The following is a 144,179-nucleotide window of genomic DNA, read 5'->3' on the forward strand; positions in this document are numbered from 1 at the left end:
AACCTACACCTCTCCTTCTGTAACTTCAGACCGTTGCTCCTTGTTCTGCCATCTGTCGCTACTGAGAACAGCCTCTCTCCATCCTCTTTAGAGCTCCCCTTCAGGAAGGTGAAGGTTGCTATCAAATCGCCCCTCACTCTTCTCTTCTGCAAACTAATAAGGCCAAGTCCCTCAGCTCTCCTCGCAGGTTATGTGCTCCAGCCCCTTAATCATTTTGGTTGCCTTCTGCTGGACCTTCTCCAATGCATCCAAATCCTTTCTATACTGCGGGGGGCAGTCCTTGTGGAGGCAGTTCACTGTTGTTAATGTACATGGCAGAGGGGCATGGCTGGCACATGATGGCATACATCACATTAGTAGATGTGCAGGTGAACCATCCCTTGGTGGTATTGCTAATCTGGTCAGGTCCTATGATGGTGTAACTAGTGTAGATATGTGGACAGAGTTGGCAATGGGGTTTATTGCAGGAATTGATTCCTGAGTTAGCTTTTTCTGTTATGTGGTGGTAGTTGTTGGTGAGTATTTGCATGAGGTGGGGTGGTGTCTGTAAGTGAGGATTGGACTGCCTCCCAAGGCCTGTCGGAGCAAGGGATCATCATGTAGGATAGGTTGTAGATCTCTGATGATATGCTGGAGCAGTTTTAGCTGGGGGCTATAGGATATGGCCAGTGGTGTTCTGTTGCTTTTTTTTTGATCTATCCAGTAGTGGGAGACTTCTGAGTACGTGTCTGAGTCAGTCAATCTGTTTCTTCATTTCTCCAGTTGGTACAATTGCCCACCCCCTATCATCTCTGTTGGCAGGACTGGCCAGCATTACAGCAGCAGTCATGGGAATGCCGAATGCAGAGCTCATTTAACCCCTCTCCCTCTACCAAAGATTCCCCTGTCTCTGCATGCCAGGGTCACGTTAATTAACTCTTTATGCCACAGCGTTATACAAAGGGTTCATGTTCAGCCCATTATCCCCCACAACTTCCAGGTTTTTTCCTGAGTCACTGCTTCTAAGAATATCATCCTCTGTTCTGCAAGCATGGCCTTCATTGTTCCTAGATGTATGGACTTACATTGAGCTGTAGTAAACCAACGAGCAGTCCTAAGGCATTTGCCTCATCAAGCACAGCTGTAAATGTCTTTGTGCACCCATCTAGTGGCACAGCTGATTGCCAAAACACTGAGCCGTTACGTCCTTGTGAAGAGCAAATATTAGCTTAAAATATCTCGATGTTCTTAACTTCTGCAGTTGCAATCACTGTCATCCTAGCCCAGATCGCTTCAGCTGGATATCTCACATTGGCTCTAATTTTCAGATTGCGAAGGATAAAGATTTAAGAGGTTGGATGGAATGGTATTACTGAAATGCATGAGGGATTTCTTTTCATTATTCACCTGTGAAATACAGACAATTAATTAGAGGAGGAAGAAATGAAATACTATGCATTCATGTCTAGAGGAATATGGCAATTCTGGGAATAAATCTAATTCACGTTTTTTTTAATGGCCTCTTCCTTTCCAACCACTAGTGTAAGTGGAAAAACAGTGTATCCAATAAAAAAACAGAAGCACAAGGATTTGAAAAAATGCAGCAATTATTATTTTTCCTCTGTTCATTAGTAGAGAAATGTAAGGGTGACTTTTAATTCACCGGCTGAAATGTACCATATAATTCAGTATTTTTTCTCACGATGAAGCAGTTGAAATAAGGCTGTTTTTACATGTGATTTTTGTATGGGAGGAGTTTAGTTCTGTGATGGCTATGAGAAAGGAAGGATAGTGAGAACATTAGCCTAAGATTTGGGAGAGAAGGATTCAAATTTTGATCTGCCAGATCTCTGTGGCTTTGGGTAAGTTGCTCAGTCACCCATCTTCAAAAGGGTGTGGGAACAGAGTTGCAGTGGAACACAGTGTCAGGGATGATGCAGTAACACTGAGGTTCCCTTCTAGCCAGTGAAATAACTTAGGATATGTCTGCACTAAGCAGTCTGTAGCGACAAGAGACAGCCCAATTGCTAAAACTAAGCCTGTGTGAATGCTATTTGTCAGCACTATTGTCAAAATACAGTAGGGTCTCAACACTCGTGAACTTAAAGGTTTGAGATTTCAATTCGTTGTGAGCCTTCACTTCCCTGGGGCTCCGAGGCAGGGAGCGCCAGTGGCTGCTGCCTTGCTGGGGCCTTCGGGCAGGGAGCACCATCAGCTGGGTTCCAGGCAGGGAATGGCTTCCATGTTTGCAAAATTCAACATTCATGAGGGTTCTCAACACAGAATCCTGGCGATTGTTGAGACCTGACTGTACTTTGATCCCAAGGAGTGGGTTTCACTTAGTTGGCAGGAGACTATTCCTCCCAATATAGCCATGTTCACACACTACTGCAAAACTTTGTCATTCACAGGGACAGGGAGGGAGCCTTAAGCACCCATGAACAACAAAAGTTTTGTTGAGCAAGTGCAGCCACAGCCAAAGCTGAAATCACCTAAGAACTGGGTTATGGTGGAACCTTAGAACACACCATCACAGGCAGCAACCGTGGGGAGCCTCACAAGCAGAAGTGGTGGTAGACACCGCAATGAGAAAAGGACACAGCAGCAGAAGTATTGCTCAGCCTTCCTCCACCCATCCAGGGATGGGAGGCAAAAGCAAGTGAACATATCCTCAAATTTTGAGACTTCGCTGGCTTTGGACAACCAACTGTAAATGGCTGCAGTGGAGGGACAGATTAGTGGTACGTGAAAGGGGCAGTCAACTGTCAAAGATTTACACCACCAGATAGAAAACTGAGGCCAAGGACTACAGCCCAAGGGTCTGTGGGGACAGGTACGTCACTGGAGATATTTAAGAGCAGGTTAGATAGAAACCTATCAGGGCTGCTGTAGAGATTCTAGATACTGCTTGGACCTGCTATGTGGGCAGGGGATTGGATCTGACGATCTCTCAAGGTCCCTTCCAGTTCTAGTGTTCTATGGTTCTATGATACATAGGTCTTGCCTACTTGGAAATCTTTGGTATGGTGTTTTTCCCAGGTGAATGCTGAGTTCCTGCTTCATTATAATAGAAGTTTTTTTCATTATATCTGCTCAGTGCTTGCAAGTGGGTCAGCATTGCTCCTCCAGGGCTCCCCGGGTGGTGCTGGTTTTCCTAAATCTCTGGATCCAGGCTCAAACCTATTCTTTTTACTTTTTTTAATGCTGAGACAAACCCCTTGGTATTGAACCTCGCTCTTGTTTCTGTTGGTGCTGCCTGGAAGAAGAGTTCATTTTCCTGCTGCTAGGAAAACATCAGTGCAAGAGAACAAGAGGATATACCAAAAACTAGGGCACACACTTAGAGACACAGCCGATATTTGGTAATTTCCTATTAATATTATGGTCTCATGCAATAAGGTACTTCAGGCAGACCTTTCTGATGTAGATGACTCTGATTTTCTGCTATGAATTCTGAAGTAATGGGAAGTCTTTCTATATTAGAACTTGATTGACAACTCTGCAGGAATAACAAGAAGCATGAGTGGCCTAGATTCTTGTTATTCCTGAAAGCTGAAAATCAAGGTGAGCCCAAGGTAAATAATCCAAGTCCACTTTTCCATTATGAAACTCTAACTGGTCAGGATTGATCTTCTGGGGTTCAATTTTGCATGCCTAGTAGAAATGCGTGAAATTGAACTATCTGGTGTTGGCTCTCAACCTCTGTAGTCCTTGATCTTGTGAGGACTAAGGGAGGTCGACAGAAGAGTTTCTCCTGTCAACCACCCTCAATGAGGACTGCCAGTAAGTCACTTGCAGAAAAGTCAATTCTAGCTACGCAATTGCAGTAGCTGGAATTGCATATCTGCAATCGACTTAACTCCCTACTGTAGAAGAAGCCTAATTTTTCTATCAAATCAAGTCAAGTTTGTCCAGGTTATAGAATATATCTGAAATGAGCTTTTCCTTGAAGATTGATTAAGAGGGTTTAAAAGCACAGGTTTCCCCACTGTTTTGTTTCTGGAAGTATTCAGTACCAAGAAGTAAACCATGTCTTTTGTCCATAGCTAGATAAGGCCAACTAAGATTACAGAGAAAGTTCTTTCCTTTTAGGAAATATGTAAGAAATACAGTCAAAGTTTCATATACATTCTGTACATTTTTAAAAGTTTTTTTCTTTCATATTCAGAAAAAATGTAGGGAGAGAACTCTGCAAATATCACTGGATAGACTAAGTGAAAGCAAAAGCAATGCAAGCTACCTACAGTTCTCTGCTAAGGCACCTGAATGCTCACCTGCAGTCCCCCCCCTTTTTTTTTGCACTCCTAGGGAGCTAGAACTCAGTCTAACAATTACAGCTGACAAAGCCTGAATGCATAGCAGTTGTGTAATGTGCACACCATGGAGAAGGATGTGACCACCAAACTAATCTTAACTTGTGACCTAATCAAGGATCTCAACCTGAGTCTCCTGAGATGAAAGACTGTTGTACTTATTTTTCATCTAAAAAGCCATTTGGACTGCATATAGACTGTTCCCCTTGAGAGAAAGTGTCAGACTGATGTACTGCAGCACAAAATGGGAGTGTAAATGTATGTGATGTTCATGGACTAGTGAATAGGGCTAGTTTGCTAAGAAATGAATTACTAGCAAAACAAATGGGCCAGTTCCAGCCTGAGACTCTCTGCTTACTTATTTAAAGATGATAGCAGAGCTCACTGAGGAGTTCATTCTGGCACAGTTCTAATGTGTTGTTGTTTCAAAGAAAGTTTAAATACTGCAAATTTGTTGTCCTTTTTCATTTTTAATTTATAGGGACAGAAAAAAGTAACTGAAGAGGACTTATGGAAGTGGAAAAGGCTTATTGCTGCCTTGTCAGAATGATAAAAATTCATTTGTTCAAGTGCTCCTTGGTTAATATGAGCATGCTTGAAATTAACCAGCCTTCATATTTAATAACCAGGAAGACTTATTGAGCCTGCTGTATTTCAGAAGAATGCAAATAAGCAGTTGGTTTTATTGCATGAGCATTACTGAGCCCAGGCAGACTGCACTGAGAGGATTTTGCTGCTGAAGCTTGCTCAGAAATATAATCTGTAATTTTTAAAAGAAGCACCCCCCCCCCGAGTTAAATGCCCAAATCTTGGTTCATATCAGTGAGGTCCTACAGTCCTTAGACTCCTTTGAAATTCCAGGCCAAGGAAACTAGACCAGCAATCTATGATTATGATTCTTTTTCTCTGCAAAGACTCTAGGTTCAAGGGTAAATGTCTGTTTTGAACAGGAAGTGGGCTTCCCAGTTTATTCAATTCCTGGGGAGAGTGGCCATTGCAATGCGGTTGAAAGACATCTTCTGGTTCATTTGGTATCAGAGCTGACAGGATCTGAAAGGGAAGATGTACGGCTAGGGCTGGTTCTATCCTACTTGCAAATCAGACAGTCGCTGAGGGCAGGAAAATATTTAGTAAATGTTAGTGTATGGATGATGTACATATTTGTTTGCTTAAGGCAGAAAATAGCCAAGAGTCCAGCCAGACTTGCTCAAATGGATTACCTCATAAGAGGCCGTTGAGAGGAAAAATTGATGAAAAATAAATGGAGAGAGTCCATGAAGACTGGTGCTCATCTTATAAAAAACTAGTTTGGTAAATTCATGATCTTAAAAACCTGCTCTTTGTATTACAATAGCAGCTACAGAAGTCCCAACTAAGGCTTGGTCTATACGAGAGAGTTAATTTGATTGCAAATATGCAATTCTAGCTATAGCATTTGCATAGCTCAAATTTATTTATCTGCAATTAACTGACCTGACCATCCTCACAGAGGGAGGTCGACAGGAGAAATTCTCCCATTGCGCTCCCTTACACCTCACGACTAGCTACATGAAATTGACCCTAACTGGGTCAATCTTCCGGGAAGTGTAGGCATTCCCTGACATTGGGGCCAGTGTTCCCTTTATGCTCTTTGTTTGTGCAGCCACACAAGAGTGTTTCAGATGCCGCCCAGCTGATTAGCAGAGCTCCCACAGCCAGCAGCATGTGTTTCTATTGGTGTTTCAAATGCACACCTGCCTCAGTGCTCATAAAAATTTTATTCTGCCCATGAAGGTAAGAAAAATACTAGAGGAAAAAGTGCTTGAGGCCCAGTTTTGTTAGGCACTGTTCAAACACAGCTCTTCTCAGCTACAATGGGAGCTATAGTCACTGGTGGAGTTATTTTCAGTGATAAGCAAACCTCAGATTTTGGAGAAGAGTCCAAGAGGCTAAGGGGAGGGGCAGTGCTGTATGTGTGTCAGTCAGAGACCACTGCAATCACCAACTGTTACACTGGGTTTGTTGGAGAATGTAGAGATAATTGGAAGGTTTCAAACAAGGAAGAACAGTGAAGCTCATACCAAAGAATGTTCATAACCTCCTGACAAATGTCAGATGCAGCAGTCAAATGAGTATTTTGGAATGGTTGTTTACTGCAGATCAAGTTAATAATAAAATCAAGGAATCATTTTTGATCCCAAAATTGCTTCAGAAATCTCGCTTTGGTTAGGAACCCATATTTGGTGTGGAGTGGCCACACAGTCAGTAGGAAATATATGATCCATACAGCTGGGAAAGAAAACAAACTCTTCTGCAATGTGATTTCCATTTGTGCATAAGCTTTTGCTTTCATTTTACAGGAGTGGCATTAGTGACAGATTACATATTACATTTGCACTACTATCGAAAGAATTTGTTTTGATTAAAGTGCATAAAATGAAAAAAAGAGGATTAAGGAAATTAGGCACTTGATGTAAAGGACACGTTGCCAAATGTTGTAATGTGAATAGTGTTGAACTGGGAAAAAACTGGAAGAATGAACCACAAATCAAGGTAGCAGAATCATTAGAAAAGTTACACCCCCGAATAGGAACACTAATGTGATTCCGGTCTTATACTGAAAATACAAAGCTCTTTGGCAAAGCCATGATGCCTATTGTACACTGTAATTTCAAGCTGGATACCCTGTGTCATATTACATTTGACTAAGCAAAGTTCCTTGAGGTAATTTGGTCTCAGGGATTTATACAAACCAGTTACATGAACCTTCCAATATTTACAAGCTGCTTCCTCGGCAGAGCACTGCAGCATATTTCTCTGTGGATTCTTACATAATGACACTTGGAAAAATGGGTCATTTTTACTTATACTCAAAATGCGAGCTCAAGACCTGAAGTTTTAATGCCAGTTTAAATTAGATTTAGCCCATCACCCATCTGCATGTAAATGAAGCTATCACGAGCTTTACCTCTCTTGAAGAAACCAACTTTTTTTAAGGGAAAGAAATATGTATTATAGCTATTGAGTGGTGCTCTGCAACCAGTGTGCTGTAAAGCATCATTTAGTGTGCCTCAGAATCTAGTCTAGTGGGTAGGGGGCTGGGAGCCAGACTCTTGGGTTCCATCCCCCACCTGGAAGGGGGAGTCTATCCTAGTGGTTTTAGCAGGGGGCTGGGAGTCCCAAGGTCTATCCCCCTGGGATGGTGGGAGTCTATTGGTTAGAGTGGAGGGAGGCTGGGAACCAGGCTTCTTGGGTTCTATAACCCACTGAGAGGGTTGTGGGTGTCTAGCATAGTCCAGCTGTGAGCCATGCCCCTTGGGTTCAAACCTAGCACAGGAGGGGAGTGGGGTCCACTAGTTAGAGTGAAAGGAGGCTGGAAGCCAGACCTCTTGGGCTCTATTAACCCCAGGAGGTGGGGTGGGGTGAGTCTAGCCTAGTGGTTAGAGCAGGAGGCTGGGAGCCAGGATGCCTGGTCTCTCTTGCCTGCTCCCTCCCCTACTTCCAGGACTGTGACTATACTGTGGAAATTGATAGAGATATTGTATGTGTAAATTTGCATTATACATTTGTGTGTTTATATGTATTTTTGTATATGGGCATAGGGCTTACGTGATGGTGTCTTACACAAATTGCAGCTAGTTGTGGTTAGTTGCATTATTTGTGATTAAGTTTTGAATTGAATAGTAGAGGTGATTCCAGATAAAAGCAGCTAAAAACATCATGCCGCCAACTACTTAAAAGATGCAGTCATATAGTCATAGATCAATAGAGCTGGAAAAGACCTAAAAAAGCCATCAAGTCCAGCCCCCTGCTCTAGGCAGGACCAAACCCATCAGATCAGCCCCACCAGGGCTTTGTCGAGGCGAGACTTAAACACCTCCAGGGATGGAGACTCCACTACTTCCCTGGGTAGACCATTCCAATGCTTCACCACCCTCCTAGTGAAAAAGTTTTTCCTAATGTTCAACCTGGAGCTTCCCAACCGCAACTTGAGATCATTGTTCCGTGTTCTGCCATACATGACCACTGTGCACAGCCTCTCTCCAGCCTCTCTGCAACCTCCCTTCAGTAAGTTGAAGGCTGTTATCAAGTCCCCCTCAGTCTTCTCTTCTGCAGACTAAATGGTCCCAATTCCCTCAACCTTTCTTCATAGATCATATGCTCCAGCCCTCTAATTATTTTGGTCACCCTCCACTGGACCCTCTCCAATGTGTCCACATCCTTCCTATAACTGGGGGCCCAGAAATGGACACAGGACTCCAGGTGCGGCTTCACCAGAGCCGAATAAAGAGAAACAATGACTTCTCTGGATCTACTGGCAACGCCCCTCTTGATGCAACCTAATATGCCATTTGGCTTCTTGGCTACAATGGCACACTGTTGACTCATGTCCAGCTTCTCGTCCACTACAACTCCCAGGTCCTTTTCTGCAGCACTACCACCGAGCCAGTCGGACCCCAGCCTGTAACTCTGCACTTGTCCTTCTTGAACCCCATCAGATTTCTTGCAGCCCAGTCCTCCAATTTGTCTAAGTCACTCTGGACCCTATCCCTACCCTGCAGCATATCTACCTCTCCCCCTAGCTTAGTGTCATCCGCAAACTTGCTGAGGGTGCAATCCAACCCCTCATCCAGGTCATTGATAAATGTGTTGAACAGAACAGGACCCAGAACTGAACCTTGGGGCGCTCCACTAGAAACCGACTGCCATCCCGACATCAAGCCATTGATCGCTACCCTCTGGGCCCGACCTTCTAGCCAACTATCTATCCATCTTACTGTTCATTTATCCAATCCACATTCCTTTAACTTGCTGACAAGAATATTGTGGGAGACCGTATCAAAAGCTTTGTTAAAGTCAAGATAAATCACATCCATTGTTTTTCCCCATCCACAGAGCCAGAAACTAATCAGATTGGTTAGGCATGACTCGTCCTTCATGAATCCATGCTGACTGTTCCTGATCACTTTCCCGTCCTCCAAGTGCCTCAGAATGACTTCCTGGAGGAGCCCCTCCGTGATTTTTCCAGGGACTGATGTAAGACTGACCAGCCTATAGTTCCCTGGATCATCCTTCTTCCCTTTTTTAAAGATGGGCATTACTTTTGCCTCTTTCCAATCATCCGGGATCTCTGTCGATCTCCACGACTTTTCAAAGATAATGGCCAAGGGCTCGTCAACAACATACACCAACTCCCTCAGAAGAATTACATCCAGGCCCATGGATTTATGTACATTTAGCTTTTTTAGATAACTCCTAACCTGTTCTTTCCCCACCAAAGGCTGTCCACCTTCATCCCACAGTGCATCACTTATCATATTAGTCCAAGAGCTGTCCTTGTCCATGAAGACAGAGGAAAAGAAAGCATTAAATACTTCAGTTTTCCCTACATCATCTGTCATTGGGTTACCTCCCTCTTCCAGTAGGGGACCCACGCCCACTCTGATCACCTTCTTCTTGCTAACATGCCTGTAGAGACTTTTCTTGTTATCCTTCACATTCCTCGTGAGTCACAATTCCAGTTGCGCTTTTGCCTTCCTGATAACTGCCCTACATTCTCAGGCTATACATTTATATCCCCCTTTGACATCTGTCCAAGTTTCCACTTTTTGTAAGCTCCCTTTTTGTGCCTAAGTTTTCCAAGGATTTCCCCAATAAGCCAGTCTGGTCTCCTACCATATTTACTTCTCTTGCTGCGCATCGGGATGGTTTCTTTCTGTGGCTTCAATAGGGCTTCCTTAAAATACTGCCAGTTTTCCTGGACTCCTTTTCCCTTCATGGTAGCATCCCAAGGGATTCTACCCATCAGGTTCCTGAAGGAGTCAAAGTCTGCTTTTCTGAAGTCCAAGGTGTGTAATTTACTGCTCTCTTTCCTTCCTTTTGTCAGGATCCTGAAGTCTACCACCTCATGATCACTGCTTCCCAGGTTGTCACCCACCTCTACCTTCCCTGTTAGGTCCTCCCTGTTTGTAAGCAGCAGGTAGAGCTGTGTACGACCTCTGGTCAGGTCCTTCAGCACTTGTACCAAGAAGTGATCCCCAACATTCTCCAGAAACTTCCTGGACTTCTTGTGTACTGCCCTATTGGTCTCCCAACAGATGTCAGGGTAATTAAAGTCCCCCATGATAATGAGAGCCTGCGATCTTGAAGCTTCTGTCAGTTGTCCAAAAAAAGTCCCATCTTCCTCATCTTCCTGATTTGGTGGCCTGTAGCAGACACCAACCACCATATCTCCAGTGCTGTCTACACCACTAAGCTTGACCCATAGATTCTCAACAGGCTTTTCTCCATCTATATACTGGAGTTCCAAGCAATCATAGTGCTCTCTTACATACAGTGCAACTCCTCCTCCTTTTCTCCCTTGCCTGTTCTTCCTGAACAGTTTATACCCTTTCATGACAGCGCTCCAGTCATGCGAGTCATCCCACCAAGTCTCTGTTATCCCAATCAAGTCATAGGTCTTGGACTGGGCCAGGGCTTCTAATTCCTCCTGCTTGTTACCCAGGCTTCTGGCATTGGTGTAAAAACACCTTAGATAACCAATGAATCTCCACGCCCTCTCTACTCGAACCAGGGGTCCACTTTTGTTGTACATTCCTCTTTGCATTTCTTCCTGACCTCCAAGTTCCTTTCTCCCCTCAGGGTTTTGGTCACCGTCCCCCAGCGAACCTAGTTTAAAGCTCTCCTCACTAAGTTTGCAAGCCTACTTGCAAAAATGCTCCTTCCTCTCTTGGTTAGGTGGACTCCATCTCTTCCCAATAATCCTTGCGCCTAGAACAGCATCCCATGATTGAAGAATCCAAAGCCCTCTCTCCAACACCACTTGTGTAACCATGCGTTTACTTCCTCAGTTCGATGGTCCCTACGTAGCCCTTTCCCTTTGACAGGAAGGATCGACGAGAACATCACTTGCGCTCCAAATTCTTTGACCCTTCTTCCTAGTGCCACATAATCCGCAGTAACCTGCTCAAGGTCGTTCCCATGTGCAGAAGTAGGAAGGGGTAGTATTCTGAAGGTTTGAGCAATTTTGCAAGGCTGTCAGTCGCATCCTGAATTCGAGCTCCTGGTAAACAACACACCTCACAAGATTCCAGGTCCAGTCAGCAGATGAATGGTTCAGTCCCTCTTAGGAGGGAGTCCCCAAACACCACCACCCATCTTTTTCTTATGGAGGTGGTGGTCATTGAACCCCCACCCCTAGGACTACACATCCCATGTCTTGCAGTAGAAGCAGTTCCCTTCTTGATTTTTCCCTGTGAGGCTCCTTCCAAAGCATTCACCACCACAGAACTGGTGGAGAGAGCCTGAAAGTGATTACTTATCTCTATACCAATGGGGGACTCATGTACTAGCCTTCTTTTTCTTCGAGAAGTTACATGCTGCCAATTCTTTGCTACATCCCTTACCACCCTCCCCAGTTCTTCTGTTGTCCATGCTTGCAAAATTAAACACTCCTTTCTGTCAAGGAAATCTTCATCCTCCCTGATTGAGCATAGGGTCAACACTTGAGCCTCCAGTCCTCCAATTTTTTCTTCTAAAATGTAGACCAGCTTTCACTTAGTGCAGACAAAAATCCCTTCTTTCCTCAGGGAGGAAGACAAACACGGCGCATCCCGAGCAGGTGACAGCAGCAAACCTGTCACTATCCATGCCTGCCATCCTAGAAGAGGGATTTAAAAGAAAGGCAAGGGTCCCTGGCCCCTTCCAAACTCCCTCTCTAAACTCCCTGTTTGCAGTCCCCTGTTCACAAGCTCACCTGTTCGCTTGGACACTGCTTTATAAGGCCCTGAACTGCCTCAAAGTCCCTCCCCTTACTGAGGCTCAGCCAATCAGCAGAGGCTTCTAGATATCAGCTTATTTAGAAGCCAACAGTTTCTAGCTGCCAGTCCCAGTCTACCCTCTGTGGGGGGTGGGGGCAAAGGGGGAAAATATGGAATAAAGATGCAAAGCATTCACACTTCTCTCATTTCCTTGTGCCACATTGCATCTTTACTTCATATTACTTGACCATCTAGCTTTTTGGCAGCGTGTGTTTGCTAAAGCCAAGGGCTGAGTTGTCACCAGGCATTTTGGGGTATGAGATTTAGTATTTGTGAGTAAAGCTTGGTCTACACTAGGCTGGTAAGTTGATTACAGATACACAACTCAAGTTACAGCAATTGCATAGCTAGAATCGACTTATCTGCAATTGACTTACCTGGCCTTCCACACAGAGGGAGGTCGACAGGAGAAACTTTCCCATTGATCTCCCTTACTCCTCAGGCTAGTGAGGAGTACAGGGATCAACTGCCAACCCCAAATACTTCGTTTTTGTGTGTCTCTACCAGGTGTGTGAAATTGAACTCCAGGAGATCAACCCTGAATGGGTCGATCTTCACTGTAGTGTAGACAATCCCCAAGAATAAGCATTGTACAATTTAACATGCTTACCCAATACACACACACATCCACTACCATGTTCACAATCCTTGTTAATATGGAATGGTTAGACTCTTTTCATGGGCTAATTATTCTATCTCTTCGTTGCATGCTATGTGTTCCAGGAGGAAGTTAAAAACCCCAAACCCTGTTTTAGCAATGTGTTAGTGTTTCAGTGACATTTATTGAAACTGTCTGTTTTCTCTGTTAATTGTCTTAAGTTACCATGATTCCCAACTGTTAGGGCTTCAGTGGGAGAGAAATGAAAAAATAATGAAAGTAAGACACCTGCAAGAATGACCTAACATAGCTTTTCTACATGTGAAAGTATGATGGCTTTCAAGTCCAATATGTTTGTGTCTTTTTTGGCTAAGTGCTGTATATTTTGCTGGGATTCTGGGGTTTTTCCTTCCCAATGGTTCCACTCTCTAAGTTTGCTGGGCCCTGAGATATCAGCTGTAAAATCCATAGTATTGTTATGTATGAAAAATTGTCTGTCTTGGACTGAATCTGCTACATTATAAGCCTTAGGCATGTGTGGATTTGGAGTGGAATATTCCACAGTACAGGGGAGAAGAAGGAAATCCTTCTGTGGCCAGCTGGGTTTTTTAAAATAAAACCATTCCTTCATTTGTAGATCTCAAAGTGCTTTACAAAGGAGGCCGTTTGTCTTATTCTCATTTTACAGGTTGGGAAATTGTGGCGTGAAGGTCAAGTGACTTGCCCAATGTCAACCAGCAGGCCAGTGGCAGAGCTGGGAATAGAAAGCAGGTCTCCTGAGTCCCCTATCCAGTGCTCTGTCCACTGAGCTTCAGTGTCAGTTTGAGGAGGCCCAAGATTTGAAGTCTTAAAAAGTTCTTGTATTCAGTAGTTCATGTTCAAATTTTGATCTGTAGTCAAATATTTCTCGATGTTCTAGTAATAACACTTCATGCCCTCTTTTTTAATCTAGTAATGGCAAGGCATTTTACGCATTTTACAGAGTGGCAAACTGTGGAACAGTGAGTTATGTGATGAATAGTCCAGTCCCAGGGTAAACCTATGGCAGGATTAGGAACAGCACCTGAGTTCCTCCAACCTACACTTGTCTAATCTCAGAGCATTCATCAATAGTGCTGCAAAGGCTCATACTGAAGACAGATTTTGGTATTATCTGTCTGCTTCCAAGGCATTTCAACCTTAATATCACCACAACCATTTTTTTCCCTTAGTTCTTCCTGTACCTTATTTGATCTATGTAAAATTATTGCCCTTTAAATAGCTTGGATTCATAATAAAAGTTAAAAACAATAAGTCCTGTGGCATCTTATAGACTAACAGATATTTTGGAGTGTAAGCTTTCATGGGCAAAGACCTGCATTGTCAGATGCATTTGGGGGTGGGAGGTTCAGAGGAGGATTTAAAGAGGGGGGTTTCAGTAAAGGGGAGGGCCAGATCTGACAAGGTCTATTCAGTCAGGGTGGAAATGGCCCCTTGTCAGTAGTTAATGTGGAGTGCTCTTCCAAATTGCCTCTGAACCCTTTAATATTATTACTCAAACATGGCACCTCCCTCCTACCCCTTTAAGACAAACTCATGTTTCCTGTGCCCAACTTGCAAACTGTCCTCCATCAACAGTGCATACACATGAAGGAGTTGACAATACTTACACCACAGGGATACACACCAGTATGGGCTTGGACCATGGAATTTGAACCCCCCTGCATACGAAGGAGTGTCTCTGACCCAAAGTGTGACTAAATTCCAAGTTACACTGAATAAGAAATCTTTGGCGTGGCCGGAGTTAAAAATATAAATGTTATGCAATTAGAAGAAAAGGAAGCTAGTGTAAATGAATGTGACACAGTAGGAAGAGAATGTTTGCATAATTCTTTGTTACCTGGCTGTGACTAGTAACGATATTTGATGGAATATTGGATTTCTGGCATGTCTATACCTTTGCCCAAATCAACATGGATACTTTTTAATCTTGATTCAATAACTGAAGTTTCTCTCCCTTTTTTTTTGTAAAGATAGTAGACAGGCGGGTGCCTCGATATATTTCTCACGTTATCTGATTTCCTTTGTTACAATTACAGGATTGCTATTTTCTTTAAAGGATCAATACAAATGTATTTCAAAAGGCAAGAGGGGAAGAATGTTGTTAGAAAGTAGTGGAGGGAATTAGAGCCATAGTGGTTTTTCTTTAGATATTTTAGGCATACAGTATAATATTTGCCTTTAAATTTGGTTCGATAGGTATTAGTAAGAGCTTCAGGTATTGAAGTCCTTAAATAACTAAGGTATTTGTAGTTGTTCATTCTCTGATTTCCTTCAGTGACAAAATAACTGAGGGCTCTACTGCAGCATTAACAGTGGAAATATTACAAGTGGCAGTCTACTTTCTCATTTTATATTGGAGTTAAAAATCTGACTGCTAAGGTATTTGGTAGTCACAAATTTCATAAAAGTTTGTTTTAACAACCTTAATTTGTGACTTGATGTGACCTGTAACTGAGATGGAAATCTTCAAAGTCAGTAGGTGTCTGTTTCAAGCAGAATCTTTTGAGCCAGTTCAAACTGGCTGAGAGGAGGATGAGAGCTCAGTGAAAATGAGAGCCATTTGTCTGTTACAGCCAGCTCTGACAATCAAATGAACTTGGCATATGAGAACTCTGGACCAGCTGCAAACTGTTGAACTAAAAGATGAATTTAACCAGCTTTCTCCCATGGGCATGTGTACAGCCCTATTTGGCATGGCCCAAGCCTCTGATGAAAAGCTCTCTGTAGTTCTGAAAATATCACCCCTTCTACGGATGACACTATTTGGTATCTAACCTAGTCTGGGTTGACATCAGCAGGACTGTGGAGATAAGAGTTCTGAGAGACCAATGTAGCTCAGGTTATGGTGACACTCCACTGAGGACTAAGCTGAGACCACCAATCTTTATTATGTTAAAACATAACTGATTCCTTCCACGTGTTGAACCTTTCTAGTCTGGCACCCTTTGGACCTGATCTGTGATGAACAAAAGAATTTGCTGGACCACAGGAGGTCCATGTTGTCTAGCAGCAATATCAACACTTCCACTGTTTAGTTGGCTCTTAGAAGACATTTTGGGGTAAATTACTGCTCAACAACAGCACAGAACACTGAGAGCCAGAACTGGTGGCTGTAGACTAACTGTATGGGACCACAGGAAACTTGGCTACACCCATGAGAAGTGGTCATCCAGGAGGGTGGTGAATCATTGAATGCATTGCCTAGAGAGGTGGTGGATTCTCCATCCCTAGAGGTTTTTAAGTCGTGGCTTGACAAGGTCCTGGCTGGGATGATTTAGTTGGGGTTGATCCTGCTTGAAGCAGGGGCTGGAATAGATGACCTGCTGAGGTTCCTTCCAGCCCTGTGATTCTATGAAGTTGGACTAATAAAAGATATTACCCACCCACATTTGTCTCCTTCTAGACTGTGGTCCAAAAAGCCATTGATTAATGCTAAGAAACTCAGTTGCTCAATTGTATGAGCCTTGTGACTGAATGTTGATTACAGCCTTTCTGAGATGCCCCCCGGAGGAGCCTTGTTTTCTATTGCAGTGCAAATTTCATATGGAACTGTGCTCAGAACAGCACGAGGGACTTCCCCTTGGGCTTCCTTCTGCTGTTTTCCACAATTCAACGACTATGAGAAATCTCCCCCTTGGCAAGTTCGGCTCAGAGGTTAAGTCTACACTGCAACTAGATGCCTGTAGCTGGCCAGTGCCACACAACTTGGATTTGCAGGGCTCAGGCTGTGGGGCTATTCCATGGCTGATCAGACCACGGGACTTGGCTTGGAATCCAGGCTTTACGATCCTGCACCCAAAGGTCAGTGTCCAAACTGTGCCCAGAAATCTGCACAGCAGTGAAACAGCCCCCTCCAGCTTGAGGTAGCCAGCACAAGTTAGCTGTGGGTTTCCCTTTGCTGTGTAGAGGGATTGAGATTCTTCTTGCCTAGGCTTTCAGGAGATAAGAAAAGGGACTAAGCTTGAAGCTGGAAAATGCCCTGACAAACCAGTGTGTTGTCAGAAATGCTGGTTGCATACAAACAGAAATGTTCCATGGGAACATGTTGAGGTCATTAAAGCTTTCAGCAGAAACCAGGCACAGGGAGAGGCTGTCCAGCACCCCTGTCCAACATGCTTAATCTGGTAACCTGGCAGGTCCCTGGGCTCCCCAGGAGGACAGTCTGTCTGTCTACCCATCAGATTAATTAGCAGACTCCCTGGAATTCCTAGTTCCCTGGTTATCCTCCTGGTGAACTGCTATGGAGCTTAGGGGAGTCCCCAGGCATTCTGGTTTTCTGGCGCTGTGCCAGTGTGCATAAGGGGGAAACTGGGTGGCAGGACCTGTGGAAATTATACAATGGATGGGAAAGGAATAAGGAGCTTCCCTATACAAGAAGAACTACATGATAAGGGGCATACAGTTGGAAGGCTGTTTCTCTGCAGGAGTAAGTCACACCATTTTATAAAGAAACTGATTTTTAGCTGTACACAAATCATATTCATCAGGTCTGCAGCAAAGCACTGGGCTTGCCAGCAGAGAGACTGACATTTCAGAAATCCTGTGTAGCACATGGTGGTCCCCAAAGTGTCCACTTGGAACGTATATGAATACAAAACGGCTGTTCCTGGAATGAAGGGTAGTGGAACAAGTTCAGATAAAATAAAACCATCACACGCATCCTGAAATGGACACTATTCAGCAGGGAAGGGCTCAGGCTTCAGATCTGGATTTCAAACAGCAAAACTTCCTGGGGGAAAAGGTCAGCTACACATTTTGGTATGGGCCATATTATCACTTGCGTGGGCACTCACAGGCAGCAGAAGGTGCAAAGGAGCTACCCCATAGGCCTAGTGCTGAACAGGGGAGGACACATTTGCTGTCCCTGAGTGAGATCCTGGCATCAGAGTGGAACCAGGTTTTTACCCCTACCTTGTCAAGAGAGCAGCGATTGCTCCTAGAAGACCCCTGGTGCAAAAGGGGAGGGATGAAGTGGGCATGGAAGGGAGAACTTCCTGCATGTTCTGAAGGGCTGTGCTCCATTGTAAACACTCAGGGTGTTTGTCAAAGGCACTAAGGGCAGCGAGTCACCCAGCTTGTATTCAAATTCAGCAGCAATTAGATGCCTCCATCTCCCATTTATGCCTTTCAAAAGCTCCCCACTACATAACATAAGCTATGTCTACACTATAAGATAAATCTGAATTTATTAAAATCAGTTTTGTAACGCTGGGTTTTATAAATTTGAATTTGTGTCCTCACCTCGCCATGGGCTCCCCACAAAGTCGACTTATTTCTGTCACACTCAATCAGCAAATATCTACTGTTGCAGCCGTGCATTGTGGGAATGTATCCCACAGTTCCCTCATGCCCATAGCATTCTGGGTGTTTTCACTGTTTCAGCATAGGAAAAAATGCTCCGCAAGAGAGTGCAGGTATTTGACATCTTCCCATATTGCATTGCCCTCATTCCTCTCCCATGATAAGCAAACATCCATTTTTCCATGCAGAAGGAAGGAAAAGTAGGACATCATCAAAGATGACCAAATTAACAGAATGTCTTACTTCTATAACTGAATTGCTTTTTAAAATTTAGCTGTAGCAGAATAATCAAAGATTTTACAAAGAGCAGCAGGTGTGCGTCTTCTCAGCTGGCCCTCCAGCCACTGTCCCCTCTCCCTTGATTACATCTGATCCCTGAAAACAATATAGGGACAATGCAAAACTTGAAGACAGAATAGATAGTAGAGGGTTTGAAAATGGAGATTTGGTCAGGGAGGAGTTTTGGCTTCCCAGTTCATTATACAGCTTCTGTGCCCTGGGATCCCCCAGCAGTCTGAGTCTGCCCAACTGGCCTTCCACCCACTCTTCCCTGTGTGAAGGGCTCCAAAGGTAGAAGAAAGGTAATAGAAAAGGCTAGAAAAAAAGATTTTTTCTTCTCTCTTCACTGCACAGATATTGCCAGGATCGGGGATGGGGCTTGCCAAATTTCACTGACATTGCAGAAGAGGGAGGTTGGTATTTGGGAGATTGAATGACCAGTTGACATGGTCCCCCAAAATCTTTTTGGGTGGTAGGGGGTGGAGTCCATGGCTCAAGGGCCACCTGAACCATTTTCCCCCTGCCCCAGGCAGCAGAGAGGCCCTGCAATTTGTAGCTACTGGGGGAGGTTCCCCCCCCCCACAAGACAGCTAGCCCCCAGTTTTCTTGTTCTGGAGGCGGGTGCAAGGTTGAGTGGAAGGTCATTTGAGGCTTACTCCAACCCCATCAGTGGCAGCCAGGCCCCGAAAGTCTTAGCTATTGGGGGAGACTTTCCCCAGGTGGCTGCACAGTCTTTCCTACCCTTGGAGCCCTCACCACATGCAAGCTAGGACATAGTGCTGCCTGGCAGTATGGTCAGCACTGAATGGCAGGCACATCCTCTTATTGGGTCGGGGACTGGACATGTAATGTGATTGGGCATGGGAAAGACCCTACTGTGTGGCACCTGTGGGCGGGGGGTGCTGCAAAAATGTAAACCACTGAGAAGTTGTTTCTCAGCTTCTTATGCAAGTACGACCCCAACAACAGCCTAGCCGCTGCATGGTGTTGTGAGGCAGGGGCTGGCTCCAGGCAGCACAGAAAAATATACCAAATGCTCAGCTTGTAGAGCTGGGTACAGAACCACAAACTCCATGTTGGGGTTATTTGTCATGGGTAGATGCACTCACAGTGCTAATAGCAAAGAAGGAAAGACGTTTCTCAGCCTCTCATACTAACACGACCCCACAGCTACTGCTTCCTGGTCGGGAATTGAAATCCACAGTCTTCCTCTTACCTAATTCTAGCATTCTTGGTGAGCAGCAGAGATGGAAGAGGCCAGAGTGGAGCACTGTGGGGCATTGTGGGGTACATATGGGGCACCTCTGGAGGCTAATAAATTCGATGTAAAGGCATGAACTTCCACACTAGCGTTCATTCAAACTATTAGATTCAAACTTAACACTACACCCCGCTGTTTTCGGCAATGTTATGATATCTATAATAGTGCTCCCTGAATTGAGCTAAGGGTACTTACAGTGAAGACAATCACATTGTAATATCGAGCTAACTGCCTTAAATTCAAATTCGTCTTGTAGCGTCGACATAGCCATAGACACATTTTGGATCTAAGCCTGGATTTCTACCATCACAAAATTCAGGATTTCCTGGGCATGCAGATACAAAATTGTATTCTGTGCAGATGCAAAATTGGTATCCACATCTGGATCCGCAAAAATGAGCTGCAGATATCTGCACTCACATCCAGGGTTGCAAATACCCATGGATATAAAGCAGGTATCCGTGGAATTGCAGGGTCCGTGTGTGGGTGTGGCTTGGGCCCATCTCTACTTTCTGGAGATTCCAATTCTTAGGTTTCCTTTTTTTGCCTCTGCACATTCAAGCTTCAGAAGGGACAGAGTCAGCTGTGCCGGGAATGGGAAGTGTTATTCTTTCTCCATTTCTAGCACGCACATATTGAAGGAGCACCAGAAAATCCTGTGGCAGAACCTGTAATTAGACTGGCAGCTTGGAAACGGTGTAAGCATCTGATTGTGTAGCTGCTTGTTTGACCTGAACCCAAGTAATTTCCAGCCCTTTACACTTTCTCCTGTTTTTGCTGCAAATGCCTCATCACCTAAAAGTACTTGCAAAGAAGGCAGTTTCTTTCATTAAAAATGCTACCATTTACAGTAAGTCTTCTTAGTTTCACTGATGAAAACTTGCAATACCCTCTGCCTAATTCCTGTAGTCCTCATTCAAATGGTAAGCTAGGAGTCATCTGTCTGCTTATGACACTGATTGCAGCATTCCTTCTTAGAGGGTGAATGTGCCTTAATGGCAGACAAGACAACGGAAACAAAAGCATCCTGTCAATTGCAATTAGAGAAGCTTGGCTGAAGATCCTTCTATTGGTTGATTGCTTTACGCCCACTGATCACACATTCATTAACACATTATGCCCTTTCCTTCTAAACCTAACATCCTGCAAAAGTAACTATTGCATTGCAAATTTTGCCATCTTTTACATTGTACATCCACACATTCCACGGTAAAGAGAAGGTTGTGCCAGTTTTTCCATGTGCTGTTGAAAACCAATAACAAAACCAGTTATAATGTGCTTCTGAGAAATAGCCTGTGCAGTGTATGGGGCGGATCTGTGAAAATGGAGTATTAAAATATATAAAAGCTGAGTAAACTAGAGCAGCTTATGGGAGGAGTTAGGGCCAAAAAGAGAGAAAATGTTCTGTGAAAAATATGGTGCAAAACTAAATAGAAGCAGAGGATGTGCAGGTGACCCTCAGGGTTTGGAGGTAAAAATGTAACCCAGATCCAGGGTTTTAATTTTGCAAGCAAAACATCAGATCCCTCCTAAAACAGCAGCCTTTCGTTAGCAGAGTTCCCATTCTCCTCTCCTCTCACCCCCGCTTCCCATCATAGAATCCTACTGGAAAGTGCATGTGATACTGAAGTGCGAAATGTGTGCTCACAAGCACCTGTGGGAAATGTGCCCCATGAAGTGATTAGTGCAGACGAATGGTGCTGTTTTACCAGCAGAGGTGTGGATGACCAAAATTACATTTGGAAACAGTGAATAAAAAAGTGTAATTCTCCACTGTAGTCTCAAGCTTTCACATTAAACATGCTGAATCCTATCCAATCATATAAATGCATTCAGGTATGATGGCCTCATTGCCTCTTGTTTGGCTGTAACTTGCCATTAAAGTCCTTTTCCAGCTAATTACATTACAAGGGAGGTTTTGATGATGACTCTGTAAATCGGCAATCCAGGGATTCTGCTCCACAGATTTATGCTTGTACAACTGATGCAAATATAAACACTTACTGGGCCCTCCTGGCACAGCGATTAATTTTCTTTGAGTTTTTAGCTATCCTTCCAACCTGCCAAGTCAAGGATGTGTAAACTGTATGTATTATTAATACAAGAGCTCAGCAGAGGAACAGTCAGCGTGTAGCACCACTATGGCCATCCCTGACGGGGGGTAACAAAAGCAGAACGCTGATGGCTGGTCTTTCTACAAGATTTTCCTGCTGTAGTGGTTTTTTTGGTGAAGCGATTGCTTGGCTGGTATTGTATGGAGAGTAATGGGCAGTCTAGGTGTTGTAGAGCAGAGTGTGAAATATACTGGGTAAGTATTTGTCATGTCTTTGTTCTAAAGCTGGCTTCTATTAATGTCGTGTCCGGGGGCCAGGGGGACGGGGGAGACGGCTTCCTCTCACTCAGAAGTCTGGACTTTTGAAATAAGGTAGATCTGCATTCTGTCACTGTCACATCCACATCTGTGCTTCTCAGCTGACAACACTTTTCTGCCCTCTGTACCAAGGTATTGTTACAAACTGATGCCGGGCTGTTGGAACTGATTTTCTATATACCTCAAGTGCTCAGGAAGGGCTTTGTCTAACACAGGTGGGAGGTTTGTAACTCCCTCTTTTAGTTTTTCTGACCATGACTGAGGTTTTGGGGTCACATTTTTCTGCTCTAGTGTCTGACACATTATCCTCAGGGTGTGGGGGTTACTTTGGTGCTGAAGATGGCACAGTCAGCTGTGGCAGCTGTATCCTTTTGATGCCCACCATTTTGCAGGAAAGAGACATGGTTTGAGGAGAGGCCGATTGTTAAGTTTTAACTCCACCACTGCTCCTACCTGAGCCATGGTGAGTGCCCCAGCTTTGCACCTATTGTCCAATCCTTGTTGGATGTTGTGTCAGGGCCTCTACTAGCTCAGTTAGGCACATAGTTTTCTGTGAGTCAAGAGACAGTCGGGAAAGTAGTGCACCCACGGCAGTGTCTTTTGAAAGAACTGAACCCTGAGACTGGACCTAAAACTGGACTTAGCTGAAGGTATCTATTTAGTCTGAGAATCCAAGTACTGGGTTAAATTTGGATGCAGGCCCTCAGATTTCCTAGCAGGAATAGATGAAGCATGCTCCTGTGTCACTGAGCAGTAACTATCTGTCTTGAGACATCTGGGAATGGTTACCAGGGGAGGGATCACTTGAAGATTACCGATTCTGCTCATTTGCCTGAGACACCAGGCATTGGCCATTGTCAGAAGACGGGTTACTGAGCTAGATGGACATTTTGTCTTACCCAGTACAGCCATTCTTATGTTCAGTGCCACAAGGCTCCATGAACAATGAGAAGTCTTGTGGCACCTTATAGACTAACAGATATTTTGGAGCATAAGCTTTCGTGAGCAAAGACCCACTTCATCAGATGCCTGAGTGGGGGAGGGTGGTTTCAGAGGGGTATTTAAAGAGTGGGGTCCCAGTAAGAGGGAGGACCAGAGCTGACAAGTTCTGTTCAGAAAGGTGGAAATGGCCCAGTATCAACAGCACTTATCAAAAGAGGAAAAAATCAAGTCAGATCAGAGAGGGGGATGTCAGCCTTTGTCAGAGTCTAATGGGAAGATATTAGCACCCAGAGCAGAGAAACTGCCTTTGTAAGTTCTTCCTTAGTGGGCCATTTCCACCTTGCTGAATAGACCTTGTGAGTTCTGGCCCTCCCTCTTACTGGGACCCCACTCTTTAAATACCTCTCTGAAACCACCCCCGCACTCATGCATCTGATGAAGTGGGTCTTTGCCCATGAAAGCTTATGCTCCAAAATATCTGTTAGTCTATAAGGTGCCACAAGACTTCTTGTTGTTCTCAAAGCTACAGACTAACATGGCTACTTCTCTAGTACAAGGTTCCATGGTACCACACACAACTTGGTTCCTTTGGGCACAGAACATTGTGATGGGATGTAATGAGATGGTTCAGGATTCACTGATATCGCTCTGCTGATGGCACCTCACTTCCTTTCTCTTTCATGCCTACTGATACAGGGGTATTGCTGTTTTCCACGTGTAAATAAGAGTGAATTGACTCAAGATGAGGCCAGCAAAAACAGACATGATGCGGTAGGTGGGAAGGAATGGAACAAAGGTGTGGTAGAGCTGAAATGCTGCTGTGAGTGAAAAAGGGAGTCCCCCTTTTGTGGCTTAGGCTGTGTTTTTAATTGTTTACTAGGCATCCAGAAATTTGTTGGGCATATTTTTACCATTTTTAAAATAAATTTAAAAATGTGCTAATGAAAATATCCGATTTCCCCTCTCCTTTCGGAATACATTTCTCCCTCAACAACCTCCTGAGAGAAGAAATGATAGTGATGCTATTGCAAGGCTCAGCTACCATGAATATGATTATTGTTCAGATCACACTGCTCAGTGGGACACACAGTACTGACATAATGGTGTTCTATGTTGTGCTATGGAGAGTAATATCAGAGGGGTTGCCATGTTAATTTGTATCTGCAAAAACAACAGGAAATCCTGTGGCACCTTATAGACCGATAGATTTATTGGAGCTTAAGCTTTCATGGGCAAAGACCTACTTTGTCAGATGCAGCTTTTGTGGGTCTTTGCCCATGCAAGCTTATGCTCCAAGACATCTGTTAGTCTATAAGGTGCCACAGGATTTCTTGTTGTTTTTGCAGATACAGATTAACATGGCAACCCCTCTGATTCTATTCTCCATAGCACAACCTACAACCTGTTAGTTTATAAGGTGCCACAGGACTTCTCATTGCTATGGGGAATAATATGACCACTACTGAACAGAACAGAAATATCCCTCCCTGTGTTTAGGTCTTCTAATTACCTTTGCAGGACAAGCCCAAGTACTTTTAACACTACAGCACTCCTAATTATTCAGGTTCATTTCCACCAAGGTAGCCTTGCCCCATACATGAGAATATTTCCCAGTTTGTGAGTCCTGAAGAGTCCTCGCTTTCCCTGACATTGCTTGTTGAAGGCCTCCCATTTCAGCCACCAGCCAAAGGAGAGTGGAGAGGACATCCTACGTAAGCACAGCAAATCTGTTACCTTAGCAGGCCTGTTCTTATATTAGGAGTGACAAGTATTAAGGTTCATGAAATGAGAACTACAGAAAGGAATTGAATCAGATCTTAATCATAATGCTCAAACTGGAGACAAAGTTTCCTGTGGGCTATTGAGTGACAACCAACTAATCCATAGGTAAAAACATTGCTGATCTTCCTTTGCCACTCATCTCTCTAGGTTATTGTGTGGCTTTAACTATCTTATCCCAGGAACAGACCTTTTCAGGTTGTAACCCTTGCATGCCCCATCTTCAGAAGACTCTTTGAACAGTGTACTGAACTCCCTACCCAGCTAAGTGCCTTGTGCGCTTCACGCTGCCAATGCTATCTTAGGAAGACCCTCAGCCACTCCACTGGACTGTCTAGCGCACAATCAGTAAGTCACCAGGCCAACTCCTGCTTCAGCACTGCACTGATGTTTTTTCTCCCAGTACTGCACCACAGCTACAATATTTTAAGAGCAAAAATAGAGCCCGTAAAAAAGAGAAGCTTTCAGAAAAACTAGTGTTCTGTAGGAGAAAGGGAAAATCTGACCAACTATAAAGTGGCTCAGACTTGCCTCACAACTGGGTAGTTTAGATGAAGAAATTCTACTTCAGCTTCTTGACTTTTGAAGAAGTTCACTTCTGTGACTTGACTTCCAGGATTTTAAAGGGTTGAAGGAGTTTCTGACATCTTTATGTTCATATTTTAGTGAGTTCTCATCTGTGCAGATCTCAGCTTACATCAGAGGTCACTTCCAAGGCTCAGTCATATTTCATGGGTTTTGCAGGCATTGCCGTATTGGAAACTGGAAACTATTATATGTTATGTGTTTTTCATTCTTTTCCACCTGCCAAGATGTGTCCTTGATGACTGCAGAGAAGAAAACCATTACAGATGAAGATTAGATTAAAACAGATTGATTTAGAGGACAGTGGATGCCTTCTTTGGGGAGATTTTTCTATATCAAAAGATTTATATATATTTTTATATATGTGTGTGCATGTGTGTGTTCTGTACATACAGTGCAACAGGATGCAATAAGAGATAAATCAGATGTGTTAGGAAGGAGGAAAGGAATGTCTAGACTTTGGAGTGGGGGTGGGATGGCTGTATATTTATGAGAAGCATGGCTATTTTATTGCTTGTGATGGGCCTGCATTTTCAACCTGTTATCCTTATGTACATTTACAACTGTGCACATGCAAACAAGTGTGCCTATCTTTTGGGGAGATTAATTTCTGAGCACAGTTTGCAAGGGTCTAACAGCTGCACACATCAGTGAAAGGGGTTTCAATTAGAAAGCCCATTTTAGTACAAAAATACTGTTTGTAAGAGCAAAGTTATGTGTTCAAATGGAGGACAAATCCTGCAAATGTATATTACTAAATGCACTACTTACTTGGTAAAATACTCTGGAAACTTTCAGGAAACATTCAGGCCAAGGTCCTGCAGCATGCCCTACACAAACAGCACAGACCCCTGTTGGCTCCAGTAGGGACTCCATTAGGGACTCCTTGCCTGCCTACATGTTGCTAAATTGATGTCTGAGGTTACAATCTCAAGTCTGAATTTCCTGGAAATCAGGATCTGTAGGCTACTTCAGCTCTCCTTTGGCTTTTCATGTGAGGGGCACATCAGCTTTCTCCTGGGTGAGTTTCATTATGAAGCTGATGAGCTGTTAGAATGAGGGCTTCGTCAGCATAGGACAATTATGTATAAGGACAGTTAGATATCTATTTTATCTAATCTATTTTACCTATCTAGTATGTGTGCCTGTCTGTCAGTGCTACATTTGTTCAAGAACGCCTCTTAAATCTTAAAAGCTATGACCACAAAGTTTGGTATGCAGCTTCCTTTTACTACTACTACTACTACTGCTCAACCCTTGTATGCCATGTGGGGCATAGGTCATCTACAAGTCTCCTCCGCTACACTCTGTTTTGGGACAAAACTTTGAGTAGGCTCCAGAAGTACCCCACTTGTTGTCTTTCAATCTCAGTAAGCCTTCTCCACATTGTCCAAGGTCGTCGTCTTTTGCGTTTTCCTTTCAGGTTCCATGTGAGAGCTTGATGGACTATGCTGGATGATGGTTTTCTGATAGTGTATCCAGCCATCCCCTCTTTCTTCTCTTGATTAGAATGTCAATTGGTTCTTGTCCTGCTCTGTTCCAAAGCTCCTCATTTGTGCCAAAGTCTTGCCATTTGATGTGGAGGATGTACTTCAGGCATCTGATTATGATTGTCTGTAGCTTGTAATTTGAAGACTTTCTGGTATGCCAGACTTCCATCCATACAAGAGCACACTCTTCACATTTGTGTTGAAGATCCATAGTTTCATCTTTGCAGATATTATTTGTGAACTTCTTATGGGGCAAATAGTCTTGAATGTAGCTGTTGCTTTCTCTATCCTGGCATTGGTATCCTTATCTGTTCCTCCTTCTCGGCCCATAATACTCCCCAAGTAGGTAAACTGCTCCACATCTTCCAGGCCATACCCTCCCACTGTGATGGTGGTGTTCTTGGACTGGTTGATCCTCATTGTCTTGGTCTTTCTTTTGTTAATGCTCAGTCCAGTCACTGAGGCAGTTTTGTCTAGTGTTGTGACCTTTTCTTTCATGCTTTCATGTTGATGTGAAAGGAGGATGACATCATCAGCAAAATCAATGCCCTCTAGCTGTTTTAAAAGTGTCCACTGAATGCCTCATTGATGGTCATCTGTTATCTTGTTCATAATCAACTTCATTGTGATCAAGAACAGGAAAGGTGACAATAGGCACCCTTGTCGCTCTCCTGACACTATGCTTGAGGATTCTATCAAGACACCATTGTGAACAACTTGGCATGTCAAAGGTTCATATGTTGAATGAATCAAATTAATAATTTTGGATGGGATGCAATGGTGTTGCAGCAGTGTCCACAAAGTGTCTCTTTCAACACTGTCAAAGTCTTTTTCAAAGTCTTTGAAGGTTATGTATGGGTATGGGGGGGAGTTCCACTCCAACCGTTGTTCTATGATCACTCTGAGAGTTACTATTTGGTCAGTACAAAATCTCTTTCTTTGGAAGCTGTCCTGTTCTTCCCTGAGCTGTCTATTGATTTCTGTCTTCATTCTCTCCAAGAGAAGCCTATTGAACACTTTTCCTGGAATAGACAGTAACGTGATGCCCCTCCAGTTCTTACATTCCTTCAGGTTGCCTTTCTTTGGAAGCTTGATAAGGTAGCCATGTTTCCAGTCTTGTGGGATCTCTTCAGTGCCCCAAAATTTTCTCAAATAGATTACACATCATGTTGGATGGACCATGAGGTAGCAGCTTCCTTTTACTCTAATTTAAACCAATATCTGGGTTTGGTTGTGCCTGGCAAGTGGGAAGTGTTGGGAAGAGGCTGTTTTCCAGACCACGGAAAGGGAGAGGGCATGGAAGGGGAAAGAGGGGGGCACAGACAGAAGGGACATGATACTGAGAGCAGCCACTGGGGGCAGCTGCAGCGCCAAGAGAGAGGCCAGGAGGGCTGGGTTGCCACCATCTTGCCTGTCACATAGAGCGTGTAAGTTGCTCCCCTGCACCAACCCCAGAGCCTGCCCCCCTCATGGAGAGTCTACAGTTCCCAGAGGTGGCTGCTGGAGGTGGGGAAGAGCCCCCAAGCAGCCTTTAGGCTATGGGGAGACAGCTGGGTGGGGGGCAACTCCCAGAGCCTGGCTTTCCCAGACTGCCTAAAGGCCACAGGGTGGGCAGCTGGAAGGGGTCAGGCCCCCTGAAGCCTGGCCCCTCTGACAGCCTACAGGTCATAGGAGGCAGTTGCAGGGCACCCCCCCCACACACAGAGCCTACACCCGCAGGCAGCCTGCAGACTGTGGAGGGCAGGAGCAACTGGAATCGGGTTAGCTCTCCAGAGTCTGGCTCCCCACCCCCACGTATGGTCTGCAGATGACAGGGGAACAGCTGGAGCAGGAGCACACCCCAAATCTGGACAGCCTGTAGGCTGAGGGAGGGAGTCTGGAAAGGAGGCAGCCTCCAGAGCTGGTCCCCCTGACAGCCTGCAGACCAGAGGGGAAAGATGGAGGGGGGCAGCTGGAGAAGGAGTCAGCTGGAGCCGGCTCTTGCTCAGACAGACTGCGAGGCAGCTGGAAGGTGGTCGCTTCTCAGAGCCTCACTTCCCCGCTCCCCGATGAACTGCAGACCATGGAGAATCAGCTGATGAGGAGACACCCTTCTGGAGCCTGCCCCTCCCACAACAGTGGGGGGGGCATTGAATGGTGGGGCCCCCTGCAGCCTGCTCCTCCAGTAGTCAGCACACTACTGGAGACTGTTTGAGGGGAGCAGGCCCCAGAGCCAGAGCTCCAGCTCCCACCGCACAAGCATGCAGCCTTGGATCCCTCCTTCCCAGGAGGAGCCTCTGGATGTGGAGTGAAGCCCCAGCCCCCTCAGGAGGAGCTGCTGTCCAGGGAGGACTGCTGTGTCCCCCTGGGAGGAGCTGCCACCAGAGCAGCACCATGCTTACCACCATGGGTGGTCCCATTAACATCCCCTCACCTCCCAGCCCTCTGCCCTGAGACCTTGGGCCTAACTTCTGCACCCCCACCCACCTTGATTTCTGCATCCCCACTCCTTGCCTTGAGCCCCCATGTGCTAAGTCAGCCACTCTCTGCCCTTCCTCGCCCCAGATCCTCTTTCATTTGTCTTCGTTTTTGAAACATACGATCATTGAAAACAAGCATGCCCGTTTTTCATTGATTTTCTAGCAATTACTTCAGTTAAAGACCTGCACAATGCTGGCTACATCTGCTAGTAATAACTAAGGAATGACTTTTTTTTAACCGCACCCTGCTGCCGAAGCAGTCAGTGCTCTGAACAGAATGCCAACAAATGCACTGTAATAAAAAATAGAACAAAATAGCTTCCCCTACAGACACACGGCAACCAGTGGGGGAGGACTGGAAGGGAAGGTGATTCAATGTAGTGCTATCAGCAATACAGCCATAGATCTCCATAATGGCAGAAGGGAAGGGTCAAATCATTGCCTGCGACAAGGAGTGCCATTCTTATGTGCATCAAACTTCTGCCTCTTGTGCTGCTATCATAATCAAAGTCACAGCTCAGTCTTTTAAATTGGGCAGACACTTAGTGTGGAGTTGAGGTTTGGGAGGGAATGGTTCCTAGTTTTCCTCTGCATGCCCTTTTTGCCTGATTTACTTTTGTTTTAAGACTGTCACATTCTCCTCTCACACCTGCTTCCTGTCAGAACCTCTTGTAAGACAGAAAGAGAAAGGAAAATGATCTCATTTTCCAAACCATGCTGAAAGAGGGAACAGAAGTGATGGCCATTTTCATCAACATTTTTGCAGTGTTTTTTCTAGTATTTTCCCCCCAACAAGTTCCAAGGTGTGTCTTCTGCTCCCGGAGAATTCACCGAGATGCATTGCGGTCCAATGGTTAGGGCCCTAAGATTCAATCCCTGGTTTTGTCACTGGCCCCAATGGCTGACACTGGGAAAGTATTTGGGTGTTTCCCCCTCTCTAAAATGGTGATAACGGTACCTTTCTTTATCAAGTGTTTTGAGCTCTGCTGGGGGAAAGCATTACCCCAGGGGTCAGCAACCCCCGGCACAGGTTCCAAGAGTGGCATGCAAGCCAGTTTTCATCACCATGCAAGACAGAAACTCAGTACCACCCCTTTTCCCCCATGCAGCTAGGAGCTTGCTCAAAGCCATACTGCCTGTGGATTAACAAAAGACCAGCTAATGCTAGCAACTGCCACATGAAAAGTAAAGTCTGCACCTTAATTTATTTATTAATGAAGCTGTTGTAAGTAGGACTCTTATGACTTTGAAAAGTATCACCAGCACTCGGATGGTACACAGAAGTCAAAAGGTCAAATTTTGGCACTCTGCCTCGGAAAGGTTGCTGACCCCCGCATCACACAAAAGCTATGCACACATTGTTGTAGCTGTATTAGTTGCAGGATATTAGAGAGACCTTCTAATATAAAGCTCTTACAAGCTATTTGGGCTGTGTACAATAAAAACGTTTTCAACCTTTCACTGCACTGTCAATTCAGGAAACCCATTTCCTGGACAAGGGTGTCTAGAAACAGCTTGCACCAGACATCCAGAGTTCATTCTCACGCCACATACCATTAAATCCTATCCTCAAAATATGGGGGCAGCACATTTTCTAGACAAATCTTTGAGCTGGCTTGCTTAAATCTCCCCCCTCCTCCATTTCCTGTCAGATACAAGAACAAAAGTGATTTGTGGCTAGAAAAATACTAGCTGAGGCCAAGCCAACTTAAGAATGAGAAAAACAACCAACTGACCACTATCCACTGGCTCTCCGAATGTAAAGACAGTCATTGTAAGCCTCACAGAACTGTATTGTATTCATGTAACTACAGGATGAAGCTTTTTTTTCCCAACCCTGTACTAGTTAAAGTGGAATCCACCAGTATTAGTATCAAGAACTTTATACACTGCTGTATTGTGGTGCTGAGCAGACTGCTAATGACCAAAGACTCCATAAGGTTTCCAGCAATTACCCTTTAGAAAGAGTGGCCCCTATAAGTGAGAATTGAGCCTACCTAAGATTTGGAGGTGCAGTTCACATTAGCACACTAAGCCCTCAGGACCTTGACTGAAGACATGCCTACACTTACCAGGTGATTGGTGCTGTGTCCATCTATCTGCTGAGGGTTGCTTAATGAGTCTTGTAAAGACTCACTGAATTGAGCACCCATCACTCTCTTGTTGACTCTAGTATTCCACCAGAACAAGACACATAAGGCAAGTTGACAGGAGAGTTTCTCCCATTGACCCCTCAGTGGAGACCCTGCAGCAACTTGACCTAAGGTACGTTGACTTCTGCAATGCCATTCATGTAGTTGGAGTTACGTACTTTCGGTCAAAACAAAAAGCAGTCAAGTAGCACTTTAAAGACTAGCAAAATAGTTTATTGGGTGAGCTTTCGTGGGGCAGACCCAAGTGGGTCTGTCCCATGAAAGCTCACCCAATAAACTATTTTGCTAGTCTTTAAAGTGCTACTTGATCGCTTTTTGTTTTGATAGTGTATAGACTAGCACGGCTTCCTCTCTGGTACTTTAGGTCAACATTGCACCACAGTTTAGCTCTGCCCAGAATTACAGAAAACTTTGAGTCATGAAACTGGGCTCTGTAATGGTGCTCCCCTGTACAGCCAAAGTCCCTTTGGGTTGGAAAGTCTCCAAAGTCTTCCTTCTTAGTGAGTTTCAGAAGTGGTGCATCCAGCAAAGAACAAGGAAGTAGTCAGGCTAGCAAAGGCTAAGGAGACTGTGATGGGCTGTTCACTCCACTCTAGCCATGCAGAGATTAAGGTGGTGCAGAGAAGCCCAGTTAACCTAATAGGCTGCCCCGGTGGAAAGTCTGGCTTGACTGAAAATGACTAATGGAAAAGAAGCTGGACAAAGTATAAAGCCAGGAAGTTTGTGGCAGAAAAAGGCTACAGTGTGCAAGCTGGTATTTGCTCTCTAGGTTTAGAGAGGGGAGAGCCCTAGGATCCTGCTTCTGAGGGGAGGGTTTACCCAGAAATGGGGAGGAGAAAATCAGCAGGATGCAGAGTAGGAAGTAGCCCAGGGAGAGAAAAGTAAGAGTAGAGATTGTGACGACCTTGGCAGATGATTGTAGAGTTTCTGGGCTGGAAGCTGGAGTTGCAGGTAAGCCCACATTCCCCTACCAACCCCTGAGGAATAGTGTGGAATTATTGGAGTCTGCAATTGGACAGCTGGCTCAGAGGGTCTTTGACACCCCAGAATGGGGGACTACAGATTACTCTAGAAGGCAAGTTGACTTACAAGGAGAGAGAGAGGGCTGTGAAACAGAACATAAGAACAACCATAGTGGGTCAGACCAAAGGTCTATCTAGCCCAGTATCCTGTCTTCCAATGGAGGCCAATGCCTCCAGAGGGAGTGAACAGAACAGGTTATCACCAAACCAATCCCTCTCCTGGCATCCATTTCTAACCTCTGATAAACAGAGGCTAGAGAGACCATTCCTACTGATCCTGGGGTGTGCAAATGACAGCAGTGGATGCCATATTGGACAAGAGTTGATTCTCCGGACCCAGCCATGAGGTAGTGCTCCAGTGGAGAGTGAGCCCTGCTACAGAAGGGAAAAGCTAACCAGCCTTTTTTCAAATGTTAGAAATAACTTGGTTTGTTTTTAATAAGGGTGATGAAGGCTTAGTTACAGGCTCATTTAATCAGATTCCAAGAAGCCAAGGAGCTGCCAAAGGGCAGGCTGTTTACTTTGTCCTGCTTCAGTGTTAACTGAGGGTTGCTTTTTTTGGTGTGCGCTCCGTTTTCTAAACTTTCTTGGGTTCCTTGGGGTCAGATCTGGCAGAAAGGTCCAATGTGCCTCGTGATCTGCAGATGGTAATTTTGGGACAATTGTGCCATTTTCCATTCTGCTTGGACTTAGTTTTTCTGGCCAGGAACAAATTCTTCTACTGCAAAGAAAAAAAACTATTGATACCTTAAACCTCAATTATTAAGTATTGTGCTGGAGTAGCTAATTAAAGTTTTCCCTTTTCTTAGTCATTTTAGATTTGAACTGAAACTGACTAGGACCTTGCTCTTATCTGAATGAATTAGGCATTAAATTGCAGGGTTTTTCTCCAAAAACGGTGTAAAAATAGCACCTTCTCACTTAATCTGCTCCCTGTATGTAATCAGAATCTGTTCTGCTGACTTATGTGATAAAGCTAAATTTTTCATGCTTTTTGCTGCTGTAATTCCACAGAGTTAAAAGTTAGAAGGTATAAACTAGAATTAATATATTGTGATATAGCAGCAGAATCATTTACTACATTTCAATCAGTAGCTCTTAGATACACGTTAAAAATGGGAATGCATAGGTATGCCTTTAATTTCTAAATAGAGAGATATAGATATAGGTTTTAGAGTGTGTCTGTCTGTGAGTTGATACTTTTGTGAGTTCATTTGTTTGAGAGCTAGTACCATCCCATTTGGTATGTAGCTTCCTCTTATCCTAACTTAAAGCAAGGTCAATGTTTGGCTGTGTCAGGAAAACAGGATGTGCCTGGAATCCAACAGTTACCCATACTGTGAAAAGGTTGGGGGCAGAGACAAGGAATGTGATGGGCAGCTGCACCCCCAAGAGAATGGCCTGCTGGGGCCGCCCATTGGATCTGGTAAATTGCTCCCCTGCACCAGACCCCTTTTCACCCCAGCTCTTGGCTGCAGCACTGAAGTAGTGTGGGGAGGGAGGGAGAAAAGACCCCTGCCGGGTGGGTGGGGTGGAGAAAAGGCCCCTGCTGGACAAGGGGGAAAGGCCCCACTGGATGTGGGGAGAAAGCCATGCCAGCCCATGGGGGAGCCACATCCGGTGCCCATCCAACAGCGCCAGGCCGCCCAGTGAACCCACCTGTCCAGCGAGCCTTTATATCCTGCCCTACTCTAGTCATGGGGCTGTGTCCAGGGAGCACCAGCCTGCGTGGCCCCTCCCAGTCCCCCTCACCAGGACTCGGGGAGGGAGTGGCCTATGTGGCCCACAACCCAGGCCTTTCTCATCCTGGCCTGCACCCCAGGGGACAAGCTGTGGGCAGGGTCAAGCCAGGGCGTGGGGGCAAACAGTCTCTCACACCCTTTGCCACCATGGGAGAAAAGCAGGTGGCCACCCCACTCTCTACCCTAAGCCCCCCTCCACCTTCCCTCAGCTCCCCCTCTTCCTAATCCCCTGTTTTTATTCCTGCACCCCTGCCCTGAGCCCCTGCTCACCCCAGCCTTCACTGACACATACCCACATCCCTAGCCCCTGTCCGGAGCCCCATCTCAATCCCTACCCTGACTCCACCCCTGCCACATCCCCAGCCTCCTGCCCTGGGTCCTGCACCCCACACACCACCAGCCCCCTGTCCTGAAAGAGTCAGGCAGAATTTTCTGCTTGTCTGTAATATGGTGGTTCTGAGAGCCTCCCACAGTGCGAGTGGTATTCTCCCAGCTCCGTTGGCGCAAAGCAACAATTGGGGAACTACTGCCAAGTGTCTCCTGGCATAACTCTGTGCCATGAGTCTTATGACTAGCAGTGGCACATGAGCAGTTAAGACCCCGCTTAGCTCATAGACCTTAACTTGAGTTGGCTGGGCACTTATAAAGACATGTTTTTGCGTGTGCCGTTAATCTGGCCCAAACAAGAAGCTCTGCTGAAATTTGAGATTTGCAGAGTCAGTCTTCAGTGCAGCGAGACTATGCTTTGAAGACCAGAGTTTAAAAAACAGTGGTGTTACACCCCCACCTTATTCTTTACTGATTTTTACCATGATCTGACACCTTTAAACAGCTGGCAGTCAAATTCTGAATCTTAAATACACACACAAAATCTTACTGAAGCCCCTGGTATTCCCTGGGTGGAACCAAGGGCAGAATTTAGCACAGAAACTACCGAGAAATATCTTTGTAGTTTAAAGACAATAGCCTTTTATGGCCAGGCAGAAATCAGCTTAGACTTGGAAAGAGGAGATTTGTTACAGAAATGACCATTTCTAGCAATAGCAAGGCAAAGATCACTCTGACTTGCTGCTTAAAGAAATATACAAAAGTCAGATCCACCAATTAGCCCCTTGTTTGTCCTATGAACTTTATTGTTGTTTAATTGTTTCCTCTCTATGTTTGTTAGTTTTGGAATTAAACTGTGCCATTGTGTCATCTCAGCTCAGTTACTAGTTCTGACGACAAGGGCTCACGGCATTTTTGGCAGGAGTACATTAACATCTGTTACTTTTATTTGACATTTTAAAAAAAAAATAAAACTGCTGTTGAGGGACCTTCACTGGAGAACAATTTTACTTTGTCATGGAGCAATTATTTATTATGCGTTTTGAATACTTTCCTGATTGTATAAGGTTTTTATTTTCTTTTCTTCATAAAAAAATAAAATAAAAAGTGGTCTTAGTGTTGGAGAGTGAGACAGAAAGAGAGATCTTAAATTTTTTGTGTCTCCCTTTTGAGTCTAAAAGTTTGCTCTAATTTTAATAGCAGTTTCAGTGCAGGTCCTGAGCCAGAAATATCTCTTCTGGCTAAATCCTACATGAAAATGCATTAGACTGTCTGGGTGTCTGTTAACTATCAAGAGTTTCTTAAATAGCAAAAAGATTGTTCTTGTCCACTTTGAAAGTGTGGAAGCAAACACCTGGCCAAAAAAAAAATAGGTCTTTTAAGCTCTGAAGTCTCCAGAGCTCATTGAAAAAATTAGCTGACGTGATTTCAAGTTACATTTGATCTAGGTTTGCTGGGGTGTATGTTGCCTATACAGATTGGAAGGTTTCCTCAGAAAAATTGGATTGCATCTCTCCATATTTCCTCAGCAGTAGGGGCACAGTCTCTGGAGCAGATATAGAATTGAAAATATGGCGCTGCGAAAAGTCAGCCCCCTTGTATGACTGCAGAACCCATCCTCTTTCTGCAGTTGCAGTGAAATGAATGCTACTGAAATGGAAGAGTTGTGCTAAACAAAATCCTCTTTCTCAGGAGCAAGCCAGCCCAAGAAGCTAACTGATGTTTCTCTGCTCCTTCTCCCACTGTCAGGAGCTGGCAGGCACTTCTCTGAGGTGATAAAGGAATGGGGGTAGAGCACAGGAGGGCAACATGAAGGGAGGCTGGTAGCTGTTAGCCTGGTCTCTGCTGATGCTAAATCTCTGCTCAGGAACTCTGGGCAACAGCTCTGCAATCCAGTCGGTCTACCAGGCACTGAAACTGCAGCTGCATGCTGTTTTTATTGGCTGAAGGAGCCCGCTGTGGAGGGTCAGGATCTCAGCTGGAAAGAATTGTTTTCCTTTGGTGGCTAGGAAGGACTTTGTGAACTGGAAATTAGGCTAGCAGATGACCTGAGGCTGGAGCTTGGGGGTTTATTGAAAAGCCCAGTCGTTCTGAAGCGTTAGTTATTTCCACGCATACGGGCTGCCTATCATAGTATCCCTAGGCTTATTAGACCCAGCCCCCAGTAGGGGTCAATGTGGTGTTCTACCACCCCCATGGAGAACATCAAGAGGTGTCTTGTGCAGCCTTTTGAGGCTGTGCATCTCCCAGTGCTGCGGGGGATTGCTAGCAAAGTGCCCCTCCCCCATGCAGCAAGCACTAGCCAGATCTGAGTGGCATGCAACAGCCTCTTCCCAAGTGTGCCTGTGCAAGGGAGGCATGATTGGGAAAGGCCTGTAATGCCCTTGTTGTGTAAGCCACTCCTAGGACTGTAACCATTAAAAACATGCTAGCCATAGCAATATTCGTACTTCCCCCTTCAGCACAGATCTGCGTCAATTAAACAGTATCTCCATTGTAGCCTGAACCTAAAGAGGTTCATCCTGTGATACTCCAATGGGGGAAGGTGGGGGATGGAAGAGATTGAGTTTCCTTGACAATGACTTCTATAGAGAACAGCCTGCCAGCATGTCCCAGATGTAAACATCTGGGGCCATTGACTTGATGGGAGAACACCTGGAGTTTGGTTCTCTTTCACCCTGTCCCCTGTCTAACCATTTACAGGAATGCTGGTGGGGAGGGATATAAAATATTCCCATTTTGAGTAGGTAGCATTTCACGCTTGTTTAACATTGAAGTAAATTGACTGCACAAGGCACAGGGTGATAATGGATCAGATGCTAGAGTCCTGATTATCCACCAGTTTTAGGCTGGCCTAAGTCCCCAAAGCCAGCAGAGTCACATAGGGACAAAGATGGGGAAGATTCAGGCCTATAGGTTAGGAAGACCTCATTTGCCAAGCTCAGAGATCAAATAAACGTGAGACTCCGGTTAGACATCAAAATTCATTCTTCAGCTGACCTGTAATTCCAGTTCTAAGCCTTACGAAAACACTGCAGACTTTCTCTCCTGTCTCATTCCTTTGCCAGCTCTCCGCTCCAAGAGCTGGCATGCAGCCTGTTCTGCAGATGGCCCTGTGGTAGTATGCACACAGCTGTGAATATCCAGTTTATAGGTATTTCAGCTTGTATTGCATAGCTAGAGAGCAACTGGACAGACGGGTCTGATTCTCATGTGCAGTATGTCCCTTTTACACCTCCCTGGCCAAGCAAAGGGACCTAAAATTGGATATTAATTCTATTTATATCTTTTAGATATTGCATCTAATTTCCCTTAATTGCGTTCACACCCCCTTAGTGGTTTCTTTCTGCCTATTCTCATCAAAACAACAAATCAGCTAAGCTCTGTGTGAGTCAATAATGAGTCCTGCCATAAAATTGCAAAGAATAACCAAAAATGTGGAAACACCTGATCTGTCAGTCCTGTCTATAATGTCCGAGTGTCCATACAATTCTCCACTAAACTAGAGGGGCAGGTGGGATTCTTGTTAGCAGTCTCAGAAGAGAGGCGAAGGACTGAGAGCTCATTAGCACTTAGGCTATGCCTACACTAGCTTTCCTGTTTCAAAAGAGACATGCAAATGGAGGAAATCAAAATGCAAATGAGGCACAGATTTATGTATGATACCTCATTTGCATATTCTTCTTTTAAAAGAGCTTTTCAAAAGAAGAAAAGCAATGGAGATGTGACCCATCCTTGAAAGAACCCTTCTTCTGAAAAAAAAAGAAATAGGGTTCTTTTGAAGATGGGGATTACTTGTCAAAGAGCCGTGTCTACACTGCTTTTCTCCTTTTATGAGAATATGCAAATAGGGTGCCAGATATGTAAATATGTGCCTCATTTGCATTTTCAATTTCCTTCATTTGCATTCATCTTTCAAAAGAGGAATGCTAGTGTAGACATCGCTATAAGTTGTAGGATCAACTCCTGAACGGACACAATGATAGAGGAGACGGTCTCTACAGAAGAGACCTGAGGCATGAAAGTTGAGAAGTGTGAGGAAGGTTTACACAGCTGCTGTTTGTGCTCCATTTTTTTCCCCAGAAGTAAAGGGCGAACTTGCTTTTACACTGATGTCAGTCAGGCACTTTTCATTGTCATTACAAATCGCTTCAAAATTCAAACAGCTTTTTAAAATACCTTTTCCCCTTCCTATGCCGTGATTTCACCCTAACGTGACTCCATTGACTTTAGTGGGATTTCTCCTGAATATTACACAGATGTGGAAGGAAAACCAGGTCTGTGATTCTTGCCCCTGCTAGTAAGTGGCACTAGAAATCAGGGAGTCTGGAGGGATGTAAGGTTAAGCTTTCCTCATCATTGTGTGTCTGCTTTTTATTAATGAGGAGGTGAGCTTCAGGAAACACTGATAGCTCTATTTCGCATCTGTATTGATGGCCTGCTTCTGCACCCACTGAACTGAATGACAAAACTCCCATTGGCTGCAGTCAGAATTGAATCAGGCCCTTATACTCAGATCCTCATTCTTCTTCTGAGTATGATATAAATTGCAAACAATAAAAGCAATAAAAAATCTTTGCACATTCACTACACATACATTCCATGACACAATGTCTAAAGAAAACTGGAACTATTTGAATACCAATTTCTCTGGGACCAAAACAAAATATCCTCTTGGCCTTGTTGTCTTAGAAATAATATGAAAATCAAAATCCATTTGGAAAGCAAATTTTGGGTTCAGTGGATGATTTTCCTTAGGCTGATACAAATTAAGGCACTGCCTGGAAAATGTCTTTTATCTCTCAAGGTAGAGCTTGAGAGACCAGGAAGAAGAGAAAATTGCAAGGGTTGTTCCAGTAACAAATCGACATCTTTCATTTACTATCCAGAATGCCACTTCTGTGAAACAGGTCTTAGAATATAAATCACCAGGCAGTATATTTAAGCTTATAAAATATGCTGGTTAGGAGAAAAAAAAGACCCTGCAGGGTTATTTTCTATTTTCATCTGCTTATATCTCTTGATTTTTCAGCTGGAGAAATGTGCTGAAAGAAAGGGTTTTGCATGGCTGATATGAGATGGGAAATTGTGCAGAACCCTCCTGTTCCCAACACAACATTTATAGGGTGAAATTTTGAAAAGCACTCAGTCAATTTGGCCAAACAATGGAGTATAATTGTATGAAAATGTTGTTCCTTTTTAAAGCAAAGGTCAATCAAATGAAAAAAAAAAGCATAAAAATAGAAAACTTTACATTTCGCTACCAGCTGCAGCATTCAGCCTCACTGTCCTTCATTAAAATTGCTGGTAAAAGTCCCTTTGATATCAGTGGTAGCAGACAGGCCAACATTGGAAAGTCCAATGTGTTTGTGAAATGCTTTGGTAAATCCATATGTTTGGCTACGTCTACACGTGCAGCCAACATCGAAATAGCTTATTTCGATGTTGCGACATCGAAATAGTCTATTTCGATGAATAACGTCTACACGTCCTCCAGGGCCGGCAACGTCGATGTTCAACGTCGACGTTGCTCAGCCCAACATCGAAATAGGCGCAGCGAGGGAACGTCTACACGTCAAAGTAGCACACATCGAAATAGGGATGCCAGGCACAGCTGCAGACAGGGTCACAGGGCGGACTCAACAGCCAGCTGCTCCCTTAAAGGGCCCCTCCCAGACACAGTTGCACTAAACAACACAAGATACACAGAGCTGACAACTGGTTGCAGACCCTGTGCCTGCAGCATAGATCCCCAGCTGCCGCAGAAGCAGCCAGAAGCCCTGGGCTAAGGGCTGCTGCCCACGGTGACCATAGAGCCCCGCAGGGGCTGGAGAGAGAGCATCTCTCAACCCCCCAGCTGATGGCCACCATGGAGGACCCAGCAATTTCGACGTTGCGGGACGTGGATCGTCTACACGGTCCCTACTTCGACGTTGAACGTCGAAGTAGGGCGCTATTCCTATCTCCTCATGAGGTTAGCGACTTCGACGTCTCGCCGCCTAACGTCGAAGTTGGTGCCGCTACTTCGAAGTAGCGTGCACGTGTAGACGCAGCTTTTATGAAACAGGAAAGAAAAAGCAAACCCCATAGCATCAAATCAGAACCAAAGGGAAAACAACCTTTTAAAGGATTCCTTTTTCACAGAGGTCACAAGGGTACCACTAGGCAAGGATATATAGTGCCAGATTCTGTGCTGGTGGCTGAACTTGCATCCTATTCATGTAACAAAAAGCAGGAAGATGATTCAGAAAAAATTTATATTACAAATCTTCTGGAACAGGGACCATCTTTTTGTTCTGTTTGTACAGCCCCTAGCACAGTAAGAGCATGGCATATGAATGGCAGAGCTAGGCTATACCACAATACAAATAATAAAAGGACAGAGTATTTTTTGAAGAGTAACAACCACCATTTGTAATTTAAACCCTTATTACAATTCAGACAACATGCTGTAAATGACATAAGAGAGCAACTTAGTAGCAGCAGCATTGGCCAAACTATTCCTACTTATACAGAGTGAAATTCACCTGCAAAATTAAAATTATTTTTACACAAGGAGGGACCTTATAACAAACATTTCCATTTTCATCCCATTGAATTTGACTGAACATGAAGGTTTTAAATTCTTAAATGTATTTTGGTAAATGTTGGAAATCTTTTTTTGAGTAAAATGAAAAATGTTCATCGTGTTGGGAGATTCGTAGTGGAAAAGTGTCCTCTTTGTGATTGATAAGTGTAATACAGCATATTGGCCTGCAGGGTGTGCAGTTCCTGTAAACCTTCTGCTGAAGATGAATCCTTTGTAAACAAAAATTGCCTTTCTAGTAGCTTTTTGTAGCGTGTGACATTCCCATTAATTACACTGAGCTCTGAATGCAAGGGCAAATCCATCCTGAGTGATGGGATGATTTGCAATTGCCAGCTTGTGAACTTGACCAGTTTTGTGTAGCGAAAGATTCTGAGCTCTGTTGCCAATATGAAAAACCTCAGCTCTATATTTTGCCCACATATGCTCAGCTACCTTTATTTACAATCCAAATGCTGCCAGTACCTTGAGCCTGACCTTAGGTTTACCTTGAATTTTGCAGACAGAAGAAACCAATTATTAAGTAGCTGTAAGAAGCAAGAAGACAGCCTTGGAAAATAGCAGGATATGAGATGATTTAAGCAAATGTAAAACAAAACTCGTAACTGAACAGACTTAGCTATTTTTTGTGGTTACAGCCAATTATGCTAAGTTTCTGGGCAAATGCTTCATGCCAGATATATTGATTATTCTCTGCTGCCTGTAGAAAATTTTGAAATGTGAAACTTGACTTGCAGTTAATGTGGTCTGATATATTGTGATTAATTTGTGGGGAAAGTAAAAGGGAAGTTAGGGGGGTATTTCTGGATGTTGTCTTTAAGATGCAGCTTTGTACTGAAAAAAGAGTAATGCAAAATATTCCTGCCTTTCCAGACTCTCCAAAAAGAGAGTCTGCATGATACAAAAGTGAAGCATCTGTGGTGTCACACTTCAATTGGCTAAGCAGTGCACAGCCATACTTAAAACCTAGCCTTGACTGCATAGCTTTGATAGGGTAATAAGGAATCAACTAGAGATTCATCATGGTTAAAAACAAACAAAACAAAAGCAGCCAACCTAGAAGCTAAAATGCTGACATAATTACAGTCTCATAAATACAACGTTGGAAGAATAAGAACATGAAACCTATCAGGCTGTGAATAAAGTTTAGTCAGCTTTGTTAATTACTGTGAGACTGTGTATTTGGACACAGAGTTGGTTAACAAAATCTCTAATGAATAAACTAACCCCCCCCCCAAAAAAAAAACAGTTCAATTAAAACATTAAGAAGCACAACAGTTCGGAAAAGATTCAAGACTGATGACATATTCAAAAAGCTTTTAAGCAAATTCTCAGGTGCATTATCCAAAACTTCCTTGGAGCAATTAGAGGTCTCCTGCTACTTATACTTGAGTAACTTTTCGTAGTTTTTCATTAATGAGATATGTGGGTGAAACATGCTTAGGTGAAAGTCAATTCAACAGTTGGGTTGAATGCTTGTGCTGGAGAACAAAAGCATATGTTTCAAAGCCACCTTAGTATTGTAGGTTTTTCTTGCTATGTACGTCCTTGTTTTATATCCATATTGTACGGTGACCAGGCCAGGTCTGGAATCCTGTGCACAGTCCAAGTGTGTTTGGTGTGCCCTGTGAAGGTCTGCAGAAGGCTCTGGGACAGATAAGGGGTGCAGCAGATATTCTTTCCCATTCAAGGGCACCCAAAAACCCAGTCCGCAGTTGCTGCAGGGTGTGATTGACATGGATCCATGGTCATGGATCTAATACTGACATCCCTGCCCTTGGCCTGCTGTACCTCTCCATCACCCTGGTAGGCTGCTACAGGTTGAACTTCTCCATTCCAGCACGCTCTCATCCTGCAACATCTGTAATTTTGCATGATTTTAGTTAGCTGGACAACCACTTATAATGGGTGTGGCCCAGTTTCCCATGGTTCCATAAAGTTTGTTTACAGCTACCTGTCTTGGCTCTCAGTGTTCTGTGCTCTTAGCTGTAATTTACCCTTACATGTCTTCTCAGAGCTCAGTAAGCAGTGGAAGTGTTGAGTAATACTGCTAGACAAGAATGACTTCCCATGGTCTGGCAAACTCTCTTGTTCAGGTCCCGAGGGTGCCAGACTAGAGAGGTAGGAAGGAGGACTTCTTGCAGATGACCAGCTACTGCTTGAACTATGGTGCAGAGCCTCTTATTCAACACAGCACATGCTTTACTTTAGACACAAGGGCATCAAAGTTAAAGCAGTGCCTCAGTGCTTTGCCAGATGGGGGCCTAAAGGGAGCAAAGTCCTATATTTTCCTGGTCTGAGTTAAACTGGAGCACAGGTGTCCTCATGGAGTTGTGCTGTGTGCCCATGGGGTGTGGCCCCTTCAGAAGCACATTTTGCTGTTTCCCCTACCCCATCACAAAACGAAGTCTCACTGGGCCTATTCCATTGGTGGTGCTTTAGGGTAGCAGAAGTGAGGCTGTGTCGGAGCGGGATGCTAGGATTCTCCTCTCTGTGTAACTACTAGACAGAGAAAGAGATGAAAAATGAACCAACAATTTGCCAGGCCTGGTGGCACTATGAAAAACTACTGTGGGCTCAGAGCTTCTGGCCAGAACCAAGGAGTGTCTAGTGTTGAATGTTATACTGTTTCAATCACTCACTGAATTGTCTTATTTCTTTTCCTCCGGAAGCTCACCTGTGCAAGGAGCTCAGCTTACACAGAGCTTTACACTGTGAATCTGTCGTGGTGTAAGCACTCTTTTGAACAATAATGTGGTAACATTTGCCTCCACTCTAGATTCTGTAAGAGCAGGCTGAAAGTCCACTGAAATCTGTGGAGAGCATCCCATGGATTTTTTTTGAATGTGGTTTGGTCGGGGCCTCAGGAAAGAGGAGCTGATGGTATGGGTTGTATTGTTGTTCTGAGCATTCAGCTACCATACCATTTCCTTGTCCCACCAACAGTGCTTGACTTTTGTTTATTTAAGGACACATTATCTGTAAAATCTATATTAAATTGTCTCCTTGAGATGCTCTGAAACACTTCTTTTGACTTCACTGGACTTCGGATTGGGCACGTTGTGAACTGGTCCCTGTGGATGCTCCCCATCAATTGCAAGGTTATCTAGTTAAATCTGTATCCGATTTATGGAGATCACACCACCAGCTAAAGGCCATCACATTGCAAATAATAACCATTTAGCTGCCTACTTGTCCGTCCATCCATCCTTGCAATTTAATCTATCACGTACTTACTGAACTGCTCCTGAAGCTCTTCATAATATATATACTGAGGTCCTAGATGTTTAGGATGGATAATAATTTTCAAGTATTTGCATGGTGCAGACTCTTGTTCCTAATTTATTTGCAGACATTGTGGAGTGGCAGAAGTAACTAAATAGTTGAGGTTACAACTGAGTTTCCATCAGAAGTCTCCTTTTGTTCCCTTGCCCCTTCTAGAAGAACTATAGGGGGCTCAAAATTGGCAGGTTAGATCTGGATCAAAGGCAGAATTTTTGAAGAAAATTTGAAGGGAATCAGACATGCGGTTATTAAATTATGGCATCCTAGAGCTTTAAAAAGAGTTCTGATTTTTCTTGTCACTGTGTAGTATAATAAATTCAAAGAAGATGAGTGAAACAACCTACTTTACTGGATTACCTTCCTTCTCAAAAGCTGAGGTCTTGCACCCAGTTTCATCCAGCTAGTTAAAATCAAACAGCCAAAGCTGTTGTTTTTTTAATAACATTGTTAGAGAAGGTGAGCTTCATATGGGCTATCAAAGGACTGCTGGAGATCTAAGTTTTCATATAAAATAATCTGTAAAAGAACTCACAGGAAAGGCATAACTTCTAATGTCTTGCATGCCCAAAGAGCACAATGCAAGGGGAGGGATAACTTTTGGGGAGTACAGGCACTGCGAAGTAGCACAGGCATGCCAGCACTTTAAAGTTTGACACTTCAAAGTTGCCGTGGGGGAAAATTAGCCTTTTCATTAGCATATTAATTGCAGCACTTCATAAGTCGTCTCCCATCAACCTGATCACCATGCCCTCTTCGAAGTACAGGGCAATTATAGACATAGCCAAGGTGTTCCCACTGAGAGTTTGTCTCTTTGTCTTTCTTTCCCCTCCTCCCATTCTGATGAGCAGAAGCCATCAGCTAGTTTTGACCAGGCTACTAATAGGCTGTTTTACAAATAATCCTTAACTATGTGGTGTTCTATTTTATTAAATCACAGTGATTGACTGCACATAATATGGTTGAAATTTGCTTGGTCACATTCTCGGGTACACACCAATGTTCCCCATAAACTGTGTTCTTGCTTGGCCACTCAGTAGTCATTCAAATTACAGCCAGCTGCATATTGGTGGGCACTTACAGACATTCATAAACAGATGCCAGAGGTACGTCCTTCACATCAAATGGCAAGACTTTGATGCAAATGAGGAGTTTTGGAACAGAGCAGGACAAGAACCACTTGATGTTCAAATCAAGAGACGAAAGTGGGGGTGGCTAGGCCATGCTCTCAGAAGACAGTCATCCGGCATTGTCTGTCAAGCTCTCGCATGGAACCTGTCAGGAAAATGCAAAAGAGGAAGACCTCAGACAATATGAAGATCAACTGAGACTGAAGGACAACAGCTGGGGTACATTTGGAATCACTTAGAAGTTTTGTCTTGAGGCAAATTGAAGTGGGGGACACTTGTAGGTGACCTATGGTCCACTGAGAGTATAGGGGCTTAAATCTAAGTCTAGAATTTACAACCAGTTTGGTTTGTGTTCTGGGTTTTAGCAGTCTGCCCTGAGGCTGGTACTCACACTCTTGAGTCTCTCCAGACAGCTTGACAATCACCACTGTGTCTTGGTCTCTGTTCTCTGACTGGATGTGTGGCTAAGAAAGGGCTAAGCTGGGAAATCTATGGAATTCACAGAGACATCTACTGCTTCCACCCCAAATGAATTTAGCATCTGCATACTATGAATTTCAGCCAGGAGCCCCAAATTACTTTCCCACACAAGTCAGATGAATTAGTGTCTGTATTATCAAAATGTTACCCATATGAATGGTTGAAAAAAGTAAATACAAAAAGGGCAAGTAAACAGTGAACCAAAATTCAGTTTCTAATTCACCTGAAGAGGATTTAGTGCTGATTATTGTCTGCAAAGAAAATTGCTGATCAAAAGGGTTTAATCTCCATAGTTTACACTTGTTAGTAGATTTCAAAGTTACATTTCAGTTTTCTATGCATTTTCTCATGTGGTATGGAGAGCTTTGGCCTGTGTTTAGCCTTCCCCTCCACCCCCCTCTCTCTCCTCTTTTTAAAGCTGGTATATTTTCCAAGCTTAGCAACAGTAGGGAACAAAGCCAAGTAGCTCTCACGGGGCATAGTTTGATTCCACTTGTCAGTGGTGCTCACTTATCACAGAGATATCTATCATGGGACCGCACTTTGCCAAGCTACCATAGGAAGCTCTAGCAAATCCAAACAAAAGCTAACAATAATACACCACTAGGGACATATTAGCATCCATGTGCCACACATCATTCCTTAGAGGAATCATCTGGGGCTGAAATGATCAGGGCTGTATAGTCACAAGTGGTTGGCATTTTAATACTCCAGAAAAATGACGACTTGTGCTAGCAAAAGCTCTCACATGATAAAAGACTCCTTTCATTGGCTGAAGGGAAAAGGCAGAGTTCACATAAAGGTGATAGTCAGATTTGTGGCTGTTGATTCACACTTTTCAATTTTCAAATCCCACTGGTTTTACATGTATTATTTTATTTAGATTAGTACATGTAGAAAGAGTGTATTCTCTTAGCTTTTCATTGTCTTCAGTGTTAATCTTGAGACTAAAATAATAGTAGTACCTTAGTCCTTACATAATGTTTCCTCATGAAAATTACTAAAAATGTTGGTCCTGAGCACCTGTGTCTTTGATGAGCATCACAGAATCATAGACTGATAGAACTTGAAGGGACCTCACTAGGTCATCAAGTCCAGTCCCCTGCCCTCACAGGGAGAATAAGAACCATCTATATCATCCCTGTTAGATATTTATCAAACGTGTTCTTAAATATCTCCAGTTATGGAGATTCTACAACCACGTAGGCAATTTATTCCAGTGATTAAAACAGAAAAATGGGTTTGTTTAGTTTGGAAAATAGAAGGCTGAGTGTGGACATATTTTCCCCCCGCTTTCCTTGGACCCTTTCCAATTTCTCCACGTCTTTAGCAGAATGGTAGTTACATGCGCTCAGCAGTTCTCCTTTAATTCTTGGCAAGAAAGTGCACTGGCATTAAAACACTATGAATGAAATGTTGGCTATACTGAGAGTTGTACATTGACTTTACTGAAATCAGGATTTTACCGTATAAACCAAAGTTGGCTCTACACTGTCATAGGGCTGCCAACTTTCTGATGGAACAAAACCAAAAACCCTTGCTGCACCTTTTTTTTTTAAGGCCCTGCCCTGCTCACTCCTTCCCCCCTCCCTTCTTTTCTCACTCTCCCTCACCTTCCATCACACCTTCATTTCCATGAGGTAAATCTATTTTTGATTGGGAGTTTGGTTGAAAGCTGGACACTTGTAAACCCTATGCCTTTCATTTGAATTGCTATTGGCCCCCTGTACAGCATGGCTGAATGTGGTTCTTAGTGGTGAAAGAAGGATAATTGAACCAAATATTTTTATTAGTGGCTTTTACATCATAGGAAGCTAAAAGGGATTCCTAAAATAGCTTAGCATAGCCACGATTCAGACCTTTAAATACTTGTATGGTTAGTACCCAGAGAGCAACTTCAGTAGCAAGTAAAATGTTCAGGGAAAGACCTTGAACCATGACAAACAGAAGACTCTCACAGATAGTACCCAGAAAAGAGAAGTATAGTATTCTTCAGGTATTCTACTCAGCATTGCTTGCTCATTTATGAGTAGAACCAAGCAAATATACTTTATTTTATTTTATTTTATTCTATTTTATTTTATTTTACTTTTTGGTAATTTGGAGACTGAACTGAAAAATCTGAAAACAAAAATTGTTTAGTTTCTACCAAAAAAGTGAAATTTCACTTTTTATTGGTGAAACAAAAAATTGCATCTTTTGCTTTGGATTAAAAAAAGCACCCAAAAGAATATGAAAATACTTGAAGATGAAATGAGTGGTTTTATTTAATTTAATTTGGTTTTCTGGGCATTCTTGACTCAAAATGGAATATTTTCAAAATTTTTGTTTCATTTTGGCTTTTAGCATTTTTTTCTTATTTAAAAATGTCTCATTAAATATTTCAAAATGAAAAATCAGACTATTACTCCACTAATTTACTGTTTGACAAAAAGACTTCTCTTGGCTCTTCCCCCTAGCCAATGCAGTTTTGATGAAATAAGAGGTGTAGTTAGAACTGCACATGTGGTTTGTACAGGGCAGATGCCAGTCTTTTATACAATGAGGTAACTGTGGAATAACATTGTTGTCTTCAGGGGAATTACTCCATATTGTTCCTAGAGTAACAGAGATCAGAACCAATCCACTCGATAACACTATTAACCATTTTAAAAAAAACCCACATTTTGCTTGTGAATTATTTGCCTAAGCACTTTAATGATAGCACATTTTCACAAGATGGCTCCCAGAGCAAGGCAAAAAGCATTACAATCTAAAAAATATGATCCTAAGTAAAATGAAATCTAGATAGTCAATGCTAAGATTGTCTGGGAGAATCAACAGTGTGCATTCCTGTTCTAAAGATAGCCTAATGTCTAAAGGTGTGTGAATAGGAATGGTTGAAGTGATTCAGAAGAAACCTGAATCTCTGCTCCAGCTAAAATCCGTGTCTTGATTTGGATCAATTCACATTTTCCTATCCCTCCTGAAGGGATAAGGACATTTTGTTATCGTAAATAACAAGAAGTCCTATGGCACCTTATAAGACTAACCTGGCTACATTTCATATCATAGAGTAGAGCCAGTTTGGCAGTTTCTATTGGTCCTAGCTGTTGTCTTTAGTTCCATGTCTCTGTAGCATAAGAAAATTCACAATGCAGTCTGGGATACCTCTGATATATAAGGAAGGTGTGCCCAGTTGGAAGACAGTATCTGTCCTAGCAGAAGGTGTGAGGCCTACTGAAATCTATTCCAAAAGCATAACGGAGATCATCAGAGTGGAAACCAGCTAATGAGGTCATGGGGAGCTAGAGGTTGAGGGTGAGGGGAAAAGACACCGTTGAGATATGAGTCATTGAGTCCAAACAAGAAACAACATTAATTTTAATTTAAATGTTTCACAGTGGCACAAGAAGCACATTTCTAACTGATTATTTGCATCCCATTATGACAGTAGCTTTGCATATCTAATAAGTTAAGTACCATAAACTCATTGTAACTTGGTAGGCATTTACATCAAGATTTCATGATACAGGCTCATGAGAATATACCTAATATGCTATTAATCAAAATGAAATGGGTAGCTTATTACAGGTTGAACCTATCTAGTCTGGCACCCTTGGGAACTGACCAGTGCCAAATGAGAGAATTTGCCAGACCACAGGAGGTCAATATTGTCTAGCAACATTACCAACACTTCCACTGCTTATTGGGCTCTGAGAAGATATTTGGGAGTAAATTAGGGCTAAATAACAGTACAGAACACTGTAAATTAAGGCTATATAACAGTACAGAACATTGAGAGCCAGGACTGGTGGCTGTAAACAGACTTTATGGGACCCATAATATGTGGTGATCAGGTTAAAATCATGTCAGATTACAGATGTTGCTGGATGAGAGAGTACTGAACTAGAGAGGTTCAACCTGTACTATCCTATTACACCTTCATCAAAGCTCTTCCTGTGGGTGAATCCCAAGATTAACTACCATGTTCTCCAAAGATTTTACTTTTTTATATTGGTTTGTACAATTTATTCTTTAGCACTTACTGAGTAACTTTGAGATGGGTGAAGAGACATTGGACGGTAGGGTAAGTCTTAAGCATATATTGCTATAAAATGCTGGTATTGGGAAGAAAGGTGCTTTCAAAAGTGGGGCTTCCTTTCAAAGGAACACTGTCTACATGGCTATTTTACTTTTTGAAAGCAGCACTTTCGACTTGGCGAGTGGCCACTATTATGCAAATATTCATATCAGTGCCTCATCAGTATTTTCAATCCACTGCATTCACGTACCCCTTCTGAAAAGGAAGGGGTAATGTAGATGCAGCCAGAGATAGAGCCTATTTTGAAATAAGCCATAGTGCAGCCAATGAAATAGGTTATATTGTGTGTAGATGCGCTATTTCAAAATAACTAAGTGCTATTTTGAAATGCATTTCTGTGTGTAACAGTATTATTTCGAAACAAGCTATTTTGGAATAGTTCTTCCAGAACTTCCAGAATAGTTCTTCCAGACCTTGGCTTGTGGTGTAGGTATTTCCAGGCCCATGCTGGAGTGTTCATACTGGCTATGTCTACACTAGCCAAAAACTTCAAAATGAACAGATAGGAATAAGGAGACTTGGAAGTAGCCGGGGTCCTTTCGAAAAGGAGCCCCATCTGGACAAGCTGCCCGAAGTGCCGCGACTGCCCGCATGCTAATGAGGCACTGAATATGTATTTGCATGGCCATTTCGAAGTTTTTGGCTAGTGTACACAGGGCCACTGGGTTTATAATTGGTGGTGCCAAGGATCATGGCCTTGCCAACTCATTCATGCAGCACTGACGTAGGTCTATGATTTAACCTGCATCCATACTTTAAAATGTCAGGACTTAGATTCATGTTGCATCAGGAGCACAGCTGAGTTGAAATAGATAATCTGGTGAACAATTTAATGGGTAACAACAATGTTTTCCCTCAGCATATTGTCCTAAGAAGCTGCACTTAACAGGAACAACCAATTAATTCAATTTGTAACAAAATACTTTCAGATCACAATTACCTAGCCCTGTGTTTGCTTTTATTTAACTACATCATTTTTCACTGTGCTGCAGGGTGCATTTTTGAAAATCCTGTCACTTCACATTAACCATCGTGCCTGACTGACATTAGGTCACTGACCTGAGATGTAATGTCAATTACTAAAAAGCAAAAGCACATTTCACTCACCACTGTTAGACCCAAAGAAGGTCTGTGCAAGTCTTCGATTATTCCTGAGCCCAAAGGTTCTGGGAAGACATTGGATTCTGTTGAACATGGGATAGACTAGTGGTGAGTTCTTTTTTGCCTTCCCATATCTCTGCTAGAATTTATTAGAAGACTTGTATGTTTATGTTCTTACTGTTACTCTTAAGCATCTTTTCTCTTAAGTTTTATAGTTGGTACTTAAAATGCCTCAACTTAATTCAGCAAAATCAAGTCTACATGCCCTCTTTGAGGTGTCTTCTGGCATTAGTCCTTTACAAAGCATGCACATAGTTGTGCACATTGATTTCAGCTTTGTGTAGGTCCTACTTGGATATGCAAGAAGTGGGGGTTTTGTTGTTGTTTTTTGTTTTGCCTGTAATGGAGTGGTACTCATCTCCTATGAGTCACCCCTTCTGGTTAAGTATACGTGCCTGTACTGCCTTAGTTTACCAGCTTTGTGGCTACTCAGACCTCTGGCCAAATCACATGCTGTGTGACTCAAACACCCCTTCCAAGGTATACAATTAACAGGGTCCCATCTCAGTGCCCTCTGTTAGTGTCCCTCAGTCTGTTCCCTCTACCCATTACCCACTCTGATTTAGAGTAGTGCCTCCAGGGCTTCCTCCTCCAGGCATCTTCCTTGCCCTTACCTCAGGGCTATCTCACAGTCCATTAGACTCTGTCCACAGCACATTGTCCCCAACAGGTCTCCACTCAGAGTTCTCTGTGGTGCTGCTGCTTCCTAACCCAGCCAGTCCCCGCAAGTCTTCTCTTCCTGAGATCTCCAGCAGCACTGAGCTGACTCTGGTTCTGCAGTTCTTTTTATAGGGCCTTCCTGGCCCATAATTGGCCACTTCCTCCTGCAGACAATCTAGCCTTCCTTGGAGAAATGCTACAGCCAATAACTACATGCTATAGAGCAACGAAGGGTCCTGTGGCACCTTATAGACTAACAGAAAAGTTTAGAGCATGAGCTTTCGTGAGTAAACTCACTTCTTCAGATGCTGGTCCTGGAAATCTGCAAGGCCAGGTATAAATAGGCCAGAGCAAGGCTGGGGATAACGAGGTTAGCTCAGTCAGGCAGGCTGAGTTGTATTGTCATCAGTAGATCTGGAGGTGTGAACTCCAAGAGAGGGGAAGCTGCTTTTGTATTTAGCCAGCCATTCACAGTCTTTGTTTAATCCTGAGCTGAGGGTATTGAATTTGCAGATGAATTGTAGCTCAGCAATTTCTCTTTGGAGTCTGTTCTTGAAATTTCTTTGCTGCAGGATAGCTACTTTTAAATCTGCTACTGTGTGTCCTGGGAGATTGAAGTGCTCTCCTATGGGTTTTTGTATATTGCCATTTCTGATGTCTGATTTGTGTGCATTTATTCTTTTACGTAGGGACTGTCCAGTTTGTCCGATGTATATGGCAGAGGGGCATTGCTGGCACATGATGGCATAAATTACATTGGTAGATGTGCAGCTGAATGAGCCCACAATGGTGTGGCTGATCCGGTTAGGTCCTGTAATGATGTTGCTGGTGTGTATATGTGGGCAGAGCTGGCAACGAGGTTTGTTGCATGGATGGGTCCCTGAGATAGAGTGACTGTGGTGCGGTGTATAGTTGCTTGTTAGGATTTGTTTTAGGTTGGCAGGTTGTCTGTGAGCAATGATAGGTCTGCCTCCCAAGGCCTGTGAAAGTGGGGGATCATTGTCCAGGATGGGTTGTAGATCCCTGATGATGCGCTGTAGAGGTTTTAGCTGAGGACTGTAGGTGATGGCTAGTGGTGTTCTGTTGGTTTCTCTCTTGGGCTTGTCCTGTAGTAGGAGGCTTCGTGGCACACGTCTGGCTCTGTTGATTTGTTTTCTCACTTCCTCAGGTGGGTATTGTAGTCTCAGGAATGCTTGGTGCAGATCCTGTAGGTGTTTGTCTCTGTCGGAGGGGTTGGAACAAATGCGGTTATATCTAAGTGCTTGGCTGTAAACGATGGATCGTGTGGTGTGTCTGGGATGGAAGCTGGAGGCATGGAGGTAGGAGTAGCGGTCAGTGGGTTTACGGTACAGGGTGGTACTGATGTGTCCATTGTGTATAAGCACGGTAGTGTCAAGGAAGTGGATCTCCTGTGTAGATTGGTCCAGGCTGAGCTTGATGTTGGGGTGGAAGTTGTTGAAGTCCCGGTGGAATTCCTCCAGAGTCTCCTTCCCATGGGTCCAGATGATGAAGATGTCGTCAATGTAGCGTAAATAGAGCCGGGGTGTTAGTGGACGAGAGTTGAGGAAGCGTTGTTCTAGGTCAGCCATGAAAATATTGGCATATTGAGGGGCCATGCGGATACCCATAGCTGTGCCGCTGATTTGAAGGTATATATTGTCACTGAATCTGAAATAGTTGTGTGTGAGTATAAAGTTGCAGAGCTCAGCCGCCAGATGTGCTGTAGCATCATCAGGGATACTGTTCCGGACAGCATTTATTCCATCTTTGTGTGGGATGTTGGTATACAGAGCCTCTACATCCATGGTTGCTAGGATAGTGTTTTCTGGTAGGTCACCAACGTATTGCAGTCTTCTCAGGAAGTCAGTGGTGTCGCGGAGGTAGCTGGGGGTGTTGGTGACATAGGGTCTGAGGAGAGAGTCCACATAACCAGACAGTCCTTCAGTGAGAGTGCCAATACCGGAGATGATGGGGCGTCCAGGATTTCCAGGCTTGTGGATTTTGGGTAGTAAGTAGAATAACCCTGGACGGGGCTCTAGAGGTGTGTTGGTGTAGATCTGTTCTTGTGCTTGTGTAGGGAGTGTCCTGAGCAGACGGTGTAGTTTTTTAGTGTATTCCTCGGTGGGGTCTGAGGAAAGTAGCCTGTAAAATCTGGTATTGCAGAGTTGTCTGGAAGCCTCCTTCTGGTAGTCAGACCTGTCCATGATGACAGTAGCTCCTCCTTTATCTGCCTCTTTGATTATAATGTCAGGGTTGCTTCTGAGGCTGCACATCTACCAATGTAATTTATGCCATCATGTGCCAGCAATGCCCCTCTGCCATATACATCGGACAAACTGGACAGTCCCTACGTAAAAGAATAAATGCACACAGATCAGACATCAGAAATGACAATATACAAAAACCCATAGGAGAGCACTTCAATATCCCAGGACACACAGTAGCAGATTTAAAAGTAGCTATCCTGCAGCAAAGAAATTTCAAGAACAGACTCCAAAGAGAAATTGCTGAGCTACAATTCATCTGCAAATTCAATACTCTCAGCTCAGGATTAAACAAAGACTGTGAATGGCTGGCTAAATACAAAAGCAGCTTCCCCTCTCTTGGAGTTCACACCTCCAGATCTACTGATGACAATACAACTCAGCCTGCCTGACTGAGCTAACCTCGTTATCCCCAGCCTTGCTCTGGCCTATTTATACCTGGCCTTGCAGATTTCCAGGACCAGCATCTGAAGAAGTGAGTTTACTCACGAAAGCTCATGCTCTAAACTTTTCTGTTAGTCTATAAGGTGCCACAGGACCCTTCGTTGCTCTACAGATCCAGACTAACACGGCTACCCCTCTGATACTTGACTACATGCTATAGTCAGCTATGCTAAGCACTATCAAATCGCATGCTTCCAACTACTTGCTGGCTGGGAGCAGGAAGGAATTTTCACTTTCCATATCATTCTGGATAGTAGGTTCTGAGGCTCTGCAAGGAGATTCACCATTGTTGGAAGCATCCAATGTTGGCCCCTGATGGAATACTACCAGACTCTGTGATGGACCAATGGGAGGGTTGGTATGACAATTCCAATGTTGCTACATTGTAGTGGATCTCTACCTAACCAGAGAAATATGTTCATCTGAGAGAGTGACAGATGATAAAGCCCATGAGTCACAAGCTGGGTGTATCCAGTGAATGCTTAACTAATTCATTAAAGAAGCAGGTTTAGAGCATATAGCTTTAGGGAGCAAAGTCTCCTATGATTTGGCCAGAATTTTTCAAATTAGCACTTTAATGACAATAAGGAATGTAAGATGGAACCATGTGCCAAAAAAAAAGAAAGGTAATGTTACTGACTAATTCTGTCCGAACACCGTGCAAAAATAAGAGGTACACTTGAGCTCAGGGTGGAGCCATAGGCTGTAGTAGCACTGAACGAGGTGGACAGTACAAATCAAAAAGCTGTATGTTTTTTAATGGTGTGGGTGAACATTACATGGTTTACAAGCATGGGAGATCAAAGTAGAATGTCAGGTGGCCCCAGGGAGACTTTTACATTATACAAAGGACTGGAATAATTTGTGAGATGCTTTTAATTTTCTGTGCTACTCAAAGAAGAGTTTCTGAATTTTGTTTGATAGGGCTGAGGGAAATGTATCTCTTTGACCAGAAAATCTGGAGAGAGAAAGAGTTTTCATGGGATTTCCTTGAACTTGTACCTGGTGATTGAAAGATTCTGGCCCATCTCTGACCATATATTTGTGTTATATACGTGAAATGTTCGAAGCTTTTTTGAACTGAAGTCACGCTACACAAATGCAAGATTAGTTCATGTTAGACGTTAGTTCCATGAGCCATTTGTATAACACAAAAGAATGTGAAGCTGAAGCTTCTAGGGCTACCTTACCAGGACTGGAAACATTGCAGCATGGAAAGAGACAATTGGCTGAACATATGTGAAGCCACTGCAGTTCTCTGTACAAAGGATGCTCTGGAGCTCAACTGGACTATGGAACTGACATGAGGAAGTAAACATGTCAGCTTCCCCAAGATGGTCACTTGGTGTTTATGCACGCTTTTAACTTCTTACTGGAATTGGGATTTGACTATGCTCTGCCCAATTACCATATATAATAAAGCATGATATCAAGGAAGCATAGAATGCACAGAGAGCCTCACCATTATCTTCAGAGGGGAAAGTTAGCTTCTCATTAAGCAGATTGCCAGGAAAGAGCTGTGGAAAAAAACATGGCTTTGATTTTAGCTGGGGAAGGACATTCAAGATCTGAGGGTTTTTTCTCACCTGTCAGACGTCCAGTGTGACTTTGGGCAAGTCACATATTCACTCCCTCTGTTTCCCTACCTGTAACGTAAGAATAATAGTGCTTCTCTCTGCCTCACAGATATGAGATGCTAATTCCATTAATATCTATGAAATGCTATAGAAAAATATAATTAAGCAGTTTGGCCTTCATTGAAAGGTCAGATAGATACTAACTGTAACTAAGTTTCCTGAAATATACAGCAAAGCAGCACATTTCTAAACCATGCAAAAATAACAGTACATGATATTTTTGCTGCAGCACCTGCACATCCCAATCAGTAGGTTTTTCACAGCCTCAGATAAGACTAATTCTTTGCTTTTTTTCCCCCCATTCATTCAGAATAGATGGGCTTTTTGCTGAAAGAAGTGCAGGCTGAGACCCAACATTATTACAGACCATTGGTTCCTCATAGGAAGGATCCCAATTCCATCTACCACTTTTAGTATAAATAAGACAATACAAGTTGAATCTCTCTAATCCGGCGCCCTTGGAACCTGATTGATTCTGGATGAGAGAATTTGCTGGATCATGGAAGGTCAATACTGTCTAGCAGCATTACCAACACTTCCCCTGCTTACTGCGCTCTGAGAAGACATTTAAGAGTAAATTACAGCAAAATAACAGTGCAGAATGCTGAGAACCAGGACTGGTGACTTTGAACAAACTTTATGGGACCCCAGAAAACTTGGCAACGCCCATGGAAATGGCCATCCAGCTAACTAAAAACATGCTGGATTACAGATGTTGCCGGACGAGAGAGTTCCAGATTAGAGAGATTCAACCTGTATGGCAGAAATATTATATTTCAATATATAAGTGCCTGATGGAATAACACGCACAGAAGTGACTAGATAATTTCCTGGCATCCTTTTTTGATCACATATCTTGAAAGCAAATTGATCAAGAATTCGGATGCAGTCCTGGAAATTTACAAGTACCCTTTATGTAAATACAGTACAAGGAGAAAAGTCAGCTCTCTAGCCTTAACGTCAAGAATGAACAATCTATTACTCTGAAGAGAATGGCTGCTAGGAGAATCAATGCAAATGCAGTTTCTTTTCTCAGCAGAAAGCTCCTAAACAGGGTTCAGTCGAAGTTCAAGGATTCTGTTGTGTTGAAATACAATATGGTTACACTATGCTTTGCATGGAGGTTACAGCTTCATCACCTTAGGCCGAGGATACATAACTACTTTGCTGACAGGCATATGAACATGTTAGCTTGACTGCCTTTATCGGGCTTTTATGATATTTGTATTTACTCATTCAGATCAGAGTCTGAGCATGCTTAGTTATTCATTGCTGTGCCTTTTCAGACTCTTTTGTGCCTTGCTGATGTGCAAATATTGAAATCCATTTAAACAGGGATGACTTTTGAAATGGTATTAAAACACACGCAAGGCTAAATCCTGAGATCCTCCTTCAGTTTTCACTCAGACCTGACCCAGACAAACTCCCACTGAGTTGGTGAGCCTGTCTCCTCTTTGATGTGTATCACTACAAAAGAAGAATAACTCCATTAATATTAGAACAGTACAAAACTAATGTAAATGTATGAAATCCTCAAAACAGACAGATAAATAAGAGCGAAATCAGGCTTGGCCCAATTAATGTCAGACATTAACTTTCTCCTGGGGTATGTGTGACGTCTCCGTTAAGGGCCCTACTTATTGTCTGCATACTAACATTGGTAGTTGAGTAAATGATGGAGGTTATATAACTGATTCCTTCTTCTGTTTATCACTGAATACTGAAGGAACTTCTCTAGGGCAACGTGCTGAATTCTGCTATATTCCAGCTTGCTTATTAATTGAGTTGTATGACTGTCAGATCCCTGATTGAATTTGAAATTTTGGGGCTGGCAATCAGAAACCTCTCCATGTTGTTTTGGTTTAAGCTGAGCATATTTGATAGGAAATCCCTAAGACACAATAATCATGGGGGCCCCTGCATCATCTATGCAGTGTCTTTCCTCAGAACATAAACACATCTTAAATGGTGGCAAGTTTCAAAGTCCTTATCAACAATTGATGATGACAGTCCAGTCATCAGAAACCCATTTTATTAGTGTTAATAAGAAAATAATGCATTAATGAGCTACGTTACTACTACTTATAGCACATATTAAGTTGAATATGAAATGTACAATTTCTGTTGCCATCTAAGCTCAAGAACATATTTTCATCTTAAATTCAGGTAGCTGAAGAAGCACCATGTATCTTTGTGAGATTGAATCAAGATCCCATTCAAATCAAGTCTGTCTTTCAGTAGTAGTATATTTTGGTACTTCTTCCCTCTCTTTCAAATGAAGGAAGTGACTGCTAAGACTGGGCTCTGGTTTCTGGTAAAGCATATTCTTGCCTAAAGTTGAGATTTCAAAACTTCAGGTGTGTGGCTTTTTTCCCTTCTCAATCTGTGAATATATATTTAGTACAGGGTCTGCCTATCATGTGACCCAAGGGTCTGCTTATCATGAGACCTCCTAAAATGTTAGGAGTTGGAGCAGAACTCAGAAGAACAGAGTTTTATTCATGCTGGTGATGTACTGTGTGATTTTTAACAAGTCACTTTAGCTCTCGATGCTGTTGTTTTTCCTCATTATTCTTTGTCTTCCTGGCAACGTCTTGATGCAGGCACTCTTTCAAACAGAGATAATCCAACCCTGATCTTGGCTGGGGGTCACTAGGAACCATTATAATACAAATAAAGAAGTTCTAGCTAAAACATATACTGAAATTTTCTAGCATTATAAAACTTGAAGCTCTTTGTGTTCTTATGACTTCTAACTGTAATTTTCTAAGGTCTTGTCTACATTATTGAAGGCTATTGAGCTAAGTTACATGAATTCATCTACATGACTGAGGTGCACATCGTTACTACTTACTGTGGTGTCTGCATTGTACTAAGTTGACTGGTGTCATTCTCCTGTTGGTGCTATTTATTCTTCTCATTCTGATGGAGTGTGGGAAATGACAAGAGAGCATTCGGTAGTTGAGTTATCTTGTCTAGACATGAAAAATCAACTTCTGCTGGAATGATTGTATCCTGTCAATCCAGCCTGTAGTGAAGTCATACCCTAAGTCTAGACATCTCATGAGAGTTACGTTGATTTGAAAATGTGAGTACAGGATTCATTCACTATATGAAAAATCTGCACTCCACTGATATCTATGATTTGTAGAATTAATGAGCCCAATCACACAGGTATGATAGAAATGCATAGTTTTTTGGTTCCATTTATAGTATTGGTTGGTGAGCAATTAGTATGTACTTAGGCATTCAGTGCACAGTGGCTCACTCTTGTTGAGAGATCATCTTACGGCCTGTTGAGTCCAATGAGTTTTGGATCAGACTATTTGTTACCACTCTTCAAAGTGAGTCTTGTTCAGTGAGAGTAATTTACCCACTACTGTGATTGAAGGGTGAGTATTGTAATAGTTACTTGCACTGTAATATTCAGCCACTGGATGATACTATATGTTATTTATGCTTCCAGAAGGGGTGTGGTACCTGGTTAACTATGGCAGAAAAGCTGGAACTCAAGCTGTGTTGGGGAGGTTGTTCTTCTTATGAGACAGCTTGTTGAGCACAGGAGTACCACTCCCCACTCTTTAGAATAACCATTACATCTTGTATTAAATACTTTTGCATTTTCCTCATTAATATTTACATTAAATAAGTTATTTTAGATACCATGGCATTTTTCTGAATTATAGAAATGCTGATAAATGCCTAAATTCATAATATGTCTAGGTCAGTGTTTCCCAAATGGTGTCCCATGGAACCTTGTGTTCCACAAAATGAAAATAAGGGTTCCATGATAAAATTCCTGTGCAGCTCTCTACCTTGTCACTGTTGAAACAGTAGAACTAAATTTAATTGGTTTAAGGAGCAGCAGGGTGGTGCGAGAGATCCAGCCATTAAACCAACCGAATCTACTTCCTTTATTTCAGCAGCAGCAGGGCAGGGAGCCACAAAGAGCCCCTCATTTGCCCCGCTACCCAAGCGGCCCCACCCTCTCCAGTGGAAGTGGCTTGACTCACTTGCACTAGTGGAACACCTCCATGATGGTCTTACTTTCGCTGGGCATATGTAGCTGCCCAGCATAGGTTCCCCAGCGAGTGACACACAAGGGTTAGTCCCAGAAGCTGGTTTGAGGCTGAGGTGGGTTAAGCCTGGGGATGAGGGGTCATGTTTGGGCCAACAGGGGTTAAAGCTAGACATTGGAGGGGGCCATGTTTGGAGCTGAGAAGGGTTAAGCAAGAGTATGTGGGGGGTGCGGAATGGGTGGTAAAGCTTAGGGATGGGAGCCAGGCATGGGGGCCCGGGGGATAGAGCCTTGGAAAGGAGTTCCACAAAATTCTTTCAAGTTTAAGAGGATTCAGTGGCCAAATAAAATTGGGAAACACTGATTTCATGTATATTTTATTCATTTAAAGTTAAAAACTGCAAAATTATCATATATGTTAAAAAATACCATTTTGAGATTTTTTGTCAAACATCAGCCTAAAGCAATATTTTTACAGCAAAGCTCTTCAGAGTTTAATTATATTTATTTATTTGCTTTAAATTAGTAATATACTATAGGAGAAAGCAGTGACACCTTTATTTTAAGTGAGTGATCATTACAAATTCATTTGCAATTCACTGTAACAACACTGATTAGAATTAATTCATTTAGCATTAATGTGGCTGTCAGAGTGTACTTGCCCTTGGTAGAATTCACAGCTCAATTCAACGAGAGTTATTAGACAGGAGTGTCACTTCCAAAACTTTTTTTAAAGGAACAACATCAAATTAAGTGTTCGTGTCATTCCCACTGCCACTTTTCTTTGATCTTGCATTCAAGCTCCTTCGTGACCCATTGCATGTCCAGAGGTACAATCTGCTTTTCCTGGAAAACAAGTGCTAATTTCAGTAGCCGAGCTTTTCTCAACCCCATTCAACTTGTAATTTAATAGTGATAGTTTAATTTAATAGTTGGGTAAAACTTTAAAGTGTTTTTGACTGTCAGCTTGGAAAAAAACACAGCTTACTCTTTTGAAAATGAAAGCCAAAAATCCAAAAGCTTTGCTTATTTCTTGAAGTCTAGTAATAAAATTGGTGCTTAAAGAACAGAGTTTTGGAGGGTTTTTTAAATTAAAAAAATTATAACTAGGCACTGGTTCCACCCATTGTAACCAAAAATTCTTCCCATTCAACATCTGGCTTTTATGAAGTCTGGCCACTCACATCCTTTTGAGCATCCAAGGTAGCTACACAGGGGGAGATCTGAAGCAGTATTAAAGTGCAGTTAGGTGCTTGGAGGGATTTGTGGATGTGCCTAGATTCTGGCAGATTAGGCATAAATGGAAGCTGGGCTGTAAAGGAAAGATTTCATATTAAAGTGCTAATATCATAAAGAATAGTGAATGGAACTCAGAAAAAGACTATTTGTGTATGTATTTGTGTATTATGAAAACATAAGAATAGCCATAATAGATCAGGCCATTTATCTGTTCAGCCCAGTATCTCGTCCTCTGACAACAGCCAATGCTGGGGGCGGGAATAAAGAGAACATGGAAACAACAATTGAATCATCTCCTGGAACCTATTCCAATCTTCTGTTGAACAGAGACCAGAGAACATGGTTCTTCATCGCTGCCTCCATCGATGGCTTATAACCATTGATGGACACAATCTCCATACACTTATCTAGTTCTTTTTTTTTTTTGACCCTTCTATAGTCTTGGCTTTCACAAAATGTGCACAATGACTGTTCTCCCCCCTGAGGTTGCTAGAACCTGAAGTCCATGGCTACTCTTACCCTGTGTTTGAACTTGGTGCAGGAATGGCATGTGCATGGGGTAGGGAGGAGGCAGGTGCAAGTTAGAGCAAGCCTGCCTTGTACTCTGGCTACAATGTTAGCCTATGGGCTGTCTGTTGGACAGGACTGGCCAGTGTATAGTGCATTGCAGATAAGTCTCTGAGCCCCACTCTCCATAACAGGGAGGAGCCCCGACAACCATCTAGTGAAGCTACTTTACACCAGTGATTTTTCCCATGGACTGTTTTTATGCCCTTTCTCTCCACACTTTAGCATCATAAAGGGGCCAGCTCAAGAAGTGACCCCCACATGCAGAGGCCCTTCCTGAGCACTGACTTAACTCCCAGTCTGGCAGACTCATTTAAGACAAAGGTTGAAGGCCCAAACAAGGGATTTTTATAAAAATCAGCTCAGAGGTGGCTGAAAGAACATCTCTTATGGAATAGAATTAAACACTTATAGGTGAAAGATCTGGTTTTAATATAGCTGGAGTTGAGACATTTTCTGTCTGTCTGGAAACATTGTTATGTTCCTTGTAGTTATAGCCTGGGTACTTTCAATCTCAGGGTAAGAGTTCAAAGAATTAATTCTGTTGCTGACACATTTTGATGCTGTGAGGCCATGTTGAGCAGCTCGGCCAAAATGTAGCTCACCTAATCATTCGTTTTTCTATCAAATGGCAAACAATTTGATGCTTTGTTAAACAACCTTCATCTGCCAACTTTAAAGGCATCTCTCCTTGAATGCTTTTTTTAGATGAGTTTCTTTTTAAAGTTAGGTTTACTAGGACTTTTTTTCATCATAGCAGTGAACAATTTGGCATGAAAACATCATGCCCATATCACAAACCTAGATTCTGAAAACATGCAACATTCTGAGTTCTAAAGAAGAAAGCCTTAAATTCCAGGTATCACTGAGGAAGGATAGACTTGTGGTATATGGAGGCTCTGAATCTCTGCTGAATTCCTGGCCCTCCCAGGTTTCCTGTGACATCTTGGTTGTCATTTCATAGCTATGTGCCTCAATTTCCCACAAAGTGAGAATATTAATGCTTCCTTTGTCTTGTTTATGAAGATTTCATTCTCTGCAGGGTGTGAACTGTTTGTTACTACCCAGCACAATGGGACTCTTATCTTACATGAAGATTCTGGACCCTAATATAATAAAAATAATAATACAACAGTGGACATATATTTATCCTTCATACTAGTGCATTAATTCTTGCTTTCCCTTTGCTCCATAGTTTATGTAATTGAAAGACAAAACCAATTTGTATTTGTTTGCTCTGTGTATATACCAATCTCACATAGGCTATATCTACACTACCCTAGAAAATTGACAAGCTTAAGTGCAATCTTCCAGGGTTCAATTTCGCGCATCTGGTAGGGGAAATCAACCAATCAGGGGTCAGCAGTCAACCCTGTACTCCTCACGTATAACGAGGAGTAAGGGAGGTCAACAGGAAAACCTCTTCCATTGACCTTCTTCACTGAGGACAGCCAGGTATGTCAGTTGCAGGTACATTGATTCTAGCTGCACAATTGCCATGGCTAGAATTGTGCATCTGCAATGGGCTTATTTTCCCTACTGTGGAGATAGCCACAGTCAAAGTTTAAGGCCAGAAGGGATCATCTAGTCTAGTCTAACCAGCTAACATTCTGTATTCCACAAGCCAGCTGTAGATAAAGTTTATACATATGCACATAATATGCCATTTTAGTATAGTTAAGAAATTTTAAAAGGTTCATATAATACAGGTTTTTTTTAAAATATTCAGAGATGTTATATGTGGACACCATCTCTTCAATGTAGATGTGTAAAATAGCACTCTGCCATTATAACAAATGTACCTCTGTATTCCCTAATCAAAGCTCTCCTATACAGAAGAAACATGGTTAGCATTTGGTTTTGAGAAACTACATATGCAGTCCCTTTGAAGTCAACCCAGTAAATTTTTGAAACAGCATGGCCGTGTCTACACTAGCCAAAAACTTCAAAATTGGTGTGCAAATGACTATTTCGAAGTTTACTAATAAAGCACTGAAATACCTATTCAGCACTTCATTAGCATGCGGGCGGCCGCGGCACTTCGAAATTGACGCGGCTTGCTGCTGTGCGGCTCGTCCAGATGGGGCTCCTTTTCGAAAGGACCCCGCCGACTTTGAAGTCCACTTGTTCCCATGAGCAGAAGTTTTTGGCTAGTGTAGACATAGCCCATAAGGCCTGATTTTCTAAAGTGTCCAGTATGTTCAGCTGTTGGACATCTTGCTGCATTCCTTACAAGTCAATAATCTGACTAATTGCCTTTGTCCTTTCCTAGTAAATTCCAGTGTGACTCCTGGAAAGTAATTGCAAAAGGAATTCTCCCATGCAGGTGTAAAGGAAAATAGCTTAGCATTTCAAATGAAACTTTCATTGCAAACTTAGCTAAGGAGCTGCTCTGCAGCAGCTCTATGTGCAGCATAATTAACTCTGTTTAATGCAAACAGCTTTGCTAGTTCTTTTCGCAGTTATGTGATATTTTGTAATGATGCTACAAACAAAACACCCTCAACAGAATTACAAGTATAGACATAGTCACTTGCAATGCTAGGGTTCTAGCTCCCTGCTCCCTAGTTGTAAAAGCAGGTCCATGGGGTGCCATGGTGTTTATGGTGTGGAGGAGGGCATGGTTTCATATTTCCTCAAGGGGTGGGGTCAAGAGCAGAAGCGGAGGGGGGCTGGTTGAGCAGTCTGTTCTTGGCACTGTGAGATCACGGCACTACCCCTGACCCCTCCAGCTCTGTGTAAGTGGAGCACTGCCACCATGGTACTTCAGAAGGGCATGGAACGCCATCCACAACCACTGCCAAAATAGCGGCAGCAGTGGCCGGAGCTCTAGGCCCGGGGGCAATTGCCCCTTTTGCTCCCCTGTCAGCAGGCATGTTAAAAACAAAGGTCTTTACTGTTTGAGCTAAGGAAAATTTGCTATTTACAATGGTGAATTATAGAAGGACTCTTTACCATATATGCATTTGTTCCACTGCTGCATTTAAATACAACTAGCATCAATACCATTTTTTCCTTATGCCTGTTTTCTTCAAATACAGGTTCTGCACATTTTCAAAGATCTGTAACTATACAGAGAATCTGAAGCAGTAGCAAGATGTTGTATTTTTAGTTAGAGATGAAAAGAAGCTATAGACAAATGTAAAAACATTTTCTCAGGGTAATTTTTTGAAAATCTGTAGCTCAGAGGAAGTGACTGAATTTTCTCCAAATTTGCCAGAAAAGTTCTTCTCCGTCTCTAGAGTCAACATTGCAATCTTCAGGATAAAACAATGTTGCTAACATACGTTGCAGAAAAGCTAAACATAGGACTTAGTGGTTCCAACCTTAACTTTGGCAGTATCGTTATCTCTCCATAGATTCTGATTATCTTGTTCACAGAAGCTGCTTCTACACAGACCCTCCCTTTCAGAAGGGGCATGCAAATACAGCCATTTGGGATTGCAAATGAGTCATGGATTTAAATATCTTATGCCTCATTTACATATTCCCACATGATCTGGCTTCTTGAAGAGCCATTTTTGGAAGCCAAAGCAGCCATGTGAATGGGTATCCTTCGAAAGGAAGCCCCTCTTTCAAAAGCAACCTTCCTGAAAAAAATCAGGAACAAGGGTTCTTTTGAAAGTGGGGTTTCCTTTCAAAGGAATCCCATCTACATGGCTGCTTTGGCTTCCAGAAATGGGTCTTCCAGAAGCCGGATCTTGTGGGACTATGCAAATGAGGCACAAGATAGTTAAATCCACTACCCATTTGCTTTTCTGATCGGCCACATTTGCATGCCCTTTCCAAACGAGAGGGGCCATAGAGACGCAGCTAATGGGTCCCTAGCAAATTAATGAAATAGCTAAGCAATAATTTTTGATTGTGTGTTGATAATCTGAATTGTGTCTTGCTTACCGAAGTTCATGCCTGCTTTCTTATAGGGCATGTGTGGGATCCAGTCAAAGGATGAATTTTACTGCTTTAGAAACAGACATATACATTTTTAACTCTCAGCATAACGTGCCTTTGATTAATGTATATTGTAATCATCACAGAACACCCAGATGTCTATTAATGATGTAACTAACTGAGTTGAAAAGATGATCAAAGAGTGGAAGCAGCGATTACACATAGTTGTTCACTCTTGTCTTTAGTATATTAGACTCTTTATACTTTTGAGGCTGTGACTTCAATTTTGCTTCCAGTCAAAAAAAAAAAAATCAAGTACATTCAAAGCACTGAGGTTTCTGATCTTGACTGATATATATATAAAGCAAACTGAAGCTATGTCTTGAAATGATCATTCCAAAGGGATAAGAAAGGATGATAAGATATGAGCCTATCCTTTGAGCATGTGTTGCTGGATTTATGGTCTACGGAATGGAGTAATAGGATGGAGACGTTCAAAGAAGTAATGTGTTTAGTTAGCCTCAATATTGAACATCACTTTGGGTACTGCTGCTGGTGAGAAGCACAACAGATATGAAGTAAAGAAGGGGAAAATATTGTGTGTTAGTGAAGATGGATTTTTTCTGTACTTGCCTACTGGATTATACTGGGAAACCTCTGTATGCTAAAGAGGTACTGGACTTGGCCCATTCTATTGCATTTTCTCCCCCTAGGCATGGTTGAAATTATACTGCTTTAGAAACAGAACCATCTGGCCAGCTAGGTGCTATCCAGTCCTCAGTGGCTTTTTCATATGTATTATCTTATAGCTGATATTAATTTTCAAGTGATGGAAGGTATAGGTCCTGTAAAGGGATGGTTGTAAACCTGTAATACATCTGCACGTTTGGCCCATTAGGTCTCTGAGCATAATTTTATTTTCAGGTTTCTGTGTAGTTGAGCACTGAATCCTATAGTCAGATACTCACTTTCTTATTTTAGCTTCTTATTTTGGACTTGCACTGCAGTCACAAACCTCTGCAGTCATTGTCTCCAACTTAGCAACTTCTTAAGCATGTGCTTAACTTTAAGTCAGGTGTGTATTAGTCTTATTAAAAAATCACAGAAAGATTCAGCATTTGCATTCCAGATTCCGAGCTGTTTCTGTCAAATGTAAAGTGCCAACGTACATGTGAAAAGTATTTTTACTCCAGTGTGGAAGCTAATTCATGTTATTACTAAATAGAAGTGCAGAGCTGTGGAAAAGCACCAACAAGGAAAATATGCACAAAGGGGAAGGATTCATTCTTAAGTTTACAGAGTCTATGGAGAAAAGAAAGTAACACTAACACTTCAGAGAGCTGCAGGATTGTCTCTGGTGGTTGTATGTAGATGAACTTTCTCAGTTGATTGTCAGAGAGATATGTCAAGATAGCTAATGCTGTATCTGGAAAAATAATCAGGGCAGCAAAAAGCAAGATTTGTTGTGATATCTGAATTTAAGCCATCTGACAGCATCCAGTGCCACAACCCATAAATGCATGAAGATGAAGGTATTCATCAGCCACCCTTGTTAAATCAGAAGGATAACAGGAAGTGTAGCCGCCCAGTCAGATTATAAAATCCAATTGTGGAAAAGCTTGAGAAAAATCAAACCTGCCACTTTTTATTGTAAATCAAGGCATAGTGAGTTTCTGAGCATGTGCATTACTCAGAAGAGATGAAACACTTGGGGATAAAACCATTTTTAAAACATTACTATAAATTCTCTTCCCCATTCCCCAGAAGACACCCAAACCTTTGTTTCCTTGAACTTCTTTTGAAAGATGCGACTTGTTTATTGCTATTGGAAGAGGAACAAGTAGGCCAAAAGTCACAAGTCAGGAATCTTTGTAGCTGTGTGTAGTCTTGGGGTACTCAATTTCAAACCTCAGTAGCCCATCTGATAAATAAGTGCAATTACAGAGGACAGATAAGCTCCAAAATGAAGCAGTGGGAGACAGTGGGCTGTGTACAATGAGGTGAGTATCCATAATAATATACATAAATTCTTCTACTTGGGAAGAAACCACAAAAAGCACAGATCCAGAGCAGGGTGGCTGAAAATCCCAAAAGGGCCATTGAGTGGTAATGGATCTACGAAATAGGTAGTAAGGCAGTAATATTTTCAGACAGAAGTAAAGTCAGAGAGATGATTAGGCCACTCTGTATAAACCATAAGAACTCAAGAAAATACACAGAAGGAAAAAATATACAGCATGTGTAGAGCAAGACACATGAACAGAGACTGTACGCTGGTTAGTCAAGCTAATGGTTGGTGGATGGTTGAATCTGAGGTATTGGAAATTGGAAGATATTGCCAAAAATAGTGGTGCTGGGGCACCTTCCATAGAAGTACGCAGTACGGGCTGAACCTCTTTCAGCTCCCTTGGAACCTGCCCAGTGCCAAACCATGGGAGGTCAGTATTGTCTGGCAGCATTACCTGTACTTTCACTGCTTACTGGGCTTTTACAAAACATTTAGGGGTTAATTATAAAAAAATCACAGAACAGAACACCGAGAGCCACAACTGGTTGCTGTGAACAAACTTAACAGGATCAAGGGAAACTTGGCTACACCCATGATAAGTGAACATCTGGCTACCTAAAGTGATACCGGACCACAGATGTTGCTAGACCAGCAAGTGCTTGGCTAGAAAGGCTTAACCTGTAATGTCATATTTAGTTACTAGGACAGATGACAGGAAATGGTTCTGCTAAACTTGATCTAAGTAATCTCTTTGGCCTAACGCTTTCTGAGACTGCAAGACAGTCATCTGCAAATAAAATCCAGATCATCAGCTGATATAAATCTGTGCATAATTCTTTCAATTGAGCAACAGGTTGAACCCCTCTAAGTCTGGCACCCTTGGGATCTGATCAGTGCCACACCACAGAATTTGCTTAAACCATGGGTGTTTAATATTGTGTAGCAGCATTACCAACACTTCCACTGCCTCCCGGGCTCTTCAAAGACATTTAGGAGTAATTAGAGCTAAATAACAGCACAGAACATTGAGAGTGAGGATTGGTGGCTGTAAACAAACTTTATGGGACTGTGGGATCTTGGCCACACTCATGATTAGTTGACATCTGGCTAACTAAAATCATGCCAGACCACAGATGTTGCCAGATTGGAGCTGTTCAACATGTACATTGATCTGGCCCCATGGGTCTGTTTTCCATGATATTTGGATAGTAGAATGATAAACTCCTGGACCCTAGAAATATGACTTTCTGACTCTCTGGTCATTCATGGTCATAAAAAAAAGAGCCAGCTGTTTTCCAGATGTTATGCAGAGGTGGTTGGTCCAATTACATCTATTATTTAAACCACCATGTTTCTCTTATGTGGTGAACATCATTTCCTTTGCAGAGGAAGAAACTCACTTTCTAAATAGATTTCTAGAGGAAAGCTAGATTAGTTCACATGGCAAGTATTTCTTGCAGACCCGTATATAACCAATAAATACACGTCATTACATGGCTCTTCTTTAACCAGATGTCATTTGCACCTTGCATGTTTTAGACTAAGGCAATTTATATCAAACGGGTATCACTGAGTAGTTTTCACTCCTAGATTTTAAAACCGAGCCGTTATGAGGGATGGCGACTGTTTGTTTTGGGAGATGTTGATACAAAAGTCTAAAATGGAACCCAGACTGTGCATAAGAACAAGATTTGGCAAAGAGCAAACTGGACATTTTCCTGCCTCTGAACACTTAGGGTACATGTATCAGTATTTGTAGCCAAATATGGGGACAGATCATTCCCTTAGAAAGGTCTTTTTAAACACTAACGCCACAATGGCTATGTCTACATGAGAGCTTCTGTTAACAGAAACCGCTGTTAGAAGGGATTTCCTGGCAAAACTTCTGTTCACAGATTGTGTCTACACATAAAAGCAGCTCGAAAGAGCAATCCGCTCTGTTGAGAGAGAGCAGCCAGACTGCCCAGCCCTCTCTTGGCAGAATGGCTGAATGGGTGATCAGAATGGCTGATGAACCAGATACCCTGTCAGTTGACAAAAGGGCCCTGGAGCATCTACATGGCTGTTTTGTTGACAGAACACTGTCAAGAGAAGCGTTATACCCGAGCACGGAGAGGTATAATGCTGCCTGAAGATGTGCAAAGTTTTGTCGACAAACTGTCAACAAAACACATTTTGTGTGTAGATGCTCTGTGCTTTTTTCCAACAAAAGCCCAGTTTGGCTGGAAAGAGCCTGTCATGTAGCCAATATATATAAATAATCTGTAACGTTTCTGTACATCTAGTGTCTCACTTCCATAAAAATTTTATTAAATAGTATTTTTAAAAATTCTGGCATCAGTAATTTCTTCAGGTTAATTGGTGGAACTTGGGCGTTGAGCAATATCTTGTACCCAGTGCCTTTTTTATTTAAAAAAAAAAAAGAGGTGCTAGTACTTAGATGGTTTCCTACCTCCCACCCCTAGCCAGTCCCATGGCTGGAGCTGCTGAGGTGGCACTGCTGGTACCTATATCAGAATATTATATGCATATCTGCTCTGCAAATTTTTCCCCTTTCTATTTACAAGAGAATTTGCAATGCTCTTAAAGGGTGTCACGTTGTAGAGTCCAGATGTTCCATGAATATCTCAGGCTCCAGCTTTTGAATCACCTGAAGGATTTCAACAAGACCCAGTGTTGGAAAGGCCTATATGTTTCTAAACTCAAGCTCAGTCTGTAAGCAGCAGCGTGACAGCTTGCTTTCAGGCAAACATTGATCAAAAGACACTATCCTGAATTTGCGAAGTCTGCCAAGGTTAAAATATTTCTTTCAATCTGGCTGTGCCATTAAAGCAGTTTTCCACATAATTTAATGTTAGGGTTAAGCCAGGTCTCTTTCATGTTACATTCAAGCATGTTTTAGCCAGAGAAAACAGTCTCTTTAAAGCCATCAGAATAATGGGGTGATTTTAAAATCTCCCCTGGGTTTAATGAAAGGTGGTAGAATTGGTAAAATTCCTGTGATAAGCACTAACAGAAGGACCTATCTAGATAATGTGTTGACCAAATGGTCGGAGCAGAGTGCTTGTGATATTAACAAGACTTTGTTGCGTAGCTCTACAGATGGTTTTTCTGCACTGTTTTTATGATGAGTTGTGGGGTTGGCATTTTACAAACTATATTTCAGGGTTGAGGTATTCATGAATTGCACTATTGTCCTACTGAACTCCTGCTAAGGGAAAAGTGTTTTTTAAAAGGGAGGATGGTTGGAATGGATAAAGTGGCTGCTGCCAAAAACCAGCTGAGTTAGTATGGTACAAAACTATTTCTTAGGCTTTTCAATATGTTGTCTGGTGAATGTGTATTTTACAAGAAATGTAAAGGTAGAACTGCTTAGCATCCAAGCTAACAAACAATGTGTCCAGATGCTTCAGATGTAAGTAGAGTGGATAAAATTATGTATAATTACTATAAGGTCAAAAAGGAAATAAGGACCAGATCTTCAGCTGTAGCATTTAAATGGGCTCCAATAGAGATGCAATAATGCATTTTAGCTGATGGACTGTCCTTATGGTAACACACAAACATGGAAACACATTGGTTCCATAAGTGCCCTACAGTTTTGATCCTTGTCCAGACTACCTGACTCCCTGAAGTCAAAAGATTTATATCAGTCAACCATGCCAAAGCATTTACACCAGTGTGGCTGAAATCAGAATGGCACAATAAGACTGTAAACCTCATAGGAATAAGGCATCTGGTTCTTCCTGTCACTAGTGGATCTGGTATGAGAGAGAGAGCACTTTTTTTTTAAAGCAAAAGTTTGTCACTTACGCTTCTCTGTAGATCCTGAATTTGCAGAGCTTCATGACAAAAATCAAAAATATTAACATGTTAAAACCTCAAGAAAGCTTGCTTTAGTCAAAGATTTTGTCAATTTTTCTGTCTCTGGTCCAGTGTCCTGTGATCTTACCCATGCTAATTTAGATTTATTTAAAAAATAAACCATAACAAGAAGCACCTTTTTTGTCCCCTCTAACAATTATAATAAATAATATAATAATAAACATAATATTCTTATCGACAAACTAGGCAAATCCAACTTAAATGGGGCTGCAATAAGGTGGGTGCATAAGTGGCTGGCTAATCATACCCAGAGAGTAGTTGTTAATGGTGCTCAATCCTGCTGGAAAAGCATAACAAGTGGGGTTCTGCAGGGGTCTGTTCTGGGACCAGTTCTGTTCAATATCTTCATTAATGATTTGGATATTGGCATAGAAAGTATGCTTATTAAGTTTGCAGATGATACCAAGCTGGGAGGGGTTGCAACTACCTTGGAGGGATAGGGTCATAATTCAGAATGATCTAGATAAATTGGAGAAATGGTCTGAAGTAAACAGGATGAAGTTTAATAAAGATAAATGTAAGGTGCTACACTTAGGAAGGAATAATCTGTTTCACACATACAGAATGGGAAAAGACTGTCTAGGAAGGAGTACAGCAGAAAGGGACCTAGGGGTTCTAGTAGATCACAAGTTAAATATGAGTCAACAGTGTGATGCCGTTGCAAAAAAAGCAAACATGATTCTGGGATGCATTAGCAGGTGTGTTGTGAACAAGACACAAGAAATCATTCTACCGCTCTACTCTGCGCTGGTTAGGCCTCAGCTGGAATGTTGTGTCCAGTTCTGGGCACCCCAATTCAAGAAAGATGTGGAGAAATTAGAGGAGGTCCAGAGAAGAGCAACGAGAATGATAAAAGGTCTGGAGAACATGACTTATGAAGAAAGGCTGAAAGAATTGGGCTTGTTTAGCTTGGAAAAAAGAAGATTGAGGGGGGACATGATAGCGGTTTTCAGATATCTTAAAGGGTGTCATAAGGAGGAGGGAAAAACATGTTCTTCTTGGCCTCTGAGGAGAGAACAAGAGGCAATGGACTTAAGCTGCAGCAAGGGAAGTTTAGGTTGGACATAAGGAAAAAGTTCCTAACTGTCAGGGTGGTCAAGTACTGGAATAAGTTGCCAAGGGAGGTTGTGGAATCTCCCTCGCTGGAGATATTTAAGAACAGATTAGATAGATGTCTATCAGGGATGGTGTAGATAGTGGTCGGTCCTGCCGTCGGGGCAGGGGACTGGACTCGATGGCCTCTCGAGGCCCCTTCCGGTCCTAGTGTTCTATGATTCTATGAATTGTTTAAACATGCCAATTGGTATTGGCAAGACGGATTGTCTGACTGTGCTCTGCTCAGGCTGGCACATGGGTCTCAAACTTTTTCGTAGTGTATACGAAGTCTTGATAGACATTAGCTACGTCTACAAGTGAAGCCTACTTCAAAGTAGCCTATTTCAATGTGGCGACATCGAAATAGGCTATTTCGATGAATAACGTCTACACGTCCTCCAGGGCTGGCAACGTCAATCTTCAACATCGACGTTGCACAGCACCACATCGAAACAGGCACCGCGAGGGAATGTCTACACGCCAAAGTAGCACACATCGAAATAGGGATGCCAGGCACAGCTGCAGACAGGGTCACAGGGTGGACTAGCGCTTCCGGGGCAACAGCTAGCCACTCCCTTAAAGGGCCCCTCCCAGACACACTCAGCCTGCACAGCATGCGGTCTGAGGAGCCATAGGCACACAGACCTCGGGCGACGCAGTCATGGACCCCCAGCAGCAGCAGCAGCAGCAGCAGCAGCAGCAGCAGCAGCAGCCAGAGGTCCACCCAGCCCTCCCTGCAGGAGCAGTACTCGCCCTGATCCATGCCATGTGGGAGGCAGCTGAGCACCTCCTTGCTACACCGGAGAAGGAGCGGCCCCCAGGGGAGCAGGGCTCAACCCCCAACCCAGCAGCACCCCGACCCCCCCCACCTCACACGCCGCCGCCTGTGGAGCTACCCCACCAGCACCGACTGGTGGGAGCAGCTGGTGCTTGAGGAGTGGGACGACGACCGCTGGCTCAGGAACTTCAGGATGAGCCGGCAGACATTTATGGAGCTGTGCCAGTGGCTCACCCCTGCACTCAGGCACCAGGACACTGCCATGCAGTGTGCCCTCCCTGTGGAGAAACGGGTTGGCATCGCTGTCTGGAAGCTGGCCACTCCAGACAGCTACCGATCCGTGGGACAGCAGTTTGGCGTCGGCAAGGCCACTGTCGGGGCTGTCCTCATGGAGGTAAGAGGACCCACAGGGGGGGGCAGGGGGGCCCTTGCAGGGCAGGGGAGGGGAGGGCAGGGCAGGGCAGGGCAGGGCCACACACACCCTGCACACCCCTCATTGGTGCTCTCCCATGTGCTTTCCCTGCAGGTCGTGCGTGCCATCAACACCATGCTCCTCCACAGGCTCGTGAGGCTGGGGGACCCAGATGCCACCATCGCGGGCTTTGCCATGCTGGGCTTCCCCAGTTGCTTCGGGGCTCTGGATGGGACTCACATCCCCATCCACGCCCCGCAACACAGTGGAGGACGGTACATCAACCGCAAGGGCTACCACTCAGTAGTCCTCCAGGCCTTGGTGGACAGCTGGGGCCGTTTCCAGGATGTTTATGTGGGCTGGCCTGGCAGCACCCACGACGCCCGGGTTTTCTGGAACTCAGGCCTGTGCCGCCGGCTGGAGGCAGGGACCTACATCCCCCAGCGGGAGAGCCCTGTGGGGGACACCACCATGCCCCTCTGCATCGTCGCAGATGCGGCATACCCCCTCCGGCCCTGGCTCATGCACCCGTACACAGGCCATCTCTCTGCCAGCCAGGAGCGCTTCAACCAGCGCCTGAACCACGCGCGCCAGGTGGTGGAGCACTCATTTGGCCGCCTCAAAGGGCGCTGGAGATGTCTCCTGACCCGCCTGGATGCGGGCCCCACCAACATCCCCCAGATTGTGGGTGCCTGCTGTGCCCTACACAATTTGGTGGAGAGCAAGGGGGAGGCCTTTTTTCACGGCTGGGCTGTGGAAGCCGGCAGGGGCGACGTGCAGCCACCCGCTGCCCCCAGTCGCCAGGTGGACCCCGAAGGGACCCGGGTCCGGGAGGCCCTGTGGGCCCACTTCGAGGAGCCTGCAGGGCGAACTCTGCCAGGCCCCCCACTGTGCCCCCCCCCTTCCTCCACAACACTCCCTGCCCCTACGCCCACACCACGGCGCACCCAACAGCACACACCCCCAACACTTCTCCTGGACAAATAAAAGCATGCACTTGTTGGTAAAATGAAACTGTTTTTCTTTTTTCAACTGGTTTTTGAACTAATAATGACAAAACTATGTACAAGACCTACTAACTAAAGCATAACATAAGTGAATAATAAAAAAGTTTCCATATATTTACATGTAACAAAAAACAGAAAACCAGGGATTGCAAGGATGGGGAGAACTATTTACATGGCGGAGGGGACTGGGCAAACGGGGGGCACAAAAACATAAGTCCAACTATATACAAGGGGGGGGCCATGTCCTGGGCCCCACACCCCTATAGTCCGGCACTGGGGGTGGGCGGCCGGGAGCCCCACCTCGGCCGCAGCCCTGTCCGGGGCTGGCTGGGGGCTGGGCGGACCGGAAGATACGTCCGGCGAGTCTCAGCTGGCCCCAGGTGTCCCTCGGCAGTCCAGCCCTCGGTGGCGGGTGGAGGGGCGATGGTGGACGGCGCGGCAACAAGTGGAGCAGCGGATGGCGCGGCGGGTGGAGCGGGCAGGGCGGGCACTGAGGCGGCCGGCGCGGCACGGGGGGCCAGGTAGTCCACGAGACGGTTGAATGTCTCCATGTAGGCCCCCCATGCCTCTTGGCGCCAGGCCAGCGCCCGCTCCTGCAGGTGGAGGCGGCATTGCTCCGCCCGCAGACGCTGCTCCGCGACCTCCAGCTGCCGACGATGGATGGCCAGCAGCTGGGGGTCCGTCGCTGCCGTGTGGTGTTGCGGGGTCCGCTGTCTTGCCCACTGTGGGGCCGGTCGGTCCTCCGCCGAGGGGCTGGCCTGGAGCGATGGCCCCGGAGGGGATTCCAGGACCACTGAAGCCTCGCCGGCGCTCTCCGGTCCTTCCAATGGTGCAGCTGCGGAACACAGGAGGGGGGGAAGAAGAGTGGAGACAGGCGTTAGTGTGGGCCCTGAGCCGTGGCCCTTGTCCCCCCACCCCGTGCTGCAGGTTGCCCATCCCCGTCCCCGGGAGATGCTGCTGTGATGGGGTTCACGGGTCCCCCTGCACTGCACCCCGTCCCCTGGCGGGAGTGACTCTCACTTCACTCAGTAGGGTCTGACAGGAGAGGTTTCTTAGGCCACAGATGCCCAGTTTCTCCCAGGAGTGACAGTACAGCAGTCAGAGACAGTCCTTCCAACCCGTCCTGGGGAGAAGACCCCAAGGGGTGCCCCTTTGGGGTGTAGCTTTCCCCCTCCTCAGGCTGGCTGCCTTCCAGCTCTCCCTTCCCCTAGCCTCTACCTGCGGCCCCCACCCCCGATTCAAAGCCAGCTCGGCTCCTCTCCCCTCTTTGTTCAGGGCAGGGGTGTCACCTGCCAGTTGTAGCCCCAGGATCATCCTTTGCCCCTGGGAAATATTCAGCTTGCTGCTCATATCTAGCCTGAGTCTCGCATTTGCACTCCCCCCACTCCATCACATGCTGCTGCGGCTGCTGCTGCTGCGGGGTGTCCCACCCCCTCCTCCTGGGGGACCCTAGAGGTTCCGCTCCCCCCTGCCCCAGGGATGGGGCATGGCACTGTCGTGCTGGTGGGGGGGAAGGGGCTGATGCCCTCCTGTGAGAGACATTGCACTGCTGTCCTTGGGGCCATGGCCATCTGGGCATGTGGAGGGCCCTGGCCACATATCTATTACCCCCGCTCCTCAACCCTAGAGGTGTACACCAGGGGGCTACATACCTGTCGGTCCACTACCACGGTCTGGGGACACCTGGGGGGTGGACGCCTGGCTGCTGCTCCGGGAGGGGAGGACGATGTGCAGCCCCGTCTCAGCGGAGGAGGAGTCCCCCTCCTCCTCCTCCTCCTCCTGCTGCTGCGATGCCCTGGGGGTGGGCTCCAGGGGGGGCCCCCAGGGTGCGGGGCTTACCTCTGGGGTGGACTCCGGCTCCGGGGCCTGCTGGGGCTCCTCAGCCAAGGTGTCAAGAGTGGCCGGAGGGAAGGAGGTGTGCCGGGGGCCCAGGATGTCCCTGAGCTCCCTGTAAAAGGGGCAAGTGACGGGGGCGGCCCCAGATCGGCCGGCTGCATCCCGGGCCCGGGCATAACCCTGCCGCAGCTCTTTCACTTTACTCCGGACATGGTCCAAAGTGCGGGCAGGGTGACCCCGGGCGGCCAGGCCCTCGGCCAGCCGAGCGAACGCATCCGCATTCCGCCTCTTGCTCCCCATTACCTGGAGCACCTCCTCCTCACTCCAGAGCCCCAGCAGGTCCCGAAGCTCGGCCTCCGTCCAGGAGGGGCCCCGCTGCCGCTTGCTGCCACTTGCTGCCCTGGCTGCCCTGGCTCCCCTTGGGGGGGGGTCCCCTGGGGGTGCTGGGGGGGCTGCTGTGCAGCCATGAGGTTGGTTGGGGGTTGTTGGGGCTGCTCAAGAGCGTGCAGGCTGGCCACATGTCTGGGCTGCCGCCTGCACGCTCTCTCAGCTTCCTGCACAGAAAGGGAGGGGGAGGGGACCTTTAAGGGGCCGCTCCACGCAGCCACCATTGAGCTGAGGGGCTGGAGAGAGCGTCTCTCAACCCCTCAGCTGATGGCCGCCATGGAGGACCCTGCAATTTCGATGTTGTGGGACGCACAACGACTACACGGTCCCTACTTTAGGGCGCTATTCCTATCCCCTCATGGGGTTAGCGGCTTCGACGTCTCGCCGCCTAACGTCGATGTTAACATTGAAATAGCGCCCAACATATGTAGCCATGATGGGCACTATTTCGAAGTTAGTGCTGCTACTTCGAAGTAGCGTGCATGTGTAGACACGGCTATTGTGTCTTATGGACCCATTTGACTGCCCACATGGGAACAGAAATGCACTCATTTGTGATCACGTAGTACATTTGCAACAGCTATACCAATTGCTTTGAGGGGAAAATTATATTATATTAGTATATGATGCATTTTTAAGCAGTCTTTAATGTCGTATGGCATCTGAAGATGTGGAGGGAGAGCTAATACTATTGGTTTAATCTAAACGTTATTAAACTCAGTGGACTTTTGTTAACTTTGAATCAGGTCCCATGTAACCAGCAAACTCACTGGTTTAGGATCCACTGATGTTTTTTTTTTTTTAATTTAAAATTTACTATCCACATTCAACCGTAGTTTCTATTGTTTTACCAGCATGACTGCTTCTGTTTGTCATGCCAGTCCGCCAATAGCATTAGATACATGGTGCTGGAAGAGGTACAGTTTAACGCCATGTCTCATTTGACAACACACCCAATCAGAACTGGAAAAACTTCTGTCAGCAGACACAAGTGTAGGTTAAACCTTTCTGAATAGAGCTGTGAAAGCTTGTTGAAGGGCCTGGCTTTAATTAAGCACTCAGCTGCTCTGAAGGGCTCACCCATTCCCATCTGTTTCAGTTTGTCAGCAGATCACAACTTCATTTCTTAGCAGCTAGCTGTCAGCGTAGCTAGAAACAACTACAACAGCCAGGCACCCCAATAAAATTATAGTAAGGCTCTTCACCATTCCTCTGGTTTATTCTCTGTCCCACATTATCACCTTTGAGGCAGCAGCTTAGCTAGAGGTTAGGTAAGTGGCATGGGGAGGGGGCAGATGTGCAGCTATTGAATACCTCCAGTGACTTCTGCTTACACTGGCTGAGGTCCCAAGTCTTCACCAGAAAATAGACTTTGCCCTTTCTCAGGAAAGCTTCAGTGACATCGCTGACAATAAAAGACAAGTTCACATATGTAGAGAAAGAAATCTTATATGTGCACTTAAATATGAATTGAAAGAATTCTTTCAATCATCATATGTATAAAAAGGATGCAATTCCTTTCTGTTTATAGACCCTGAGGCTACTTCTACACTACTGTGGAAGATCAACCCGCTCTGGGTTGATCTTCCAGGGTTGGATTTTGTGCACCTAGCTTGGACATGCGAAATTGAGCTCTCCAAGGTCTCGGTCAACCCCTGTACTCCTCACATGATGAACCCCGTGCTCCTCACAAAACTCTCCTATTGACCTTCCCCTCTAAAGACGACAAGTTAGCCGAGCACAGATGCATTGATGTTAGCTACCCAACTGGTGTAGTTAAAATTGCATATTGGCGGTCAACTTTCTATGTGTAGTATAGACATAGCCCGAGTAAATACTCAGACCCTACTCTGGGCATCTTCAAATAATTAAAATTCTACAATACCAAAATAAAGGAATGTGATATATTTTCAAGTGGTTCCTACAAACACCCACAATAATAACACCTATTATTTTACTTCCCTCTCAAATGCTCAGTCACACAGTGAGATTTACATGGAATATATGTGTGGCTGATAAACAGATGTCTCCACACGCAACTGGAAAAGATCAGAGCAAATAACAAAAATAATACAGTAATTGCATTGTGCACTAGTAAAGACAAAGCAGGTTTTGTCATTAACCATTACACCTACATTCTATAAGTTGCTCTTCCTACAAGCAGTTTTGCATGCATATATGCTCCCCCATCCTCTGTTGTCAAAATAATAAGATGAAATACAGCAAAATGACCTGATTTCTTAGGACATGGTGACCTGATTCATTGTTCAGTCTTTAGCCACAAGCTTCAAGTGCCAAACCTCTAGGGAGCTCTTTGGAAATATGCAGAAGCATCATCCTGTGGGGGCAATCAATGTAAGGAAAAGAAATACTACTGAATTCCAATATTATTTATTTGGTCCAAAAGAATGAAAGGATCTTAAGGCTTAAACTGGGTTTGTGTTGTGTTCGTCTTAGAAAGAAAGCTTTACAGTTGGGCGAAAACTTATAATGGGATAGATCCTCAGCTGGCATATACTGGTATATAACTTTATATCTGCTAACAGCTTGCACTTTCATTTTTTCTGTTTTTTTTTTTTTTTTGCAGTTTTGTTTGTTTGTGTGTTTGTTTAATTCAACGTTTCTGGGAAATGCAGGGAAAACCATAATATGTGTTATTTCATGAACTGTAAGCCCAAACTAGAACGTGTGAGACGGTCTTCTTTGATGGAGTCCATCATCTTAGAAAATCTTCCCTGGAAGTTTATTCATTGGGAAATTGCACATTGTTTAGAGCTCACATTTGCAATGGCTGCAATAATTTGGTAGGAAACTTGTGAAATTACGAGTGAATTTTGCATAGGGAAATTTTATATTGTTCCTCTTTGAATAGGTGTTACTGAGAAGTGAACAGTGAAAGCCTTTATATGTGATTCTGTTTGACACCCTCATTTTCAGCCTTCTCTGACAGATTCAAAGAACAGGTCACCTGGTACCACATAGGCAATTTCAGCCCAACTAGTTAATGTTTGGCAAAGTTGTAAGAAATGTTAAACCCACTTTCACCCAAAGAGAGAACTTAGAGATGAAACAGCTTCCACACAACCTCCACTGTGCCCTGGCTCATCACAAATTTGGCACTTAAATTGTTACACAATTTTTCCACTTTCTCAGAAGTATAGTTTGTGACTCTACCCAAGCCAATGTAATTCCAGGCAACCACGTGTTGTGGATGGTGGGGTAAAGCCACAAAAATGTGTAATACATTGCAAGTCATTGAGTGGTTCTTCCATCTTGGATGAGCAGTCATCTGGAAAAGACAGGTAATAAGTCTGGATTTCAAATTTCTGATTTAGGCCTGGTTAAATAGTTTCCATTCAAGATGTAATATGCCGGAAAACTTGATGTTCAGACAAATGATTTTTTTCATTAGTGTCTTCTTTCCGTAGAAAATTTTGACTATTTTCATTTAAAAAAGACAGCTGAACACCCAAAATTGGGATTTTCAGCTATAAGCTGAAGTTATCGGAGGGGTACCCATGTTAGTTTGTATCCACAGAAACAACAAGAAATCCTGTGACATCTTGAAGACGAACAGATTTATTGGAGCATAAGCTTTCGTCAGAAGTGGGTCTTTGCCCATGAAAGCTTATGCTCCAATAATACTGATCAGTTTGTATTGCAAAATGCTTTATGGATGCTCCAGTTTGACAGTCTCATACTCCCTTCTTTTCTATGGTCTGGGTTCCCCACTTGGACTGCATCTCATAACGTGCCATGGCCAGGGCCTCCCATGTTGCACAACTGTAGCTCAGTAAGTTGGTGGTGCATTCTGGGAAATGTCATTATACCAGAGAACTTGGGCCATTGAGCAGGAGCAGAGGATAGCCAGTATACAACCCACATGAGATAACAGTTTTCAGTTTTCAAATTTTTGCTGAAGATGCAATTTTAAACCCCCTTGTCCCAATTTCAACAAACTCTGCATCTTAACGTGTCTTAATTTTGCGACTTGTTTTCTTTGTGACCCATACCAAGTCAATGAACCACCCTGTGCCTTGCTTGTGCTTCCAGTAAAATGGAGACTTACAGTGATGTTATGAGGCCTACTTAATGTATATTAAGGGATTTGATGTCTTCCAATGAGACGCACAGTACTACCTGACTGTCAATTATTACTTTACCTTATGTTTATTTACCCTTGAAAGTATGATTTTTTTTCTCTCAAAGACATAATGGATTTTGTATCAGAACATCTTAGCTTGAACTCTGATAGGGTGCTGTGTGCATTTGACAAGGCTTTGGAAATTATAACTGGAGTTTGGAACATTTATATTTGGGTTTAATGTGCTTTTTTAATTCTAATTCAAATGAAATTTGTTGCCTGGTAATGCTGCTCTTATTCCTTTTCAAAGATGTTTCTGATGTTCTCGCTGAAATTTTTCTGAGTATTAATTTAGATTTAGCTGTCAGAGAGATGAAAATTATGACTATATTGTACTGCATAATCAAACTAAATCACTGCTGTAAGTTACAAACACAAATGAAAAATATTTTGTTTCACAGAGGACTCATAGGCTACGTCTACACGTGAAGCCAACATCAAAATAGGCTATTTCGATGAATAACGTCTACACGTCCTCCAGGGCTGGCAACGTCGATGTTCAACTTCGACATTGCGCGGCACCTCATCGAAATAGGCGCTGCGAGGGTACGTCTACACGCCAAAGTAGCACACATCGAAATAAGGGTGCCAGGCACAGCTGCAGACAGGGTCACAGGGCGGACTCAACAGCAAGCCGCTCCCTTAAAGGGCCCCTCCCAGACACAGTTGCACTAAACAACACAAGATACACAGAGACTACAACTGGTTGCAGACCCTGTGCCTGCAGCATGGATCCCCAGCTGCCGCAGCAGCAGCCAGAAGCCCTGGGCTAAGGGCTGCTGCCCATGGTGACCATAGAGCCCCGCAGGGGCTGGAGAGAGAGCATCTCTCAACCCCCCAGCTGATGGCCGCCATGGAGGACCCAGCAATTTCGACATTGCGGGACGCGGATCGTCTACACGGTCCCTACTTCGACGTTGAATGTCGAAGTAGGGCGCTATTCCGATCCCCTCATGAGGTTAGCGACTTCGACGTCTCGCTGCCTAACGTCGAAGTTAACTTCGAAATAGCGCCCGATGCATGTAGCCGCGACGGGCGCTATTTCGAAGTTAGTGCCGCTACTTCGAAGTAGCGTGCACATGTAGACACAGCTATAATGAGCTACAAAGTTTAACATGAAGCACATTACTTTGTGTCAATAGTCGTTATTAATGCTGTTTGACTTTTTGCCAGAGCTGATAGTCCCAATCTAGTCTGTGTACTAGAAGCGATAGAATACAAAGCTATCCTTCGCAGAAGAGAGAGACCTATCCAGGAAGGTCCTCACCATTTTGGCTTTGCAAACCCTTGTTCACGACCTGGAGATACATAGGATCAGAACTAAGAATCTTATCAAACTCTCTTTAATAAAATAATCTTATCACTTCTGGAGTCTCTGTGTACTCTGATATCTGCCTTAGGTCTGAGACCCATGGCTAACTCTATGCTTTACCATCGTGGTATTATAACTAGTACTTTGACAGTAAATATTATCTATTTATATCTATTATATTTTTTCTATATATATACACATATAGAGAGAGAGAGGAGGGGAGAGGGAGAGACTAAAGTTATACAGGTCATTTTTTGGCAGAACCAGTGCTTTAATCAGAAGAAAAATAGTCAAACCACGTAGGCAACAATGTATTTTCAACAGTTCTGAGTTGTTATTTAAAATATTTCCTGTTTTAGCAAAAAGCATGGACCTGTTTTCACAAACATTTTCACCAAAAATTTTTCCCCCCCATCATTTTTTTTATACCAGGTCTTGGTCTGACCATCCATATCTCTCACTGAAATTAATGACAGCTACAGGGGTTAAGCATATTGAACATTAGGCTGTAAGGTCTTCCTTTTTGCAGTGATGAAGATAAAATTCAGCATAGTTACACAGCTGGTGAAATACCCACTGAATTTAATGTACAGTCTACTAAATGTCAAGTGTGAAAGACTGAACCAACTAGTTCTACTCATGGTCTTGTATCACCCTCATCATGTTACCTGGGAACCTTCTAGTTGTGCAGTAACTGAGAGGTGAATAATGTGTCCAAAACAGGGACTCACAAGAAGACCTTCCATGAGGTACTTTTCATCATAGCTACAGCATTATGGAAGGACCCAACAAAACTAATTTTGGGCAACTTAAAGCAGGAAAAGCACATCAGTGATGACAAGCTGTATGTTTAAACTCCTAGCAAACATGAAGTCAGGTCTGGTGAAATGAAGGCAATCTAAAACTGCTGCAAGACATCAAAAACCTGATCCTATGGCCATTGAAACCAGCTTATAAATTTCCACTGATTTCAGCAAGCACTGAATTGTACCCCAAGGGCAAAAGTCAACAAATGGGACCAGTTTGGATCCAATTTAGAATGAGTGCCTGGTGACAGAACACAACTCTTGCATATCTGATAAAATCAGAGCTGGAAAAAATTTGCCTGGTTTTAAGTTTCATTGTTGAACTGACCCATTTGGCTGAAAGGTTCGGGTGACATACATAACTCTTAAGAACATAAGAACATAAGACTGGCCATACTGGGTCAGACCAAAGGTCCATCCAGCCCAGGATCCCGTCTGTCAACAGTGGCCAATGCCAGGTGCCCCAGAGAAGGAGAACAGAAGACAATGATCAAGTGATTTATCTCCTGCCATCCATCTCCTGCCCTTGTACTGAAGGCTAGGGCACCATACTTTACCCCTGGCTAATAGCCATTTATGGACCTAACCTGCAAAAATTTATCAAGCTCTTTTTTAAACCCTAATAGAGTCCTGGCCTTCACAGCCTCCTCCGGCAAGGAGTTCCACAGGTTGACTGTGCGCTGTGTGAAGAAAAATTTCCTTTTATTAGTTTTGAACCTACTACCCATCAATTTCATTTGGTGTCCCCTAGTTCTTGTATTATGGGAAAAGGTAAATCATTTTTCTATATTCACTTTCTCCACACCATTCATGATTTTATATACCTCTATCATATCGCCCCTCAATCGCCTCTTTTCCAGACTGAAAAGTCCCAGTCTCTCTAGTCTCTCACCATATGGGACCTGTTCCAAACCCCTAATCATCTTAGTTGCCCTTTTCTGAACCTTTTCTAATGCCAACATATCTTTTTTGAGGTGAGGAGACCACATCTGCGCACAGTACTCAAGATGTGGGCGTACCGTAGTTTTATATAGGGGAAGTATGATATCTTTTGTCTTATTATCGATCCCTTTTTTAATAATTCCTAACATCCTATTTGCTTTACTAACTGCCGCTGCACACTGCGTGGATGTCTTCAGAGAACTATCCACTATAACTCCAAGATCCCTTTCCTGATCTGTCATAGCTAAATTTGACCCCATCATGTTGTACGTGTAATTTGGGTTATTTTTTCCAATGTGCATTACCTTACACTTACCCACATTAAATTTCATTTGCCATTTTGCTGCCCAGTCACTCAGTTTGCTGAGATCTTTTTGTAGTTCTTCACAATCCCTTTTGGTTTTGACTGTCCTGAACAACTTGGTGTCATCTGCAAACTTTGCCACCTCACTGCTTACCTCATTTTCTAGATCATTGATGAACAAGTTGAACAGGATCGGTCCCAGGACTGACCCCTGGGGAACACCACTAGTTACCCCCCTCCATTGTGAAAATTTACCATTTATTCCCACCCTTTGTTTTCTGTCTTTTAACCAATTCCCGATCCATGAAAGGATCTTTCCTCCTATCCCATGACCGCCTAATTTACATAAAAGCCTTTGGTGTGAACTCTTGTGAATGCTTAGGCCAGTTAATGGTTTTTGTTTAAGTCCAGGTCTACACGAAACCTTAAAATCAATTGTAGATACACAATTCTAATTACAGCAACTGTGTACTTAAGATCAACTTATCTACAATTGACTTACCTGGTTGTCCACACAGAGGGAGGTCGATGGGAGAAACTCTCCCATCAGTCTCCCTTTCTCCTTGTGATATTGAGGAGTATAGGGGTTGACTATCGACCCCCAATGGTTCAGTTTCACACATCCCTATTAGGCACTCAAAATCAAAACCCAGAAGATCAGCCCTGTCTGGGTCAATCTTCCTGGTAGTAAAGACATACCCTAAAGCTGCCACCTGTCTGGGTTTTCTGAAGATTCTCCCCTTCGCCGCCTTTTTTTTTTTTTTGAAGTCACTATTGAGGGGAATCTGTAAGGATGCTTGACACACATTGCCGTCTGTCCAGGTTTATGGGCTCCTGTCGTCCCATTCTTTTTGTCTGCCAGAGGTTGCAATCCTATGGCATCATAATAATTTTACCATCTTCCAGAGGTCAGGCATGAAATATGAAGCTCAGGTGTTGCCACCCTATGTGAATGAAAGCAAGAGAAAATGGGCATGGTTTAAAAAATGTCCCATGCCATAAAGGGGCCTGAATTTGAGAGAGTGCTGAGCACTGGTACTGCAAGGACCAATTCTGAACCCAGCACATCCCTAAGGTAACAAGCTGTTCACTAGGCCCACCCATGAAGCTTGACAGAGGTAAACCTCTTTTTCAAATAGCCACTGGTTGACACTTTCTGGACAATATAGCAGCTCCTCTCATTGTACCTAGATAAACTGACCAGTCACATCCCCAATTATCCATTAAACTGCCACCACTGTCCACCTTTCTGGTCCATCTTTCACTGTAGCATGTGCTCTCCAAACTTTGCTGCTCCCTGGGGTTCCACTGCAGTTAAAGTCCTCTATGAGCACCCAGAGAAGTCTGCTGAAAAGTAACTTTTTAAACAGCTCCATGAAACTGGAAACCAAAACCAAAGACCAGCCAGTGAATAAAATCATAAAGGAGCTGTGGTCTGTGGCTCATGCTGCAGTAAAATGCTGAAACAGAGGAGTCCCTGAAAGAGAGGAGAATGAGAGGGTGGCCCACATTGAACTGGTGGGGAGAAATGGAGGGCTGCAAGAAGCCCCTTATGTGCTGCTGATTTATTAAATACATAATTTTATGAGAAATGGAGATCCTGTGCAACCGTCATATATATTTATCCCAAATATATATGCACAGTTTTCAATAGCAATGTATTTAAAGGAGAATAATAGTTACCACTATAGTCCTGCTCTGTATGAATCCCCTGTCTTAAAACCTGAAAGTCTTTAATCTCCCTTGGAATATTGTAATAGACTTGCTTTTCTATTTTGGTTTTAAATATTTTTGGTTTTAATTTTTATGTTTCTCTTCCTTTTTAGAGGAAACAAAACCCATTTCTCCAAAGAGTTAATCTAGACGACAAATGTTTTTAAAGGCCCCAGCAATCTACTAAAGTCATCAAGTGACTGAATTTCCTTGCAAGTAGTAATGTCAATCAGCTTGAGAAATGCTTTGCAAATTCCTAAATGAATGCAAATTCATTCACTGTCAGATGTTGTTTCTTGTCAGATTAACTCGCGCTTCTCCCAAGTTGCAGCAGTTCAGGGCAGCTGCAGTTCCTGTGCATTCTTCCTTGATTTTGTTAGCAGTTCTTCTCTTGGTCCCGTAAAGTTCTTAAGGTGGAAGATATCAACTCCCTCTGCAAAAGAAATTAAAAATGGTAATGACTGATGTTTCATGCCTAGTGGTAGAAATTTTGCACCCAAAGAAGTCATTCTGACATATACTACAGTGTTAGCTCTGTGTTGGGCCCCTAGATTGCTCTTACCTTTTTTTTTTTTTTTTTTTTTAAAAAAAAAAATGTGCTTGGCCCTGGAGTGGAACCAGTCAAGTATTTAAGCACATCCTTAACTTCAGCCATGATCTGAAGTGCTTTGCTACATTAGGGACCAAAAGTACTTTGTGCATCTAGAATCCTAAAGATGAACTGCCCATTTTCCCCCATATTTTAAAGACATTTTAAGAAATTTTAATGAAGTAATAACAGTAATAGAAATACTACGGACTTGGGCTTACACTGTTATTTTACAAAGGAATTTATCAGAGACTGTTTTCCATCTCCCTGTATACTTATGGAATTCCCTTCTTAATAGCACAGTCTTCGTTTCCTTTTGCCATTTTCCTGGTGACATATTCCTAGGAGCAGTCAATTGTGTCTGTTTTGTCTCACTTGCAAGGTCAGTATAAGAGGAAGTTCCCAGCAGCATTTGTTTGAAGTGTTCTAGTCTGGGGGAAGCCTGGTGAAATCAAAAGAAGCAGCTATTATGATTAGTGATGGGTGAATACCTAAAAACTTGATTTCTTAAAGGTGACAGGCATCTGGCCACTTCAGTAACACCCTTTTGGTCACAACAGCTCATGTAACTTTTTTTTGTTAAATAATTGCATCTCAAACCTCTTGGACATATTAATTACTGAGAAGCAATCTGAGCACTTGCTATTGCTAATTTCTAGTGTAGTCTCAGTTATGTTTTTGTACCAGGTATAGACTGATTACACAGCTTGTCATACATACATATACAGTAGGGTCTCAATATGTTTGCAAATTCAATTATTCACAAGTGGCTGCTCCCCTGGGGCTCTGGAGCTCTGAGTACCAGCAGCTGTCACTTCTGCTGGGGCTCTGGGCAAGAGTGCTGGCAGCTGCCACTTCCCAGGTCTCTCTGGGATGGGGAATGTCAGTGGCTGCCACTTCCCGGGGTCCTGGGCAGGAGCGCCAGCAGCCAGGGGCTGCCATATTCGTGAAATTCAACATTCACAAGGGTTCTCAACACAGAACCCTCATGAATGTTGAGATCCTACTGTATATACCCCATACATAGACATACACATGCCAGATGTGTTCATCATAACATCCCATAATTCTCTGACAGATATGGCTAAGGTTCATTTCAAAAAAGCATTTTATGCACAGTAGTGCCTATTGGCTAAACTGAATAATATAGTTTAGCTTTCTGGTACATCTACCCCTTCATTCCTAACATTTACAATATTTACATAATGCCTTTGCAATTTGTTACATATCAGTCCTTTGGATATTGCTGAATCATACAGGTTGAACCTCTCTTATCCAGCAACCTTCAGACTTGACGGGTGCTAAATGAGAAAATTTGCTGAACTAGGGGAGGTCAGTATTGTCTAGCACGTTACCAATACTTCCACTGTTTACTGGACTCTTAGAAAAGATTTAGAGGTAAATTAGAGCTAAATAACAGCACAGAACACTGAGAGCCAGGACTGATGGCTGTAAACAAATTTTATGGGACCACAGGAAACTTGGTCACACCCATGATAAGTGGTCATCCAGCTAACTAAAATCATGATGTATTACAGATGTTGCCAGACAAGAGAGTGCCGGATTAGAGAGGTTCAACCTCAACTGGTTTTCTAAGTACAAGACCTGAACATATAACAGACTGTCCATTAGCTGCAGTGACTGGCTGTGGTTGGTTTGGAATCCCTGAATCTTCTTTTTGCCTCCATGATCTGTAGAGTTTGCTCTGTTGACCGTTTACTGTAAGGATCAAATGATGGCTGTTTCTGTTCAACTCTCCACTGCTGGACTAGATCATATATGATCTGGGCACTGTGCTGTTTGACAACTGAAGTCATTCATCCTTTCTTTGCATCCTGTTTGATGTGAACAATCACCAGTTTCTAGACCCAGCAGCTCTCTGAGTGACATGCGTTATCAATGTTTTTGTAGGCTTGTTTAGCCTGTTGGTCTGATTTTAGATACTCTCTTCTCTCCACTTTGGAGACAAATTATTTTCCAAAGTTTGAACAGTAGTTCTGAGCTATCACTTCATTAGTAGTTGTGCTGGACTGTGTCTAATAGCTGCTATTGGTGTTGATCTGTAACTCAGATGAGCAAGGCATGACTCTTCATGCTGTAAGATTTTTCTTGGTGTCTAAACAACTCTCTCAGCCTTTCTATTCACTTGTGGCTAGTATGGGCTGCCAGTGATATGATCAAAATCATATTTCACTTGGAATAACTTCAGTTTTGCTGCCATGAATTGTGTTGTCTGTCACTAGTTTTTCTGGAACAGCAAAGTGAGCAAAAGTGTTCTTCAATTTCTCAATAACACTGTGACATCCTCTCTTTTAAGTACATTATTTCTGTGTACTTGGGGAAATAGTCTATGACCACCAGGTAACAATATCCCCTGAATTGGTGGAATGCAGCAGTTAATACGGACCAGGTCTCTGTCTGGTAGAGATGTTCGTGCAGTGCATTCTCTCTCTCTCTCGAGCTTAGCTGGTACTCGATCTCCTTCGAAAAATCAAAAGCATTTGATCAATCATCAAATCATCTTAGATTTTTCACCTTTCCCATTAGGCTCATCCTGGCTGTCACACTCCAGCTGTGAAGGTTGTTGGTCTTTGACTCTTCGGTCACAGGCAACCTGAATGCATCGCCTTTGTGCTTGTAAGGTGTTTTTAGAAAGAACCTTCCCAACCAGTTCTGGAAACCTCCAGGGCTAGCCAGATCTGTATCAAGTGATGTCGCCTATGGGAGAAGACAGCAGTACTTACCTCACAAGGGGGAGGAGGCTGGAAAAGGCAAACTGAAATAATCTTGGCTCTGTTCCTCTAGGCTCGAGAGCCGCATCCAGCAGAATCGCCATTTCAGCAGTCAAAAATGTAAAACTTTTTAATTTTGAATTGGTTTAGCATCAATATTGCTGCCTGGTGCAAAACTGGAAGCACTGATGGACAGGTGAAGGAGAAAGGAGGAAAAGGGAAGGGAAAATCTTTGGGTGAACCTTGATTGCATGAAGTGGACTTTGATATAAAGAACAATCTCATAAGGTGCCTCTCCAAGGTATGATTTGTCATCAAAGAGCAGCTCATAAGACTATGACTGAGGCTCACTAAATACCAACAGGCAACTGTTGTGAGCTCCTATGCACCAACAATGGGTGCTAATGAGAATGTAAAGGAAGGTTTCTACCCTCATGTGGAAATCATTTTATCGAAAACCCCTAAAGAAAATAAGATCATCCTTCTGGGGGATTTCAATGCATTTGTTGGACAAGACTCAGACCTGTAGAAAGGAACAATTCTGAAAGAAGGAGTTGGCAAAAAGTAATTCAAATGAATTTCTGCTCCTGACCAAGCATGATGAACATGAACTTATCACAAACATTGTTTTCCTACAACAGGACAAGTTCTAGACATCCATACTCAAAGCACTGGCATCTTTTGACTGTGTCATACTACAAGTCTGAGATCACAGTGGCATAGTTCTCACAAGAGCAACGACTGATCATCACCTCATTTGAACCACAGTGAATGTTACGATCACCCCCATATGGAGGCTCCAAAAGAAGCAGATCAGGGCAAGCTGAAAGTTCACAAGCTGAAGGACCCCAGTAAGTGTGGTCACTTCCAGGCAGTCTTAAAAGAAAACCTTCCATCAGAGCAACCAGAAGAATTCAGGGAACACTGGAACCAGGGGAAAGCAGTAATTATCCATGCCTGTGAGGAAGCCATAGTCTACCAAACCAGACAACATCAGAACTGGTTTGAGAAAAATGATTCTGAAATCAAGCAACTCATCAGTGAGAAGAGAATAGCATTTTGAGCTTGTCAGACCAACATGAACTGTAATGCAAAGAGAGAAGTCCATGCCAAGGGAAGGGCAGAAGTCCAATGTAAAACCAGAGAACTTAAGAACAAATGGTGGACTGAGAAAATGCAAGAACTCCAACATCTCATGGATATCCACAACACACATGGTTTCTTCAGTGCCATGAAAACTGTCTATGGGCCAGTTTGGTACGGAATGAATCCCCTTCGCTTTAAGGAGGGAACCACACTTCTAAAGCAGGACAAAACCGTCAAGTTTTGCTGGAAAAAACATTTTGAAGATCTTCTTAACTGTAACTCCATGCTTGCAGATGAAGTCCTTGAGCAAATCCCATAGTGACCTCCTGGAAATAAGCTTGTAGACCCTCTCAATTTGCGTGAGGTACACAGTGCTGTTAAGCAGATGAAGAACAAGGGAGCAGGTCCAGATGGGATCCCCATTTAAAAATGGTGGAGCAGAGCTAATTTTCAGCTGACTTGCTCACCCTTAAAATTACACTCTTCAAGAAAGGGGGTAAAGAGGACTGTGGAAACTATTGTGATATCTGTCTCCTTCCCACTGCAGCCAAAGCTGAGGTAAGGATCTTTGCAGCTTTCCTCCCGTGCTAGTCAGAAGAAATTATACCAGAGTCAGAGTGGTTTCCGACCATGTTGCCAAACTGAGGATATGATTTTCACAGCACAGCAGCTGCAAGTAAAGTGTCGTAAGCAAAACTGGACACTGTATATGACTTTCATTGATATAACCAATGAATCACCATGCCCTCTGGGTTGTTCTTTTGAAGACTGGATATCCTGATAAATATATCAGTATCCTGAAGTTGCTTCACAACAACATGAAAGTGACTGTTCTGAGTAATACTGGCTCCCAGAGTGAATTTTTCGAAGTACAAACAGGAGTCAAACAGGTCTGTATCATTGCCCCAACCATGTTTGCCGTTTTTATTGACATCATTTTTACCTAATGGCTGGGAAGCTCTCAGCTGGCATTGGAATCATTTATAGAATGGATGGAATGATGTTCTGGCTTAGCAGGCTGAAAGGTAAAAGTAAGATTTCCAACATATCTATCGTGGATCTTCAGTATGCTGATGACAACACAGTTTTTACCCACTCTGATAAAGATGTTCAAACTATCCTGAATGTGTTTTCATATGTTTGCACATGTGTTGATCTCACACTCAATATCAGGCAGACCAAAGTGCTCCATCAGCCCACTCCAAATCAGGTACCACATCCTCTGTCTGTTAAAATCAATGGAGAAGTACTGAAGAAGAAGGTTGACCATTTCCTCTACCCTGGAAGTCATCTCTCATCCAAGGCAGATATTGGTGCAGAAATCCAACAGTGTCTCAGCTGTGCCAGTGCAGCCTTTACTCATTTATGGCACAGGGTTCTGAAGATCACAATATTCCAACAGGCACCAAGCTTCTTGTTTATCAAGCTGTTATTCTTCCAACATTGTTGTACGGGAGTCTGAAAACTGGAAAACCAACAGAAATCACTTTAAAGTCCTTGATAGTCATCACCAGTGCTGCCTCTGCAAGATCTTGAAGATCAAGTGGGAATATAGACTCACCAACATTAGTGTTTTGGAAGAGGCAGAGACCACCTGTATAAAGTCAATGGTCATCTGTCAGCATCTCCACTGGACTGGTCATGTTGTCCGGATGCCAGACCTTTGCCTCCCAAAACAGCTCCTGTTCTCTCAGCTGAAAGGAGGATACCATGATGTAGAAGACCAAGTGAAATGCTATAAGGACTTGCTGAAGGACAACTTAAAGAAGTGCAGTACTGGCAGTGCAATACTGACAGTGACATTTAGGAGACACTCACACAGGTTCGCTCAAAATGGAAAAAAGTAATATGCAATAGTTCCCGGCATTTTGAACTTGGCCACAGACAAGCTGAGGAGGACAAGAGGAGAAGGAGGAAGGAGATGATGGCTTTCAGTCATGGCCAACAGCATCCTTCTGTACCTGGAAATATCTGTCATCACTGTACTAGAGCTTGTGGTTCAAGGATAGGGGCCTTATCAGCAACCTGAGGATCCGCAACTTCCCATGGAAGCTGATCATACTTGATAATAAGTGATTGCCATTTGCGCCAAAATACTTACACATTACTAGAATAAAAGATTGATCTGAAGCTGTTTAAATACAGATAGATTTCTGACTGGATGTAATGAATATCAAATCCAACACAATGCATTTCGTCCACTTAACTTACAACAAATGTAACAGCTCTTCTGAACAGACTAACCCATCATTTCAAGTCACTTCAGGGTGATCTTTGCATAGTTCACAGAGTACTAAATCATTGCATTTGGCTTTACCACTCCAATTACATGTGCTCAGTGGCTCAGATTTCACTTCACCTTGATTTCAGATCCAAAAGGTGAAAATTCAAAACATTTTACATACAATAACATTAGCATATAGTGCTTCTCCCACTGCATTAACTGCTTCTATGTCCCAGACAATCTATGTTTCCAGAATTTAAACGTGAATCTATTCATGTCTCAGGAGTATATTTTGCATATTTGTTTAAGTAGTATATAATCCTAGATTCTGACTTCCATTACTAATTTGAGAGTTCAAAAACAGATTTAGCACTGCGTCTTTCTCTCATAATATTGACATTCTGTGTACAGACCCCTACAGTCATTAAAGTGCCCCTATCCCAAATACAGGACAGGGAGATATCGGGGTATGGCTCCCCGCCTGCAGCTGCCAAGAGCTGCCACCCTGGTGGACCTCCCTGGCTGTCCCACAACTTGGGGAGCCAGGACAGAAGCAGCATCAGCACCAATGCTCCTCTCAACTTCCCCCGGCCTTGGGGAGCTGGGAAGAGGGCAGCAGCCCTGGGGTGGGCTCCCAGCTTCCCCATGCCTCGGGGAGCTGGGAAGGAGGAGGCAGCCACCCCCTTCCCCGCTCCCCCACACTCCAACATACCTCTCCCTCTGCAGGGCCCCCTTCTGGCTCCCTCTGGTGTGGCCAGAGAGCATGTGAGTACATATTCCCCAGGTGCTCTCTGGCCAGCAGCTGCACCTGCACGCCAGTAGGGGTCCAAATATGGGACAATTAGCCCCTTTGTTAAAATAAGTCAGGACGTCTTTCTGTTGCCCAGAATATGGGGCCATCTCAACAAAAATAGGACGGCTAGTCACCCTAACAGTCACCCAAACTCGCCTATTGACCGATGGTAAAACAGTAGTTCATTAGATGTTCTTTAGTTCACCCTAAACTCCTTTCTAAACCCAGAAGAGGCAACTGATGGCACCCACAGTATCCTAAACACATAGTTAGGGGAAACACAGTGGAGCAGCTACAAAGGCACAAGCAGGTCTATGGTTTAAACCAAGCAGAGGGAGCAACAAGGTGATTCCCTCCCATCTTCCTTTGGCTGGCCAATGGTAGGCAGAGAATGTCCAAAGAAAGAATGGCAAGTCCTTCATTCTTAGGCATCTTCCCTTTAGGTCTGCTTTCCACACTCCCATCTTAGCAAGCTTCCAAGCTGATGAGGGAGGTGGGTGGCACTCACCTGTTCAGAGGGCAAACCTGTTAATCTAGTTACCTGTGTATTTCATTAGTGCAATACTGTCTTGCTAGTCTGTTGCTGATGCCTCGTAGAGGGATTGTGTGCTTTGGGGATGCCCAGCTAATCTAACTATCCCTTGGAATGGTAATCAGGGCATTGTGAGTCATCTTTTGCTCCTCCCTTTCTGGGTTTGCTTCAGGTGGGCCTTGGCTAAATCGAATGATGTGTCTCTCTAGTTAAATGGCAACATGTAGGATAAAATTAATTATAATGAAGTCTAGGCTGGAAAACATGAACTGGCTTTTAAATTAGAATTCTTCACAACTGCTCCGCTATTTTGGATACAAGGAGACTGATGACCAGCTCACTCCCAATAACTGGCTCCTTTCTTGAGCAGGTGGTTTCCCTTTTGGTCCTGCTATGGTTTGGTAGGTTGGATCAGGAGACAGAGGAGAGAGAGTTCTCTCAGATGGGATGCAGTTCCCCTTCTTTCCAGGGTTCAGGTTCATTGGCAGCAGAATGCAGTAAGGTCTGTTTAGGATGCTTTGTTAGAGGCTTCATTTTAAGGCAGTTGAATCCTTAATTCCCCAATAAGACATGTTTTGTTGCTGCATAGTAAAATGGTGCACAAAGTGCCTTAGTTACTTTACTTTCCCACCAGAAGCCCCAGTGCTTGAATAATTTAAAGCTAAACAGGAGGACGACTCACTGGAGAATATGTGGGGAACGATCCTTCACTTGACAAGGGCAAGAGCAAGTGACATTTTTGCTTTTTTCCCCATCTCTAATGTTGTGATTCTGTTCCTGAAATTCTTCCACATTACAGATGGCCTGGGAATGAGAGTCACAATGTTTTCACAGTAAACACTAGCTTTAAAAAGCAATACATCAGTGTGACATGACAGTATTAGTCAATTGCTGCCACCTAATGCCGTCATTTCAGTTCCATAGAATTCCTTTGACTGGCACAGAAACCAGTGGAAACAGACATATGCCAAATAGCCCATCACCTAGAAATACTGAAAAGCGATTGGGACAGGGACTGCATTGTTACTCGGTGTTTGTATGATGCTTTGCACAATGAAGTCATGGTCCAGCATGTGGCTTGTGAGTGCTGCTTCAGTACAGAGGGTGATGATGACGATAATAATAAGAAATCAGAAATGCCAACAAATGCAGCATGCTGATACTGGAGATACTGTGTTTTTTTTCTCTTCTGCCAAAGGCATTTTTAGGCTTTTTTCCAGCTGAAGCAGCCATACCTGCACCCAGCTCTGATCCAGCAGCTGCAGTAGCCACAGCAATGCAAGCTGTAGGAGGGGCTAGCCATCTCAATATGTGCTATTCAAGACCCTAGTTACATACTCACAGTGGCTAATTTTGCTCTGATGGAGCCATCAGGAGTACGTCTCCCTGATTTGAAAACTCCACCTGCAGCTCCAAAGGTGGATGTACCATAAGGTGCAATCCCAGCTCATAGTCCCAGGGAAGGGGCAGAGGGAAGATACATTTCCATTATTTTGTGCCTTCTTGATTCTGAGCTGATGGAGGCTCTGAAACGATCACTGAGCTACCTGTAGCTGGCAGGATTGCCCAGAGTCACTGTAAGCCCATCTGGTGTGTTCGTAAGATAGCCTGTAGCTGCCTTCCCCAGTTCTTGCACTTTGTCCCATTCCTTATTAACAATCTACCATGTCTTTTCAGAGAAAAATACACTATCATAATTTACATAATGGATTGTTGAAGACAAATAAGCACTGCAGAAAGCATTTGGGCATGTAAACTGCCATATTATGATCAGATCAACTGGCTTAGCAGTGCTAATACAGCTGCAAAGTATCAGTTGGTAAAAGAAAGTCAGTGGAAACCCAGGTGTTTATGCTGGGGAGCAAATACTGACTCATACTTCTTACCCACCATGAATAGACTTCTAGGCAACAACAAGTGTGTCATTGCTAAAGGGCATTTTGAACTAGATATACTGTTAGCACACTGTTCAGAGCTCATCTGACTGAATCTATTGATAGGGCAGTACTTAAAATTTATTTACTTGCAGTCTGAGAGGTTAGCCCTTATTGCTAGGTCAGGCAAGCTAAATACCTGATTGACCTGAAGGCCAAAGTTCGGGAAGTACAGGATTTTCACTGAAATTGTTTGGCTCATTTCAAATCCAGCACTTCTTTTTCCACCAGGATTTTCCTTGGAGATGAAATGGGATGTAAGATCCTGCCTGGGCTCTTGACAATGAAATACTGAACTGTTGCCTCCCCTCTTAACTTCGAAAGGTTTGATAACTTCATGAGGCAATACTGACAAAAATGGAGAGGCCCATCATCTCATTTACATTAGACCTCTTTGCACCACTCCAGCAAGGTAAAATGGCTTTTCAAGTCAGTAAATATTACAGGTTCACTAGAGCTTGACCCTGGAAGCCCTGGGAACCTCAGATGAACATCCATGGTCTCTGTTCCTGATCAGCCACCGTGAGGTCTGCCAAGAAGACAAAGGGGTGAGCTGGCAGGAAGCCACCCTGGCAGGCAATTATGAATGCTGGCAGCCCTTTCTAGTTGGTGTCACCGAGGAGTCTTTCAAAATCTGCACGCCAGGCAGAGTTCCAGCAGAGCCCTGCTTGGGTTCTTCTGGACTCTAGTTGAAATGAAACATTTTAATTTTGACTTACCTGCATCCTCCAAGAGGAGACCATTGCATCAGAGAAGTTCCAACCACCGTTAACTTTCACCCACTTTACACTGCCCATGTGGGACAAAGGGGGTTTTACTATAAAAAGAAGTCAGGCCTCTGGTATTCAGTATTAGCTCAGCCCATTATAAACAGGGACATTTGCAAAATTTGGATTGGGAGTTGGATTTTACACATTCCCCAAATTGGAAATCCTTTATCTTGGAGGTCTTGTTACAGGCACACCTCTGTCCAAAACTCAGTTCTCTGTTTTGTGCTGAAAGACCAATTCCGATCTTTGCAAAATCATGACAGAGAGGCATACTTGAGGGGCTAGGAAACAACCATCTAAAGCATTGTCTTATTCTAGCAAGTCACACACTAGCTGGATTGCATGTGAAGCCAGCTGTTAATAATTTTACAAGCAGAGCGTGAAATAGCAGCTTGATACCTGACTAAAGGGGAGCTACAACACTGCCTGAGAAAATTTAAATGTACTACCATTAGTGAGCAGCCATTAATGCTATTTCAATGAGTGTCTGTGAAGAGTCTTTGATACTGTGAGGGAGATACTTGCTGTTACACCCATAGCAACAGCTCCAATTGACAGGATTAAAAAGACAACTTTTTAAAAGGAATTATTTCATGCCCTGAAGTGCAGATAAGAACAGTTGCATCTGTGCTCTGAGTCCTGGCTTGATGGTAGATTTTTTTTTTCATATTCTGCATGATTCTTAATTTCTCTGTCACTTCTTTTTTCAGTCTGCTTGGCTTTGTTGTGTGCCAAGTCATCCCTTTTTCCCCAATGACTTTTTATTTCTGAGCTTTTCAATCTGGATTTTTTGTTTCATTCCTTTTTTCTTCCCCCTGCCCTCTCTGTATGTTTTGTACATGACCTAATTATCCATTTTTAACCAGCTTTCATTGAGGGACTATGGCAAAAAAGCACTGTCATATTTTTGGACCATGTTTGAAAAGGCATCCTATTACATACCAGGAAAACTGACCATGTCTTTTATGTTGGATTTTTGAGGTGTCGCATCCTGTACCTCCCAGGTTACTTTTCTGGGCATCTCAATACTAGATGTACATTGGTAAGTTGGATGGAATTCAAAGAGAAAATTAAAAAAAAAACCCAATGGTCAGGAAGGACTGATTGTGAGGGAAGATTGAAAGAAATATTATTATCTAGTTATTCTCTGGCACTCTTCATCCATAGATCTCCCAGTGCTTTACAAAGGATGGTAAATAGAATTTTCTCAATTTTAGAAAAAGGGAAACTGAGGCACTGGGCTGTTAGGTGATTTCCCAAGATCACCCAGCAGGCCAAGAATAGAACCAGGTATAGAGGCCAGGCTTCTGAAGGGCAATCCAATGCATTAGCCACCTGGGCACATTGCCACCCACAAGTAGATGGATAGAAATAGATATAAGTTGAGTGAATGATTGTGGGGAAACACAATACTACTAGTGATAACCATATTTTTCAAACAAGCCTTCCTAATTTTAGACACCTCAGTCCAAAGGTAGGCACCCAAATTTGCTTAGAATAAAGTGAGTATAACAAATTACGAAATCAGCATAACATCCTAAAGATTGGGCCATGGGCGAAAGTCTGCTGGCAGAAGCTCAACCCCTAGTACAACTGAGGTGGTGATGGGGAGTTGGGGGGAGCAGCTGGAAGAGAGAGCCGAGACTGTATATGCCTGTAACAGGGTCAGGAAGGCAGACCCTGCTAGGAAGAAGGGAAAAGCACCTCTGGCTGTCAGCCTGAGCTAGGGAAGGCAGTTAGGGCAGCAACATAGGTGAAAGCATTGCCATCAAGCAACGGTAGTCAGCTGACCGGACTGCTGGTGTTCTGGCTAGGGCTTAAAACCTTCTCAGTGAAGCAAGCAGCCAGGAGAGTGAGCATGGGGGTACAGGTGATTGGAGAGCGGATCGAGGAGGAGATAAGACAAAGACTAAGTGGATAAGGAGTGTGGATAAGGAGTACAGGAGGTGCTTGTAAAGACAGCCAGGGAAGGAAGAGTGCCTCGGTTCCCATCCCCCACAAAGTAGAAAGGAAAAAGCTGACCAGCCTGCCAGAACAACAGAGGCGGGTGCAGCTGAAGCCCTCCAGCCAGAGGTAGAGGCATAAGACCTGAGGAGGACAAGAGGACATCCTGTCCACAGCCCCTTTGACTGAAGGAATATGTCTGCCCTTCATTAAGCATCCAAAGCATATGAGTGATTTTAGGTCACAGATGCAGTTTGAGAATTTTGACCTAGTCTGCTTTTTACCACCTGTTTCTGCCCAGGCGGTTGTAGACATTCTTTTGGACATGGACTGTGCCACTGTTACTTGTCACCTCTAGGTTAGACTGTGACAGTGTCTGCGTGATGCTAGGCTTTTGGGGACTGGCACTGGTGTAGGACACAGCAACTTGCTTTCGAGCGGGTCATTTCCCTGGAAGTGCAAGACCTCAGAGCTTTGGGATCTCTCCTGGCTTCCCATTGGTTGTTGTGGGGTTTGCAAGCTGTTTGGCTGTGATCTAAAGAGCCTAGGACCTGACCAATCTCCTCTTCCACTGGGCTATGCTGTCACAGATGCAGTGAGCAGAACTGCTTCTCAGTCAAACCTGAGACACGCAGAGAGGATGCTGGTCCTGGCATCTCCTTGTATGGGTGACTGGCAGAAGGCCATGATTGGTAGCATCATGCAGGGTGCTCAGGCTGGCTCTTCTATTGTACAAGGTGGAATGTATTCTTTCCCTTGCCTTCCACCCTGCTCTGAAATAGCCTTTGAGGTGGGTTTTAGGGAAACCTGAGGGTATACTTTTTTGAGGAGGGAGGAGAGGTTTCCTGTGACTGATTTCCTGTGGAAATAAAAAGATTTAATTTAATCATATCCACTGGGTGTTTAATTATGCTAGGGTATTTAGAGCCTTGGGATAGCATCATTGTTATTTTAAATCTAAGTAACATGAAATTAATAAAATTAAGGTATACCAGGGCTAGTGCTCATGAGCAGTTTTTTCCACAGGGATAGATTACTAGGGATTGCAGAAGGGACAATGGAAAATCAGGCCCAAAGTGTGTGAACTGATGGTGTGCAGTGCATAACCAACGAACACGTTGCAAATGTTGAGTCGTATGTTAATTGTCAAACGTGCAACTGAAGAGCTGTGCTACATTACATAAGTGCTCCAGCCAGTGAATGAAAATAATGCCATGTGCCACACAGAACTGACAGAGTGAAACAGCATGAATTTGAAATGCCAATATTCCCCAAAGCTTGTTTTGGTATAAAAAATACCTCTGAGATCCATCCAGTATATCATTTGTCTGAAACTGATTTGATTAGCCTGGATAGTAACCCCTTTAACACTCTTCTGCTTATATTGACGCCAAGAAGATTTCTTTTTGGTACATAGAATCGTTACTGGAATATTTCTGTGTAATGTCACATTTAACCTTGCTATGATAGCACCACCAGCTGCTATTTGAAGTTTGATTGACAGGCCACAACCTGTCAGACCTCCTTTGCTTATGAATAAAGCAAAGAGCAAATTTGTTTACAAAGAGAACAGTCTTTCTATTGAAGATATTTCAATAAGGCACTTTCAGCCCATACTCACTAGTGCACATATTAAGTTATAACGGTACCTGGTCCTTCTGGTACACAGCACGTATTGTCTGAGGAATGAAAGGCCCTATATGACCATCAGCTAATTAGGCCTCAGGATCTCTTGCATGGTAGGGGGAATTGTGGTTATCCCTATTCTATAGATCAAGACACTGAATGGAAGCAACCTGTCCCAAGTCACATGCCATATCTATGCAACAGCCACATGCAGAACTCCTGTCTCCCAGCCCTGTCCCTTAACCAACTAAATCATCCTTTTTGGTGAGATATCAAAGATTTTTTTGGCTGAGATATGAAGTCCCTGCCAGCAGTGTTAACTGTGAAAATGTCTACATTACAATTGTAGGGTTTCCTCAAGTTTTCAGCACTGTGTATGAGATCCTGATATTTAATAACTAATTTAATAACTAATTCACTGGGGTGAGGGGTTGTTTTAGTAACCCTGATAATTCATGGCTGCACTCTCCCCATAAAAACCATCTTGCTCTAGAGTACTGAATGAGGGGAAAAGGTGGGGTAGACAGTCACTTTCAGGCTGACCACACTGACTTTTAGATGTAGTGCAGACTCCTGATTCTTCAGTGTATTAAATAAATGCAAACCGCCATGGCCACATGAGGCCCCAGTGTCTTCAGTAGGGGTCTGCCCTGCTGAAGAAGTCTACTAGCACAAAGATCATGGCAGGGTCAGGGTGACCACAAGTGCCCCTTTGATAGACTGTTTGAAATACGGTTCTCTTTCTACTGTTACAAAACTGGTGTCCATATCTAATCAGGAAGCTTCCAGCTAGGCTCTGCAGTGAGGCCAAGACCTGAACAGGCAGAGAGGCTGAACTGTTCTTTTACTTCTAGAAGTTGTCTGCAATTCAGGCACAGCAGAAATTTGTGCTGGTGCTTATGGTGCTCTGTCTTGTCTATGAAAGTTCTGAGAACTGCTCTCCATTGCTGTTGCTCTGGCATCTCCTACCAGAGTTAAATTCACATGTAAAGCTGAAGAGAGACGACACCTCCATGCATCCCTTTGCATACAGAACTGACACCAGAAAGTGGTTATGAACTATATAAAAGTATTAAAAAAAATTTGCAAAGATTTTGAACTCATAACATTCACGGTCTAAGAGGAAATCAGCTTACTTTTTTAATAGGTTGTTTCGCTTACAACTGGACACTTGTTCCCACAAGGCTTCAATGTTTGTTTTAAATCTGACCATGATTTTTTTCAATTCTACTTGATTTTATTGAATTACATTTTTTCAATATATTTGCTCTTCTTTCGAATTCCATCTTCTTCATGACTTCCTTACCATGGGAATGTCATGCATTGTACAGGCACTTATTTGCAAGCATTAGCTCTGCTGCATGTCCTTGTCTTGCTTTATACATTATTTAAGATTTCAGGTCAAGAACTAGTGTAATTGGCTTGTTTGTGCCCTGTCCTCACTGACTTCTTTGCCTTCTTTTAGTTTTATTCATATTCATCATCTATTCCCTTATGCACTGATTGTCTTCCATGAAACATTTTCCCCCATAGAACAATGAATAAGTCAAGCTAAGGAATGCGAGCGCTAGATTCAGACTTATTCTCAATAAAATCAATGGGAATTTGATTCAACTTCAGTGAGAGGCAGAAATGGTTCTTCATATGTAAGATAATAGACACTTTGCCCTTGTTTTTCCTTATCACATGAATGAGGATTTATGATATTGAGCTCAAAAGCCTTAGATCATATGTGTATGGCAATTAGGATTTTGTACATGCATATGACCAAGCAGCTGCCTATATGTCGGATGGAAAAAACTGCATTTTCAGTTCTAAATGATGACAGTTGATGTTCTTGCTCATTCATTCAGAATAAACAAAATGCTATTCATAATAGTTAACATTTCCAATAAGTTATAATTTCTTATGGAGGAAATGACTTTTGGTTGGCTTGCAATAGTACCAAGTATCATTTAAGGCCTCACACAATAGAATTCCGGCTGTAGAAATAACTTAGGTTAGCAGCATTGTCAATAGCATCATAGTTAGCGTTAAGTACAAGAAAGGGAGCAGTCTAAGTGAAAATATCAGCATTTCAAGTCTGCCAATAATGGGCTGGAAAGCTCAGCAAAAACGTCACAACACACAATTTATCTTTTGTATTTTGCCCTGTTTCATATTTGGAGATGATCTCTCAGACTCTTTTTATGAAGCTGTTTGCTGTCTGAAATTATTCAGCTAATGTTTGGTGCTAACATGTTTCAGGTCGTGTATCGCTTTCAAACTGTTTGTCGTCAGAAGCCTTTTGAGTATCCAGTGTTCAGAATTCTGACTGGCCATTTGAATGATTTAGATTGTACTACACAGAGCTGAGGTTTGTTTTCTGACCGGATAAGCATAAAACTTTACTATACCAGTACTAGATTTGAAATTTGAATTTCACAGTTGAATAACTTGTTGCTTACTTCACCTATAGATCCCTTTTCAGCAGGAGAGTTGTTTGCTAGAATACTCACACAAGGTGAACTAGTTTAAACAATGGGATTCAATTTTCATAGTTACATTTTTGCTCCGTCACTCAGGTTTGCTTTAAAGACCAAGCTGTTCCCATAAGATTTCCAGCACTGTCTTTCTTCCAGTGGGGCAGACATATTTGATAAAGCCTTTCTCAAGGTACATTTTGTAGCATTTCTATTAATTGCAAGAGTGCTTGGCTTTAATATGAGTTTGTGTTGAATGTTGGTGTTGATGATCAATTTGTTTGTTTAGGATTCCTCTTTCTCGCTCAGGCATTCTCTCTGGACATCGGAGACTCACTGGGTAGCACAGTTTTAAAGAGGCATACCAAGTAACTAAAACTTGTTGCATGACATTTGCAAAGAGAGAAGCTGGCTTTTTTTCCCCTTTGGGGTGCAGTTCCATTATCTGTGACTCCATTTCATGGAGCAGTATATTCAACAGTAGTCTGAGTTTCCAAGTGACATTCTGTGGATTATTTTTGTCATATCTAATACTGACAGTGAAACTTCTTCCCCAGAAGTTTCCCCAGAAGTCACTAGGGGGCAAGTCCATGTATTAAGCAGATACTCCTGTATGCACCATGGAGTACACCTACTTTAAATCAAACAGCTTTTGGTTTTGTGATCTAGTCAAGCAAACCACCACGAAGCATTGTGAATTCACAAGTAGTAAAGGTTTCGCGAGTAACCAATTTGAAGTGCTTTTCATATTTGCAAAATAATTGCTTTTTTTAATTTTTAAACCTAGCCTCAGTTATTAAGACTTCATAGGCTTGTGTGGAGAATTGACTCTTCTCCAGCCCATTCTAACATGTTCTTGCCCCTGCTGAGGTCTGATCCATTGACAACACCACTGATGTCTCAGATATACCTGGTATCAAAGTGTTTAAAAAATCATGAGTCAATCCCTTTCCTCCAGCCTCAAAAAACCCCTGAGATTGACTGAAATACCACAACATTTAAAACAGAAATCATATTTAGTTCTTTTTAATTTGTTTTTTGGTTTCTGAGGCTTTTGGATACAATTTGGTTCACACTTTCAAGCGTTTCTCTACCAACCAAAAGGGCTGGACACAGTCAATATTTTAATAAAAGTTGATATTCCCGTAGAGTAACTAAAGACCAGGACTGGGGCTTGCAAGAAAGAACTTCATCTCATGAGACGTGAAATAAGTTGCAAGATGTGGCAACACTTGAGGTCTGGTTTAAACTAAGTTTCTCACAGAGTTTTGCTTCACATCCTTGTACAGCCCACTCTTCCCATCCAAGCCTTTTCCTGATGTTTGATTCCTTATTCCATTCCAAGCCTTCTCAAGACAGTCACCAGCGGTCCGGTTCCTTTGCAGAATCTCTCCTCTCTGGAAAGAGCAACCAATGGCTCTTCACACTCTAGGTCAACTCTGGTTGCCTGATAACCCTATTGGCTTTCCCAGTATGCATTTTGGCAAAGCCCATTTGTCCCGTGTTCATAGGGAGATCACATTGCCCTATGGCAAATATGGCACACCAGCCTCCATGGATGGGGGCTGCTGTCCCATGTCGGGGCTCCTTGGCCATGGGGACTGCTGCCCCATGGTGAGTCACCAAGAATGATGGCTCTGCAGCCTCCCAATGAGCAGGAGGGGAAGATGGGAGCTCTATTACCTCCTGGGAGGCAGGGAATGCAGCAGCTGCTTTGCAGCAGGGGGTCCCAGGCAGTGGGGGCTGCTGTGCTTGGGAACAGGGCAGACACCCCATGATGGAGCTCACCAATAGTGGGGGCTGCCATTATGGTATGCTGGGGAAAGGGGCAGCCACTCAGTGGAGAAGCTCTCTGGCAGTGGGGGCTGCTGCCCTGAGACACAAGGTGCTGGAGAACAGGAGCCCCACAAAATATGGGACAATTGGCCCATTTTCTTTTAAAAAGTTGGGAACCTGTGAGACAGCTTAAGTAAGGGACTGTCCCAGGAAAAACAGGAAGGATGGATGGCCACATGTTACATAAGAATGCCCATTACTGGGTCAGACCACAGGTCCATCTAGCCCAGCATCCAGTCTGCTGACAGTGGCCTGTGCCCCTGCGGGGTGGACTGAAGACAATGATCAAGCAACTTGTCTCCTGCCATCCATCTCCAGCCTCTGACAAACAGAGGCCAGGGGCACCATTCCTACTCCTTGGCTAATAGCCTTTTATGGACTTAACCTCTATGAATTTATCTGGCTCTTCTTTGAACTCTCTTATAGTCCTAGACTTCACAGCCTCCTCTAGCAAGGAGTTCCACAGGTTGACTGTGTGCTGTGTGTAAAAGAATTTTCTTTTATTAATTTAAAATCTGCTACCCAGTAATTTCATTTGGTGTCTTCTAGTTCTTATATTATGGAAACAAGTAAATAACTTTTCTTTGTTCACCCTCTCCATGCCACTCATGATTTTATATACCTCTATTATATCCCCCCTCAGTCTGCTCTTTTCTAAACTGTAAAGTTCCAGTCTCTTTAACCTCTCCTGATATCCTCATATGGGACCTGTTCCAGCCCTCTGATCATTTTAGTTCCCCTTTTCTGAACTTTTTCTATTGCCAAAATATCATTTTTGAGGTGAGGAGATCACATCTGTATGCAGTATTCAAGATGCGGGTGTACCATAGTTTTATACAGGGGCAGTAAAATATTCCTTGTCTTATTTTCTATCCCCTTTTTAAATAATTCCTAACATCGTATTTGCTTTTTTGACTGCCATTGCACACTGTGTGGGTATTTTCAGAGAACTATCCATGGTAACCCCAAGGTTTCTTTCCTGATTAGCTGTAGCTAAATTAGCCCCCATCGTATTGAACATATCCTACGTTAGCTAAGAACAACCTGCTCCTCAGCACCTCTGTGTTGGATGGAAAGCAAGATTGGAGCAGACCTGGAGCTAGCAGTTCTCTTAAAGAGCCAACACAGCTTGTGAAAGATCCATCTTGCTAGTACGCTTTATGCTCAGTTTTACTTCACCAATTACTTTAACAATAAACACCCACATTCTCCATAGCAAACAAACCCCATCAGCTCACTTAGCAACCAGCCCAAACATTTCATGCACAGTGGAATATTGCGGATATTTTGCAACCCGATAAAATTTATTCTGTAAACAGAATGCTTCATTGAGCCATATCTGGAGAAGAATATTAGAAATCAATAGTGATATGAACTGAAAATTAAGTAATGTGCTTAAGCACCTCTGAATGATGCCGTTTTAAAGAGTGGATTAGAAGGAAATATACCAATTGCTAGGTAGCCTATATCTGAAATAAAATGATGATAAATCAATTGAAGTCAGTGAGAGAATGAGATTATCTTAATGAGATCCAGGCTGTGCATGACTTGTTGAGAGAGACAAGAGACTGGAGCCTCAGTGAGGCTGCAGCTCCAGCACAACAGAAAGCATATGAACACTAACAGAAACCAGGTACAAAAACAGAAGTTCAAGATCACCACGGAGATCAATGGAGCTAGAATTAAACACGGAAAGACAACACGTGCATGAGTGGATGGCCAGTGAGTTCTGATAGGATTACTAGCTTCAGCTGAGGATAAACTATTTAACATTCTACCTGAGGATGAGAGGCCAATGACAACAAGAAAAGGAAGCAACCATTGTAAACTGTCCAAAGCTGGCTGAATTTTGCTTGGGGTACCCCATTATCAAACTCACAAACACCTGCATTGTTCAACCAGCAGCACATTCATGATCAGGGAGCTGATGTATCACTGCTGCTTCCTAAGCTATTTTCTTTAATCAAATTGAAAAGTGTAAGCAAAGCTTACTCGTGTGAGTAATGCTGGCTCTTGCCACTAGTCCCACGGAAGTAAATTGAATTATTAATGGGAGCATGGATTACTTATGTGAGTAATGTGTGTGGAACATTTAAAAAAAAAGATTAAAATGAGGAAAGCAGATAAGGAAGTGATCCTTCAAGCACGGTTGTTACTTAATTGTAACTTACTCGGTGGTTCCCTTAATTATTGCGGAATAATATTTGGGTTTTTTTATTATTAATGCATTCTGGATTAGAGGACTTAATAGTATGTTCTCACTTTGGGCCAGATTCTCATGTCTTCCCTCCCGTTGAATATGTTTTTGTGTCTTGAGTAACTAGTCTATTGGCAAGTGAGGTACATCATGGTCATGGGGGAGGGAGAAGGGAACAGAATCTGTCCTGTAGTGATGTACCAATATGAATAAGACAAGAAGGGGAGTTCTCTCTGCATTACAGCTCCTATATGCTGCTGTGGTGGCATCAACAGGGTGCAGAATGCCAGTCTATCCTAATGTCCAACACGATGATTAATTTAACCCCAGCATGAGAGTGAATCCATCAATGTTAAATTAAATGACCAATCCAAAGCGTAATCTGAGATGCTAATAGACCATTTCCAACCTAGAGTCCTTTTACAGTAGTCCCTCAAGTTATGCGAGGGTTGCATTCCCATGCACCCTCGCATAACTCGAATCTCACACACATAGCAGGGGTGGCTTTTTTCCCCCGGCGGAATGCACATTCTGGCACTGGGGAAGCAGCAGGAGCACCTGGAGCTCCTTTTGGAAGGTAAGTCCTGGGGTTGGGGTCGGGGGGCAGTTGGGGAGGATTAAGCCTGGCTGTGGGTTTGGGTCATGGGAGGGGAACAGGGGTTTAAGCCTGGGGTGGGTTAGGGCTGGGTGGAGGAGGCAGGGGGTGGAGTTGAGCCAGAGATGAGCTGTGGGGGGGTGTTAAATTGGGGCCAGGGGAGACTGAACTGGGGCAGTGTGGGGCCAGGGGGTTGAGCCAGGGCTGAGGGGGAACGGGATTTTGAGTTGCACTTAACTCATGTTAATGTGAATTAAGCGCAACTTGAAATCGCACGTTTCGAGGGTTTAGTGGACTGTGTGCTGTTTGTACTCGTCAAAGCAGGAAATTGCAAACACAGATTGCCCTTTGGGAAAACAAAGTCCTACCATGATTTAACTTTAGCTTTGTAGTGGTTTGTAATTTTCAGAGCTGCCCGTGGTTTCAACTGCTTCCTAGTTCAAGACCTTGTAGTAATCTGATACACTTGTAGACAAGCAGGAGATACTCAAAGCCTGCTATGCGAAGCAAACCCAAGCAGTTCTGGCACCTGGTGTTGGGAAAGTTTAATTCTTTTTTGCATTGCAATTTTCCTAACTTTTTCTCTATATTTTAAACTCTCTCAGTGGTGTATATAGCTATGCCAGCAGATACATGAAATAATAAATGATTTCTAGAAATTATGGCAATAGACTAGGTAGTTTGCACAAATAAGGGAGTGAGACAGACAGAGAGGAAATATATACATCAGCAATTCTGCAAACTTTTTAGTGTGTATTCTTTGAAAATTTTAACACTGCTAATATCTCTATTCTTCAGCATAGTGGAGTACTGGTTCTGACAATAATGCCATCTTCTGCATACCACCCAATTAATGCAGACCATCCCCATCTAAGGGACCACTGCAAGGGATTAAAGAGAGTAACTCAGTCCCCATGCTTATTCTGCCCTTGGCCCACCTACTTAGCTGTCAGGCGATGTCTGCATGGTAATGGATATTTTTGAGACATGGGCACCTGTGGAACTAGATGTTCATTTTGCAGAGGTTGAACATGGCAACAATTTCTAGCCAAATCATTTTTTGATCCCAGTGCATTCTAGTACTCCAGAGAGTAAAGTTTCTGTAACCTAATGGCAAATTTCTGAGCCTTCCACCCCTACTATACACACATCTTTGTATTGGTTTGGGTTTGCAGGGTAGCATAGCTTCTGAAACTGTTCTCTGTAAAAGTTTTATCAAACTTCTGACCAAACTCACGCAATGAGGCAAATCCTCAACTAGCGTAAGTTTGGCATACCTCCATCAGTGTCAGAGCTACACCGATTTACACTAGCTGCAGGTGTGGTCCAATATTGTCACACTTATTAACATCAACTTAAGCAGGAGGGGAAAAAATCTTATCTACTTCTTAGAGTATTTGAATTGAGGTTGAACATCTCTAGTCCAGTACTTGCTCATCTGGCAACATCCATAATTCACCGTGATTTTAGTTAGCTTGACGACCATGCATCGTGGGTGTGGCTGAGTCTCTGGTTGTCCCATAAAGTTTGTTTACAGGCTCCAGTCCTGGCTCTCTGTGTTCTCTGCTGTTGTTTAGCTGTAGTTTACCTCTAAATGTCTTCTAAGAGCCCAGTAAGCAGCAGAAGTGTTGGGAACGCTGCTTGATAATATTGACCTCCTGTAGTCCGGTAAATTTGTTTGGCACCAGTCAGGTCCCAAGGGTGTTGGACTGCAGACATTGCACCTTTACTTTCAATTTCGATGCATCTTTAACAAATTTATTGTTTTTCCCTATCTTTAAAAATATCTGTGCACTTCAGGTCCATAAAACTGCACAAAATCCTCTGAGAATAATTGGTAATAAAAGAACACTAGTCAGCAAAATGTGCTGTGATAGTGCACACTGAGTAGATTGGCTTTGCCTTAAATGCTGCTTTCACTGAGTACCTTAGGGCAGTGTGCGTTAAACCTTCTCATGTGTGGCATGGCGACCTTGCCTGGTCTTTCCTTCCTGCCCTTCTCTTCCTCTTCTTTTTATTCAAGAATCTGTTTGCTGGACTCAGAGTCTGCATCCTGTACATTCTTCCCAGGAGGCTCTCTGAAATCGGGTTGCTTCATGTGTGCCAACATGGCTTTTGTTCCTTTGAAGAGAGAGCTAAGAGCCAGTTCCTCTGCCAAGAACATGGGCAGCAAACACGGAGGCGGGAGGGGGGGGACCTCCATTTTGTTCACTGCACTGTTTCATGGTTTTAAGTAGCTGGCATCTGCAGCTGGTTGCAGTGGGGGAAACCTACAAACATTGCACTTGATGTTAATAAATGTGTTTGCCATTAAGTGGCTGTTGTAATGCTCTGCTTGTTTGCCTTCCTGTGTGCACTTTCATCCTTCACTGTAACACTACGACTGCTTTGTAATTTGTCTCAGATGTTTACACTGCTGGCTGCAGGTGTACAAACTTCTTAGATCAAGTAACTGTTCAGGCACTTGATAAAAGGATTCATTCAGGGTCTTTGCTATTCTGTCTGCCAAATGCAAGCGCAGCCTTGATGCCTGGAATACAAACCACTTTCTAGCCATAGAGCACATTTCCCTTCTCCTTGACTTTGAGTTGAATGGGAAAAGCTGTTCAATGTTTATGTGAAATCTTTAATGCACACATTGCTTCCTCTGATTTTACCAGCATCTACAGCTGTCTCTTGTGGCTTCTCTCTATCTCTTCAGAACAGCTGCAGCAGCTATTTCTAGAATTCTCTGAGTGACACCCGTATTTCAGATGATTGAAAGTGGCTCATAACAGCATTCTTAGTGGGACAGCAACCATGACTGTCTCTGGAGCAAGCTACTGTAACTGGGATAGTCAGCTCAAGAACATCCACTCCAGGGAGCAAGGGAAGGGTCTGTCCACTGTTGAGCAGATGATTCCAGCTACAGTAGGCATTTTCCTGACCGATAAGTTTTTTTCCATCTTCCATTTCCCCTTTGCCCTGCAAAACAGGTCTTCCTCTTCCCTCAAAACTTGAATATCAAATTTGGCTTTACAGAGCCATGAAATTGCTATAGTGAATTCATTCAGGGGTCCATCCCTCGTCAAGAAAGCAGCTGAGCATGAATTTAATGCTCATTGACTTAAGCATATGTTTGAAGGTTAGCACAAGTTTATGTGCTTTGCTGAACAAGGATCATCTTGAGCCAGTACTTAAATGCTTTCCTGATCTGAGACCTGAGCGCAATGATTGGCACATTGCAAGATTAGGAAAGGAATGTCTACCATCCATCCTTCCCACAGCCTATGACTGGGGCAGGACAAATGAGAGAGTAAGCAGAGGGAGGGAGGAGATGAGCTTGAGGTAATGAGAACATAAGACCAGCCATAGGGGATCAGACCAAAGGTCTGTCTAGTCCAGTATCCTGTCTTCCAACAGTGGCCAATGCTAGATGTCCCAGAAGGAGTGAACAGAACAGGTAATCATCAAGTAATCCCTTTCTTGTCATCCATTTCCAGCCTCTGACAGAGACTAGAGACACCACTCCTACCCGTCCTGGCTAATAGGCATTTCCAGATGGAATCTCCATGAATTTATCTAGCTCCTTTTTTAACTCTGCTAAAGTCTTCCCAACCCTCCTCCGGGAAGGAGTTCCACAGACCTACTGTGCGCTCCATGGAGAAAAACTTCCCTTTGTTTGTTTTAAACCTGGTGACCCCCAGTTCTTATGTCATGAGAACAAGTAAATAACTTTTCCTTATTCACCTTTTCTATATCAGTGGAAAATAATGTTTTAAGATAATAAGTAGCAATATTACAGTTGCCACAAATGCTGCGTATTACTGCATTGGTTTGAAACAGTATTTTGGGACACAGCAGGGTGCTTAGAAGTTCTGAGAGCCTATTACAGAGCATAACAATTCAGGTGATTAGAATTAGATTGCAGTCTTCAGAAGCTGGCCAGTTGCCATGTGGATCTAGCCAATTCCTGGCTTATGGTGAGCTCAGTAGATGGTGCCATATGTGGGAGCAAGAGGGGATTGTGATTGATGGGAACGGGAGCTGGGCTTGGATGCTGGGATGCCAACCTAAGAATTCCACCCCAGCTATCCTCCTCAAAGTGGAAACTTTTTATTGTCCCCCCGCCCCCGTCAGCTCTTTTAATGAGACATGCCAATCCTTCACTCTTCTCCAGTTCTGTAAGCAGCACAACTTGTGGAATGGAGGTGAGCAGGCAGAGAGAGTGGGAGAGAGAGAGAAGGGCTCTTCAAATAATGCTCCTGAGGCCTGCAAGAAAGACTTGTTTTGAAGAGAGATATGGAGAGAACTATGCTAGCCAGGGACACAGGCCACATGTTGTATTGTTATGTTCTTGCTAAGCTGCTGCATGGAGAGCTCATTATTATAGCCTCATTGAGAGGTAGCAAGGTAAGGATGAGTGTAGAAAATCTCCACCCTAATGAAGTGGTCATGTTCACTGCCAATCACTTTCTTAGCTATGGTAACAATTGTGGTTTAAAAGGTCCGAGACAAAGGTCTGGTACTTCTCAATATTTCACTGCAGTTTGCTTAAGGTGTGTAGTGTACCTTGGTGTTCTGGGAGTTAATTCTCAAAGACAGAGTCAGAAAAGTCATGAAGTTAAGCAGGTACATGACCAGGACACTAAAATACTGTGAGAATCTTAAACCACAGTTCTTAGCGGGAGGCAGGAGACTCACATGAGACTTGGGTCTTGGTTCATGATCACCTCCCAGCTCCTCTCCACCACCAGCTACAAGACTTCTCATGGGGGAATACCTCCAATGTAAATCTCACCTGTCTGGTAGGTGCAGAGCCAGATTTGCTGACACACCTCTCCTGCTCTAGGACCACTTGGTACAGCAGGTATCTCAGGCACATAAGGAGAAGGGGCATCACAGCTGCCACAAGGTCCTCAGGGATCATGGCAGTCAGCATACAAGGTAATGCGGCTCTGAGGGCTTCCCTAGATTACACCAAAAGTTGAACTGGCCCTGGCACTCTGGAGCCAGGTCTGCACTAGACCTTAAAGTCAACTGTAGATACACTGGTCTAGCTATGGCAATTGCATAGCTAGAATTGACATGATCAACTTACCTGGCCATCCTCAAAGAGGCAGAAACTCTCCTGTTGACGTCCCTTACTTCATGCAATATTGAGGAGCACAGGAGTTGACCACTGACCCATCATAGTTCAATTTTGTGTGCCCCACTAGTTGTGTGAAATTAACCTCTGGGTAGGGAAGCACAAACCATCTCTCCCCAATGCTCTGTGCCAGTGCAGGGTTGAATTAGGCCCAGTGTCATTCTCTTCTGCTTCAAAATATTTCTCTAAATGTGGAGACAGCAATGCCGTGCTCCCTTTTAGCTCTTCCCTCTGCATGTGCAGGCTTGAGGGTCTGCATTTTACTTTGGGTTCTCGCCCAGATTTTCCTTTCCAGATGAGATATTTGGAAGTTTCCTGGTATGTTCCCAAGTGGGGAATGGAAAATCCTGAATAGAGTCTGCAGCTCGCCATGGCTGTTGGCCATCTTGGATTTTCAGGACAGTGACATACTCAGTGCGAGTTACCTATTCTTAGTCAGTGATTTAAGAAAAGTATAGGCTCTGTGAGGTTTAATTATCTCTTTTTAGCTCTGAGCTCTTCAATGCAGCTTTGATTGTGATACCTCTACATAGCCTGATTAAATCAAAGCCAGGTTAGGGCATTAGGATTAAGGACGTAAATGAATTGTAATTACATCAGAGCCAGCCAAATTAGCAAGTCATCAGTAATACAAGCTATGCTAAGTGGCATCTAATTCTGAATAATAATTAATTTGGTTCTTCCATTAAGCAAGACCAGACAAACTGGTCGTTTACCAGCCTATGGTGCTTATTGGCAAGATTATAAATACAAGGAGGTCTTACAACAATATTACAAAGAGTCCCTTTTCCACCCTTTTTTTCCTTTATTTCTTCTGGAATCTGGACCCCAACATGTGCATGACCCTACAGGTTCCCAGCATGCTGGTTTCCTCTGCTACTAAAGTCTCCTTTTCTCTCCCATGTGTTGTCTGCACTGCTCCTGTTACCCAGAACGGCACTAGGGGCACCTCCAGGACAGAGAGAGCTTGATAAGGCTGAGAGAAGGGAGGGGAACAGAGAAGAACAAGAGAAACAACAAGTGGATTGCTGAGGTGACTGTTCTGAGGCAGGGTGCTTTAACTGTTGGTGCACTAGGCCACTGAGCACCAATGAGCCAGACTATAAACTAAGAATACTCTTTAATCCGGCACTCTCTTGTCCAGCAACAGCTGTAATTCACCGTCATTTTAGTTAGCCGGACAACCACTTATCATGGGTGTGGCCAAGTTTCCAGTGGTCTCATAAAGTTTGTTTAGAGCCACCAGTCCTGACTCTTGGTGGTCTGTGCTGTTATGTAGCTGTAATTTATCCCTAAATGTCTTCTAAGAGCCCAGTAAGCAGTGGAAATGTTGGTAATGCTGCCAAACAGTATTGACCTCCCATAGTCTGGCAAATTCTCTCGTTTTGGCACTGGTCAGATCCCGAGGGTGCGAGATGAGAGAGGTTCAACGTGGATAATAGAGAGCACTTAATGGAAAGGGGCATGGCAGCAACCTCCCACACCCTTACTTCCAGCAATGACTTGAGGTAAGATTAGAGGAGTATAAAGCAATGCAATGGGGAAAATTTGGCTATGTGAAGGCTGAGAGGCCATGCAAACAGTCTTGACCCCTTAGAAATATTTGTGAACACCAAGAAGGCAGAGGAACTCACTCAGGGATGACATTAAAACCCCCAAAATTTAAGCTAAATCTCAGGAAATAAAACTCAGCTTCTGCAAAACTGTGGATTAAAATCTCAAAGGAAGTTGTGGAGACTCAAATATTTGGGAAGTCTGAAGCGAGGCCAGCAAATAAATAAATAAATAAACCCTCCTGTCAAATATGCTGCAGAAAGTCATCCAGTGCTGACATGCAGATGGACTGGCAGATGAATAGGTCATTGCCATTCCTCACAACAATAGTTCTGTTGTTCCATATCTATTCTGGAGATGATGATGCTGCCCTCTTCCTCTAGGAAGTGATTTAATTTTTGTTTGTCTGCCAGCAGCAGTTCACTAGCCAGTCCCTCTGAACTGTTCCACTGATGTCCCAGTGCTTCCAGAGCTTTGTCATTATGAATCTTGCACACACAACACCATGTTAGCTGTTCTGAGTCCTTGACTCTGATCTGGCCAGCCTGCATGCAGTGCAGGGCCTGCAGTGAAGCAAAGCTGGCTGTAACTCTTCGATTCCTGGAGCTACTGGGGTTGGCATGTCCTCCTACCTAATCTGAACCAGAGCTGTGGTTGTGGTTGTGAGTAGTGCAACAGCCAGCATAATCCTGAGTGTGGCCTTGGTATGCTAAATATCCGTTACATCTGTCTGTTAATTTCTAAATGCATTTTGGACATTGAACTCTTCTGTAACTCACTTTTTACATGATTTCATTTAGTATCAGCTCTTTGCTCTGGGCTGTGGAAATCATATGAACACATGAAAGCGCTGCTGGATATTAAATCCAGCCCCTAACATGTTTTCTGAACAATTTCTTCTAGCAAGGAGAGGGTCAAATTAATGAAAACTGGGAGACATTAGATCTACTATCATGCAGTTCATCTTCAGTCAATTAACAAATGCAGGAGGTCTTAAAAACATTATTTCTTTCAGATTTGTGTTCATGTCTGGCTTTTAGAAGGGGGAATTGATGCTCCCTTCCCACCCAGGCTATTTCTGTCTATAAAGATAGCAGCAGGGCTGATAGCCACCGCAGGCTCTGGGGCAAGATGGGAGGAGGGGCCTAGCTCTGTGCCCCCAGAATGGGTGGGCCAAAGGGCAGAAGGGGTGGAGCCCAGGACAGTCAGCTCTTAGTGCTGCATGGGTGGTGACACCGCCCCCACAACCCCAGCCGTGTGGAGCAGTGGTGTCAGAGCACTTCAAAGGGGCCCAGAGCGCCAGCCACTGCTGCTGATGAAGTAACAGCAGTAGCAGCATCCAGAGCTTTAGGCTGCTTTGAAATGCCAGGCCACGGGGCAGCTGCCCCTTTTGTCCCCTTGTTAGCAGGCCTGAAAGATAGTGGCAAGAATTAAGTCATGTCATTTCTTCCTTCCATGAAGAAGCACAAGCACCCATGTGGGGGATTATACTTCAAAGCCAATCAGATTCAAAGGACAGAGAGAGAGAGTCAGAGTCAGGTTTCAAATGCTATGCCTGGCCTACTGTTACCCAAAAACCTAAGCAAATATGTAATGTTCATGAGTGGGCATCTCTCAGAGGAGGATTTCTCCATCAGTGATAATCCTTCATCAGGTAACATAAGAAAAGGGATATACATAAGCGCCTGCTTACTGTCAGGCACATGTTTAAATGCTTTGCTAAAACAGGGCCCAAAAGGGCCATCTCTACACTGCGGCTTCTGTCAGGAGACTGGAGGTCTCTGGGCAGAAGTCAGCTGCATCAGGAGCATTCTGCTGACATCTCTGTCTTCATTGTTCCAAGAGGAAGAAGGGATGTCTTGGCAGAGGGGTTTTTCCCAACATTCGGCCCTATGTGGATGGGCCAAATGTCAGGAAAGTCTCTCCTGACAGAACTTTTGGCAAGAGATACACAAATGCAGTGTGCAATTTGCATGTCTTTTGCCAACCATTCTCAGAAATCTAGACAGAGCCAAAGACAAACTGTCTCAACTACATTTTCTCTAAGGCTATGTCTAAACAGCACCTGAAAGTCAAAGTCAGACATGCAATTTGCACTACGCAAATTGCATACCTTAATTTGAGTTTATTTCAGAATAGGAGATGTTGGCATTCAATGCTCTCTGAACCATGGCAAATGTCGAAATAATGCACTGTTTTGAGGCATCCCTTATTTCTCCTGCAATGAGGAGAACAGGGATGCCGAAATTGCATGCCAGTTATTTCGAAAAACATTTTGAAATAATGGGCATGTTTCAAAGACGCGGAGTAGCTATTCTGGGATACCGAGGTATCCCAAAATAGCTCTGCCGTGTAGACATAGCTTACGTGCTGTTGTAGGATGACAGAAATGATCCGAGACCCTGATCCTGCAAAGTCTTTTGCACATGTGCTTCGCTCTGCACTGTGTGTAGATCCAATGAACTCACAGGGATATCTGAAGGATCAGGCTCCTACCTGTCTAAAAATCTTTATTAAAAAAAAAGAAAAAAAAAGCCTCTAACCTGTTACAGTATGGCCCTTTACACTGCTACAAAAGACACCTGACTCCCACTGGCATGGTCCCTTTGAAACCCTTAATTGAAATTTTCAAAAGCTAGCCAAAATCCAGTGTACTACAAGGAAATAAGTGTAATCATATCGCTTTCATAGTTTCCTCAATCACATTCTCAGTCCCTCGCTTTAAACAAGAGGAATTAGCGTTCAGCTATTATAGCTCAGATAGATTTATCTCCCCACACCCACCCAGTAATTTTTAACAGAGTTCATTGCAATTTTGCTTTTCTTGTAATTATCCCTCTGGAGAAGTTTTATTCATGTTCGTTCATGCTCCAGCAAGACAGGGTATCTATGTAATACATTAGCTTAATTGCCAGATACCGTGAATCCAGGAGAAATGGGAGCTGGGGTGAGACCTGCTCTTATTTGTTCTACTCGATTTACTCGAAAGACTGGCTGCTCCTCAATTCACCTAAGAGCATCCTACTTTTAAAAACTGCCAGTGCTTGTTCTGCATGAAGTAAAGCCGGTGTTGTGGGATTTTTATAAATAGAGTCCAGTAACATTCAGAGGCTTGCAAACAATTACTTGGCCACGTGGCCAAAGATCTGTTGTACTGTAAATGTTTATACACTCTGTGCCTCAAGACCTGTATAATCATTTGGCATACACCATTTGGTTCGCAAGTGTAGCGTGGCCTTGCTTACAAAATATGTTCCTGATGGCAATTGGTGGTAATGTACTGCAAACTGCCCAGGCTTATAGAACCAGTAAACTTAGTCCTGGATAGGACAAGAATAGGTTAGAAATCTGAGTATCATTTAGCCAGAATGCCTTCTTTTCAAGTACATAAGTCTGTTTGCACACCAAGTCCATATGAATGAATGTGTACACATGTGTGTGTGTTGGTAGGTATGTGTACAGTCCCCTAACCACACATCTAATTTATAAGTATGCACGCCAAGTTCCACTTGGTAGAATTTGGTTTGGGGTTTTTTTTGTCTGTTTTTTTGTAAATTCAATGGTTAATGCTAACTTTTATTTTTCACCTTTTTTCTGATTTTTATCAATTGTAATAAATATTAACAAAATGGATGCAGGGACACTGTGTGTGTGGCCATTGGGCTGGTGGCACCAGCTCCCTGCAAACATGTGGGGAAGATGGCAGACATGGTGGGGAAATATAGACGGCATCTAGCCAGGACCATAAAGAGGATGGTGATCCCCAAGCCACAGAAGAGGCTACACCACTGCTGAATAGCTCTGGCTCAGTGACAGCTCCTGCATTCCTAACCTGTGACTGAGTGAACAAGACTGTGATAGTAACAGAGAGGTAGCCCTGTTCGTCTGTACTCCAACAAAACAAAAAAGCATAAACAAAACAGAAGTAATGGACAGTCCCATGAAAGCTCATCACTGAATAAATCATTTTGTTAGTCTTTAAAGTGCTACATTTCTGCTGTTAAGACTGTGATGACAAGGCTAGCGAGCGTTCCTTGCATTGCTGGGTTTCTTCAGGGTGAAAAAAACCTGGACTTGCCCACTGCTATCAATGGATTTTTTTCCCATTGATTTCTGTGAGTCAGGTGAAATCGACAACTATAGATTTAAATGGAATCCTGACAAGTCTAATCATAGTGTATATGAAAAATCCTGAATTATTCGCCTAAGACCAGTGAACACTATAATTAAAACACAGTGTAAAATAGAAGACCCACATATATCACACCTATGCAATTACTCTAAAAGGAATGCAAGGAGTCCTCCTTCAGCTGTGTTCAGAGCAGGAGAGACAAAGCAAGATAGAAAAACAATCATAAATAAATAAAATGGTTCCTCCGGGACAGATTTGTTCCAGCTTTAGTGACTTGTTTAGTGCTGCCTTCATTTCCAGCAGCATATTTGCAACTAGTTTGCTTAAAATACCCTCAGTGTGGCTAGTTCACTCAGTTTTACTGAGAATCTTCCAATACCATGTGTTTTTTCTTAAAGCCCCAGCACCAGGAGTCCTGTGATTAATGGAGAATTTTTTTAAAACCATTAGATTTCCATCACTTTTTGTGCTTGCAGAGAAAAGCTTGTAATCATGAACTCTAAGGTCTCTCACATCAGAAAGCAAATAAGAGGGGGGGAATCCTAAACTGATTATTTAAAAAAAACCTCATGCTTTTCAAGCCATCCTCAAGGTTGGTTTATTATTATGCTTCATCAGGACATCAACAAATACAGTGAAAAATTAATTAGGGGCAATGTAGGAGAAAAGAAGAGGCACTGCAGTGAATATGAAAGAAAAGGGTTTCCTAAAGCAGCCAGTTTTAATGGCAGCTTGTACCTCCCAAAACTGGGATTTTCTGGTCTGGCAAGGACCACAGATGCTACTGAACCAGAGAACCCCAGGCTCTTAGACTACTGAGAGGAGTGTCAGTGGCTGGGAGCCCTGTTGGGCAGGAGTCCAGCAACGGGAGGGCCAGCAGCCCTGTGTAGGGTAGCCTGGGGGATGGGAGCTTGTGGAATCCTGGTTGCATCCAGGGTTGGGGCTGGAGTCCAGGGCCTGGCCAGATGTAAGGAGGCTGCTGAGGCTGGGGGTGGGAGGGCTTAAGGTGGCTATCTGACAGGAAGCTGAGCTGGAAGCCAGGAGGAGCAGTTGGCTGGGGGTCAGAGACAGGAGACCTCCCTTCATTCGGCAACTTCTCTCTTTCGGGACCATTCAGGTCCTGAGAGTGCTGGACGAGGGAGGTGCAACCTGTACTCACATGCCTTTGTCCTATGACCCATCTCTTTTCTTGCTGCTTTAGGTAAGCTGTGCTTAGAAAGCAAAGAGAATTTTCCCAACTCAGACCAACAACATGAGAAGAATTGTCCTGAGCAGGAAAGCTACAAATCTGCCTTGAACATGAGGTGGCCATGCACAAGTCATTCCTTGAGCAAAGATGCTAAAAAGTGCAGTTAAACTGAAGGGCTGGTTCTGAGCTTACTGGAGTCCATTGCAAAACTCCAGGTGAGGATCTGGCTCTGATTTGGCCTAGATTAGACCAATTTTTTGGAGGGGGACATAAAGTCGGTATACTAGGTCCTGCAACATGCCACTCCCTGTGATTGCTATATTGAGTGGCCAGAACAGCCCTTTGCCCTGGCAATCTCCAACAGCTGTCACAACCTGATTGGCCTGTTAAGACAAATTAAAGCAACCTTCTTGCTCTCATTATTGTGTCAGGAACCCAGCCCAGCAATCAGCAGCAATATGAATAAAGGATAATACTTCACCATCATTAAATTGATGGAAAACCAGGCAGAAATCAGTTCCAACATGTGAAAAAAACTGTATCAACTTGTTTGATGTTGGTGGGTGCTAAGAAGCATTGGTCAGAAACCTGAGTCTGCAGGCTGTTGGTCAGCAACCATGCATACATCCCCCCTCATCAGTTCTAGAGATATCTTGCCCATGAGATATCTTGCCCATGGAAGTCCTGATTGGCAAAGCCAACTGCATTCCCTGCTATTTAAGGCCAGGTCTATGCTAGACCTGAAAGTTGATCCTAGATACACAGCTCCAGCCTTGATAATTGCATAGTTGGAATCAATACATCTAGGATCTACTTATCTGGCCATCTTCACTGAGGGAGGTTGACAGGAGAAACTCTCCCATCAACCTCCCTTACTCCTCTCAATAATGAGGCATACAGGGGTCAACTGTCCAGCACTGATAGTTGGATTTTGCATGTCCCCACTAGACATGCAAAATTGAACCCTGGGAGATGGACCTTGCCCGGGTCAATCCCATGCCAAGTACAGACATATTCTCAGGCCTATGGAAAAATATCTGGATGTTTTCTGTGAAACTATGTGGACCCCTGGCTTGGTGCTTCAGACAGACCCTGGTGCACATTTCTGCCATCTTGCCTTGCTCCTGATTCCTGGTTTAGTTTGTACTCCCCTGCCCCACTCTTGATATCTCACCCTGCCATGGCCCCTGGTCTTCCACTCTGTGTCTGACATCTTATCCAGTTCTGCTCCCCTCTACTGCAGCTGGTTCATTGAACTTGACTGCTACAGGGAGACGAGGGTACAGATTGCTGCTGCTTCTTTGACACTCTAAATTGATGTAGGTCTCATTCTTGAGTCTGTTCCAACTCAGCCCCGACCTCAACCTCTTCCCCCATAGCTGAAATCTGACAGCCAGGGGTCAGACATTGGCTATCAAAATCTCATGACAATCCCAATCTAAAGAAACAGACCATCAAACTGCAAATTTACTGATGGTCTGTTTATTCATTTCAGTGCTCAAAACTTCTCCTCCAACTGAAAGCCAATGTCTTGACATCCAATTGTGCCCTTAGTAGCACAGACAGCTAGTACTGAGAGAAATAACCGTAGTATTTTCTGGTTCTGCCTTGGGAGGCCTGGGCAAATTGCCAGAGATTGTATTTGACCAATCTAGGTAATAAAAAAGATGGCTTTTGGGGTCTGCTAGATCTGAACCTTTACAGCTATTGTCTTCCTCTTCATACTCTAATGGAAAAGGCACAGTTGTTCTGCCTCTCTTTATGTCACTCTCTATGCCTTGATTGCCAGGAAAATCACAGCCAGGATAAGTACTGTTAGAAACAAGTACAGGTGTAGTCTGGAATCTAATTTTCTTTCATTCATCTGTGGCAGTATCGTCTTAAGTGTGTTATATACAAGCAAAGGGATAAGCTATGTTAGTTGAAAAAAAAATCTGTGTTCAGCTAAGGATACCTTGAATTTATAGGGTATTATTTATGCAGGAATCTTAACATATTTCACAAATTTGAAGTGAGCTTCACATCACTTCAAGGATACTAATAGAAATCTCAGGACCTGCCCAAGTTCATGCAGTGAGTCATTAGCATAAATGGAAAGAGGTACCCTCACTCCTGGCTCCCTATGCTCTGTTGCACCCATTCACCCAGGCTCTCTTTTTCCACAGAACAGCCCCATCTCACATGGTGCTGCACATGTGGGGTTAAAAATCCAATGCAGAGTTTTTCTTGGAAAATAAATGGCACTTTAATAATGATAATGGCAGAGTTGAAAGGGGAAATACGTTACAGAGAAGAAGAAAGTGCAGATGTTGGCGGGGGGGGGGGGGGGTTCCTCATTAATGTCCCGTGAGGAAACACCTGCATTGTCAGCTTCCAGATGCTGCTGCGCCTCAAGTTGTGCCTCAGTTAAAACCACACCTGTTTTACTCTCCCTTTCAGTTTTCCACAGATGAAGTAGTTAATGAAAACAGCAGGAAGTATGTCACTTCATGTGCCTGGGACTTGTGCTGTAGGGTACCATTCAATACATACCTCAAAATCTGTATCAATGTGGTGTGTTTTTGTCCTGTCCCTCATATGGAGCCAGAGTTTGACCTGGTAAGTGTTAGGTAACCAAAATGAAATGAAAATGAGGGAGAGGGTGACCCCAAGCACCTGTTTGTAAGTGGCTATTCCATGAGGCAAAAAACTTGAAAGGTGAGCACCAGAGTGAACTGTGAAGGTGGAGGGTGGTCTTGTGATTGAGACTCTTAGAGCACAGGACATCTGAGGACAATTCCTGGCTCCGTTAATGATGATCTGTGTGAAGTTAGGCAAGTCACTCTCTAGTTTGGGCCTCAGATGGCAGTCTGTAAAGTAGACATCATAGCATTTCTTTAGCATGGTTAGATTGTAAGGGCCACGGGGCAGTGACTATCTCTATGGGTTCTCACAGATTCTACTCATTGGGGCCTGTAGATGCTACTGTATTACAAATGATAAAACCTACTGTAAACTCAACAGATCTGTATCATTGGTTCATGGGAGTGACCCTGGAACCTTAGATGCTAAAGCCATGTGCCTCTACACCATGAGCTACAAGCCACATGGCTCTCAGTTAAAGCCGTGGAGAGAAATCACTCTCCCATTCTCCATACCTCTAGGTTGCACAGCTAACTCTCCAAAGTGTTAACTTTAAAACTTCATAGTTAGCTTTTATGTATTTTGTAGGGACAGAAATTAACAGTAATGCTCTTAGGATAGGATTGTCTCAGGATTCTAAAGAAGTTAGATGTGCAATTCAACGCCCCAGCTACCTTAGGTTTGCAAACAAAACATTAGCTATCATTCTCTCCCCAACTTGATTCTGATTAACCACCTCCTAGGCCCATAAAGTGGATGAAATCAGAAGGTTTTTTCCTGTGCATGAAAATACCAATGACCAAGATCACCAGCTGGGTTTTCCCCACTTCAAGCACTTATAGGGAGCACTCCTGCCCCTTGATGCAGATAATGGACATAACTCCCATAAACATTAATGTGCTTTACATGCATGGTTAGAGGGGAGGAATCTGTGCATCTCTAATTACTACTGGACATATATTACAAGATACTTTATCAAGCTTCACGGGGGATGATGGGCTGAGGATGAATAACGTCTGAACTCCTTCCATGTAACATATGAGGTGGTGAAAGACAGAGCAGCAGAGAACTTTTTGAAGGGGTGCGGGCAGGGTACTGTGGGAAAGGACCTGCTGCCCATGACGAAGAGAGGCAAGGTTGGAGAACTGGAAGAAATGTGAAATTTGGGAGCAGAGGAGCCAGTCTAAAGAATGTGCTGGTAATTGATCATTGGGATTTCCTTTGTCATGTACAGCCCGGGCAAGCTACAGAGGCTGCTTAGCAGCAGAGGCAAGACACCCCACTCTTTTTACAAAAGAAATCTCTTTTCCATCCCATGGGGGGCTTGGAAGTTGCAATGCATTTTCCAGTGACCTTGCGTTAGGCTGTCAGGAGGATGAATGAGCACAGCCCTGGCAGGCTACAGAAGCCACTTGCTGTCTCTGAGGCTATACCTGGGAAGGGAATGCCAGGCTAGTGCAAAGGGTGTAATGGTCTCAACACAAGATGGGCAGCCAGCAGCTCCTGGTTCTAATACCAAGTGTAGGTGTGGGAACCGTGAGTGTAGGGGGGGGAGCTGCAGCACCCTGTTTTTGGTGAAGGCTCCACATGCCATCCAGAGTCCTGGTGCTGCTTTCCTTGTGCCCACAGCTCCACTCCTGGCCCTGCAGGATCCATGCCAGGGCTCTAGCTGCCCCTGGACCCCCACTTGGGGCTCTGCTTCTGGCCCTGCATGCATGTTTCCTGCTACTGCCACACCTGCTCTCAGGGCTCTATTCCTGGCTCTGCACCCGGGGCTCAGTTCCTGGCTGCTGCTGGCCCCATGCTCAGGGCTCTGTTCACAGCTGTGCAGGTGGAGTCCATATGCAGGGCCCCAACCACCATCAGCCCACACCAGAAGCTTTTCTCTCAGCTGTGCATGTGGAGTCCCAGCTTTGGCCTCCTTAACCCTGTCTGTGTTTCCCATCCACCTTCCAAGAGCCACTACTGGCTCCTGGTCCCAGCTCAGGAGGGTGGAGCGGGACAGACAGGACTATGGGGAACTGAGGGAAGACTACTGGCTTTCAGCATTTCCACTGTAAAAAAAAAAAATGTTCCAGTGCCACAGATATCAAATCTGGCTTCATCTGTAGCCTTGGACAAGGCAACTCCCTTTCATTTCCCCTCTGTTATTTTATTCGGGTCTTGCCTTCTTCCTTCCTGCCAGGTACCAAGCACCTGAACGTCACAGTAGTGGCATTGACAGCTACTCAGGTGCATAAGTAGCCTTACTGACTTCAGCTAGAGAAAAATAACAGCTTCACCAGGGCTCGCCAATGCCTGAAGTGCTTTAGCCACACATCAGACTGCTGAGCGTCTGATGGGGTCCAACCCTCAAAGAGGTTTGAGCTCAATGCCATCAGATTCTGAGTGGTTCTGAGCTGGGGAGCAGTCTTTGCTTCCCCCGAAGGCATTCAGAATTGCACGTGCCCAGTAATACATGGGTGTGGGTCCTAAGTCATCGGCATTGTTAAGAGTTTGATAGATCCTATAGGGTCAGATCCAAAGCCTATTGAAAGTCAATAGGAAGAGTCTTGTGAACTTGAGCAGCCTTTGGATCAGGCCCATATAGTTCAGACATGAACTTCATGCATTTATAGTAATAATGGTCCAGACTGTGGTCACTTTGTACCATACCAGTGGCACAAAACAGCCCTAATGGGAGAGCAGGTGTATACTAGACCTTAAAGTTCATCATAAATAATGAAATTCCAGCTTGGGTAATTACGTAGGTGGAATCAATGTGTCTGCAGTCTACTTATCTGGCTGTCCTCACTAAGGGAGGTCGATGGGAGAAACTCTCCCATTGACCTCCCTTACTCCTCATCAGAATGAGGTATACAGGAGTCAACTGTCAACCCCAATAGTTCAATTACATGCATCTCCACTGGGCATGTGAAATTGAACCATGGAAGATTGACCTTCATCTAATCAATGTGCCGGGTAGTGTAGATGCACCCTTAGGCAATGTCCATACTAGACTAAGAAGTCGACTGTAGGTGTGCAGTTCTAGCTACACTAATTGCCTAGCTAAAATCAACATACCTGTGATCAACTAACTTGTCTGTCTATACAGGGGAAGGTCGATGGGAGAGTTTCTCTTTTCAACCTCTCTCACTCCTCACATCTTAACTGCAACTCCCAAGACCTCAGTCCTGAACAAGTTGATCTTCCCTAGTAGTGTAGATGTAGCCTTTGTGTAGTTGGCCCTGGGGGAATACCTCACTATCGAGGGATTCTCCAGTGAGACTGGCTCTCCCCACACCCACACATACACAACCTACTGCTGGCATAGGAAGTGTAGCCCTGGCAAAGGGGACCTGGCTAAGGCTTCTGCACCCTACCAGTCCGTGTTCCCCACCACTATAAGAGGACGTTGGCATCACTGACTGCCAGTGTACAAGAGAGGTTTGAATGATTGTTTGTCAGAGAACCAGCCCACAGTACAGCTTTGTTTGTTTCTGGATTGGATCCAGGAGCCTTTGGACCCACCCTCTTCTGAGATGTACTGCCAGCCATCTGGGCGACCACACAGAGTGCCAATAACTGCACTGGGGTCAACAATGATGGACTAATGGTGAAGCATGATCCAATGAATTTATACACTTTCATGTAAACAAGAGAAATGAATTTGTCCCAGAGTTTATTAAAGACCCATAGACAGTCAACGCTGCACTAGCTTCTAAATTATTTAATACATACACTGTGTTGAACAGCACAAGTGGCAGTCTACAGATGCCTGAGACGGGTTGCAAATTGAAGAATAGAAGTTCAGTTCTGGAGCTGAACAGGCACTGTGCATTCAAAGACATAGAAGTAGCTGCCTGTTTTTTCACAATGTGGTGTTATACTTCTTTCTCTTGGAGATGTCTTTAGTTTTCTAATGTTAAATATGATACGTATGGGACACAGATTGAAGTATATTAATTGCCTGATTCATCACATCATTAAAATGATAAGTCTTGCTACAGAGTAGCTGCGATGTCTTATTGTGTTTCTGGTATACATCATTAATAAAAGCCCTCCTGTTAGCAGCATGCAAGATGTACTTTCTAAATAACTGCACAGTGATTTGGGGCTCACTTATGCAACATATTGCTACAAACTATTGCAATACCCCTGGTGCTGCACTAAACTCATTGGGCTGGTGATGAAATTAACGAGGCGGCTGCTGCAGTATGCTAAGCACGCTCAGTTCCTTTACTGTTCTTTGTCTGCAGTGAGGCTCTTGTCTTTCAGGGCTTGCTGCCACTCTGTCTCCAGGGTTGAGCCGAGAATCAGATAATGAACAGGCATCTCAGTGCAGCAGAGGGGGCAGGGAGGGGAGAAGACTTATTATTCCTTCACTCTCAAACAAAACAAAATCATTGAACTGTCAGGGTCATTAAGGCCCTGGGGTTGTCATGGAAACGACCTTTGGGGGCTTCTGGCTGTTAATGCATGAGTGACTGGCTGTATTATGTGTGTGCGGAAGGGGTCAGAGTTTTGTTGGTGGCGTCTTAAAAAAGGGGGGGATTGGGTGGCTGGCGTTCAAAAAGGAATCGCTGTGTTCCACAGTGTGACTAACTCCTTTGGACGTGGCAGGCTTGGGGAGAGGGGGAGGGGATAAAAAGGTTTACTGACAAATATTTAGACAGATACATAATTGCTTGTGGATTTCTTTGGCAATGCAACTTTATTTCCAAGTTTTAGGGGATAGAGTCAGATTTCCTCTTGCTGGGTCAGGATATTGACAACACCGCATACAAGTAATTTGGGGTAAAAAAAAAAATCATTTTGGGATCACTCTGCAAGACACTGCCAAGAGCAGGACTCCTGCAATCAACTGTACCAGGGCTGCTAGCACCTCTGCTCCGGAAAGCAAGGATGCACTTTTGCTAAGTCACTGGATAAGGACTGAGACAGACTTTTAAGGGCTGGCGCTGATACAGACTTCCTGCATGACTTTGGACAGCTCTGTCACCTTGGGTGAAATCTTGGCCCCACTGATATTGATTGTGAAAAGTTTTGCCTTCAGCTTTAATAGAGTCAAGATTTCACCCTCTGTGTCTCTGTTCCCTATCCGTAAAATTGGGGATAATGAAACTTTCTGACATCAAAGGAGTGTTTTAAGGATAACATGTTAAACCTGAGGCACTCAGACGCTGGGACGATATTACGCAGAAAAGAGATCAAAGTGGAGGTACACCAGAGATCAGTTTTGCCAAATTTCTTTAAGAATACAGGAGGAGGGCATCTTGGTCTTTTTGTTTTACTTGCTCCTTCTGCTGGTAGACTAACAAAGTTAATATTGGGTCCTTGGTGGAGGATAACATGCTTATCTTTGCTGGATGCTTGAAAAGAAATAATGAATATGAGGGCAAATGGAAGGTAGCAATAGTAATGGGAACAAAATGAACCTAATATCAAAGAATGTTTGAAAACCTCACTCACCGCTCCAACTTGAAGGCAATCCTGGTGAGGAAACAGCATCCTAGATGTGAGAAATAAAGGGGGGAAGGAGTGATTAATATCAAGTATTTGTTTTGTAGTTCGGGGTAATCTCCCTGAGTTTTCAGTTTTCAGATGTCAGTGATTTCAAGTCTCTGTTCCTCTACAAAGCTCCATGTTTGAGTGTGTCTCCAGAAATGGGCCAGATTCTGCACTTTGTTACACCCTAAAACTGAGAGAACTAATATATTTGTAAGAGTGTAGAATTTGATTTATTCTGTCTTAACACAATGCAGTGGTTGGGAGTTCTGGATGCTATTCCTCCCTTCCACACAAATATCTTGTGTGGCCTGGAGAAAGTCCCTCCCTCTAAAAAAAATGGATAATGCAACTTCTGTGCCTCACCAGGCTATTGTGAGAATAAAAATATTGAAAGACTGTGAGGTAATGAGATACTATGCTGATGGGGGTCATGATAAATTGGTAGATCACGAGCATGGGACCCTTTTCAACTCTTCAAAGTCTGTCCCCTCCCTGAAATCTTGGATGCCACACTCAGAAAGCTGTTGCACTATAAATAGGTTAGAAAAGACTTGGAAAATACCACCTAATGGATTCCATTAGCCCAATCGCTTCAGAGCTCATGGTCTCTTGCAATTACAGCAGTTAAAGCACTTCTCCATTAGAAGTGAAAGTTTTTACTCATGGAAATTAAGGAGATAGCTCTATCATTAGAGCATTGAATGTGTTTGATCTGCTGGAGATCTGTAATAGTTTAAAGGTTATACAACTTCTTTTTCAGATACAAATTTTCCTGGGAAATGAAGTTATACAAACAATCCTGAATCAGAATAGGCTGATATAAAAATTCAGGAAAGCTAAAGAATTTGTGCTGTTTAATTTCCTGTTTTCAACAGAAGTGAATATGCTTTCTTTGCTGCTTGTTGGATCGGCTCCTGGGCTAAGGTACACTTACACAAGCTATGGAATAAACCTCTTTGGAGACAGCTAAACTAGGCTTTCTTTGAATACACAGACAGATCCCTGTCTGCACCTTGATAGTTTAGGATTTCAGGCTTCAACAACGCTGTCTTTAGTTTCATTTCACAAAGAGTTGCACCTTTTGATGCTGAGCTGCAAATAAACTCCAAAGATTCAGAGTGAAAGTCAGTCAAATCGGAGTTCCATTTGTTTTGATGCAAAACCACAAACTGGCCAAAATTTCCTTCATACTGATCCCAGGTTCCCTCAGAAGGTTTGCAAAGCATAGTAAACATCCTGGTACAGTTAGGACGAGTCTCAAGTTTGGGCTGGAACCTGAAACCAGGTACTATTCCTAAGGTTTTTGGTTCCACAGTAAACGGCCCACACAGCTCTAGCAATTAATTCAGTTTTGTCACAGGGCATAGGGAATGTTTAGATAGCCACAGAAATGCTTCTCCAATAAAAATGACTTATTTTCCAGTTGATTTCACTCCAACTCATTAAAATCATTTTCTATTGATATTTTCCTGGGCATTGATCTTACAGTTCCTCTGCATGCTCTGGGAGGCCGGAACATGGGATAATACAATGCAACCATTGCTTTGCTCTCCATCAGGCTATAAATACCAGTTCAGCTAAGAAATATATATGGGTCCTGATCCTAAAGTCTTTACATAAATTTTTCTTGGTCTTTATGCAGTCAGAATTCCCACCAGTCTCCATGAGGAGCAGAGATGGCCAGAATTACAGTATGACTGCAAACTGTACAAATTCTGTACATGTATTTATGGTGTTTATTTCTATGCTGGAATATTTTGATCCCCAAACACCTGGACTGCATCTACATAAGAGACTATGGAGTGTCTACACTCAAAAAGCATTCTTTTGAAAGTAAATCAGAAGAATGTGGTGCTCCTTTTGAAATCGCTCTTTCTTTCCCATTTCAGGAAGAGTGTCCCCTTTCAAAAGCTTCTTTTTAAAGAAAATGTGTTTAGATGCTCTGCAGGGCCCCGCTTTCGAAAGAACAGTCTTCATTTTTTATCCTTGACCCATTCTTTTGAAAGAGCAGGGGCTGTGTGGATGCTCTCTTTCAAAAGACCAGCTGACTCTTTTGATCTGCTTTTTTGTGTGTGGACGCACTCTTTTGAAAGAAGGTCTTTCAGAAGATCTCTTCTGAAAGAGCTTCTTTCAAAAGAGCTCTGTAGTGTAGACATAGCCCTAGTTTCAATCTGTCTGTTCAATGGATATTAAAAAATAGTGTGATGGATTTATCTCTTACCAGATATCTATTGCTTGCCAAGTGTTGAGGGAACCAAGTTATTTGGAGATGGCTCACACTCTAGTTAGAAGTCACTTTTACAAGTTAGGTACCCTTCTAACGTATTACATTTATTTTTCCTTGTAAGTATTGTTTTCTAAATCTACACGGACACCAAAGAGTGCAAAGTAGTTGCTCTGTCCACACACAGCCATATATTTTAATGTGCTAATGAGTTACTGTCTCCTCCCCTTCCTGCTCATGCAGCATTTAAACAAATCAAACCCTAGAGTTTTATGAGTCTTGTATTGTTTTTATCAATAACATTCTTGAGTCCTCTTTTCATTCAATAAAAAGTTTTCAATAAATCACCCCTGTCAAGGATAAAATTTGGGCCAATACAAATTAATTAGGCCCTGATCCTCAGCTAGTGTAAATGGGTATAACTCCACTGACCTCTTCGTTGCTGTTACAGATCCAGACTAACCCAGCTACCCCTCTGATACTTGACATCATGTAAGGATGTAACTCTTAATTCCCACTGCAACAAACTCTCATGCTTCCTTGGCAGCCTAATCAGGAGCATAGCACAGGGGCACCATGCTAACCAATTGGTGTCTTTAAACTAGATAACATTCATTTTCTCTCTGGGTCTTTGGGGATTGCTTTTGTAATTACTCCAGGTTCTGTAACTCAGATTTGCTCAGTGCCAGAGAACCTGAATTTGTATCAAATAATGCATAATTCATATGGCATGGACAGCAATTATGAGCTAATTGAGGGGTGTAATGTTTAAAGAAAGGCTACATTATGAAGAACACCAGGAATGTCAGAAGGAAAAAAGGCTCTTCAGTTTGTTGAGTCTCGTTTCTTTTGATATTGTTTGCCTTAAAATGGCACTAATTGTCTCTTGAAGGACACAGGAAAACCCTAAATTTCCGCTGTTAACAACATTTCTTAGTAGGTAACATTTAAGTCATTATTCTTCAGGGGAAAGGTAATTCAATTGTCAGGTATGAAATGATTCCATTTTACCCATGTCTAGAAATTTATGCTTGATTATCTACCCACTGATATTCTTCTCTTAACATCCTGTATATTTCAATTAATGTACCCCTCTTAATCCTTTCTCATGCTTCAGATTAAAGGGATGAAGGGTTTAAGTTTTCTTCTCTGCCATGCCTTTTGCTCCTCTGATCACCGTAGTAGTCATGTTTTCCGTGTATCTTCTCACATATAATTTCTGCTTTTGTTCAGACGGATTGAATGGTTCACTGGTAATCTGAAGAGTTCCTGGTCTGCTTCTGTGTTTGAATGACATCCACCATAGGCCTTGGGGCAAGGTGTGGGTGGTGGAGCCTGGCTGAGCACCCTCAGAAGGGGCAGGGTCTCTGGTGGAAGAGGTGGGGATGGGGGCAACCAGGCTTCAGCGCCTCCAGGACTACAGTGCATTCCCTCCCCTACTCAGAGCCATGCAGAGCGTTGAAATAAGCTCTTCTGAAATAATTCTGCTGTGTAGATGGAGCCCAAGTGAGCAGTTTCCTAAGAGGAAGAAAACAAAGTCTAAATTAGCCCATTATGAATTGTGCTCTCAGCTTTAGATAGGACCCAGATGGTGCAATGCAAAGGCTGAGTTGGGAAATATCTGGTTCCATCAGGGAATTATTAGAAGTTCTTGTCTGCAGCAGGGTGACTTTCAGTTAACTAAATATTAATATGGAGATAGTTGTTCTGGTGCAGACCAATGTTCCATCTAACGTAGGGTTCTGTCTTGTGCAATGGCCATTGCTTGCTGATTTGGAGAAATATGTCCAACCCCATAATGCAACATCATTTCCTGGTTCTTGTCATGGAGCATTTGTCTCTGAACCTATTTTTATATATCCCCAAAACCTTCCTAGTGTGTACTATCCAAAGAGAAATTCAGCTATTAGCAAATATTTCCACATCACTACTTACCTTCTTTCAGATCATAAATAAATAGGCTGCATTTCACCTGTCTCCATTCTCAGGCACGCAATGTTAATCTCTCTTCAAGATATACTGGCATTTTTTTCCCACTATCATCTGTTATGGTAGCTGTACTTACTGGCTCTTACCTAAATTTTTACCAGAGGTTCTCAACTCCTGGTTCCCAGATTTCTTTTATAGCTTGTTTTATGTATCCCTAGTCCTCCTCCTGCCTTTTCTACTTCACTACTCCAACCACACTCCTAACAATGGGCCTGATCGAAGTTTGTGGAAGTTATAGCAATATTACCATTAACTTCTGTGGGCTTTGGATCAGTCCCTAAGAGCTTAGTGTCACAGTGTCTCCAACCACTTATTCATGATGGCATTTGCCTATCTTCTTGCATGGCTGCATTGACTACTGGCTCTGATTGGATAAACTGGTAGCTGGAGGGAGTAAAAGCACTCAAGCCTCTGTTCAGTCAACCTTAAAGGAAACCATGGTACAGGGCTCTTCTTTATTGCCTTTACGGTGCTGAACTGATTTTATTCAACCTTGGTTTGCTTTGTAAAATCCACTGTGTTTTAACTGCCAAACCAGGGCTGGCGACTGGCTCTGTCTGCAAAGGCTGTATAAGAAATTCCATTTTGTAGGCTATTATCAGTTGTCTTACTTGGCAAATGATCTAGACTGACATAAAGAGATACTATACTTTGAGGCAGGACAACTTCCTGTCTTAAATCTGCACCATGATGTCACCCTATCACCATAAAGCCCAGCATTGTGAAGTCAGCAAAGGGAGGCATTTCCTGTCTGGTGGTGTATTTAATAGAAGGGGATTTCTTTCTTTCTTTCTTTTGTGTTGCAAGATCAAGTTTAAATTGTCTGTTTTTTTTTAAAGCTCTCTTATTAAAGGAGTTGGGATTTTTCTTATTTTGCTTTGTTGCTGGAACTTGAGCACAGATTGAAAATGATGAAGTTGTGATGAAAAGGGATTTATATTAAACAAAGCAATCTTCCATTTACCCCAGTTAAAGAGGGGCTCTGTGGATCTCAGGAAGTTTGCCAGGAGGAAGAGTGGGAACTTTGAACTTCTCCAGGAATTTAGCTGGGAGGGACAGGGGTAGAAGGCAGAGGCTTCTTGACTATAACAGTGTTTGGGTTTCAGGGGTGAGAGTGGGGCATTGTTCCTTCTAATATTTTTCCATCCACGGGGGGAGTAAATATTGTTATGTGCACTGAGGCATGTGTGAATAGAAACACATTCTGCCAGCTGTGGATGGCTGTGGGCGCTCTGCTAATCAGCTAGGCAGCCCCTGAATCTCTCCTGGCTAGCTTCCCATGCACTCTGTTTACAGGGGCTACTGGAATGGGGTATAGAGTTGACACCATCCGGTGCTGTATTGCTATCTGCTTCTCAGAACCAGGCCGTACGCTTCTTTTCCTGCTGAAAGATGACTAAATTAGGGCAGCTTCCAATTTTATCCTCACAAAGCCATCATGCAGAGACCTGGGGCAGCCTTGGAAAATAAAAGCCCACCCAAGATGTGTAACAGAACAATTTCACAGGAATTTCAATAGTGATATAGCTGTATATAATACACTGAAACAAACACCCGTAGAGAAAGCTATCACACATGTACACCCAGGGCCATTGCCCAAACTCTGTTTTGATATGTGTGTGTATGTGTGTGTGTGCCTGTGTGTGTATGTGTGTGTGAAGCAGAGGTCTATAGTTAATGATTGCTATATATCTACACTGCAACCCTCCTCTTGTTTAGACATGACTAATGTGAAAGTGATTGCACATCAGAATAGCACATGAGAGCTGAGCCCTCTCAAGTAAAATATCCCCCCTGAGGGTCATAGGTGGGACTACTTGCAGTTTTGAATCTAGCCAGCTGTTTTCACTCTCTGATGACAGTCCCAGTTGTGCCATTCCAGCAGGGTGTTTGTAAGTGAGGGGGTCGGGAGTCATACCCGCTTTGGGAGGGTAGACAGCAGTTTCTGGTTACTCAGAGCAAGAGGTGGAGGAGTGGTCCCACTCACTGTCTACTATAAAAAATTTAACCCTATGATGTTCAGGTCACAGTAAGGAAGCAAAAGTAGCTCTTTGTCTCTAAGGGCACATTGGCTTAGGCTTGGTCCACGCTAGGAAGGAAAGTAGATTGCAGATATGCCATTCTAGCTACAGCAATTGCATAGCTAGAATTGACTCATCTGCAATTGACTTAGCTGGCTGTCCTCACTAAGAAAGGTCAACGGGAGAGTTTCCAACTGCCAACTCCTGATAGGTCGATTTTGTACATCTCTACTAGGTGCACGAAATTGAACCCTGGAAAATTGACCCTAATTAGATCACTCTTCCAGGTAATGTTGATGTGTCTTTCATGTACTGTGAAGAAGAGTGAGAAGGAAGAGCTTTGGGGAAACAATCGCAAAGAAATACCCACTTCACCAGGGGAATAAATATACAGTCTCATACCTCTGGACCCAGTCCTCCCTCTTGGTGTCTTTGCTTGGTGGCTGTGTTAGGAAGAAATATGTCCCCTATCTAGCTGGCAGGCCAGCTGATTTGATTGCCTTTTTAGGGATGCTTGGGAGAAACAGTGGTTTCCCTACTGCCTAGATTCAATGCTGTGTGGTCTGGGTGTGAAATTCAGAGGTTCATCAGCATCTGATGAAGTGAGTCTTTGCTCACGAAAGCTCATGCTCAAAACTTTTCTGTTAGTCTATAAGGTGCCAGAGGACCCTTCGTTGCTGTTACAGATCCAGACTAACACGGCTACCCCTCTGATACCAGAGGCTCATCAGAGTGTTAACAGCCAAGATAGGTGCAATAAAGAGTATGCATTGTCCCGGAGTGTCAGTTTCACGGTGCTAGTTGCCCTGCTGCTTTCAGCTATTTAAAATACCTCCTAAATATCCCCTCCTCTGGCAACCTGACTTCTTTTCAAGAATTCACAATGTGGTAAGTCTCAGACCAAGTCTAAAGCCAGTATGTATGGCTGTAAGGAAACATCAGTTCACATTTTCCATTGCTTTATTTGATCGGTTGATTAGAGAGGCATAAAAAGTCACCCTACACCGAGGCAGGTCATTTTCCCCTTTTAGCTCCATGGCATGTCATCTGTCATCACAAAGCACAGCATTATGAAGTCAGAGGTAAGAGCAGTAGTGCCAGAGGAGCGTATCCAGATTGAGCCACACATGGTTCTGAAGTGCTGGATGAAACTGGAGGTGTCTATACAGTGGGACCAGAACAACTTCTTGCAGCCTCGTGGCCATAGGGAAATATGTATTTAAGACATAGGCACAAGGGGGCAGAATTAAACATGAAATTTCTATCTTAACTCCATACTTTCCTTCTCCTCCCTCAAAACTATTACACTGTCTAATTATGAATAGAAATAATTATGGAACATAACAATGAGGTGCATGTAGCATTAATTTAACCCTTTAAGAATTGGTAAACAATTGCTTCAAACACCAATAATTGCAAACATTAAAAAAAATCCACCTTGAAAAATAAGTTCTCAGGAATGAAAATGCCAGAAATGTTAAAAAAAAATTATCTAACTGTCCAGTGTATTTTAATATTTATAAATGGTTCAAAGAATGGTTATAGACTGTGAAATCCATCCCAACTGTGTCTGCTCTCCTTTTTTTGGAATAACTTGTTTATAGTTTATAGCCTGCCTTTTCTTTTTCCTTTGTAATATTTCAAAATCTTTTTCTTCTTCCTTGTTATGTTTTAGTCTTTTGCTTTTTAGTCTTTTGCTTGTTGCACAGGCTTCCATCAGATAATATCTGCTTTAGCCGCAGCTTAGAGAAGTTTTGATCTGGATTTTCCATAGTTTAAAGTGTTTGCAACCTGCATAAGTACCAAATTAGACCGAGAGCTGAACGCCTTGTGAAGATCCTAAGCTCTGGCAGGCAATGGACTCAGATATATTAAGGAGTATTCTAGGGAACTATGATTCAGCAGAATCCAAGCAAGGTTTGACCCTAGATTCACAGGTTTTCTGTCAGCCTTTGAGAATCAGCTATGCCTTCTGCTCTATCTGATTGTATGTGACCCACACTTACAGAGTGGGGACTGTTTGTCCCCAGCTAATGGCTGGACCACAAAAAGGATTATGACTCTGCTACCATCTTCAAAGTAGCAGAGAGGAGACCTTTAGCTCAAGAAGTAGATCATTCTTGTAGAGTCAGAATTCCCATGTTCCTGTAGGCAGCAACTCAGATAGGGCAATGCATTACATGTGTATATAATCAAGTACATGGCACATGTGCAGTCTTCTCACATTACTGATTTATGGGAGCCAATGAAAATGCAACATGCAAATTAAGTCCAATCACCACCATTCCACTCCAGTTCCCTGTGATGTCACAAGGATGCTATTTAATAATTACCTGAATTGTTGTTCCGGTCCTCACTATAATCATAATAATTAGATACAAGAACATTAATGACTTTGCTTAATTGCATACATAATTTCTTCAAATGTAGCTTACTGTGAAGGTTGAGCAGGCAAAAGAGCAATGCCATTGAGTTGGATGTTAAGCCTCACATCGCTCAGCTCAACTATTAGTTGGGTTAGCAAGAAGCCCTTTGTTATCCATAGAATTATAAGAAAAAATGAGACACTTGGGAAAGATTCTTAAAGAGACAAGTTTTTAATTTTCATTCATGAAGGAATTAAAAGGTTTGCTTGTCAAGTCCCAGAAAAATTCATTTGTAATTTATGAGGAATTTATTTTCCATCCATAATTATTCAAATAACGTATGTAATTACAAACACAGAGCAAGAACAATGCAGACTGGGGCAAATACACTAGAGTTCTAGTCCTCCAGAGAGGGATAAAGAAGTAAAGCATCTGCTTAACTTCACAGGAGAGTAATTCCATTGAAAAGTCAATGGAATGGCTTACCTGCCTTAAGTTAATGTATGCATTTACCTAGGCTGAGGCCTAGACAGAACAGAAAGTCTCTAAGTGCAAAACTCAACTCCTTTTTAGCTACAGACTCCAGACCTGCATAATGCAATAATTGGGAGCTAGTGGCAAGTTCCTATACAAAGCAAATTGTCGTGCTGTGCCCGTCTGAGCAAAAGTGTTTAACTGTGATCTCCAGACCCTTTATTGGGTGCATTGTTTCCCATATTCTGCATAATTGGCTCAAAATAATGTGAAGACATCCATTGTTTTTTGTTAGCACCAATTTGCTACTATAGAGAAAATAAAAGGAAAATGGGATTGCTTCACAAAATGGAGAGTAAATATTTTATTGTCTTTTTCTTTCAGCATTTTAGCTTTCCTAGAGATATTAATACTTCTCAAGTGTGCTGTATGGTACCATGGCTGACAAGTAGCATGGGCTGTGTTGCCTCCTGTGATTCACTGATATCTGCTGTAACATTAGATTTAAAAAACAAAATAAAAACTCTAATGAACAGAAGTAGGTTTGTGACTTCAGGTAATAATAATTAATCTGAACTTTTACCTAATTTAAGGGTTTGTCTTCATGTACCACATGATAGTTATGTAGCTGTACCAGGTGGTGTTCTTTAGTGAAGGCTGTGCTACAATAATGGGGCAAAGGTATTTCACAATAACTCTGTAGTGTAGCCATAGCCTCAGTGGAAGAAGCCCCCGCAATGACCTAGCACTGTGGACATGGAGAGTTATGTCACTATAACTACATTGCTCAGGGAAACAGATTTTTCACAACTTTGAGACATGTAGTTATAGTCTGCAGTGTAGACCTGGCCTAAACCAAACTGAATTCAAGCCATTCCTGACATTAGAGACATGGAGTTCTCTTTAAAAGACATTGGGAGGTCTTGAAAAAGCATTGCCAAGAATGTGGGGGTAATGTTTTTACATTTTTCTTTGGGCTTTCCAAGCTAGCTAGGCTCAGGAAATACTAGAAGTCTCTGGGAAGAACCTAGTTAAGTGACAGGTTCAGACTCACCAAGGCTACGTCTACACATGAAGCCTACATCGAAATAGCTTATTTCGATGTAGCAACATCGAAATAGGCTATTTCGATGAGTAACGTCTACACGTCCTCCAGGGCTGGCAACGTCGATGTTCAACTTCAACGTTGCGCGGCACCACATCGAAATAGGCGCTGCGAGGGAACGTCTACATGCCAAAGTAGCACACATCGAAATAAGGGTGCCAGGCACAGCTGCAGACAGGGTCACAGGGCAGACTCAACAGCAAGCCGCTCCCTTAAAGGGCCCCTCCTAGACACAGTTGCACTAAACAACACAAGATACACAGAGCTGACAACTGGTTGCAGACCCTGTGCCTGCAGCATGGATCCCCAGCTGCCGCAGCAGCAGCCAGAAGCCCTGGGCTAAGGGCTGCTGCCCACGGTGACCATAGAACCCCGCAGGGGCTCGAGAGAGAGCGTCTCTCAACCCCTCAGCTGATGGTCGCCATGGCGGACCCCGCTATTTCGAAGTTGCGGGACGCACAACGACTACACAGTCCCTACTTCGACTTTGAACGTCGAAGTAGGGCGCTATTCCTATCCCCTCATGGGGTTAGTGACTTCGACGTCTCGCCGCCTAACGTCGAAGTTAACTTCGAAATAGCTCCCGGCGCGTGTAGCCGTGACGGGCGCTATTTCGAAGTTAGTGCCGCTACTTCGAAGTAGCGTGCACGTGTAGACACGGCTCAAGTGGTTTAAATAGAAATCAGAAACGTTGGCTATTATCTGAACTGAATCACCAAAGGGCACACTGTCAGTTTGCAATCTAGCCTGGAGCAAGGCTCCTGTGTTTTTGTGCTGCAGCAGCCTATGAGAAAAATTTTGACCCAAAGAGAGACAATCCACCTCTGGGCTCCTCATTGCTCCTGGAGGGCATAAACTGCAATAATTCTTTCTCTGTCACACTACTTGGCCCCAGGGTACTGGTTAATGTCACTGGCAGCCCTGGAAAGGATGGAGTCAACTTACCTCCTGTTTCTCTTCCTTCATGCCTGCCTGAATAAGCGTAGAATAACAGCTTTGTGGATCTGCTACCCTTCTATGTAGGAAGCAGTAGTATCGCACCCCAGCACAAGGGGGCAATTACTCAGCACCCCCAGTGCCCTTGTGCAGGATAGGCTGCAATCTCTCTCCCCAGTTTTTTCAAGATTGTCTATTAATGCTAATAAACTTGAAAGATGAATGCCATGGCTGAAGCTGCCTTGGACTTCGGGGCCCTTATGTATCCTCCTAGATGTTTGGCTTACCTCCATTCTCCTTTCTAGGCCAGGCTGCCTGGTCAGACTACATCTCCCGTCATTTGCTATGGTATCCCCTCTGGGTGGGAGGTCCTGGCACTCACATAGCTTCAGTATTTGAAGACTCAATCCATCTGAGGAGCCTCACTGGGAGTCAAAGTTGACAGGTTCAGATTGTAACTCCCATGAGGCACTGCAGCTGCATTTTGGAATTGAAATATTTTAGCTTCCAAGTATAATGTATCGGTTTTCAAGCGTTCTGGCTTTTAGCCATACAACTATCTCAAAAAATTCCATGGAAAACAGACATTTTTCAGAACATTTTCTGTAGTTCTAAAAACCAATTTCCACTGAAAAACATTTTTGATGTCAAATTTTCCTTAGCAGCCCTAGATGTTGGCCCTTCATCTAAGTAAGGATCTTCTGGATCTGCAAATACGCTAGGATAAACTCCTGAGAATCATTCATGTGAAGATGTGCTAATGTCATGAGGTTTAAATCATGCCATCACTGGGGGACAAAGTAGAGCTTGAGCTGAGGTTGTCAGACACCCTAAGTAAGAGTTTAATCTTCAAGAGCACCTGAATTGGTTTTAACTTTCAGAATTGCATGCAATTGTGTTCACCAAAGTAAAAAACATACTTTTTTCCTAAGAACAGGAAAGGTTCATGTAATGGGTAAATAGAGCTAGTAAGTGAGCATAAAGTGAGTGGCTGTCTCCAAAGACAGCCCTTAATTCAAAAGAGCAAATGCAATTTAATAAGCGGCTAAACTATGATCATTTTTATTTATCATTTCATAAATGTATTTTAAAAGAAACTGGTTTCCCTGCACCTAGACAGGCTGCTTACAGTGAAGGCTGGTGCTTTAATGTATGCCACTGTTATTAGAGCTATAATGAACAAGCCGTACTGAGTATAGGAGCTTTTAGTATGGCTGCAGAGCTGGAAGATTAATGAGATGAGGCTGCTGAAAGGGACACAGATTGTTTCACGCTCCTCTAGTGCTCCTTAGCTCAAGGCTGGTTTGAAAATGTGCAGCATTGTTCACTAGAGCCCGTACAGGGTTGCTTGAGTCAGACAGCTGTCAGAATAATCCAGTAAGGTACAGGCTGTTTGCGACCACTGAGCTAACAAACAGGCAGCAAGTTCAAATGTGATTTAAATAGAGTATTAAATGATTAACCCTGAGAGCAATTACTCTGTAGATGAATAATCTCTCCCACAGATTTGTAGCAGTTCCTTTCTTCCGGCTCAGTCCCCAGGGTTACCTCAGTCTTCTTCCAGGTAATACCATTACCATCTTTGGATGAAAGAGCTGGTCCTGCTGTTCTCATAGCCCTCCTGAAAATGCCTCCGCCCATCCCTGCCTTCAAATAGTTTCCTTGCTCTCCTGCTGCTTGTATTCTCGAACAGCTCTGGCTGACAGTACTCTGGTCTTTCCATTTCTGGCATGCTGTTTCCTGATAGAACAATCTGGTTGAGATTCAGCTGCAGAGACACAGGATATGTAAGCCACCTTGGATGAAGAGCGAGGAGTCTTTCTGGCAGCAATAAAGCAGTGTTCCAGGAGAGAGTCCTAACTTCCCCCAGTTTACTGCTGCTGAAAACTCCTGGATCTGACCACAGCCCCTCCTAGCAGACCACCTTGCTGATCCTTAAAACAGACAGTTTCCCATTGTGGTCTTAGAACATGAACTGGAATTTGACACAGCTACCTCTCTGAGACTTGGGATTTGAACTTCTTCCCTAAAATCAGAGAAATATCCTTCAAACATCCTCTTTTTCAAGAGCCTGACAACACAGCAATGCACCTCTCTGCCACTTTGTGTGTTTTATTTCTTAAACTGATTTGAAGTCCCAATGAATTAGAAAAATGTATAATAAACAGAGGCATTATATCATATAAAGAAACCACAATAATATTTTCTTGTTAGATGATTATTATTTTAATTTCCTAAAGTACACCAGGCAGCGTGTTAAGGTAATCTGATACTCACAGTATCCCTGATCTCTCTATTATAGCATAAACAATTTTTCCTGGTAATTTGTTGCCGCTATGTAAATTGTGTTTGCATATATAGGTGGGGTAATAGTTAATTGCTACACAGACATTATTAGAGCTACACACATAGGTTGTAAACAGTTAGTAAATCAGCAATATGCACATGTTTAAGAAAATCATCTGCATTTATAAGCATGTTAATCTCTGTCTAAGCAATAATCTTGGAAAATCTAAACATATATTTAGAAAAAATTGAGAAAGAGGTTTTGAGGAAGGTCTCACTTAAAAGGGCAGATTTTTTTTCAGCTGGCAGTTTTGTAAAGGGTCATACAGTGTTTTGAGGACTCCAAGTTTAAAGATTTGACTGGCATGTGTGTGTGCAGGCATGCTTGCATTGTTTCCCAGCAGCATGGGTTTCATAGTGGCATAGTGCCATATATTGTGCTATCATCTGTGCTTGTCTCCATGGCTGCATCTACACGAGAGACCTCTGTCGGCAGAAGTCACTGTTAGAAGGGATTTCCTGGCAAAACTTCCGTTGACATATTGGGTCTACACATGAAAGCAGATGGAAAGTGCAATCTGCTCCGTCGACAGAGAGCAGCCAGACTGCCTGGCTTTCTCGACAGAATGGCTCCCAGGTGAACTAGAAGCCCTGTCTGTCAACCAAAAGGCCCTGGAGCATCTACACAGCTGTTCTGTTGACAGAACACTGTCAAGAGAGGCATTAAACCTGAATGAGGAGAGGTGTGATGCTGCCAGTAGACGTGCCGGTTTTGTCAACAAGGTGTCGACAAAGCGCATTTTGTGTGTAGACACTCCATGGGTTTTCCTAACCAAAGCCCAGTTTTTCCATGAAAAGTCTTTTATGTAGATGATATAGAGTTGTGGGTGGCAACTTGGGCTGCAGCAACCATGACATGGTAGATTTCAGGATCCTGACAAAAGGAAGAAAGGTGAACAGTAAAACGCAGACCTTTGATTTCAAAAGAGCAGATTTCAACTCTCTGAAAGACCTGATGGGGAGAATCTCTTGGGAAATGAAGGGGAGAAGAGTTCAAGAGAAGTGGCAATATCTTAAAGAAGTCTTACTGAAGGCACAGGAACAAACCATCCAGCTGCATAGTAAGAAATGCAAATATGGTAGGCAGCCAGCTTGGCTTAACAGGGAAATCCTTGGTGATCTTAAACTCAAAAAAGGATGCATATAAGAAGTGGAAACATGGACAGTTGACTAAGGAGGAGTATAAATATATGGCTGGAGAATGCCAGGCAGTAATCAGGAAAGCAAAAGCACAAAAGGAACTGCAGCTGGCAAGGGATATGAAGGGTAACAAAAAGGGTTTCTACAGGCACGTTAACAAAAAGAGGGTTATCAGGGAAGGTATGGGGCCATTACTGGATGAGACAAGTAACCTAGTGACGGATAATGTAAGAAAAGCTGAAGTACTCGATGCTTTTTTTTACCTCAGTCTTCACGGACCAGGACAGGTCCCACACTACTGTGCTAGACAATGCAGTATGGGAAGGTGGAGGGAATTGGCAGATGTCATTGCTGGGCCTTTGAAGACTCTTGGAGATTGGGAGAGATCCTGGACGACTGGAAAAAGGCCAATGTAGTACCCATCTTTAAAAAAAGGAAAGAAGGACAATGCAGGGAAATATAGACCGGTCAGCCTTACCTCAGTCCCTGGGGACAAAATGGAGGAGGTCCTCGAGGAATCCATTTTGGAGCACTTGGAAGAGGGGAAAGTGATGAAAAGTAGTCAACATGATTCACGAAGGGCAGGTTGTGCCTGATCAATCTGATTAGCTTCTGTGTTGAGGTAACAGGCTCTGTGGACATGGGGAAGTCAATGGGTGTGATATACCTTGACTTCAGCAAAGATTTTGATCCAGTCTCCCACAACATTCTTGCCCATAAGTTAAGGAAGTATGGATTGGATACATGGGCTGTAAGATGGATAGAAAGCTGGCTTCATGGTTGGGCCCAATGGGTAGCGGTCACTGGCTCAATATCTGGACGGAGGTCAGTTTCAAGTGAAGTGCCCCAAGGCTCAGGTCTGGGGCCAGTGTTGTTCAACATCTTTATTAATGACCTGGATGAGGGACAGGACTGCACCTTCAGCAAGTTTGTGGATGACACCAAGCTAGAGGGAGAGGCTGATACGTTGGAGAGTAGAGAGAGAATCCAGATTGACCTGGATAAATTTGAGGATTGAGCCAAAAGAAATCTGATGCAGTTCAAGAAGGAGAAATATAGAGTCCTGCACTTGGGACAGAGGAATCCCAAGCATTGTTATAGGCTGCAGACCAACTGGCTAAGCAGCAGTACAGTGGATAGGGAACTAGCGGTTATGGTGGATGAAAGGCTGGATATGAGTCAACAGTGTGTCCTTGTATCCAAGAAGTCTAATGGTATATTAGGGTGCATTAAGAGGAGCATTTCCAGTGATCTAGAGAAGTAATTATTCCACTCTATTCAGCACTGGTGAGGCCGCATCTGGAGTATTGTGTCCAGTTTTGGGCTCCCCCAGTAGAGAAAGGATGTGGATGTGCTGGAGCAGGTTCAGCAGAGGGCAATGAAAATGATTAAAGGGTTGGAGCACATGACCTATGAGGAGGAGAGGCTGAGGGATTTGGGCTTGTTTAGTTTGCAGAAGAGAAGACTAAGGGTTGTTTTAATAGCAGCCTTCAGCTTCCTGAAGGGGTTCTCTGAAGAGGATGGAAAGAAATTGTTCTCAGTGGTGGCAGATGGAAGAACAAGGAGCAATGGTCTGAAGTTAAAAAAGGAGAGAAGTAGGTTGGGTATTAGGAAAAACTACTTCACCAG

The sequence above is a fragment of the Carettochelys insculpta genome, chromosome 7 (assembly GCF_033958435.1).
Source record: "Carettochelys insculpta isolate YL-2023 chromosome 7, ASM3395843v1, whole genome shotgun sequence".
NCBI classification, from domain to species: Eukaryota; Metazoa; Chordata; order Testudines; family Carettochelyidae; genus Carettochelys; species Carettochelys insculpta.